General features: G+C 36.2%; 3 protein-coding genes across 4 annotated transcripts; 1 reads left to right on the top strand and 2 right to left on the bottom strand.

Moving 5' to 3' along the window:
- Positions 1–12,926: 12,926 nt before the first annotated feature.
- On the bottom strand, positions 12,927–51,522 carry galene (potassium two pore domain channel subfamily K member galene). The gene is made up of 11 exons (XM_033473632.2): positions 50,822–51,522; positions 47,198–47,317; positions 45,718–45,844; positions 25,165–25,291; positions 23,719–23,820; positions 23,526–23,648; positions 22,096–22,244; positions 20,204–20,356; positions 18,468–18,713; positions 16,954–17,229; positions 12,927–13,602 (listed from the first exon to the last, which is right to left on the bottom strand). Exons 1-11 carry the CDS (start codon positions 51,017–51,019, stop codon positions 13,283–13,285), a joined length of 1,941 nt encoding a protein of 646 aa, XP_033329523.2. The 5' UTR covers positions 51,020–51,522; the 3' UTR covers positions 12,927–13,282.
- LOC117222118 (uncharacterized) lies at positions 37,214–44,774 on the top strand. Its single transcript, XM_033473633.2, has 5 exons — positions 37,214–37,421; positions 40,625–40,795; positions 42,342–42,489; positions 42,566–42,679; positions 43,966–44,774. The coding sequence occupies exons 1-5, from the start codon at positions 37,300–37,302 to the stop codon at positions 44,221–44,223; spliced, it is 813 nt and encodes a 270-aa protein (XP_033329524.2). The 5' UTR covers positions 37,214–37,299; the 3' UTR covers positions 44,224–44,774.
- A 4,218-nt stretch (positions 51,523–55,740) lies between the features above and the next one.
- Positions 55,741–119,299, bottom strand: LOC117222048 (uncharacterized). 2 transcript variants are annotated; one of them, XM_033473512.2, is made up of 3 exons: positions 119,110–119,299; positions 67,898–69,441; positions 55,741–66,160 (listed from the first exon to the last, which is right to left on the bottom strand). In XM_033473512.2, the coding sequence occupies exons 2-3, from the start codon at positions 69,343–69,345 to the stop codon at positions 65,827–65,829; spliced, it is 1,782 nt and encodes a 593-aa protein (XP_033329403.1). In that variant the 5' UTR covers positions 69,346–69,441; positions 119,110–119,299; the 3' UTR covers positions 55,741–65,826. The 2 variants fall into 2 exon arrangements, with proteins under 2 accessions (XP_033329403.1, XP_076376640.1); XM_076520525.1 differs by lacking the exon at positions 119,110–119,299 and adding an exon at positions 118,818–119,063.
- Between the last annotated feature and the right edge of the window lie 4,414 nt (positions 119,300–123,713).

Below are 123,713 nucleotides of genomic sequence, written 5' to 3'. Positions count from 1 at the left end.
AGTAGCTATTTAATAGCTATTAAATAAATAGCTCAGAGTTCATTACGTTGTCAAGGTTATTTGTTTATCACGTTTACCTTATTCGCGACAAATCGTTGCGGAAAAGTGTCCGATTTCACTGTTTTTGTACGCTGTTTCGTAATTCACTGACCAAGTCCACTGTTTTGCCGGTTGACGACTCAATTTTATCGACACTTCGCAAGGGACGCGACGAAGCAGAACCCGTGACTCTCTGTAAGAACGTCGACAGAGGTGACGATGCAACTATAAAGAGGAAGGGTCGCGTTTGTTACACTCATTCTTTCACAATTGTCCACAGTTCTTCCAGCCATTGCTGCAACCCTGTTTACAGGATGTGCGGATACAGGTTCACTATAGAAACGTTGAAATGTACAGTGGCTCCAAACAGTATTCCTACACTTTTAAAAACGGCATAACTTCTTCCAAACTGGACTGAATGACACGAATCTGTTTCGAATGTTAAAGGGACTAGTTTACATAAGTTTTTTGATATTTTTATCTGTTTCGTTTATTGATATTATGTTTATGTTTATGTTCGGTAACTATCTAAGGACGAATGACGAAGTGTAATTGGTACCGTCTCGTGTGCGATCAGTATCGTTGATAACTAATAATACTCTAATTTATTAATATTTTAGTAAAGGATTACTGAGTGTGTTTATTCCAACATTAGTGACAAAAATTTAAGCATTGTGCGTTGTGTAGGTCTCTCTCAGATAGCACAAACACGTCTTTAAGATGTCTCGAATGTCCTACGAACGGCTTGCAGACGGCCTATGAACGGCATAGAAACGTCCTGACGTCTTTGAGGCGTCCAGTAAACGACTAAACGACGTCCATTTTAGGGTGTGCGACGTTCAGACCTGAAATGGACATAAAATGGATGTCTTTAAGGCGTCCTGCAGACATCTAAACGATGTCTTGTTCTAGACGTCTTAAAGACGTCTATTTTATATATTTTATATATTTATATATTTATTTATATATTTATTATTATTTATATTTATTACTTATTATTATATTATTATTATATTTATATATATATTTATTATTATTATTTATATATTTTATATAATAATATTATATAATATTTATATTATATATATATGTATGTATAAAAAAATTTGCGGAATTTTGTTTCATTATTCTCAATTTATTAAAATTATTAGAAGAAGAAATGCATTCATATTTGAATCGCAATTTTCCACGACTTTCGACCAAAAACTGTGAGAAGAAATTTCAAATTCACAGAGATCTAAAAAACGCATTATTTAAATTTTCGTTCCAGGTCCAGATAAAACAGTTACAAACCCAGAGTTTCTTATCTTTTTCGTCATTCCAAGCTACTGTAATATTAAGAGAAAAAGTATTTTTTAGTTATAATACAGTAAACTAATATCTCCAAAAATTCCAGTGATTTATTCGAGTTTTAAAAAAGTTGTACCGTTTTAAAAGTGTACGAATACTTTTTGGTGCCACTGTACGCACAGTCGCGGACTGTTTTCAAATTGAACCAGACGAGCTGAAAAGTTTTTAAGATGTTAGAACAGCTAGAGTTCGCTAGACAAAAATAGCGATCAGGTGAAACGACATGGAAACATTAGTTCACTTGTTCCGCAATTAACATTACAGCCGATATAAGCATAAACAATGACATGAAAATCGATGCTGGCGCAGGCTCGCCGTACAAACAATCGATCCAAACAAAGCTGCACTAGATAAAACCGCGAACATACAGCAGACGTTTATACAAACGTAAAATCTGAACCGTAAACCCAAGAATTTGAGGAGAATAGCGCGAAACAAACATCGTCCGCCGCAACAATTTTAGTAAACGAAACAAACCACGGGCTTATTAAATTCTGTAAAAAAAAATCATGCTCTTCGTTGAATTTTTTTCCCCGGATTTTGTTATAAGACCCGCTAACAAGATGTTAATTAAATTACCAGAGACGCCGAGATTGTGGAAGAGCGTTGGAATAAAAAGGGTCAGTTAACGGGACAGCTGGTCGGAGACTGCGGAGGAGTTAATCGCGAAAGTACCGACTGCCGGTTCCGGCGCGCGGATTTTACCCGCGAGAAGGTAAACGGTCCGTCCGAACGCGCCGTTCGTAAATTTTACGAAACGCGCGACGTTCCCGGGGCCCGCGGGAAGAAACGCAATTTGAAAGTTTCATGCGTAACAAACAGACCTCTGCCGGTCTAATGGCGACACGCGAGAGGCGTCGCCATGAAAATTTAAGCCGCGTGAAATTTCCGCTCGCGACCCTCGACGACGAAGCGACGCGACGCCTGGCCTTGCGCGGTGGACCATTCGCACCGAAAACGCGGTAAAAAATAGCTTCTCACTGAAATATATTAATATTTCATATATTAATAATTCTCATATATTAATATTTCATATATTAATAATTCTCATATATTAATATTTCATAGATTAATAATTCTCATATATTAATATTTCATATATTAATAATTCTCATATATTAATATTTCATATATTAACAATTCTCATATATTAATATTTCATATATTAATCATTCTCATATATTAATATTTCATATATTAATAATTCTCATATATTAATATTTCATATATTAATAATTCTCATATATTAATATTTCATATATTAATAATTCTCATATATTAATATTTCATATATTAATAATTCTCATATATTAATATTTCATATATTAATATTTCATATATTAATAATTCTCATATATTAATATTTAACTATTTGATATTTTGAAATAACTTTGACATTGTACAGGGTGTCCCGTATTGACAACGACACAAAATATGATTCAAACGCTGTGAAATAAGGTAAATATAGGTATTACTGCGGTTTTTTAATGAAGGCGAACTTTAATAGAGAAAATAAATAAATTGGCAATCAATAAATTGACAACTTGAGCTTTATCTTGAATATTTACTTTTCTCAAAATATTGGATCTCTGAAAGCTTGGCAATTTAAACGGAGCTCGTACACCTTTGCAAGCGCGTCAATAATTGCAACCATTTTTTAAATTACTCCAATAACACCTATTAGTAGCCATTTTGTTTTTTTTGGGCTTTCAAATTTGGCCAAAAGGGACGCTGCACCTCGCGGAACTCATACTTAAAAATTGAAATAAAAATTGAATTTAATTATATGTAACTCAAAAAATGTGGGCGTAAATATGAGCATAATTTAAGTACATACTAAGTACATAAAATTCTGCGACTCATAACTAGATTGCGGATTTTATGTATTTATTGGAAAAAGTGAGTAAGCGAAATTCAAACTTTAAATTCGGACTTTAAAAGAATTTCAGAATACTTTCATTCTATTTTTGACGTATTGACATTATTAAGCGAAAAAGTACGTTTTCATCTAATGTCTGCTCTTTACAGTTGACATAGAAACAATTTATTTTGCACAGAGATCTGCAGCCTGTCCATAACTTTACTAAAATAAATTAAACGAATACGTGTAAATAATATGAACAGTTTCGAATAATTTGGAGAAAGAGGACACTTTGGAGTTGTCTGGTCGCATTTCAAGTAAACAAATTGTAGAAACAAAAACATAGTAGATCGTAACCTATATGTTCAATTAACTATTGGCGAACAGATTGTTCATCGTGGGGATATTTTTATGAAATGACTTTTGTCCGAGTATTCGGGGTAAACGTTCCGCCATGCGTTGTGACGACGCAAAAATCCCGAGCGTATAAAAGCAACCGAACTGCTGCCGACGTCCCCCGCGGTGTCACGGTTTTTTCGAATATGAATAAAATCACAGAAAATACAGGCGATGGTCCTCGCAAACAAGCGAAACCGAAATTTTCGGAAAACGCGCCGCGACGCCCCCGGCTGCGACGACGTGCTCGTCGACGAAATTCGCAGTAAGGTGATTTCTCGCGTGTAAAAATAAACGGAAACTGTTATACTTCTTTTCCGAACTCGCGACGATTCCGTTTTTCCCAGAAAGATTTCCTTTGGACTAGGTGGTTCCGAAAACTCGAGACGGATCAGACGAGTTTTCGCTAAGATATAAAACTTGGAAGTCAAAAGCGCGTAAATAAGATTGTTATTATTAATATTAATATTATTATTATTATTATTATTATTATTATTATTATTATTATTATTATGTATTGCGTGCCATTGGAAACTGTTAAACTTTTATTTCAAACATTTTCCAGTATCATGCAACGGTTTGCAAGGTATTTGACCGGATCGATCTAAATGGGTCACCCTGTATGTTCCGGAAGCAGTTAGCTAGCCTGTAAATTAACCCATCAACTGCCAAATTTTGTTTAAAATTTCTAACGGGAAAAGTTATGTATATGCACAAAAAGTTGTGTAACAATATAATTTATATTCAACTTATGTATTGTTGTTAAAATATTTTATATTTTTTAAAAAGTCCCAAATGGGAATTGCGGCAGGTTGCATGAATAAAAAAGAAAAGAAAAAATTTTTTGTATTCTATGAAAATCAAAAGACTGATTAAGAAACACATAGTTACTATAACCTCTAAATTACGTATTTATATATGGTATTTAATTGTAATATAAAAACCAAACCAAAAATATTATGCTTCAAATATGATAATTTCTTTTTGTGTTCAACTTACAGATGATTCCCAAATTTATTCACTTGTTGAAAAGAAACGAAACACAAAATACATACCGTCTGCTATAAACAATATTGACTGATATGTATAAAATGACATTAAACTGTCAAATGCACCTGATATATTATATGGTGTGCGTAAAGTTCCAAAATCCCCAAATGGAAATCGTGACAGTTAATGGGTAAATGCGACTTGTTGGAGAAAATAACGCCAGGATCGGTAGGGTCATTGACCTGTATAGAGATACCTTTGCTAATAGCATACAGTAACTAGCATAACTGAATCAATGAACACAAGATTTGCCATGGATATAGAAGAATAACCAAAAATAAACGTTATAGTTATTTTTATCACAGTTAGAAGTAAAATGAGAAATTTTATCAATAATTCATGTCATCTTGTTTAGGAATGACGAGAATACTAGATGAACCTTGTGTTGCACAAAGTTCAATGCTTGGCAATGTTTAATTTATTAATTAAATATTGTTCTTGTTATCGTCTATTGTTCTTGTCATTCCTAAACAAGAAGACATAACCTTGTTATAGGATTTGAAATTTATGAGAGTACGTTAGTTACTTAAATTATTATCGTGCACAGTTATTGAGGCTCAGTAATCAGGGTGACAGCACAGTATTCAGATAGACAGCAGAGTAACCGAGGCACAGTAATTGAATTTTATAGGTTATAGACACACGGTAACTATCTCCAGAGCTTCTTTTTTCCTGTAATATTCAAAGAACCCTCGATACTTGTTTCATGAATAAATTCACATCGACGAAAGGAACTTGAAAATTTGCTTTCAAGTTCATAAGAAATGTCATTCAAATCGCTAAAGCTTTGCTCGGTGGAGAAAACTCCCGAAGGCTGCCAACAGGGCACTGTTGGAATTGGCTCTTCTACCCTACGTGAGAAGATAAAAATATATTTACAGTCCATTTACTATTTGAAAAATCCATTTATCCCCAGGCCTGGTCCCAAAAGCGATTGCTAGCAGGAGAATCTCCAGAGGGGTTGCATCCAGCATGCGAGGGATCGGTGGATCCGAGGGGTTAAAGCTCGCGGAAAGTATTTCGTTGGCGTCATAAAAAATCCAGACCCACGCGGAGACAGAAGCAAAGTAGGCGACTAAATTCGAGGATTTCTGCGTTTTCCAAAGCCTCACCTGACGTGCTCCGGGCAACGATAACTTCATCCCCTTCTACTACACAATTCAGACTAGTTTTCTCTTATCAACGAGATAAAGCCTGTTCTTTCTCTCTCTCTCTTCTTCTCTCTCGCTCACTCTCTCTCTCTCTCTCTCTCTCTTTCTCTAGAGTAACATCCTGGATCCTCCAGTGGATAAATGAATAGGAAGAGAGGGCGGAATGCTAAAAAGGGCCAGTCCGGTTGCAGAGGAGAGGGCGCGGAGTCAGATTATAAGGTGACCGGTGACCCGTCCTCGATCGAAAATTACAGTGGCGCGTTTTAATGGGAAACGTCTCGGTATCGCGGTCCTTTCTGCTTCCGTGGATAATATCGCAGCCAGAGGGGGGTCTCTGGTATCGACTCCGTCACGGTTCCGCGGAGAATCGGAATCGCGTAGCCGGGCCTCGGCTTAACGAAATCTATTGTCGAACCGTTTACGATCCCGGACCCGTCGAATCAAGAATTCCGCGGCCGAAAACTTTTATCGTCCATTTTCTGTAGCGGCTCGTGGGAGGCCGGCTAACCCCTTTCCTCCCTCCACCCCCCTCTCCCACTAGTCTCTTATATCCGGCGAGCTTCCGGCACCGCCTTCGAGATCGATTGTTCCGTGCCGGGCCGCGACATTTCCGAAACGAGATTTCCCTCGTGGCCCACAGACAGTCTCTAAACATAGACGAGGCGGGGGCGACCCTGTCCGTTTCGACACCGTCAGAACAGACGTGCGGCCAGCGACGACCACGTGTCGGCACGTGGTGCACGCCTCGTCCGGCTAACGACACGTCCGGGCTTCTTCCTCTTGTAGATCATCGTCGGCCGCGCGCACGTGGCCAGCCGCAATTGGCTGCAGCTCGTTAATCTTCCTTCTTTCGCTGGATTAGTCTCGCTTGGACGGCGAAGCTGGCGGTTTAGTTTATCCAATTTATGCTGTCTTATCTGTGCGTTGTGCTTATCTGTGATTGCACCGCGGTTTTTGTGGATCCGTCGCGATAATTGGTACACGAAACACGGAACAGTTCGATTATGTCGGTTGTTAAATTGATTCGAGACGTCCGAGCTTCGTCTTTTTATAGATCATCGGTCACGTGCACGCGTTAATGTTTGTTCTTTCACTGGAGTTTGGTTTCTTTTGAAATGTTGAACGATTAAGTTAATTCTCCAATTTATGCTATTGTGATTGCACTGCGGTTTTTGTGGATCCGTCGCGATAATTGGCACACGAAACACGGAACAGTTCGATTATGTCGGTTGTTAAATTGATTCGAGACGTCCGAGCTTCTTCTTTTTATAGGTCATCGGTCACGTGCACGCGTTAATGTTTGTTATTTCACTGGAGTTTGGTTTCTTTTGAAATGTTGAACGATGAAGCTAGTTCTCCAATTTATGCTATCTTATCTGTGGGTTGCTATTGTGATTGCACTGCGGTTTTTGTGGATCCGTCGCGATAATTGGTACCCGAAACACGGAACTGTTCAGTCATGTCAGTTAAATTGATTTATTATAAATTTATCGTCAAATTGATTCGAGACGTTCGAGCTTCTTCTTTTTATAGATCATCGGTCACGTGCACGTGATCATCGGAATTGGTCGCGTTAATGTTTCTTCTTTCACTGGATTTTAGTTTCTTTTGAAATGTTGAACGATGAAGCTAGTTCTCTAGTTTATGCTGTCTTATCTGTGCGTTGCAATTATGATTGGATTCCAGTTTTTGTGGATTCGTCGCGATAATTGGTACACGAAACATGGAACAGATCAATCATGTCAGTTATCGTTAAATTGATTCGAGACGTTCGAGCTTCTTCTTTTTATAGATCATCGGTCACGTGCACGTGGTCATCGGAATTGGTGGCGTTAATGTTTCTTCTTTCACTGGATTTTAGTTTCTTTTGAAATGTTGAACGATGAAGCTAGTTCTCCAGTTTATGCTGTCTTATCTGTGCGTTGCAATTGCGATTGAACTGCGGTTTTTGTGGATCCGTCGCGAAAATTGGTAGACGAAATACGAAAAAGTTCGTCATTTATCGTTAAATTGATTCAAAGTTGGAATAAATGTCTACTCGTCTACTCGATTTAGCAGACATTTCTGGCGATTACTTATTTTGGGACGTGTCACAGTGTTGCGATTCGAGATACTAATTGAACAAGACGCTCTTTTTATATTAATTGTGCCATGTGTCTTTGTAGTTTTATTGCAACAAATGAACATATTTATTGCTTCGTATGTACCGTATTTATTAACAATTCCGTGATATAACATCTTTTTGTCAAATAGATATATTAATATTGATTGAAAAGTAATAAAATAAGGTAGAATAAAATAAAATTGTATCAAATTAAATTAAAATAAATTAAATTAAATTGTATTATATTAAATTAAGTTATATTAAAAATAAATGTATTATAAACCTTCATTCGTAGAACTAAATTCTTCTACATTAGATAAAATGGCGTTTTTATCACACAAATTATCAATCTATATAAAAATAATAACAAATTTATATATTTTTTAGTTTTATATATTTCCATATATTGTTTATATATATTATTATTAATATTATTAAAGAATATTATAGAATATTTATTTCATTAACGCGATTGTCTTTCATAAAATTGTTCCAAACGTCGAAAAATCGCCTTCGTCATGCAGCGATCGCTGTTACTAAAAGCATCAATATTTCCGCATATTAACGTTCACATGGCAAGAAAGATTAAAGTCTGCTCCAATTAGAGCAACATTTATTGTCCATTTACTGCTGTTTGTATATTGCAAGATTAACCTAACTAACCAAAATAATTCACGCAATGAATTGAACCAATGAAATATACTTTCGCTGCTAGTTTGCGTTATAAACATTTATTTGAAATGATAAAGCAGTGTAAATTATAAAAATGCAAAACTTATTCCAATAACATCAATTGCTGTTAATTAATGTTCATTTGTGTCGGTAAAACCGACTTTAGGAGTAATACAGACAGGGAATCATTGATAAACATCGTACGACGAGCATCTGTTCCTCACGAAATTAAGTTTTGCCCGCCTAATTAGCATTTGATCGCAACACCGTGCGTCCGCATGGATTTCGCACGCAACCGTCGAGCGTCCGTTACGAAGTATTTCACTTCGAGAACGACGAAATGACGAAGAAATAAATTGCTTGTTCGCGAACGGATCGAATCCCTGCGTTTTCACGAGAGGTCGTCGGTAAACTTGTCCACATTTTCCTCGGCTCTCTCCCGCCCGATTATTTAAACACCGAACGGCATCCAAGTATAATTACATTCGACATCGCGGGACCGCTCGATTAACTGTTCGAACGTTGAATGAGATTCCTCAATGAGATTCCTCTCGGCGAGTATTCCTCTCGAGTGGAGTTGCATCTGGTTCCCTGAATGAAAACGCCTCGGCGCATCCTCGTTCCGCAGCGAACGCATTTTCCGGCCGGCGCCGCCGCGCCGTTCCGAAATATTTCCTTGAAGTATTTCGCAGAAAGTTCAGGATTAATGCCGGGATTGGTCATTCCGTGAGACGACTCGAACCATCCGAGAGAAGTAAGTGTCTTCGCGTTTCTCTTTGGGCCTTTAAACCGGCCAGATTGAAAATCTCGAGGCGTTATTAAATATAAAGACGCTTTGATGAACGGACGAAAGATTGAAGAATCGGCTGAAGATCGAAGTTCAAACAACAGGTTGATCTCTTCACCGTTATTAACGAGTTTGAGCGGTCTAAGAGAGCTCGAGGACTCGTCTTCTTTCTCCTTTGCGGCTCGCGGCTAGCAGTGCCGCGATAGCATTCGAAAAATGCGGAGACGCGGAAGGAACATCGAGGAACCGAGTGCCATAAGCAGGCTGCGGATTATTATGGGAAATTAAAATTGTTCGCGTCGATCGCAGAAAATAGAAACTAAATAGCAAGTTCATTCATTTTTTCATCATTTCAACAGTTTGAAAACAACGGATCGACGTTTTGAAATTGCTTGAATCGTTCTGCTAGTTTTAATTGCGACCACCCAATTTTACCATAAATTCGCAGTCTAATCTAACGGTGAAAATATTTCCCACAGAAATCATTCTCTTCTTTCCGGGTCTCCTCGCACTCTTCGCACCTAAGTTTTAAACTGTCAACGCACCATTTCACGATCGGACGATTATAAAATGAAAAAAGAAACGTGGTAAAGTCACATGAAAGTAACTAGCGAACTTTGTCCATACACTTTTCAGCAGCTTTAAAAGCTTTCGAAACTATTGTTCCTTCGTTGTCCCGGTTCTTCGAGACACGATTACAAATGTCGCAGAAACATCGCCGAGGAAGAACGATCGTTACGGAGAAAAAAAAAACACTGAACACCCTATCCTCGCTTGGTTTCAGCCACGTTCGAGCGTGTTCCCTCGAGATGGACGGTTTTCTCGCGAGCCGCGGCGGATAATTGCGTGAAAACGAGCCGCTTCCTCGAAGCTGGTCCGCGCACTGATTCCATAGCGACTTCGTTCGACACAGTGACTGAAAATAGCGCGTGACTAAAAATAATCTGATCCAAGCTAACCGTCCCTGACCAGATTCCGACTTCCTGGACACCCGGTAGATAAGGAAATCGCCGGGGATCCGGGACTCCGGGAGACGCCGGATTTATGACGGGTCGGAGGCAGGAAATACCTGGGTTTCGACGGTTATCGCGGTGTGACGCCGTCGGTTTTTATCTCTGCCTAATTCGGGCCTGATAAGCTAGCTGATCAATGGTTTCTTCATTCAAATTTAATATAATTGATTTTAGATAGGGACAAACTTTATATCAGTTAAAATATATATATTTTTGTTATAAATTTAGTTTATAATGAGATTTTAATATGTTCAGTTAAAAATATTTGTTCTAGTTTTAATATAAATTTGGATTATGAATTTTAGTTAAATTTCGATATAAATTTATATTACGATTGTTTTTTTTATATGAATTTAATATAATTGATTTTATGTGTGGGTAACATTATCGATTATAATACATTTTTATTACGAAAGTTCGTAATGAAATTTTAATATAAATTTATGTAAAAACTTTTATTGCTGTATTTCATTATATATTAAGATTACGGATTTTAATTAAATTTCGATATAAATTTATATTACAATTGACATTTAACATAAATTTAACACAATTGATTTTAGATGTAGGTAACATTATCGATTATGATAAATTTTTATTATAAATTTAGTCCGTAATTAAATTTCAATACAAATTTCAATACAAATTTTGATTGGAATTATTTTATTGTTTAAGATTATGAATTTTAACTAAATTTCAATATTTTATATTACAATGGATTTTTAATATCAATTTAATGTAACTGATTTTAAGTATGGGTAAAATTATCAATTATAATACATTTTAATTATAAAATATCACTAAAACATTACGTTCTATATAATTTCAACGAACGAAATAATTTAACAGATTCGTTATGTAGTTACAATTAGTTAAACAAAACAGGAAATCACTGTTTTTGTGTTGATCGTTAATCAGTGTTCCAATCGACCAAGGTTACGATGTAACGTCTTTGTTCCAGTGTAATTGCCTGTTTGATTTACATATGTACTTTAGTTTTATTAAATGGCGCGTGGTTACAGAAAATCGTAATATACAATGTGTCATGTAACTGGTGATGCAGCCGGATAGAGGCTGACTCTACGTCGGAAATAGTCAAATAACAAAAGGCGGAAACATACCGAACACAATAACAGACAATATAGTTTAAAAAATTACTGGCAGACATTTTATTTTGAAAATTCCTGCTACAGGAAATAAATCAAAACCACGAAGAAGTTGTGTAATGTAGTGTAAAACACCATACATTTTTGTCTTTATTCTAACGTAGAAGATTTTACGTGAAAAGTGTTTTAAAATATATGACACAGCATTAAATTACTCAGGTAAAAAAACTAATTATTTTATATTATAAATTATGTAATTTCGTCGATTATGTGATTTCATTAATAATTTTTCATTGAGGGGTATTCTAGCGAGAACCTACGAATAATTCGATTTTCTCTTACAGTTTTTTTTTGTAAAACATAGCATTAAAAATTCTAACCACTGTGTACAGTGAGTATGATATTCATAACATGAATGATCATTGCTGGGCAAGACTTTAAATGTACTTTTCTCGAAAGTATGTTTTCTAAAACAGCGACCATGATCTCTCAAAATCCATGATATTTGAAAACGTCGCCATTTTTTCAATTTTCGACCATTTTCATTCGTTCTAGAATGTGCTACAGCCGAGCTCATGCTAATTAATAATCTCACATGTAGGATATCATTCAAGGTTATTTTCGAACAAGGTTTTGTTTCGAACTGGATTATGTTCCAAAAAACACAATGCTACAAATAACTTTTGTTAAACCAAAGAATTTTTGAATGTGCTCGAAAACATGTATAAATTATCCTTGTAAATGTAACTGCAAGAGATGTTATAATAGTACCATCGTAAAAAAATTCCAACGAAATGTAAGCAAAAACGCTATTTACACTAGAATAACCCCTTGACCCTAGAACGACCCTCTTCTATTTTTTGGCATAAGTAACATTGTGGGGTTGCAGACAACCAGAAATTATATCTTAATAATTAAAATATTATTTATTATTTTCAAAACATAATAAAACATATATCATATATTATATATTATATATTATTACATATTATATTATTATTATATATTATTGTATATTATTATTATGTATTACCTATTGTAGGTTGCATAATATATTTATATATTATATAATTTATATATATATATATATATATATATATATATATATATATATATATATATATTAATATTAATATAATAATATATATATTAATTTATATTATTATTTATATTATAATATTATATTATATATTATTATATATATATTATATATAATAATATATAATAAATAATAATATAAATTATATTATATATAAATATATATTAATATATATGTATATATAATAATATAAATTAAATTATATTATATTATAATCAATTATATAAATATTATAATTATATATATATATATTATTATATGTATATTATATATTATATTTATTATTTCTTATATCAATATTTTAGCATTTATTTACACGTCCCCAGATAACATAAAAATGTCGCGTGACCGTCGTCAAGCCCAAGGGGTCGTTCCAGGGTTAACCCAGCTATGATAGATGGAGCAAAGCTACATGTGAATTACGCGTCGTCCATGATGGGTTAATGGAGCGACGCATTGGGACAATTGTACCTGAAGTGGTAGTCGCGAGATCCGTGATTTCGGCGGATCCGAGGAGTTCCAGTGTCAGCGAATCTCGTAAATACAGTCTCGACGGGATAAACCGAGCAGTCCCGAAAGGCTGCGTGGGCGTCGGCAGGTGGTATAGAACGGAGGGTGTTGTCGGTAAATAAAAGAAATTCGGGGCGTGGCGGGCTACGCGACGGAGATTCCGCGAGCGTTCCTCGGCATCGAGTGACATCGAGGGGTATCGAGGACATAGTCCTCGAGCTCGTTGTCGACTTCGTCGTTGTATTCAGCGTCGTACGCGTCGTAGTCGTCGGGTTCTTCCTCGTCGTCACTCTCTTTGATGATGCCGAGGCTCTTCGCGACGTTCTTCACGTTGTTGATGACCTCCTCTTGCACCAGATTAAAGCTCATCGCCAACAGAGCGATCCCAAATAACAGGTACAACGAGCAAACCGCGATACCTCTGTGCGCGTCGAGCTTGTACGCCGGGACGAAGTCTCCGAACCCTGGAACGCCATAAATCAACCGTGCCTTTTACGACCTGCACCCGATTCGCATAACCGGTATAAATACTGATCGCTCGCAGACATCGGGTTTGTCTCAGTTTCATTGGGCTATTTGTTTGTCGAGTATTGCACTTTCTCGTTTCGCGTAAACCGTGGCTGTAGACTGCGGATTTTACGTACGGAAACGTCCAAGAACTGCGTCAGGGAAAATGATCGAAGTGAGATATCATCTTCTAGCTGGGGTGAATGTGCCAGTTACTGTGCCCTTAACTAGTTAACTGTGTCGATCTATTTTTAAGATATCTATGTATTTTGTACGCGTTTTATCGATCACACCGGGTGCAATTTCTTTCGGCAAGTTGCTCCAGAATTATTCTAAAATATGCGAAATTTATTTTAAAAAAATTAATAATTAAAATTTTATTTATGATGTCCAACACACGTCGTCTACAACTAAGAGTTGTATAACCAGAATCGGCTATTATTCGAATTGTTCCGAAGAAATACTTATCGAAAATAACTATCCGAATGGATTCCTTTTAGTCGAACATTTTATTCGAACAACAATTATTTATTATTTTTTCATAAATTATTCTATCTATTTATTTGAATAAAAAAATATTTATTCAGAATTATGCAAATAGTTCGTTCGAATAGAGATTGTACAATTATGCAAATAATTTGTTCGAATTAGAGATTGTACAATTATGCAAATAATTTGTTCGAATAGAGATTGTACAATTATGCAAATAATTTGTTTGAATAGAGATTGTACAATTACTGAAATAATTTGTTTGAATAGAGATTGTACAATTACCGAAATAATTTGTTCGAATAGAGATTGTACAATTATGCAAATAATTGCTTTGAAGAGAGATTGAAAAATGATTCGAATAATAATGCGAATTATTTATATTCTATCGTTTTTATTCTATCAATTTTGACTGTATCTCGTGTAAATTTGTAAATTTTGTTGAAAAAGTAACAAATGAATATGAGAAACACCGATGCAAGAAGTTACGTAATTAGCTTATAAAAAAGTACTCCCCCCGCCCCCTCAAAAAATAAACGCGTTCTAGAGAAATGTCAATTAAATTGCTAAAGTTGTTTTAGCAGCGAAAACTCCTGGAGTTTCATCAGGGATGTCCTGATGTCAACAGGGCACGGTAATTGGCTCCTCAAAATGAAAAGTTTCCTGAATTTTTATATTGTTTAATAAACGTTTGTTGCAAGTGAAAATATTATTACAAACTACAATTATAAAATATCTGCTTATCAAAAATAAACTTTCGAATTCTAAAATAAAGAATTTTCTGAATTTCTATATTGTTCAAGCAGCAGATATTATTGCGAATCATCATAATACATTAATCTATAACAAATTTATTTATGAATAAATAACTTATAAAACTTACAAAACTGAAAATAATACTCACGCAAATTGTGCGAATTTAGTAAAACGTAGAAAAATTCAATGTTAATTTGATTATCTCTGCAATATGTGGTGCGATCAAGAAGAAACCAGACTCTCTGTATATATGTATCTCGATGTCGGTGTCGGATAACGTTTAATAGCTTTGGATCTCAGTTCTGAATGCCCTTGCGCTTCAGTACGCCACGTGCCGCCGAGCAGAGAACACAGCCACGTGAGCTAAGAGCAATTTAGTGGAAGTATGATTGTGTGGTTCTAGAATATTTAAATGCACACAGCTTTTCTAACGCGAAAATATTTAGTGGAAAACAAGACGACGGTCATTCCATACTCTCTTTATTCACCAGATTCAGCACCTTGTGACTTCTTCTTCTTCTTCTTCTTCTTCTCATTTCCGAAAATGAAGTCGAAGCTCGAGGAACGACGCGACGCGCAGTGGGGCTAAATGAAGAGGTTGCGACAAAATCAAAGAACTTTTGATAGGAACGGGATAAAGCGACGCAGTTTTTTCTACGTTAAAGCTGAAATGTTGTAGAACAAGGGAAAAATAGAGAGCATGTGGTGTGAATATTTTTTAATAGTGAAAATTTACGTTCAACTTGAAATATTCCAACAGAATTGTGATTTATGCAATATCATGTACGTTTGGATTTTTTAAGGACATGTCATACATAATTTCCCGTAGATTTTAACGCGCTGATTTCAAATTTGGTTGCCACCTCAGGATTTTGAAAAAAAAGCCGCCGGGATATCAAATTATTTTGATGAAAAAATTACGATTTCGTCAGCTTTCTCACTTAAATCGATTTTTTTTCGAAATCCTGAAGTGGTAGACCTATTTTGCGATCGGATTTGAAATCAGCGTGTCAAAATCTATGGGAAATGATGTATAACATGTCATGAGAAAATCAAAATTTGAATAACACTGGATAAATCACAATTTGGTTGGAATACTTCAAGTTTATCAATTTTCAAGGTTAAAAAATGTTCATACTACATTCTGTATATCTTTCCCTCGTTCGACAACATTTCAGCTTTAATGTAAAAAAAAACTGCATCGTTTTCTCTCATTGCTAATCAAAAGTTCTTTGATTTTGGCACTTTTTCTCTTAGACCCTTAATGGAAAAATGATTTCCAAAAAAGCGTTTGAGACGTTCAGATCGCTGCATTAATGCAGAAGAGAACACTATGAAGTGGTCGGAAGCTAAATTTAGATTCGTTGAGTAATAACATTTTTCTAAACGCAATCCGGCTTCCTTTTTGATTGCGCCACGTAGCGAGTCTACACAGGGTAATCTAAAATTATGGTACTTTCGGGAAATGGCGGATTTTCGAGATCATTTCAAGCAATTTTTTCCTTAGCGAAAATACAATCCGTAGCTTCGTTTGCGAGTTATTAACGAAAAACGGTGACCAATGAGCGGCGAGATCAGCTGGTTCGTTGCTTGGACCGCCTCGCGCCAGCAAAGCTCGCCTCTCATTGGCCAGTGTCTTTTTTCGTTAATAACTCGCAAACGAAGCCGCGGATTGCATTTTCGCAAAGGAAAAAGTTACTCCAAATGACCTCAGGAATCCCTTATTCCCCGGAATTGTCATAATTTTAGGACACCCTATAGAAACCCGTGCACAGTAAATTCTCCCTAATTAAACCTCAGCTTGTACACAAAAATGGACAATTTGGGGAGAGGAGATACGATTACTCGAGCCTTGCGGCTCGTTTTTATGGTTGTTGGCAATCGGTAAATAATCTGAGGGGGAATAAAAAAGACTAATAATAAACCTTAGGGAGAATAAAAAAAAGACTAATAATAAACCTAATAATACTAAATCTTAGGGAGAATTTACTGTACTCTCGCATAAAGATCCACAGTCTACGGGGGATCAAAAGATTGAGAAATAATTGCATGTGTCAGCATACCAATGGTGGTGAGCGTGATGAAGCAGAAGTAAGCGGAATCGAGGAAGGGCCATTGTTCCCAGGCGCTGAAGAGGAACGCACCGCCGAATATGTAACTGACCACGAGGAACACGCACAGCCAAATGGGCACCGGTTTTATCGGCTGTCTGTCGTCTTCCGTGGTCGTATAGTACTCGTAGTCCGAATCAAAATCGTCGGCGTAATATTGCCTGTGAATAGGGAGACCCGTGGCTGGCATTATGTCCGCGGGCAGTGCGTCCCGCCTGTACGAACGAGCTGAAAAAGGAACTTCATAAAACATACAGGCGCTGTTAAAATCGATGGTCAACCCTTTGTGCTTGGTACAATAGCCTGGGCGCTATACGAACCATAAAGCATTTACAAATGTTGTCTCTAAATTCAACTTTTCGGACGTGAAACAGCTTCGCACTGTACAGGCCGTTTCATAATTAAACGACTCCACTGTTTATACGTGAAAAATTGTCACATACATGTATGTGGGCGACGAAATGATTTGCTCAGATTTAAGAACTATTTTGTACGCTAATTATCATGCCTTTCCGATTGTTGAAAATATAATTGAAAACAGTATAACTGTGCTTTTTTATTTTAATTTGATTAAATAGTGTATTTTGCTTTTATGAAAGTTTTGAGGTGGTAGTCGTGATAATCGAAATGTTTATTTGAATTTTTATATTGAGAGACAATTTCTGTGTGTGTGTGTGTGTGTGTGTGTGTGTGTGTGTGTGTGTGTGTGTGATATCATTTCTTCTTTTTTGTCAATATTTACGCGATGGCTGACAAATTCTACAAATTATTTGTAGAATCATTTTTATTAGGATCCAAAAAATATAAGAATGTTGAAAATATATAATAATTGATTTTATGAAACTTAACCTTTCAATTTTAATTTGATTAAATATAATAGTGATTTCGTGTAACTTAATGTTTCGATTTCACAATTTGATTAAATAGTATACTTTACTTTTATAAAACTTTTGAGATGGGAGTCGTGACAATCAAATTGTTCATTTGAATTTTGACAATTTTTCTTTTTGTCAAAAGAATGATGTCAATATTTTCGCGATGGCTGACAAATTATTCGCCAAATCATCTTTTTCAAATTTTAAAATTAATTTCTACGCTAATTTGTTATAACTTCCTAATTATATTAGGATCCGAAAAATGTAAGATCTAAAATCAAAATATAATTGATTTCATAGAACTTAACTTTTCAATTTTAATTTCATCAAATAAAATTCTTTACTTTTATGACATTTTTGCGGCAAAAGTCGAGCTGTTAATTTGAAATTTGACGCTGAGAATTTCAAAGACCATTTTTCCATTTCTCTGTCGAAGAAATAATATCAATCTTTACGGGATGGCTAACGAATTATTTGGCGGATCATTTGCATTGGAAGTGCAAATTTGGGTTCGCAAAATTGCATTTTGGGTTCGCAGCGAGTTGACCACGTGTTATGCACCGTGCAGTATATTAATTTTTATAGCCTCACCAACAGGATAATTGCTTCTATAACGCCTGACTCTAGAGGCAGGATGTCTCCTCCAGTTTTCCATTTCCGCGTAAGTAGAGGACGGTCGCAGGGGTGCCGCTAGGTTCGTTTTGTAGTTCGTGGTGGCACCCTCGACAGACAGACACCTTCTTGGCAGCGACCTTGAGTTATACGAGGCTTGCTTCTCGACATGGTCGCCGTTTTCTATCACTTCCGCTTCTTGCAGTTTCCTCGAGTTATCGTTTACTGTTTCCACAAAACATTACTTCACAGGACAATCGGTCCGGGCAGCATTAAATGTAATTAATCAGCGATTGTTTAATATATTATTATTATTATTATTGCAGTTTCTATACAAAAAGCAAAAAAGGCAAAAAGTATTCGAACACCTTTCAAAATGTAGTGATTTCTTAAAAACTGGACTGAATGACTTATCATCAAAATCTTTTATTTATTTATTCGTAGAAAATTAGTTTCTTTTTATTCTTAGAGAAAAGTATAATGATTTTTGTATTTGCATTTATTATATGCATTTTATAATTGAATCACTGTTTTTGCAAAATTTGCTGACTTTTCATCAAAATCTTTTATTTATTTATTCGTAGAAAATTAGTTATTTTTTATTTTTAAAGAAAAGTATAATGATTTTTGTATTTGCATTTATTATATGCATTTTATAATTGAATCACTGTTTTTGCAAAATTTGCTGACTTTTCATCAAAATCTTTTATTTATTTATTTGTAGAAAATTAGTTATTTTTTATTTTTAAAGAAAAGTATAATGATTTTTGTATTTACATTTATTATATGCTTTTTATAATTGAATCACAGTTCTTGAAAAATTTGCTCCGATTTTCTGGCAGGTATAGCGAGTCAAAAAAGTATTCGCACACCTTCTAAAACGGAATATAACTTTTTTATGGTTGGTCCGAACAATCTGAACTGTTTTAAGATGTTGGACGAATTAGTTTACTGTAGAATGACTAAAATAATTTTTGTTAACTTTGCCATCACTTCGAGTAAAAGAAATGAAGAACTTTCGTTCATTAACTTTTTTATCTGAGCCTATAAGGAAAATTTAACAAATGCATTTTTTATTTCAGACTCGATAGCTTGTATGCATGTTAAAAAATTCGTCGAAATCGATTTATTGCTGTTTTCGCGAACTTTAATTGTTAACAGCTGATAGCAACGTGAACCGATTTCGATTGAAATTATCAAAATGCACAGAAATCACCGAGATCTACAAAACGTATTTAAAAAGTTTTATTTCATCGGCTCAGATAAAAAAGTGAATTAATTAAAATCATTCAGCTCGCTCTTAAAAAAAGTTATTCAGTTTTAAAAGATGTTCAAGTACTTTCCGTCAGCAGGGTTGTATCTCGAAACTAAGTATTTTCTTCTGGTTTCAATGCAACTCTTAATATTTCAATACAGTTTTTACTTCATCTTAATTCTCCTGCAAATCAACGCATATTAACCATAAAAGGACTTGCACCATAATTGTTGTTATAGTATGGTCTTCGAATCTTATCTCTCCTTTTAAAGGACTTTGCGGAAGATTCGAAGGAATTTCTTATTTTCAAACGAATTTTCCATGAAATTCTAAACAATTTCTTCCGCGCTTTATCGTCCGAGTACCTTCGCTTGTAAAATATTTCTACTTGGCCCGTTCATGACAAAACCCGGCGAGGAAATAAAATAAAAAGGAAAGACGGCAATCGGAAACTATTTACCTCCGTTCCTCGCGGAAGTTTGCCATTGTTGCAACTCGTTCTCCAGGTCGTTCAGAGCGTATTTGTTGCACAGGACCGGGGAACGATCCGTGTCGTTGGGCGCACGGTTCATTAACAATCGTCTGTCCAGCGATTGTGTCATCTTGGGGCCGGCTGAATGCAATCGTTAATTAGAGAGAGAGAGAGAGAAAGCCATTCTTTTACCGAGAAAAACTGCGCGGCACGATCTTAGTTCTTATCTCTCTCCCGTTTCCTCGCAATGTTCATCGTTCCAGCAACGAAAACGAAACGTACAAATATTCTGCAGTCTTCGGTTATTCTTTTATTCGGACATGCGATTGTTATAATTCAGCGTCAACGAACCGTGGCAAAATTTTTAATCGAGCCGCGCCATTTTCTCTGAGAAAAATTGCGCAGATGTACAATCCCGTGTCATCGAATTACCGCCACACGCGAGGATCCAGATTTCTAGCTGCGATCCCGTGTTATAAATTGCACGTGATCTTCGATTGTCTACAAATTTTATTATCGAACTGAAATGCAAGGCATTCGGTTTATGTTTTACTGTCGCTGAATCTGATATTGTGAAAGCGTTACTCAGAGCGTGTTTATATTTTTGGCCCGGCAATTCATTCGACATGAATCCGACAAAATATACACAAAAAATACGCATCAAACAAAAAATATTCGAAATTTTTAACTTTTAAAAATTCATTGTTAAGCTAATCCATTATAATCTTTTTAATTTGACTAAGATTCGCGAGCGATAAGAATGTTAACACTTTGAATCAAATAAGCACAGTTTAAAAAAAAAAATGTATCATTATTATGTTATTACAAAATTCGTTCTATTCATATTGTTAATAATAATACACTATTATTTTAAATAACTAATTTATTACTAATATGTGCTATGCACTAATAGTGCACAATTGAAAAAAATGTATCACAATTACAGTATTTGTCTGTTTAATTGTTAAAAATTAATTTGTGTGTGTGTGTACACTAATCGATTGTAATTCCTTAATTTTATTAGGATTCGCAAGAGATAAGGACGTTGAAAAAAGTAATTAATGTCATATCACTTTGCATTGAAATTTTGATTTAATTGGATTTTATGAAGAAATACTGTGCTGTCTCCCTGAATACTGTGCTTCAGCTACTGTGCTCCCCCCTACGAATACTAAGTCTCAATAACTGTGCATAATACAAGTTTAATACTTAACATACGTTTATAAATTTTATATTCTATAAAAAAAATTTAATATAATAATAAGCCATTTTAAAAGTTCACACTAGAGATGATTGCTATAATAAAATTCCATATTTACAATTCTCCTCTTTCAAAATATGACAGAGATAATTTGAGATTTGAGGTTACATTGGTCTATCCCGTGGTAAACAGCACAGTAATTAACTCAACGAGTGAAAAATAGGTTCAATTACTGTGCAGAGTAAATAAACTACTGAAGTTGAAACTAGAAACTAATACAGTCAACGTTGTGATATAGATCGATTTATTTTACCGAATATTGATCTTTATTCGTTCAGTATTTTCTTAATCTTTTTCATAAGCTTTACAGAAAATTTCGCGAATTGAAATAATTTTTGTGGTATTTTAAGAGCTTCCGTATTTTACATATATTTAATTTTAACAAATAAATAATTAGTTGAATTTAAATTAAAAATTTTGATATGTGTTATATGATAAATACGAAGGTAATTATGCTTGAAAATAAGCAAAAAGGAACCGTAATTGGCTACTCCACAGTAACTGGCTCCACTACCCTAATTCGATGGCACGGGATTGCATGTAGTTCCTCCATCTTTCTCGGTCCGTAAAATTGTTGTGATATTCCGAGTAACGGAGAAATATGGGAATATTCGAGTACCTGCAGTTGTTCTCGGCGGCTCGACAGGCAGATCCGAGTATCGGGAAATCGTTGCGGATTTGAATCCTATATTTGGGCTGAGGCTTCCTGGGGGCTGATAAAGATTCAGACGCTTCTGCTCCATGTCCTCGTAGCGCCGGGAATTGTACCTCCATTTGAATAAAAAGGGACATTTAGAGGCATGTGGCAGAATTCATAATTTCGCACATTTTTCAGAATTTAACAACGACCAAATTTAACCAAACAAAAATGATTTGGTGTACAGTATCGGGTACTATGGTAAAATGGAAAGCAAATTTATAACAGGAAAAACGAATAGCAAAATGTATTTGGAAATAATTATGGAACAAATAATATAGAATTGCCGGAGGGAAGTATATTTTTCAGCAGCATAAATAAAATCAATTGAAACTAATTTTATTTATCAAATAAATAAAAGTCACGTCGATTTTAAAGTATGCTATTTTTTGTTCGTCGCTAACTGTGCTTCACAAAAGTGAGAAGACCGAATTTATTTAGAATTTATAAAGGTTTTATTATAAAACTTGCTCCAATAATATAACTTATTCAAGCGTTTTCCACGAAAGATTCTCGAAACTTTGCAGAATTGCAAAATAAGAAAGCGGTCACTTTGACCGCGGTAGGTTTAGTGTTAAATAGTTAAATCATTAAATGTATATAATAAATAGTAAATTATTAAATTAAATGTTTAAACATTAAATGAAATAATATTTCCAAATAGTATTTACTTGTGCAAATATCTCAAATTATATGAATAAAAATTATGCAAATATTGAGTTGGCAACTAAGTAATTGCCGATTTCAGTTATAGATGTCTCTCACTCCCATTTTTATGATATCTGAAAATGTTATATTATAAAATTATTATTATTATTATTATTATTATGTTATTTTTTATTATCCATGAATGTTAGCAACTGGACAAATTGAATGCAGCGGTCAAGGAAAAGCGACCAGAATTGGTCAACCGTAAAGATGTCATTTTCCAGCAGGATAATGCTAGGCCGCACACGTCTTTGTCCACTCGGCAAAAATTGATGGACATTGGTTGGGAATTGATGTTACACCCACTATATAGCCCTGATCTCGCGCCATCGGATTACCACTTATTTCGATCCCTGGACAACTCCCTTCGTGGTAAAACTTTTAATGACGATGACGCTGTAAAATCTCACTTAACTCAGTTTTTGGCCGAAAAGGATCGGACTTTCTACGAGCGTGGAATTTTCAAGTTGTCAGAGAGATGGCGAAAGGTCATCGAACAAAATGGAAAATACATTACAGATTAAACTTCATTCCAAGTAAAAAAAATTTTTTATTTCATTGAACAAATCGGCAATTACTTAGTTGCCAACCCAATAGTTTGATAGCTGGGCCGAGAAGATTCTTCTAATTTGAAGATGACATACTTGCTGTCCACGTCGGAGAACGAGGACCTAGTCATACAATCGGACAGCCCGAGCGCCGAATCTGCGGATCTCTGGCTGATCCTTACGGACCGTCGAAAGCCGCCTCTACTTCCGCCATACCGTCTACCGGAAATTCAGCCTCGTTACACTACGTGTATATCGATCTCAGATTACCCACTTTGACGATAGTTACCCTGGCTGCCGCACAGAATAGGATCTGCCGAAATGGGGCCTCGGTCGCCTCTTCTTCGGCGGCTTTGTGCACACGTAGCAGCAGACTCTCCAATAAAGGAACCTGGAATATGGCAATAACTTCAATCAAAATTATAATAACGCCTCGTTCGTACAGCCAAACGTACGGAAAGGAATATCCAGCTGAAAATTGGCTACCGTCAAACGTGCGGAAAAAGGGTTACGTACGGTTCGAATCATAATTTCTTAAATTAAATGAAATGTAAAGTATCGAATATTTCTAGGTGTTATAAAAGAACGTACAAATTGATATTTATTTTATTATATTGGGTCGTTCGGAAACTTGTTTCGTTTTTCAAAAAAAATTCCGTTTTGCGAAGTTAGTAAATATATTTATATTGTTATATATTTTGTTATGTTATTACATATTTATATTATAATTGTTTTATATATATTAAATATATTCAGTATTTTGCTAGAATTTCCTTTCAAAACGGGATTTTTACGGGATATTTAACATTTCAAAGCTGCCAGCAAAATTTAAAAAAATTTGTCTGTTTTTTATTTAAAAATTGTCTTTCATTTTCTCGCGAAAAAAAAACGAAACAATTATCCGTACGATCCAATACGTCATACTAATTTCTCGCATGGACAGAATAGAATAAAAATTGTTATCATATGACACCTGAGAAATGGCATAACTCGGTTAACCCTATCAGGCTTAAGGAAGGGTGAAACAACGTCCACAGAATTTTAAATATGTTTTATCGTTCTAACAATGTACTTTTATGAATTATTTATACTTTATTTTTGCATTAACAGGTATCTAAATGTATTATTCAGCAGTTTTGTATAAATAAATATATGTACCACGAAAAAAGAATATTCATAGCACCCTTTTCCTTACATCGATACAAAATAATCCTCCCTTAAGTAGACCTTGAACCTTAACGCTATTTCTACCGAAAGTGTCATAACACACTTTTTAATCATTTCTATTTAACACTATTTATAACCTCAATTATTTACAACCCTAACTTTTATAACCTTAACGCTATTTCTACCGAAGGAATTAAAGAACATTTTTTAATAATTTTCAAGAATAATTGTTTCCTATGCTGAATATTTTCTATGTTGCTATAGTCGTCACAAAATTAATTCGGTAAATTGTGAAATAAATTAAATAAAATAAATATCAGTAAAAATAGTGTTAAGCGTCCCAGTGCTATTACATTTAATATTAAATATTCAAATAGTTGCACCAGTACACATGAAATAATAGTCAGCATAAAATACCCTATTAAAAAGTTAAAAAATATTTTTTTTTCTGAAGAAGAAAATTTTACGTAGAATAAATCGTGCATTTGTTAATAAAATATCGTTCGGTGGAATATTCGCTGCAAAGAATAACTGGCGATTAATCTTGGTTCCAGAGGCATTAATTTACCTGAAACTCGACGCCATGATGTCTCCAATGTTGGAGAGGCAGAGCAGCATCAGGGGTATCCCCAAGATGGCGTAAAATATGGTCACGACTTTCCCGTTCTTGGTCTTCGGAGCGATGTGGCCGTACCCTGTCGACCGAGCACGCTCGATTACCCTTGCGTAATTTCCCGGTTGCGTAAAGTGTGGTTAATTGTCGAGTGCGTCTCGGACCGGGAATTTAAATGAGGCGCCTTTGGGGAAAGTCAACGACCCTTCTGCAATTTTGTTGGACGAAAGAATTCCTCTGGCAGTCCGCTTTGAAACCCCCGCCCAGAAATGGCTCCATAGAACACGAAATATTTCACGCTACTCCGCATCGACCGCTCTTCAGCATTCCATTCTTCTAAACGTTTCATATTTTACACAACGAATTTCGTTTTCCTGTAATGCATTTCTAAGGACGACCTGTTCCCGCGCAGATTAATGGAACCCGCTTTTCACAATTTGAACATCGGTGCCACGTACACGTGACTTCGCGGACATTTGAATTATAAAAATCGATTCAGCGCAGTTTTTTCACAAACGTTATTATAATTATATTATTAACGAAAAATCATTAATACTAGTATAATTTTAAATTCGTTGTACAAAAACGCATTATAATGTTTTACTAAACGTATTATAATTATATTATTAACGAAAACAATTAAGTATTTTATTCTATTCTATTTGATTTTGGTTTGTTTCATTTTCTTGCTTTATTTTGCCTATTTTATTTCATTGAATTATATATTAATATATAATAAAAATATTTTATTATTGAAATATATATTAATTTGGAAATATAATTTTAATATAATTTAATATAACAGTTCAATAGAATTAACTTTGAAATAAGTTTCGAAAATTTTGATCCTTTTCATATTTATTGAATTTTCTGTAATTGTCCTAACGCTTTTGGAAGGGGGGGAACAAGATATTAAATTTTAAGTAGAACTATATAAATCTACGCTGATCCGAAACCTAATAGTTAACGAGATTTTGAGATAAGTCGATCGGGGAATAGGAAACCCGAGGCATCGTCAGAGAAGTTCTTCACTGACTAAAATCTTGTTAACTATGAAGTTTAGGATCAACGTAGATTTATACTTTTCTACTTAGAGTTTAACATTCTTTCGACCTATGATGTGAAAAATATACTTTTCTCAATTTGGAAAAAGGATGATGACGAACTTTCGAAAACTATGCTTCGTACAAAAAATATAAATACGACACATCTCACCTCCCCCCCCTTAAAACTCTAGAACTTTTATATGCTTTAATAATTCTTAATTGGATGCAGAATTTAAAAGTTACGTGACTCACCCTGTAAGTGAATATAATAACTATTATTATTATTATAGTATCGAAAAATAATATTAGGTCTACCGGAAAGTTCTGTCCGTTTTCGAATTGAAATATAACACAATTTTCATACATTTAATAATATTTATTGTAGAATATGCTTTCCATCGTTACTTATGACTTCTTGCCAGCGTGATGGCAACTTGTAAATGCCATTTTTAAAAGATGATTTATCTTTAGAGGCGAAGAACTCAGCTAGTGCTTGGTTGACATCAGCTTCAGTTTTGAATTTTTTTCCTGTAAAAAGTTTTGCAAAGAGAGAAACAAGTGATAATCGGAGGGTGCTAGGTCTGGGGAGTATGGTGGGTGCGACAGAATTTCCCAGCCTAGCTCTGCGATTTTCTGACGAGTCGCCAAAGCAGCATGTGGTCTGGCATTATCATCGGTAGCCATGTTTTCACGATCGCGTCTCGCTTAATAATGACATGAGACATCTTTGTTTCAGTTTATTTAGGAGAGTACATGTGTGTAAGTGCAATGATAAAGAGAGATAGTCATATATGTCTCAAATCAACATGTGCATATGGATTGAAACTTGAAGTGACACTATCGGTCAGAACTTTCCGGTAGAGACCTAATATGATATATTATTATTATATCGAGATCGTCAATCAAGACATTACTATAACTCTCCATCTTTTCAAGGGCACAGTAACTCGCTCAAAAATTGTTTTGTATATTTAAATTATGAAAATATTCGTGCTTATACAGGGTGCTTCACTAAAACTGTTGCAGAGAAATATCCTCGTTAACGATACTAAAAAATGCTAGTTAATCACCCTGTATGCTTAAATTACGGAGAAATATATAATATTATATAAAAATGTATGTCTCGATCTTTTATAGTAGTTGACAATCGGTAACTATAAAAACGAGCCGCAAGGCTCGAATAATCGTGTCTCCTCTTTCCAAATCGTCCATTTTTGTGCGCAATCTCAGCGCGAATTAGTAAGAAATGACTGTAATTTTTTTACGTATATAGCTTCTCTATGCTAACGTTATTTATTAAATAATTAAGTTATTATATAATTAGTTAGATTACAGTAGTTAGTTTATTATATAGTTAGATTATTATATAATTAGGGAGAAATTACTGTAATTCCTTGATTGACGATTTTTCTGGATACACTATAATAATATCTTATATTATTTTTCGATACTACAACAATAATAATAATGATAGTAATAATAATAATAATAATGATAGTAATTTCATTCATATACAGTGTGAGTCTCATGTAACTTTTAAATTATTCATCCAATTAAGAATTATCGAATATAAAAGTTCTAGAGTTTTGAAAAGGGAAAAGGTGATGTCATATTTATATTTTTTTAAATTGAAAGGTATATTTTTTATAGGTCGAAAGAATGTTAAACTTAAAGTAGAAAAGTATAAATCTATTGCGTCTCGTTTTTATATTTACCGATTGTGGACAACTATAAAAACGTGCCGTAATCTGAGCGCGAATTAGGGAGAAGTTACTGTACTTTTAATCGTCGAGACAGCGTCGATTTCCTATTTCATCGATCTCTAGGTCACTGCGGCGTTGAAGAGGAGCCGCTACTATATATTTTTGGTAGAGACAAGTACCTGGCCTTGATTCCCAGAAGGTAAACGCCCTCAGAACCGTTTCGAAGCACCGTCGGGAAGGTGCGATAGTGTAGTGTGTAAATTACTAAGCAAACGAAACTGGCGAGGTCCGTGAGAGGCGTCGAAGCAAGGTCAATATTCGGAAGTGGCATCGAGGTCTAGCGATTTCGCAACGACCTTCGCAAGACGTTCTCCGCGTCTCGCAGAATCATCGGCTTAGTCTGGGTCAAGGTCGCCGGGATTCCACCATCGAGTGGTTATTGCGATTAGCATAATCCTACATCCGCCCGGTTGCAAGTTCCTAATCGGCCGATATATCCGATGCTGCAACCTCTCAGTTGCAATCCGATGACATAATCGCCGAAACCAAATAAACATTATCCTTCGGATCAGTGTACATCCGATTATAAGAAGATTTTATGTATTTATAATTTCTAAACGATGTCATTCGACGTAATGCTTCTAATTTACTCTTCCGACGATGGAGGAGCACGTTACGTCGAGATTTAGTTTCGTTAAACTGAAGATGTTGATGCACTGATTCGAACTTATTAAAATGATTAAAGAAAGAAAAAAAATTAAGTGTTTGGCTCCTATGTTCACATTTCTAGTGATACTTGAACAAAAACTTAACAAAATATCACATTTGTATATTTCTATTTTCTATTATCATTAATATAGAAATATACTAATATAATATTATAGTATATATATGTATACATATAGTATATTATATATACTTATATTGATCGATTTTTCGGGCCAAATGAGCAGTTTAATCGACAGCTGACACGTGTCCAAAATGTCGAGAAATGGATTTTTTACGGAAACAATAAATCAGGAATCTTTTATTTCCCGATTGTGAGTGTCTTTTGCGATATACTCTGTACATCAAAATAGAACATAAATTATCAATTTTGAAAAGAATCGCAAGAAATCATCCGAGGCTGACAGATCAGGAAAGCTGCTAAAAAAATGTTGTTCGATGTTGATCTTTCAGTTCTAGTTTCGACAATGCATATTGCGATAAGGTGAGGGACACCGAGGTGCCTACAATTCGTCACGTTGAAAGAGTCTAAGTCGCCGAAAGAATGGTAAGAAGGCTGCGATTGAAACTTCAATACCGTCTCTTCCCTCGCTTCGGAAGTTTCTGGCAAGCTTGCACTATAAAAGTTTTCGAAATTTCGAATTTTCCATACTTTGTATACCGGATGGCCCGTAGGAAGACCTATTTCTCAAGAATTAATGGTTGGATGGAGTAATTTAACGACTCGGGGAAAAAAGTGAACGGTGAAAAACGGACAAGATAGACTGTATCCGGCGGATAAGGACCGATCGATCGGGCACAAAAGCAGAGCGGATGTTCGACCGGCCAGTCTGATTTCGGAATGCAACTCGGTCACGCGTTATGCATCTCTGGTGCATCCTCCTTGCGCCAGTGATAAGTCTGCCTGAACGCGTGCATCGCCATTTTAGCAACCAAACAACCATTAACCTCGGCACCCTTAATAGCCGTTCCATTTGCGTCATGTAATTGTCAATGTGGCAACGAACAATATCTTTTTGTACGTTTAATATTGTTTAGCTGAGTTGAACGATACCGTACAGTGATTCGCCCTCAAAATTGGCCACACGATTGTTTAAAGTTTACGGTGTGCAATGAAATACGAAATGTCAATTTATTTTTACAAAATTTTTTATAGATAAATTTTATAGATAAATACAAAATTTTTTAAGATATTAACAATTAACGCTATTTTTATCGATATTTTGTATTACAGAATTTACCGAATTAATTTTGTAATGATTAGAGCAAAAGTCGAGAAGCAATTACATAGAAAATAGAAGACATAGCAAATAATTTTTATTAAAAATTATTGAAAGACGTCCTTAAACTCTTTGTACTCGAGTGACGACTCCAAGGCGCCATTAAAAACTGTTGCGTCGTGTTTACAAATAATTTGATTAACTTATTTTACACAAATAAGTTCTCTACAAATTTATTTATGTTTAAAGAATTGTTAAAAGCGTGACTGTTGCATGAATCACAAAACTCAATTTCATGTGTATGAAATGCACTAGGTTATGAAAGAAAAACCATGGGTCAAAAAAACTATTTTAAATTTTGCCTTAATTTGGCATCGAGTGCAAAGGGTTAACCCCTTTTGTAAAACTAGAATTAAACAGAAATGATTAAAAGGTGTCCGTTTTGGTAAAAACGATGTTAATGTTCGATACATTTAGAAACAATTTCATCGTTTCGGATGTCTTTCATTGCAAATAAAAAGCATGAAAAAATATTATATGATCTTTAACAAACAAGTGATAACTAAAATATGTTCGACAAGTAACTCGCAGTGAACTTCGGCCGCGTAACATTACACAAAATAATTACTTTATTTATTCGTCATTTTATCGAGTCCTAAGAAAGACGACACGAATTTTCCTTGAAAACTACATTCTCCATGTTTGATCCGCGGCAATGGGACTTAGATTAATTAGCTTGCTGGCCGTGTAGTGGCACGAGTAAACTCGTCACCGTCACGCAACAGTATCACAGAACAACTTTCTTGCGTTCTTTAACCGAGAATTCCCCGGTTTAATGATTCACGAGGGAAAACCCCATACCGATTACTTTTTAACCGTATCTAGGTGAACATCTGCAGCGTCTTTCGACGAGAGCTACCGATAGTGTTCTGCAAACAACACACGTTTAAAACTAAAAAATTGTACAAATATTTATTGTAACTTTTGGTTCGATCGTTTACGATTATATATAAAACATAATAAAACAGCCAAATAACCATCTAAATTATTTTCTTGCACAGAATCAACCGAAAATTTTTCTAAATTTTGTACATCCTCGCGGAATGGCTATTGAACCTCTTCAATGACCCTACAATGACCCAATGACCTCTTCAAACACCCTTCGGATGTTATCTTTCAATTCATCGGTGGTTTATGGATTATTGCTAAACACTCTGTTTTGTTTTATACCTACATTTAAAGTTGTAACAATATTGAGAATTATTGTTATTGATCTGAATGAAATAAAATATTTATTGATTAAGTTTTTCATTACAGCTCACAATTATTATGTATCCAATATTGTGAACGATCCTATCAAAAGTAGCATAATAATACAAATTTGTCCAATTTTGTGAAATCTACATACATCTTGTTTACAAAACACTGTCGGCAGCTCCCGTTGGCGGATCGTTTAACCCTTAAATGCATGGACTTTTTGTTTTGAATTTTAAAAAATCGTTTTTTATAGGAATGTAGTCATAGGTTACGTAAAAAATAAATAAATAAATCTAGATAATAATATTGAGTATTTATTTTGAAAAAAAGTTGTATGTAGACTTTTGGCAACAATATGCGTTTACTACTAAATTATTGTAGACGTAAACAAATGGTCATGTATTTATATCATCTATTAGTACAGGAATTTTCACATTATTTATAAATGAAATGCATCAAAGCGATTGCGATTTTTGTTGTGACACGAAGCAACCTTGCATTTGATGCACTCAGTCCGTGAAACTCGAAAAAAGAAAATATCTCTCCAAGTAACACATTGAAGGTGTTATCACCCACCACATTCAAATGCCAAAAAACATATAACTTACTCGCCGAAAGTAATGTCGAGTCTTTCATTTCACGCATGCTCTATTGTCTATTGATAATAAATCTTTCAATCAATATAATATCTAGTATAATAATATATATAATAATAAGTAAATATAATATCTTCCAATAAATATATCTACGTTGATAACGTGTGTTCGGAAACGCACATACTCAGATTTTTCAATAAAATTAAGTGGAACTGTAACGTAGACAATTGGCAACAATATGCATTTAAGGGTTAATACTCGGAACGCGATGTAACAAGGGCGAAATGACATCACGATTACGCGATACGGTGACTAAACCGAGCAAAGGAGCGTAGAAAGTGACGTACTGGCGCAGGAAACCCACGAAACCCACGAAATGCAATAAACGCGTTCATGCACGCGATCCGATACGCAACAAGGGGCCACGTGGGTGGCTGTTACATGGGAACGGCTCTTTCTCGCGGCCCGTCCTTCGGTCTGGGAAAATCCCTGGCCAGGAGAGAGGGAAACGGACCCATCGCCGGCGTGGTTCTCTGGCCTCTTTCTTTAAATAAAATCAAGCAAAATGTCGTAACACCTTTTGCACGGCGGAACGGTGTCTGCGCCGAAGGTCGTCTGCATTGTTTGCACGCCATTAGGACCGGACAAACACGACTGGGGCTTCCCTCGTAAAACGTACAGACGCAACATCCATTAAATCCGACCGCGACTATCCACGGGAATCTAATCGCGAGGTTCTTGAACCCTTCTTCCTTCTCGGGCTCGTCACAGGCAGCGATCAATTACGAAACGTTTGGTGGCCAGATGAACGATCGAAATTGTTTCGAGCCGTTTGAGATTTATTTCGAAACAATGTGGAACATTTTTGATTCGTTGTAGGTGTACAGGGTGTCCCGCATTCTTCCGTACATAATTCGGCAATGTGTGTTTTAGATAAAAATGAGATTAAAATGTTGTAGAGGGTCGCCCATTCCAGTTGAGATTGTAAAAAATCTCGTAGACACTTCGTTAAAAATAAAACAATTTGACACAGATGTGTTTTAGTATTTCGAGTCAAATGGCTATATTAGTTTCTTAATGCGTGGGCGTTTTCAAGGTTGTTTCAAGATCACCTTGATTTTTTTTATCATGAACCTACGTTTTTTATTTTGGAATCATATTCCACGTAAAAAAGTACATAACTTTGGTTCGAGACACTTTCTTGCGAGTTCAATGTTTTTTAAGATATTTAACTGACTTTTCACGTTTATGATAAGGATAATTTTGTTTCTCTGTTAAATGACAACGTCACTTTCTTCTGGACGGTATTTTATGTCACTTAAGAACATCATATTCTAAAAAAATGTTTCAAACAAAAGTTGTGCATTTTTGAACGTAGAATATGACTCCGAAATAAAAGTTTTAGGTTTATGGTAAAAAAGAACAAAATGACCTTGAAATAACCTTGAAAATACCCACGCATTAAAAAACCAGTATAGTCATTTGACTCCCCACTCGAAATATTAAAGAATATGTACCAGTTTGTTTTTTTCTAAGTCACGTGTCTACGAGATTTCTTACAATTTCAGCTTAAATGGGGCACCCTGTATAACAAATAGCAATAATATATCTTTAATATATCTTTAATATATATCTTTCAATCAATATAATATCTAGTATAATAATAAATATAATAAAATACTTATATATATATAATAATAAGTAAATATAATATCTTTCAATAAATATAATATATAATATATATATTTTTCAATAAAATATTTTCGAATTAAGAATTTTCGGTTTAACGTTTACATGAACTGTTTTCATCTATTTGATCTCGGTACAAGTTCGGTCCCAATTTATCTGGACACCTTGTACATATATTACCGCCGATTACCTTTACGAATGAAATTGCTGCTTCTGAGAAATTTTTTAAGACACTCCCATCTATTGACCATCGATCCTAAAAGTATCGCAATTAATAGTCCGCCGATTTTATGCATTCATGGTAGAAACGAGTAGCTAAAAAACACGATTGTGAAGACGGTACAAACAACTTAATAATATTGTGTTACGCTATTTTCACCTTATCGAAACAATTAAAACGAATGATTTATTTTTATTTAATTTCCGTCCCTCGCAATCGCCATGGAAAATGTTTACCCTCGCAGAAAGATCGGCAGTCGAGTAATTAAACAGCGACAGAAATTGCTCGGTGTAACGCCGAGGAAAAACGTGTAACGAAGGATCCAGTCGATCGCTTATTTGATCAAGTTAGTCGTGTACATTTGCGGAACATGGCCGGCACGAACACGCCGACAGAATTCGTGTCGATAGCGAGACTGGTATCGTTCTCTTTGAATGGATTTGGCAAGCGCGGCCGCAGATCAAGCGTCGGTGCAACCGGTTAATAAAGAATGTAAAGCTGGATATGTGTGTGTGTGTGTGTGTGTGTGTGTGTGTGTGTGTGTGTGTGCGTGCGCGTTTTTTGCTTCGTTTTCTCCCAGCCGAGACTTTGTTTCCCGGAGAATTGAATTTTGATAGCCCTCAATTTTTTTCAAGCACGCGTTCTAGCGAATCGCATTTGGCTATGGCCGTCGCGTCGATCGCCGCGCGTAAATCGACGGGGACAGAAGTTGTATGTATCTCTGCGAATGTAATTGAATTTTAAAAATGCAATACCGAAAACCAAGCTCCACGCTCCGAGGAGCGTGAGGCAGCTTCGAGACCTATAAAACGCAATTATTATGAAATATCGTATCGAGAAATAGCGGGATTCATGGAGCTTGAAGATCTCTCGCCGATTGATCGATGAAAAATGGATGCGGGTTGCTTTCGAATTGTTTGTCCCGCGAGAAATTCACAGCTATTCAAACGGAAGAATAAATGCGCCTGTTTCTCGGTGGAAAGGATGAATTAATTATCTTGGAAGAGAGAGAGAGAAAGAGAGAAATGTGTGTGTGTGTGCTACAGCGCTCTGAATAATTACAAACTCAAAGTAACTTCTACGTGTTTCACAGATATTTAAACAAAAATCAAGAAAAAACTATATTCGTATATTTCTATATTAGAAATAGTAGAAAATAAAAATGTACAATTATGATATACCGTTAAGCTTTTGTTTAAATATCACTAAAAGTGTAAAAGTTACTTTGAGACCATGATTATTCACACCAGTAACTAGAAAAGACACAGTAACCGACACACGGTTACACAAAAAGTGCGATATAGGTAGACAAAAGTTATTTAATTCGTCGAAAACTCCGGGCGTCGCTTTAATGGGCACAGTAATTGATAGGTTTGAGATTGATGGTTTTGAAACAGTTACTACTAAGGGTAGAAAGTTTTCTACCTTTGATTTTGGGTAAAATGCGAGCAACGACGCGACCCGCGTCCCGAATGTCAGCGCAATATCGACGGCCATCATTTCGTGTAGTAGATAAAGGACATTTTTTGCGTGATAGGAGGGCTGCGAAAAGGTTAATCGACGAGATCGCCGCGCAAGAAGCCCAGAAATCGAGGAAAGCGAGTTACGGGTCCTGTAACTTCCTCCCTCGCGGAAGAAAAGTGGATTTCCTGCAGGGGTGGGAACGGCGGCGCCACTGAAAATGACCTTGATCATTGAATTTTCTTGCCGGAGAGACCGTTTGATCGTACTCGGCGACCCCCGCCGTTCGAAATAAAATTATACGGGGACCGAGTGGCCGGCCATTTTGCCTCCTATCAAAGATTTCTGCTCGAAGTCGGCTTCTGATACGATTTCCTTCGTCTCCCCTTGCCGACCGAACGGCCCATGCCGCAAGGAGCACGCCTGTAATTTCTTTATCGCGAGAATCGGAATCACTTTTATCAAGCACTCTGATGTTTCACGGGAGAACCGACTGCAAATCGTATTATGATCTATTTAAGCGTTTGTCGGATTCCTAATCGATCATTTCGTCTGGAAAATTCGTCCGATTAAAAGGCCACGACCCCTATGAACGAAAAAGATTGTTTCGCTTCGTCCCCTTCTTTCATTTCATCCCCATGGCGCTTTGCAATTCCAGCAGAAAGACAAATGGATTATTTTCAAATCTTCCAAATAATTTCGTTATTTGATGTAGCAATGCAAAATAACAAATACCAAGTTTTTGTTATAATTGTATTCATTATTGTTAGTTTTAACAGTATTATATTATTACATTATTATTATATCGACAGTGTTTAAACTTACTGTAAACATTTTATTACGATGGTTTAATTCAATTCTAGGTTATGTCGAGGTTCTGTCAAGATTATGTCAAGATTATGTTAGAAATAAAAAGAGAAACTGAAATACTCCAATCACGTAAATGGAGATTTTATGAATCGCGTTCCCCGAAACTATATAATATCAAATTTAGAAAGAAAAATAATATCTCTCAGAATTTATTTCTATGTTCAAATAAACTTATTTGTTATCTTATTCGAGGTAAATACAATAAATCCCCCCTAATTGTTGCTCAACTTGTACACAAAAATGGACAATTTGGGAAAAATTCCTTTTTATAGTCGCCGATTGTCGACAACTGCAAAAAAAAACAAGCTCCTCTCCCCAAATTGTCCACTTCTGTCGAGCGTCAATTAGATAAAGCAGATAACAAATAAGTTTACTTGAAACAATCATACACAGGAATAAATTCTGAAGCATTATTTCAGAAATAACTTATCGTTATTACTAATTTCATTTGTTATCTTCATTTCAAATAAAAACTGCCCGTTAAAATAAAAATTATAATTATTAATAATAGTTATTATAAATTAAATTATAAATAATATAATTTTTATAATCTAATTCATAATAATTAGTTAAAGTTGTTGAAATTATGAATTAATCTTGACAAATTAATGTCTTAATAAAGTTATTGGATTCATTTTACGGGCAGTTGTATAAAATATATTATTAATTAAATCGTTAAAAATTGATTTAAAATAATTATTTAACAAATTTGAATATAAAGATGTATTTTAAAAATTGATTATTTTAGTTAATCTAAGCTTAAATTAATTTTTAGTATTTAAAATAAGTAAATAAGTTATATTATTAGTAACTGTTTCAAGTAAAATCATAAATTGATTTTATATTATTATTAATTATAAATTATAAGTTGATTTTATTAACTTAGTATTATACAAAATTACTATTTAGTAATTATTTTATGGGGGTAAATATATTAAAATCAAATATTAGTAGACGCGTTAGGCAAATTGTTTGCAAAAGGGTCGGTGGAAAATGAATATTCGGATAAACAGGGAACGTTGCGTCAGAGACGAGTGTGTCAAGCAGCAGTCAAAGTGCTAATTGGTTAAAGGGTAAATCACCCCGTAGGAACGCTGTTGATCCCCGAGATCGCTATCGAAGGGGCCTCGAAGCGAGCCCACCGCGTGCGTTCACCTTTCGTCGGTGCATATATAAAGACGCGGATTCACTTTCACTCTCGTTTAGTCGTGTGCCGTTGATATTCGGCGGCTGTGAGCCCGACCAGAGAGCTCTTCGAACCCGGACCGTTTCCATTGACCAGTCGAACGAGTCTGCCGACGGATGGCTGACATGAAGGCCTTCGTTCTCGTCTGGTGCCTCGCCCTCGCTACGGCGGACGAAAATGACGGATGGGTTTGGAAAGACAAAACTCGGACCAACGAGGAACGACTCGACGAAGGCAGGTGCGTATATCGCTTCTGGTTCTGGTTTTTCCCTTTCTTCGACCGCTTTCTAAACTCCAGGAAATTGGTTCGGGTCGTCGCAATTACAGAGGAAGAATATTCGTGGCTTCGAGCTGTTCTTTAAAGCTAGATTTACGGAGCACGAAGAACAGCTGTTTTTATATCAGTTTGCAAAAGCAACAATGAAACGTTTATTCGGATTTTTAGCAAGTATTATTTTGTAATATTTGCAAAAATAAAGAAATATTTAGTATAAAAAATAAACAAATAATTTAATATATAATATATTTGCACAAATAACTTATAGATGCATCTTTACGATATGAATAATCGTAAATTGAAAAATTCAGCGACCCGCCATTTTGTCGGGTTCCGTAGATCTAGTGTTAACACGATTTTTACCGATCTTTAATATTTATAATTTAATATTTATTATATTTTATTATAATATATAAAAATCTAAGATATTATAATAATTATAATATTTTAGATTTATACCGATTTTTATGCAAAATAAATATTCTCCGAGCTAATTGTAAGAAACTTGAGTCTGTTAAAAATGTCTTTCCTCTTTCAGTCACTTTTATGAGTTGTTCACAGGAGAAAAACGTTCTTCAATTCTTCTAATGCCTTCGTAGTTTAATATTTAACCTAATTGTTTTAATAAAAAAATGCATAAATTCCGAAGTCTGGCGATGACTATAGTGACAAAAGTCGAGAAGTGATTACGAAGAAAACGTTGAACATAGGAAATAATTTTTATTCAGAATTGTTGAAGGATGTTCTTTAACCCCTTTGGTAAAACAGACAAATAGAAATTATTAAATGGAGTTTTTCGACAGCTGCGGTAGAAATTGTGTTAAAACAATGAATTCTTTAGTCGGCTGAACAGCGTTTAACGAGTTCCATGTGAGCTGTTTCCGAATTGGGCATCGTACGAATATTTTAGTCGGATCACGTTCCGAATAAATCCTCGGATAAGATTTTATCCGAATAGCATTTCGAATATAGTAAATTATTCGAATATGGTTTTATTCGGGCGATTTTTCAAATATAATAACCAAATATAATAACTTTATTCAAATAAAGTTATATTACTTTACTTTATTATTACTTTATTCAAATATATAAAGTTATACCAAAATAATATATCAAATAAATATTATATTAAAAAGGAATTCAAATAGTTCGTAAATTTTGTTCACAACAATTTCAATTCTGTTAAGCACTCGTTTTCTTAATTTCATTGGAACTTAAAAAGGATTTCTTTTAATTTTTATGTAACATAAGCTTAACTTTAGTTAATCTGCTCTATTAAAAAATGGAACCATGTCCACGTTTATACAGGATGTTAAAAAAAAGAACGCATTCAACATTTATATGGTATATAGGACACGCTGTACTCGGTAAAAACGGCTCAGTAAACACAGGTCGAAAGGTCAACCGTTTCTGAAATACAAACAGTTCTTGCCTACGGTAGATCTCATCGAGAATCAGTCAGTTGGGAATCGGCGATTGTTGATCTTATCAGTATTTACACAGTTACATCAATATTGCACATTTGTTATCAATCGTGACGCTGGCAAACAAAAACGTTTATATCTGAGAAACGGTTGACCTTCCGACCTACGTTTGCCAAGGCTTCTTTACTCAGTACAGCGGATCCTATATGCCGGGTAAATACTGAATGCTTTTGTTTTAACACCCTGTATAAACATATCAAATGAAACCAGAGATATCTTAATTTCATTTTCTAATAATTTCTCGCGTGGCATTGCGTTAAATTGAATTATCTCGCAGATGCACGTTTCTACGAAAATAAATCGTAAACTGAAGATCGATTTTACAGGCAACAAAATAATATTTAATTGAGTCTATAAAACCGCAAGCTCTTTCATAAGCTCTGAAGAAATTCACCAAATAATCGGAAGACATGAAAGTCCGCAGCAGACGCTGCGCTTGAAGTTTAATTAAAATCTCCAAATAGTAATTAACAAGTTCTGTAAAATGTGAACCGAGGTTTGGTATTTACGTGCGAACTTACTTCGCTCAAAGTTTCAAGGGTTTAGATCAGGGCTCGGAATTAACCGGCACGCATCATGAGGCTCGCGAGAGCTACGCCTCCTGACTGTCGTCGCGCGTTTTGCTCCCCGCGGATCGCCTAAATGCTACACGCGCGTGCGCACACACATATGTTGTTCTTTAATGTTAAATTAATTAATAACTAATGTTAAATAAATAATTAATCAATAATGTTAAATAAATTAATAAATAATGTTAAATAAATAACATCTGTCTACTCTCAAATGCGGGTTGCATTTGCGCTAAGGAAAAAGTTACTGCAAATGACCTCAGAAACCCCTCATTTCGCCAACGTTATTTTGAGACACCCTGTATAAAGCAACGGGCACACGCGCCTAAGATGCTCCGAGCCGAAAGAGGCGACTACGGGAAGCGAGACGCGCAAAGAGGCGTAGCCCTCGCGATCCTCATCTTGCGTGCAGGTTAATTCCGTGCCCTGGTTAAAACGAATGAAATATTGAACGAAATATTTCTTAGCCAGATCGAAGCCAAAACTTCGACATAACCTAATTATGATAACTTGTTTCTCTGTTTATTTTGATCGAAGACTGACGGGTTTCGTTTATTTCTTGTCTGAGATGTCACTCGCGACGTTTGAGGCGAGTTTGCACATTCGATTCGTCAAAAGTAGACGATGCATTGCCTCTCTATTTCGTTCAGCGTTCTCTCTGGGTGTTCACTTTTGGAAGAAATGCAGATGAGAACAATATTTACACTTTTCACCGCGGATGTATCGTCTTTGATGCGCATCCGAGGTGCAAAATCTAAACCCTTTGCACTCGAATGGCGACTCTCGGGCGCTACTAAAAATTGTTACACCATTTTTGAAAATAATTGCAACAGTATCAGATTTATTTATACATAAAAAACTGTTGGAAATGCAATTATCATACTTGTCAACAGGCACAATTTCGTATGCACGAATCTCAATAAATCATATAAAACGGAAATATCCCAGAACGGAAAACTTGTTTCGGGGATTTTGAATTAAAATAGTTTCGAACGCAAAAGGTTAAAGACAGAAAAATCCAATAATAAAAAAGATGTCCAAATACTTTTTTCCGAGGTGCAAAATCTAAACTCGACTTAACGACCGTGCGATTTCTGTGGTTAAATCATAGGTACCTGGTGAACGAGAACCTGGAAGACTTGGACGAGAGACCTTTGATAGGATTTCGACCACAAAATGGTGGACCTTACGGTCCTAATAGCAGACCCATTGTGCCGGCATCGTATCCTAGCAACAATGGAGTTCTTGTCGGTCCTGGCGGGCCAACTGGCATTGTAAAAAGGTATTTGTATCATCTCGTTGTATTCCAATCCAATAACATCGTTCCTGCGCTCCCGTGGTTCATATTGATACTTTGTAACATATTTACCGGCAATGCATTCCGGCCACGTAACGAGATTGCGCAATATTAAAAATCCAATGTATTTCTGGCCGCACCAAAATGGCCGAACGTGAAACGGAGCCGACTGCGATGCGAAAACGAAGAATGCTCCTTTGTCTGCGGTATAGTGCCGCCATTAGGGCGGCACGCCGCCATGACGGTTCGATGAAAACGATTTTCTATGATTTTCGAAAAGTTCCAAGTGTGGAGAATGTTATGTGGAAGCGATATTTTTTTCGAAATTCCAGCATTTAGCGAGCGATGGTAATGTTTCAAAAATCTGACTTTATCAAAGAGGAAAGTCATTTTTTTAGGTTATTCTTAAACTTCTTTTAGGTTATTCTTGAAACTGCGATTTTTAATCTGACGTAAATTTTATGGAGACATTCTAAATAGAGTATTCTGCAATGTGGATGGCAATATTTTTGATAAGTTATTTATTTAATCTTTTGTAAGCATTTGAAGTTGATTTTCTAGGATAGAAATAGCTGTTTCTTCTTCAAACTGTGACTTTTTGCAGGGTAATTAGAATTTTCGTAATTAGGAATGCTATATTTTAGGGAATAGTTTCTGGTTTATTAATCAACAATATTTTTTTAATTCAAACATTCCTGTAATTTATCGATGGACAGCAATCAGTGTACTACGAGGACATGTTCCGTACCATTTTTACTTTTAAACAATTAATTTTGTACCATTTTCACGTTTAAAAAATTAATATCGTATCTTTTTTCTTATTCAAAATTTAATTTTGTAGCGTTTTAACTATTAAAAAATTAATTTCGTAGCATTTTTACTTTTAAAGAAATAATTTTGTACCATTTTTACTTAAAAAGACAATTTTATACCATTTTACTATTAAAAATTCAATTTTGCTGCATTTTTGCTATTAAATAATTAATTTTGTAGTATTTTTACTTCTACAAAATTAATTTCATACCATTTTTACTTCTAAAAAATCAATTTTATACCATTTTTACTATTAAAAATTTAATTTCGTTGCATCTTTACTATTAAAAATTTAATCCTGTATCATTTTTACCTTTAAAAAATTAAGCTTCTTACAGCATTTCTACTTTTAAGAAATTAATTACCTACCATTATTACTGTTAAATAAATTAATTTTGTTACAGTTCTGCTTTGAAAAAATTGAAAAACAAATCTGTAGTATCATTTCCACTTCCAAAAAATTGAGAAACAAACCCGAGGCACCATGTCTCCTTTCAAAAAATTGAAAATCAAATTTGAGAATCTAACATTCATAATCTCTTAGAAAACCACTTAATCCTCTATGTATTAATTGCCTATAAAAAGAGAATGTCACCTCTTACTGAATTTAAATGCTTCGCATCATTGATTCTTTTTTCATAGGATTTCGAACCGTCAAATTGATGCGCACACTAATCATTTAATAGCATTCAAATTGGATACATTTCTGATGTCACAGACCTCCCTACAATAATGGCGGCATAAATAGCGGCTCTGTGGATAGCGGTCTCGTGCCACCTTGGATCAGAAATGATCCCCGATATCGCGACCTCGACGTTTGCAGGTGCAGATACAGCTTCAACTGTCCATCCACCGGCCTGAAATTCGTGAGTTTCGAGACGAGAACTGTTACCACGTTCGACGTTGATATATTCCGACATTTTCCATCATTTTTACTTCCAGGGAAGTTGCTCGAAAGAGAAGAAGTACTGCTGCTTCAGCAGCAGGAAATATCCGGCGCTGGTTAATGGACCCTCCGGAGGAGGCGGAGGGGGAGGATATTACCCTCCGCAACAGGTACACAGAGACATTTATGCAAATTTATTAAATTTCACTCGTCCGTAATATAGAATTCTTCGGGACATTACATTTTACGATTGAACAAACAATTTTTCGCTTGGACAAATATTTTCTTACATATGTAAGAAAACGGAGACCACAACTATTGTAAACAAAGCGAGAAGTAATTGAAGTATAACCGTTCGATTTTTGTTTAAAATGATTTTTCTTACTAACTATTGATTGTAAATAGACTGTCGATTTTATGCATTTATGGTAAAAGTGAGTAGTTGCAATTTGAAATAGTAAAAATATATTTTTAATAAATTATTAGTCTTTTATAGTATAGTATATAGTATATAATTATTATAGTCTTTTAATTATAGTCTTTTAATAAAAAGACTTTTTCGAAATGTCAATGAATTATTGTCAATCTATAGGAATTATTAAAGGAATTATTTTCCATGAAAATCCGCAGTCCAATTATAAATCACTACAATCTTTTTGGTTTCCAATAACCGTTATAAATAACGCCAATAATTTTCCGTTTCGAATGATCATTACAGCTAACGAAAATTGTTTTTTGTTACAAATTACAAAACAAAATTCTGACCGTCGATAATGGTTATTTGTAACCAATACATCATTCCGGTTGCCCGTCGTGGTTTTTCATAACCAAAATTGTTTCCATCTTGCAACCATTCGATTCATTTGCAACCAAGAACTGTTTCTGTCATTTATATTGATTTTTTTCTAGTCCTTTGTAACAATTAATTAGTAACCGCACGTGTAAAAGTTCATTTTATCTAATCTTTGCACTTGTTTTTAATTTTCTTTGAAATTTAATGTGATTATTAAATATAATATAATATAATATAATATAATATAATATAATATAATATAATATAATATAATATAATATAATATAATATAATATAATATAATATAATATAATATAATATAATATAATATAATATAATATAATATAATATAATATAATATAATATAATATAACATAATATAATATAATATAATATAATATAATACAATAATAATATAATATAATATAAATATAATATATTATAATATCATATATTAAATAATAATTACATTATATAATATTATATTTGATAGTCATAATGATAATGATTAAATAACCTTACTAAGAATCAACTAAAAATCACTTTTTCATCGCTGACATTTTCCGATAAAATTTTCTGACGTAATCGTCGTCTGTGACCTGCGCCAAAAAGTATTATACAAGCATTACGATTACTCCAGTTTCTTTTTCTTTGCGTTCCCAGGGCTACCCGAACAAGTACGGGCCGGCGTCGTTCGTTCAATCGCCGAACTATTACGGAAATCGAAGACCTCCCGGCAATTTTAACGCTGGGAACAGATACCCGGCTGGAAACTACCAATATCCAGGAGAGAACTACAGCCAGTACCCGAGACCTCAGGGGAACCCTTACGGACAAAACTACGACTACGACGATTACGATTTTTACGGGCGATCTTTGAAGAAGAACGGAACGGAAACGAGCTCCGACGAGAAACCTTGAATTCTCTACAGATTTCGTGTATTGGATACTGTTCGAAAAAAGCGACCGAGTTTTTCCATGAAAAGCCAAAGCGATGATTATTCTCGGACGGTAAATTAGCTCGTCGTTTGCGCGCCAGATCGCATTCATCTCTTATTTATTTCTGTAAGAATTTTTATATACGTATATTAAGCACGTCGATGGAGAATCGATTCGCTTTTGTTGTTCAGGTTTGTTACCGGAAACGCGTCAGCTTCTTTTTATTCATTCTTAGCACTTAGTTTGCCGTGAGATTTACATTAAGATCCCTGGGAAAAAAGTATTTGAACAGCTTTTAAAACAGAATAATATTTTGAAACTCGACTGAATGATTTGAATTTTTTGGAGACGTTAGTTTACTGTACGATGACTAAAATACCTTCTTTTTAAATTTTGCTGTTACTTGGAGTGATGGTAAAGATAAACAATTGCGTTTCTTCGACTTTTTTATCGGAGGCTGCAACGAAAATTTGAGAAATTTATTTCGTGTATCTAGGTAAATATTACTAATAGTATATATATATATATATATATATATATATGCATATAACTTATATTTCTTATGATTAACGTAGACCATTTTTATTTTGCATAAAATTCCACAGTCTACTTATACGCATATTGAAAATTTAATTGAAATCCGTTAACGTTGTTGCAAGCTGTTAACATTTAAATACCGTTCAAACTTCGCGAAAATTAGCTGATTTTCACGAATTTCGAGGAAGAACGCTTTAAATGATTTTAATGAATAGATAACGAATATTATATCTTATTGTTTATATATATAATATATTATAATATAATACAATATAATATGATATAATAATATAATATTATTATATTATTAATAAAAAAAATATAATATTATATTATTATATATATATATATAATATAATATTTATAATATAACGTATTAAATTATACATATTATATATATAATATTTATATACTTAAAAATTGTTATATGCAGTAAATAAACATAATATCAGAATATAATATTAACCCTTTGCACTCGAATGGCGACTCTCACACCATTTTTGAAAATAATTGCAACAGTATCAGATTTATTTATACATAAAAAACTGTTGAAAATGCAATTATCGTACTTGTCAACAGGCACAATTTCGTATGCACGAATCTCAATAAATCATATAAAACGGAAATACCCCAGATCGAAAAACTTGTTTCGGATTTTAAATTAAAATAGTTTCGAACGCAAAAGGTTAAAGACAGAAAAATCCAGTAATAAAAAAGATGTCCAAATACTTTTTTCCGAGGGTAGTAGAATAACTCACTCGTCGAACCGAAGTTAGAACTAATTCATAATCCATGAAATAGGGACTGCGATTGAAGAAAACACCAAAGAACGACGCATTCGAAATGAATTCGCATTCGAATGGATTACAAACAATTCATTCAGTGTAAAAATGATTGCCAATAAAGGAAATCGAAGAATCGCTCGCCGTAAATACTCACCGATCGTTGTAATCACCACGATCGAGTAAAATAATGCACCGGCGAACGTCCATTGAATGTCGTCCTCTCCCTCTCTGCCATCCCAGCCCTCCTTCTCCATCATCCACACCAGATTGTTCTCGAAAGTCTGCGGAAAGAATAGTCGACGAGATAGGAAACAAAATTCTGAAATGGTACAGCAAATTCTCTCCAATTGTCCCTGAGCTTGTACGCAAAAATGGACAACTTGGGAAAGGGGGATACGATTAGTCGAATCACTCCGTTCGTCGCTAATATTCTCTACACGTTTGCCGAGGATTTATAGTACCGATAATCCGTCGAAATCCAGCTAACGCGATTATCTCCAATTTGGCGGAACCGGATGGAACGTGGAAGGCGGAGCGTTTGAGCGCGAACTCCGTGGAAGTCGAACGCTTAGATTGAACATGTGTGCCTTTTCGAACTGTCCACAGTCCACAGTCAAGCGAACGATGTTTTCTTCACGAACGAGGCGGCCTTAATGTAGCAATACTTAGAAATCTGCGGGATCGTCGCTAAACGATACAGAGGATGGCTCAAAACTAGCGTAACAAACGACAATACGATTCCGAAGCTCGATGCCAGCAGAGAAGTCCACTCTAATTGTAAAACCACCGCGTCGTTTGTGAACCAGCGGATTAACGTTGCATAAAGTAATAATTGGTGTTTCGCAACATGCGTTATTTTTATATTTAACTTTTACCAGAGCCGTGTCTCCTGGAAAAAGTAACTTCGGCTGCAACTGCAGTAAATTCTCTCCGATTGGCGTTCGGATTGTGCACGAAATTGGACGATTTAGGAAGAGGAGACACGATTGTTCGAGCCTCGCTGCTCGTTTTTATAGAGTTCCCGATCGTCAAGAATTATAAAAATGAGGTACATGGCTTAAATAATTGTGTCTCTTCTTCCCAAATTGTCCATTTTTGCGTACAATTTGAGCGACAATTCGAGAGAATTTACTGTGGTTACAGGGTTGAACGCGATTTACGGTTCTAGCTCTATTTTTCCTGTTCCATTCAACAGAAAATTATCTAAAAAATCATGAGGCTCCTGTCCTCTTAGATACACATTCGAGAATTTTTCCAGAATTTTCGATCGCAAAACCGATTTTTAAAAAGTCAATATACGTTTAAATTGCCGATTTTATGCTGAAATAGCGAAGCGACCACTTTTATGTTACAAGATTACAATAAATTTTACGTCGTATCACATTGTTGTAAATCGCGTTGTACGAGAAATCGTGTTACAGTCGATTCTCCCGAATTGTCTCTCGGCTTGGAAAGAAAAATGGACAACTAGAAAAGAGGAGACACGATTATTCGAACCTCGCTGCTCATTATTATAGTCGTCGACAATCGGTAACTATAAAAATAATTCTCTTCCTCCCAAATTGTCCACTTTTGTGTACAATCCGAGCGTCAATTAGGGAGAATTTACCGTACTCGTAAATCAATCTCATTACCTTCAGCTGCCATAACGCTCTGTCCGTCCAATTCTCGCGAATCAAGACGTCCCCATCGTTCGTGATCTTCCATAGTTGCTCCGCCACGTCTCTCCTGATGTCCTTGATGCTGTTCCTTATCTGGAACGTGAAAATGTACCATCAAGCAGTGTTGCATTATTTATGGGGGTAATTTCGTCGTGAGAATCCCGCGAAGATAAATTACGTACGTTTCGGGTCAACTGATATTCATGTTCGCAAACTTTTACAATGTAGTTTTCTTGCCGTTTCGGTAAGCATGATTCAGCTGGCGACAGAAATGAAATGATCACTAAACTATACGATCCTCGAGTTTTTATTACCCCATGCATAATCAGTTGTTTTCTTTTGCAATCAAATATTCCACCTCGCTAATGGTTCTTTTTAAATTCTTGAAAAAACATTGTTTATACTCTCATTAATATTCGGACACTTTTTAGAACGCAATAACTTTTTTGAAACTGGATTAAACGATTTGAATTTTATTTTTTTTTAGATGATGGAGGGGCTGGTATACTAGTAGTAGATTACAGCAAGGTGCGAAAAAATAACAATAGCAAAGATACTAAATGAATTTTTGGGATTTGTGAAATTCATTGAACTTGTGTCTGTTGCAATGAATTTGGAAGATTTTTATTTTGAATATTGTTGACTGAAAAATTGAAAATGTTGCAACTATCTTCTACTTGTTCCAGCATTAATTCAATTAATTAATTAATTTAATTAATTTCAACTGCAATTTCAATTGCAGAACAAAAATGAAATATACTTGATATTACACCTTAATATTCTGCTATTAAAATAATATTAATATTCTGCTATTCTGCTATACATTTGAAACTCACTTGATTTTGACAATAGAAAAAAAAGTGTCAGACAAAAGTTTGATTTCAAGGGGCACATAATGAGATATCAATAATTTTTTTATAGGTGGAGGCTTAGAGGACATACGAAGGTCAAACTTGTTTCTTTAAATGGGATGCCTTAATTTTTTATTCACGTTCTGATAAAGCCTTTTAAATTATACATTTCATAAAGGTATCGCATTTAACACTATTTCTATCGAAGGTGTCGAAAGGCACCTTTCAATCATTTCGACTTAAGACTACTTTTATCGAAGGGGTTAAAGAACATCTTTCAATATACTTTTAATAAAACTTATTTCTCTTGTTCTATGTTTTCTATGTAATACAAATTATCATAATATATATATAGTATAATATAATAATATATAATAATATATAATATATAATATATATATAGTATAATAAACAAACCATCGGTAAAAATGTCGTTAAATAAAATACGAAGAAAATCAGTCCTGTTCAGTATAATTGCAGTAAATTATACGCTTCTCAGAGAGATGGCGACAGCTAAAACAACAGAGGGATTTTGATATTTGTATACTAAACTAACAAACAAATTCGTAAAGTGTTTTCTCCCGCTAGACAGATCGTTGTAAACTAATGCCCGGCGTTCGTAGGAGACCGGAAACATAAACACAGCTGCGGCTTGCTTCAATTACGCATTCCTATGTTCGAGATTATGAAGTGAAACATGCACTCTGTAGATTACAAAATGAAACCGAAATAAATAAGTGACAATTATATAATATGCGAATAATAAAAAAATCCATGTGTAATGGATCCATCTCCAAAAATAAATTTTATAGGTGCAGTTTATAATAATATTTTTATTTTCATTTTTATTTTCAATTTTATAATTATAATAATATTTTTACTTGCAACAAATGTTTATTAATTCTAATATTACCAACGATTGACGTATACCTGCTACTACCAAAGGAGTTAAAACGACTTGTATCTTAAACTAACAAGTCCTTTAATCCCTTGACCTACGACTTCCTTTTAACTTTAACACTAATTTCAACTTCTTTGTCGTCAATAAATTCTTACAACGGTAAGAAAATGTATACTTATTGTGTGTTTGCACTAACTCTAGTATTGATCAGAGTATTGATAAGAGATAAAAATTAAATCTTATTTCGTTTTAAAATAGATGAACGGTAAATTCTGTTCGAAATCGTCGAGGTCGACGAGTTGGACACGATGTTATAGTGCAAGGGATTAAGAAAAGACGTAACATTTCACGCGCTTTTATACAGGATATCCCAAAAATGTCTCTCAATCTAGAAATGAGGGGTTCCTGAGGTATAATATGTCGGCTATTTATTATTGATTTTTGTATGTTTCATAAATGTTATGTAATCCTGAGGTCATTTGAAGTAACTTTTTCCTTAGCGAAAATGCAATCCGCGGCTTCGTTTACAAATTATTAACGAAAAACGGTGACCAATGAGACGCGAGATCAACCGGCGCGAGGCGGCCTAGTCAATGAGAGGAAATGGGCTTAGTGCCCTCGTTGGCTCGGCCGTCACGCGCTAGCCGAGCTCGCCTCTCATTGGTCAGTGTATTTCGTTCATAGCTCATAAACAAAGCCGCGGATTGCATTTTCGCTAAGGAAAAAGTTACTTCAAATGACCTCAGGAACCTCCCATTTTCAGATCGCGAATTGCTTTTGGAATACAGAATTTTGGGACATAGCTTTTGATACAAAATTATGCATTCTTCCCTGTCCGCTATCTTGACATAACGTGCTTCTGCAACATGGAAAGCAGCACTGATTGATTAACATCGAATAAAATCGTTTTGCAAAGTTGTTATTGAACTGTCAGTCTGAAACGAGTTGCAATTCTTTTCATAATTTATGGTTGCATACTCTATTGATATAGTGAATAATTATATAATAATTATAGACTCGGATTGATTTTTACAATTTTAGTGATATTTGAGCAAAAACTTTACAATTGTATATTTCTATATTAGAAATAATAAAAAAAATAGCTTCTAACGTAGTTACAGCTGTTCAAAGATTGACAATATTTCGGCAAAAAATTAGCGATGCGTTAATTTTGCTGTTTAGTGTACTTCTTTTTTGGTTTTCGTTTAAATATCAGTAAAAATGCAAAAGTTTCTTCGAATTTATAATTATTCACAGCACTGTAGGTGGTTTCCTTTAGCTGAGACACTCTGTATATAACAGGTATATGTACAGGGTGTCTCAAAAATCTCTCGCGGTGTATATATACAGGGTGTCTCAAAAATGTCTCGCTATGTACATATACAGGGTGTCTCAAAAATGTCTCGCGGTGTATATATACAGGGTGTCTCAAAAATGTCTCGCGGTGTATATATACAGGGTATCTCAAAAATGTCTCGCATATATATGCGAAACAATACATTAGAATAAATATATATATTTACATTTTTATATTATTTTCTTAACCTCGACTTCTCAAGTCACCACATAATTTCGTTAAACAATTTGATTTCTTCTAAGTATGACACAACTTTTGCTGTTTGTTTGCAGTTGGATATTGGACATTTTTACTTCTTCTCTGACATCGTTGTACACTAGACATTCTATCAGAATGTGCTTAACTTAACTTATCAGTTTCAATTCTTAACCCATTAACTGCTATCAATCAGATGCGACATCGAATAAATAAAATTACAAAAGAAAAACAAAGAGAAAAGATCGTAATAATTATTCATGGCGCAGCGTGCGATGTTAAAAAGTGTGGACCTCTTTCTCGTGCGCCGCCTCGAGCGCTTCGAACGCATAGGCGCCGATGACGCAGTACAACACGACCAGCGAGATCAGGAACACGTGGGAGAAAACGCATCTGAAGAATTTCCAGAGGAACCGGAGGAACCTGATGCACTTAGACGGTTTCTCGGCCTCCACCATTAGATCGAACGCTTCCGGTCGTGGCCGCGGCATCCTGGTTTCCGGTCCGAACCGCCGAGCCTTAAATTTCTTTTCCCGGCCACTCCATGCACCTTTTCTTCCCCCCTCCAATTCTCTCTACACTCGATCACTTAACCGACGCATCTTGAAAGTTCTCTAAAAAACATTCCCTCTTGTCGAAGCGAACGAGCGCGAGGCGCGTACAGTTTTCACGTTCGGTCGCGCCGCCATCGATTTCATGGCTGATTATTAATATTTCGCTCGTCGCCGTGGAGTTTTCCGCGGCCGGAGGCGATCGTTGGAATCGTTGGAATTCGTTTCCGGGATCGGTTCAGCGTTTTTTAAGGACGAATATATACCGACTCGTCAGATTTGACGTCGCGACGGCGACGTGCGAGAAACCATTCTCGACGCGAAACTGCCACGGATACGTGAAACACAGCCGTGTTTCGTCCGAGATGAGTGTTCCAAAATTATCCCGACTCTGCCACTGGCGAAATTTCATTCCGAGCCGAGCATTTGCCGGTGGTCCACCTACGACGGACCGAAAACTACTGGTTTCTTATCCGCGGTTGGTCTGCACGGGCCTCTCTGCCCGCGCCGCGTCCCTCGGCTGTGGAAAATAAACACGTCTATTCCTTGGTTTCTCCAAGCGCTGCGTCTCCATAATTAGCTGAATTATCAGTGGGAGAGATAGAAAGAAAAAGAAATAAAAAAAGAGGGGGAGAGAAATGAAGAGAAAGAAAAATAAAGGGTCAGAGAAGTAAAGAAAAAGAAAGGGAGAGAAATAAAGAGAGAGGAAGAGAAATAAAGAGAAAGAGAGAGAAATAAATTGAAAGAGAAATAATGAGAGAGAGAGAAATAAGAAGAAAGAAAAATAAAGAGAGAAAGAAAAGTAAAGAAAAAGAAAGAAAGAAAGAGAAATAAGAAGAAAGAAAAATAAAGAGAGAGAGAAAAGTTAAGAAAAAGAAACAGAGAGAAATAAAGAGAAAGAGAAATAAAGAGAGAGAGAAATAAATTGAAAGAGAAATAAAGAGAGAGAGAGAAATAAGAAGAAAGAAAAATAAAGAGAGAAAGAGAGAAATAAAGAGTGAGAGAGAGGGGGAAATGGACACTGTAAATATTATTATCACAATATACAAATATTATTATATATCAGACATGTATTAAAATCTTTTTAAAAAAATCGAATTTTCTTCCAAATTTCCTTATACATGTACAGGGTGAGTCACTTAGTCCCCACGATTTTTCAATCCCTTCCCATAGTCTGACAAAAACATGTTTCCTATCGAAGTTAATCAGTATTTAAACGACAAAAAATTACAATTGTTTAAATTTAAGAACAAATTTCAACTGCATAGTATTGTAGACGATGTCGAGACGAATTCAACGACCTGCTACATGATGACCTTCAGATGATATTGAAGGAAAAATTGCCGTGAATCGATTGCCACAATTATTATATAATATTATATAATTATATAAATTTTTCTTTCGTTTCATGCGTTGAGGTCTGAAATTGAACAAATGAGCATTTGTAATGTTCACGTTTTGTTTTTGTTTATGTTTACATTCGAAGCCTTGGTATTATGTATGGACGAATTATTTTAAATATTGTGATCATCGATTCATAGCGATTTTTCCTTCAATATCGTCTAGAGATTATCAAAAAAATTAAATTTCTTAAACTAGTATTAATGCAAGCAGTCGAAAATTCCTACGAGAAGACACTCGTAATGTAATCGATCGTTATGTAATACATCGATTCGGAATAATAACGCTTAAAATTTTTGCGCGAGTTTGAGATCATGATTTAGTGATTTTTCGTGATTACCCAATTTTAAATTAATTGAAATTTCTATTAAAAGTCTATTACGATTTAAGATTTCTATTTAAGTTCCTATTAAAAGTATTTTAAAATTTTAACCTCCATTAAAAATCTATTAAAATTTTAAATTTCTATTTAAATTTCCATTTAAAGAAATTCATTATAATTTGAATTTCCAATAAATTTATTTCAATTTAAAGTTCATATTTAAAATTCTATCAAAGATCCATTATTTTTGTGATTGGAAATTCTAGAAGAAATCACTAGCAATGTACTTACACAAATTTTTCACGTATCTAAATTGTAATTAATTAATTATTAAAAAATTTCAGTTTTATGCTTTAATATTGAAATAATAAAAAATAAAATAGACAGCAAATGATTCGTGCCGCCTTATCCATAAGGTGCAATGTAAAATCTGACACGAATTATCTGTTGCTTTCAAACGTTCGAATAGCATCAATTCTTCCAGTGACAAAAGTCTCAAACTGTTCGCCTAAATTATCGACAATGGTAACATCGACTGTGCTAAAGATGGCGCGACAGTGTAAATCCCATGAAAATGTCAAAACAGCGCCATTACACGTAGTGACAAAACGCTAAAACTGTAGACAAATTACCGCAAGGAGATAATCTTGAGGTTTGAAAATTACCGACAGATCAGATCAGTCGGTAACTTTGACGAACAGTTTGAGCATTTTACCACTATGTGTATTGGCGCTGTTTTATATCTTCAGGGGCTTATGATTCATGCTGGAATTTACATTTTACCATATGGGAACAGCAATAAGAATCACGCATACCCCATATTTGCAATAACAAATAAACTGCTTCTGTGCGATACGAATTCATGAAATATTCTCAAAATATTTGTTTACGTAAACATAACCTTAAATTGTTGTAATTCATCGTATATTCTATTCGGTGATATTGTTTCATGGTGCATGCAAGGACTATTTTTTGAAAAACCGTAAATAGCGGTAATTATAACAATCTTACACATAGGATCGATGCACGGAATCATTATTAACAAGTCGAGACCAGAAATGTTAATTTTGAAACAGTGCTTCACAATTTCTTTAAAAAACGCTCGTTCCTAGATCATGACTCACTATCACCGCGTAGCGGCAAACGCCCGAACTAAATCGTAAAATGCAAATTAATGCATCTCGTATAATGCAGAATGCGGTGTCGCCGGAAAACATTAATTATGGCATAATTAGTGCACAAAAAGGCAACCGAACGTACAGAACTATTGAGAAAAGTTTTCTGAACCGATATCATATAAAGAAACCGGATGCCAACGTTGCAGTATTTAATTAATTAACATAACAGTTAATGAAACTTTGAAAAGCTATTAATAATATTTCGCATTGTTATTATCTGTTTATGTTATGCGATATCGACGCACTAGACTCTCCTGAGTAATTCGGAGCCTTTGGTTTACTATTTCATGCTCTAATTACGCGATTATTAATGTTTTTCGACGACGATGCATTCCGCATATTGCGGAGAATTAATTCGGGCGTTCACCGCTATGCGGCGCTAGTGTTTCGGTGCCCGTGGAGCAGCTCGTTTTCAAAACATCTAATTAGCTATAACCGTGGCAATACTGTATATTGTATATAATATTGTATATATAATATTATAATTATTATTAATATTATTATTAATACAATATTATTAATATATTATTAACATTATAATTATAATATTGTATATTGCATATTGTTCGATGCGTCAAAGGATCAGCTGTATTTTGCGACAAATTGCATTAATTTTTGAGCAGACGATTGTATCATAATATAATAATATAATATAATATTTGTTTCTTCAATTTTATATTTCCATTTGAAATTCATTTCAATGATAGCAAAAAAAACGCGTTACTGCCTTACTTTTGTATTAAATAAGATCATTACTTACCTGTTTCTTGAATCTAATAATAATTTCACTGCAAATTTTTATGCGTTTGCGGTACATACATTTTAAAATATACAAAAATGTGTATATTAACAAAAATAAATATTTTATTTCACCATAAATTTCAGATAATCAAAGACAGTTTTCCTTCACTTCAGATGCGATAAACAAACTATAGAAATTTATGCATTTATGACGGAAACGAGTAGATTAGTACGAAACAGTGGAAAACACATTCAAAGAATTAAAAAATGTATTGTTATTAATGTATTATAATATATTTATATGAATAATATGTAATATATTAATATTATATAAATATATTATAAGATTTTTATATTAATAATATATATATAATATATTAATAATATTATATAAATATATTATAAGATTTTTATATTAATAATATATATATAATATATTAATAATATTATATAAATATATTATAATATATTAATAATAATAAATTTTTTAACTCTTTGAATATATTTTTCACTGTTTTGTACTAATCTACTCGTTTTTGTCATAAATGCATAAATTTCTATAGTTTGTTTTATTAATAACATTATATTATATAATAATATTATATAAATATATTTATATTAATAATATATAATGTATTAATAATATTACATAATTATATTATAATACATTAATAATACATTTATATAAAATTATTAATATATTACATAAATATACACTAATATATTAACAATATATTTATATAATATTACTAATATACTATATATAATTAAAAATCTACCGCACCGTTTCCGACGAAACAAAGCAATTAAGTAACGAAAAAAACGTCCACGTATCTAGCAATGAATCCGGGTGAAATGTTCAGTTCGCATAAAAATCCGCGGTCCGCTCGTAAAATAATGCGTTAAAGCAGGAATTCGTATAAAGATCCGCAACAGCTGGGCGCGCGGTGGGCTCGCGCGTCGCTCGCAAGAACAAATGACGAGAGGAGGAATGTGAAAGCAGATAAAAGAGACAAAGGTATCTCTCGTAATAGTTTATTAATATACCAACCGACTTCTTCAGTATATTTACATGTAAAACGAAAGGTCGATCGTCGACGGAGTCGAGAGGCGCGGCTCGCGCCCAATGATTTAGGCACTTTCGACGTTCGGTTTCGCCCGAAAGAAAGAAAGAAAAAAGAAAGAAGGAAAAATACACATTCCGGTCCCCGCAAACGGTCCCTCCACGCGACCGTCGGGCCCCGAAACGCGCCAGGAAACGCGCGCATCGCGCGAGAGCGTTCCCAAGCGAGGAAAGCGAAACCGAGCGTGTAAACATTGAAACGTTCGTTTTCGACAGGAATATCGTCATCAGTCTGATCATTGAAACCGGTCCGCCAGAACAATGATACGCGCGCGCGCGCGCTCGCGCTGCTATATGTCGCCTAACAATAGAACCTAACCGATCGATAGAGCGCAGAAAAAGACCACTATGTGAGCATAAATATTCCACGATAAAATAGATCTAGAATAAGTTCGCCGGCGCGTTCGCTGGTTCTCTCGGTTCGAGTTCAGCCTCGCTCACGGCCAGCTTCGCTACTTAACGTTTAGCTACGTTTAATTAATTAATTGATTAACGCCGTCATGGTGGAACGTCAATCGCGCTCTCACCTACGCAAGGAAAGAAAAACGGTGCTTCCGCGACCGCCGAGCGGAAGGATCGATCGGATCGCGTAGAAAGCGATCGAGGTTCACCATGCGCCAAAAAAAGAACGGAGAGACGCGGAGGAAAGCTCGAGTCGTTCCACGGATGCACTTTCGTTCGCCGCTCGAGACCGCGTCCTAATCGGCCGGGCAAATGCCGCGAAACGAAACCTGGAGCCGGCGCGACGCTCGGAGGCCTCGCGCGCGTCGAGTCTTCGGGACACGGGATTTAAAATCGCCCATCTTTTTAATACGCGGTAATTTTAACCTTTTAGGCACGACGCGCCACTATAGTGGCTTCCGCGGATATCATCTTTTAGAACGACACGCCGCTATAGTGGCTTTCGCGGATGTCATCTCTCTGGACGACGCGCCACTATAGTGGCTTGCTCTAGTAGCTCACTCGCTCATCGTTTGAATCAAATAATCGTCTTCATATGCATTGTTTCACACTTTTTTTGTCTTCACATCGATTTACAACAGTCTACAGGGTGTCCGAAAAATGTCTCGCAATCCGGAAATGGCGGGTTCCTCGGATCATTTGAAACAACTTCTTCCTTTACAAAAATGTTCTCCGAGGCACCGTTAACGAGTTATTAACGAAAAACAGTGACCAATAAGAATCGAGTACGGCTGACGCGAGGCGGCCCAGCCAACCAGCGCACGAAGTCCAGTTCCGCTCATTGGCTCGATCGCCTCGCGCCAGCTGAGCTCGCCTCTCATTGGTCACTGTTTTTCGTTAATAACTCGTTAACGGTGCCTCGGAGAAAATTTTCGTAAAGGAAAAAGTTGCTTCAAATGGCCCGAGGAACCCGCCACTGTCGGACTGCGAGACATTTTTGGGACACCCTGTATATACAGTATCAGACTCTGTACAGTACACATCAGACTCTGCCGTCCAGAGAGATAGCCTCGCGCAGAATTCAGCCGTACCTAAAAGGTTATCGCGTGCTGGGACATTTTTAGAAATAATTTTCGAAATATTGCAACGGTTTCAACGAACTGAATTGTTATTATTTTCTTTAGGTTTTTATACTATGCGTCTTTCGGTTAACACTAGATTTACGGAGCACGAAAAACAGCTGTTTTATTTTATAAAAGCTGTATTAGTTTATAAAAGTAACGATAGAGACATTTATTTATCTGATTTTTACCAAGCGTTGTTGCGACATTCGCCGTGTAAATTGAATAAATAACTCGTAAATGTGTCTTTTTCGGTACGAATAATCGGTAATTGTAAAAATTAATCTAGTAAATCTAATGAATCGTAAATCTAGCGTTAATAAAAATACGCCGAGTTCGTTTAACTTTGAATGAGATAAAATGTCCGCGCGACTCGGGACTATTTTATTGTCTGAAATTCCGTGCCCCGAAGAGTCGACGCGCGTTCACGCAAATTACGTATTTGCAATTTCAATTAATCGAGGGCCCAGTCACGCCGAGCAAATACTAATTGCACCGGCTACGATGCTATCCATATTCAGAGGATTCCCTTGAAGAAAGTTCAGCGAATCTCCGTACGAGACTCTCAGCAAAGAATCTAAGTGCCGATCGATGTAAGAATTTCAATCGATTTGCGGATGCTACGATGCTACTTTGCGATGCTACTTCGCTTCGACGAATCATTGTTGGACCGCGGATTTTTATACTAAATACTAATCTCCGAGATTTCAAAGAGCGCGTGTCGTGTAGGCATCGTGCACTTTTTTCGACCATTTTAGAGCTTTGTAAATAGTACGTAGGCGTTCCTTAAAAATTCTTCGAATATTTCCAGCGTTTAAGTTTTATTATTATATTATTATTATAGTTTATCTTTATTGCGTTGAAACTCGCGGTCCAATTTTTAGCACTTCAGCCGTCTTTTTGCAAGTATTTCTCCCGGATTCGCGCTCAGATTGCGCACGAAAATGGACAATTCAGGAATAGGAGATGCGATTATTCGAACCTTGAGGCTTGTTTATTATAATTCTTGGCAATCGGCGACTATAAAAACGAGCCGCAAGGCTTTCCCAAATTATCCATTTCTGTGCGCGATCTCAGCGCAAATTAGGGAGAAATTTTATCGTGATTTGCATTCACAGCGTTTTCACACTTTGCATAGTTTTCTAAAAATGGTGGCGAACGAGTTTTCAAAACGGTGAATTTCAGATTTCATTTCCTACAGTTTCTCCTTTCGCTTGAAACTGAAACGTTTTCTTCGTTTCGTGGCATCGATCGACTATCGTTTGCAATATTGCACTGAGTCGTTCGGAAAGCTTCGTTCTTCGCGAGAAAATCGCACACGAACTTTGAATATTTATAATATAAATAGTATATATTTATATTATATTATAAATATTTTATAATATATATATACTTTATATATATACTAATATATAATATATAATATATAATGTATAATGTAAAATATATAATATATAATATATAATGTATAATGTAAAATATATAATATATAATATATAATATATAATATATAATATATAATATATAATATATAATATATAATATATAATATATAATATATAATATATAATATATAATATATAATATATAATATATAATATATAATATATAATATATAATATATGATATATAATATATAATATATAATATATAATATATAATATATATTTATAATATAAATATATATAACATAAAAAAAGAGAAAGAAACTTTTCAACATTTTTCAGACAGCTTCGAAATCTCAAGCTGCTTTTCATTGGCAAAATACATGAACCAAGTGTTCTTTCAACCCTTCGCACTCGAGCGACGGCTCTGAGGCGACGCTAAAAATGGCTGCAGCATTTTCAAAAGAATTTTCGCATCGTTAAATTTATCCGTATTCGATAAATTGTCAAATAATAGAAATCTTCCTCAAGCGTATACCCGTTCAATTTCATACAAAAACATCAGATAAAAACAATCGTACCAAATGTAAACAAACGTAACGTTAAATACATACAAAACAAAATAAAATGTTGATACAAATGTAAATGTTACATAAAAATTAATATAAATATTATATAATATAAAAATTAATATGAATGTCATACAAAATAAAATGTTAATGCTGAAACAAATGTGTTCGTTTTGCAGTCGAAAATAGCCTCGAGCGCAAAGGGTTGACATCTATAGAAAACAAAATTTGTTCAACGGACGACGGAACTTTCCGAGCGACCCGATATTATTCCACCGAAACGAAATAATTAGACAAAAATCTTTCGTCGGAGAATTCATTCAGCCAAGCATTTCTCTCGCGGACAGAATCGCGAGATTCGCTGCGTCGACGGCGCGTCGACCGATCGATGAAGAAAATATGGCGGAGGCTCGACGGAATTCCTGAGGGTCCCGAGCGCATAGCTTTTCGCAGCCCGTACGCATCGGCGCGATTTATTTCGCGTCGTTCACGGCACACGTGACCGAAATTAATCGGCCCGACTCGTGCATCCCTGGAACAAGAAGCTTTCGCAACGGCTCGCGAGTCGCCGTGGGATTTTCGGGCCGCGTTCCGCGGGAGGCGTGCGCGCTTGCTGCCGGCCGTAGACTCCGGGCCGCCATTTTGGAGAACGTAGACGGTCCACGCGTCGAGGCGACGGTGAAACACATCCGACATTTTTGCGTCGCGTGATCATTGGAATATCGCATGCAATCGTTTCGAGCAATCGTTTAAACGTCGAAGGCATTTCGCGCGTTTCACACGCTCGCTACCGGCGCCGCAAATGCGCGACGACCGCCATTTTATAATTTACTTAAGGAACGTCAAACGAATTTTGTGAATACAAGTGAAATTTGAAGTTATTATTTGAAATTGTAAGACACAGCATCATGATGTCTGGAAAATTTATGGCTTCTCTCTGGCGATATTTTTATTATATTTTATGGAAGTGCGTTTATGTGTATTTAATATGATTAATACGATAAATATGATAAATACGATAAATATAACAATGATAAATGTAACGATAAATAAATGGAAGCGTACGCTAGCGACGCTGATAGCGAACGTGATAACCGTAATTTTATGGACCGACTAAGCGACTATAGTTACAGCTGGACTGCGGATTTCGTGCATTTACAATAAAAATACAGATCGTGGAAATTTCAAACGATTTAAGATCATTTATGTATTATTATCAAATCGACGCGGTTATTGAAAAAAGCGAAAGAAATTTCTATTCGGCTCGAGATATAATCGATAATATGAGCCGTTTATTTTGAAAGTGGCATAAGTCACTTTGTTTTTAAGTCGATATATTTAAGGGTTTGCGTTTTAACACGTTTAAAAATATGGATGCTAACTTTCGAGAAGATTTACATGTATTTGTTATCTCAGGATACTGATATTGTTCTCAGTATAAATAATTTCGTACAAACATTAAAAAATCACCACTTTTCATTACGGTAAAGTGACTTATGCCACTTTCAAAATAAACGGCTCATATAATCGATCGTGATATAATTGAATAATAATTCAAGAATAATTGAATAATAATTGAATGATAATTGAATATTAATTGAATGACAATTGAATAATAATTGAATGATAATTGAATAATAATTGAATGATAATTGAATGACAATTGAATAATAATTGAATGATAATTGAATATTAATTGAATGACAATTGAATAATAATTGAATGATAATTGAATAATAATTGAACGATAATTGAATGACAATTGAATAATAATTGAATGATAATTGAATAATAATTGAATAATAATTGAATGATAACATACATAAATTTATTTAAATATTCAATAATAATTTAATTAGTAATTAACTTAATTTAATAACAGAATAAAATTTTATCTCGCACGAAGATCCGCAGCCTGATCATAAAATTTGCGCACGGTGAAGCGGCGACTGAGCGAACGTGGCGACGGAGGGCGCAGTATATATTGTATTAATCTTTGGTCAGCTTTATAATATATCAGCTCCTTCCAGTGCGACCACAGATTACCGATTACTTCGACGCTGTCCGCCACCCCGACCCCGAGTCACTGCCGGAAACAAGCGACAGCTCCCCACGATTGTCAACGACACTTCGTCAACCGCAAAATCCGTCGTCGCGCGATAACGCGCGAACAAAACTCGAGCCGCTCCCTACGTCGATTACTCGCGAGCCGAATGAATCGCGCGATTAATGAAGAAGAAGAAGAATTTTTGTTCGGTTCACACACGCACGTGCCAATAATATGTGTACATACATCGATGCGGCATTCGAAGGGATCAAATCGAACATTGACATAAAATGTGATCAATGGCAGAAATATGCGAAAGACATTTATCGATCCGTTTACGATTGTTACGTGATGCAGCATCGTTTTCGGAGGACGGAACATTCTATTCCGATCTAGAAGCATCCATATATGTACTACGCGAACTTCTGTTCTAACAATAATTATTACTTAGTATATGATTTTCTATCGATAGCGAAACAAATCCCGAAAAGAAATACTATTTTGATTTCGGCACCGCCGAATACAGTCAATTCTCACCGATTCACGCTCGGATTGTGCACAAAAATGTGGGAATACGGGAAATTTCGGAAGAAGAGACACGATTGCTCGAGCATTGCGCCTGGCTTTTATAATTGTTGACAATCGGTGATTATAAAAATAAGCAGCTCGAATAATCGTGTCTCCTCTTTTCTAGTTGTCCATTTTTGTTTCCAAGCCGAGAGACAATTCGGGAGTATCGACTGTAACACGATTTCTCGTACAACGCGATTTACAACAATGTGATACGACGTAAAATTTGTTGTAATCTTGTAACATAAAAGTGGTCGCTTCGCTATTTCAGCATAAAATCGGCAATTTAAACGTATATTGACCTTTTAAAAATCGGTTTTGCGATCGAAAATTCTGGAAAAATTCTCGAATGTGTATCTAAGAGGACAGGAGCCTCATGATTTTTTAGATAATTTTCTGTTGAATGGAACAGGAAAAATAGAGCTAGAACCGTAAATCGCGTTCAACCCTGTAATCACAGTAAATCCTCCCGAATTGACGCACAAATTGTACGCAAAAATGGACAATTTGGGAAGAAGAGACACAATTATTTAAGCCATGTACCTCATTTTTATAATTCTTGACAATCGGCAACTCTATAAAAACGAGCAGCGAGGCTCGAACAATCGTGTCTCCTCTTCCCAAATCGTCCAATTTCGTGCACAATCCGAGCGCCAATCGGGGAGAATTTACTGCAGTTGCAGCCGAAGTTACTTTTTCCAGGAGACACGGCTCTGGTAAAAGTTAAATATAAAAATAACGCATGTTGCGAAACACCAATTATTACTTTATGCAACGTTAATCCGCGGGTTCACAAACGACGCGGTGGTTTTACAATTAGAGTGGACTTCTCCGCTGGCATCGAGCTTCGGAATCGTATTGTCGTTTGTTACGCTAGTTTTGAGCCATCCTCTGTATCGTTTAGCAACGATCCCGCAGATTTCTAAGTATTGCTACATTAAGGCCGCCTCGTTCGTGAAAAAAAACATCGTTCGCTTGACTGTGGACTGTGGACAGTCCGAAAAGGCACACATGTTCAATCTACGCGTCCGACTTCCACGGAGTCCGCGCTCAAACGCTCCCGCCTTCCACGTTCCATCCGGTCCCGCCAAATTGGAGATAATCGCGTTAGCTGGATTTCGACGGATTATCGGTACTATAAATCCTCGGCAAACGTGTAGAGAATATTAGCGACGAACGGAGTGATTCGCAGTCCAAACAGCGCGTGTTTGCGGCAAACACTGCCGTAACCAGCCAGGTGTACGCCGGCCTCGGCAAACAATATCTCGATAATTAACCTGGATGGTACAATATTTAGAAAACTCCAATATTGACTCGCGAACGCGGGGGGAGAACGTTTCGATTTCAGTCTTCTCGATCGAATTCTCAAGGCGGTCCGAAGTCCACGAGACGGCGGCGAGCTTCATGCGACATCCTACCGGGTTTGCCACCGAGAATCCAGTCATCTTTCCTCTCCGTTATCTTCCGATAAGATTAAAAAAAGCAACCGAGGAAAGCAGCCGACACGGTACACTGCGAGCGCTGCTCTTCCGGAAAGGATAAGTCCGACTAATGCTACAGGATAGCTTCGATTAAACGGTATCATCGCGCTTCCATAAATGCGTGCTCGTGGTCGATTTTTATAATAATTTCTCCTTATTTCTTCTTATGCGCTCAGATCGCGCAGAAAAATGAACAATTTGCGAAGAGGAGATACGACTGAGGAATACGACTTATTCGAGGCTTGAGACTCGCTTTTATAATTGTTGACTATCGATGACTATAAAAATGAGCAGCGTGGAATATTCGTGTCTCCTCTTTTCAAATCGACCATTTTTGTTTCCAAGCTGAGGGACAATTTGGTAGAATCGACTGTAACACGATTTCTCGTGCAACGCGATTTCCAACAACGTGATATTCGACAAATATAAATTTTCTGTAATCTTGTAACATTAAAGTGGTCACTTTGCTATTTCGATATAAAATCGGCGATTTAAATGTATTTTGATTTTTTAAAAATCGGTTTCGCGATCGAAAGTTTTGAAAAAATTCTGGAATGTGTTTATAAGGGAACAGAAACCTCGTGACCTTTTTCGATCATTTTCTGCTGAATGGAACAGGAAAAATAGAACTAGAACCGTAAATCGCGTTCAACCCTGTAACCACAGTAAATTCTGCCTAATCAACGCTCAGATTGTACTAAAAAAAATGGACAATTTAGGAAGAAGAGACACAATTATTTAAGCCTTGCTTTTAAAAAACCTTTAAACCTTGTCTTTAAAATCGTTGACAATCGCCGACTATGAAAACGTGCCGCGAGGATCGATTAATCTTTCTTTTATAATCTACCTTGTTTATATAAATTTTATTTTAATCTATTTTTCCACAACAATCCATTTCCATTTCCATTCCAAGGCTCTACTATTTCTATCTCCTTCCAAATTGTTCATTTTTGTTTACAAGCTGAATAAAAATTAAGGAGAATTCACTATAACGTCGCAATATTATTAACATCTTCTTACGTCTTCTTATAATTTCATATTTCGGCCACTCATTTTGTCCCGCGAACGCATAAAATTCGCAGCCCGATAATTAATTATCAAAAAGCGATGATCTTTTCTCTCGTCATTCTCTGTCGAATGGAACAGGAAAAATAGAGCGCGGCAATCGACCCGGATCGTTCTAGGACGATCGGAACGGCTGGACTGAATCTACGAATCGATTAGAACGATCCTTGCCGCGGTACAGTTACCTGGAACTCGGTTGACAAGGATTTTTCGAGCAGCTCTTGCGGAACTGTTCCGCGGATTCGTGCCGCACGATCGGTCGGGAACCGGCGCGAATCTCTCGGGGCAACGTGCACATTGCGCTTGCACAAGTTCGGGCCGGTGCTAAATATAGCAAGGACGATCCTCGCGGGCTCTCCTGCCGATCCGGCGGCCCGGCCGATTGGCAAACCGTGCGCGCCTCGTTTCGCAAAATCTCGACCGCAATGGCGTTGCGCAAGCCCGGGGAATCGTCGCGGACACCCGATACCCACGCTTTCGATTCTTTGTGCCGAGCCGGAGAGGACCGCTCGCGCTTTTTCGCGGGACGCCGCGCGCGCGCGCCGATCCTCCTCGCGACGAGCCGCGACGCTGCTGAAACGTCGCGTTCGCTGGTCCCGATCTCGAGGAGACCTCGATCGCTCGCGACGACTCTCCAGCGAGTTTGGAACTCTAGAAAACGAATTCTAGAAAATTGAGTCATCGTCTCGGACGCAGCGGGTGCTCCGATTGGCCGCAACCTGCTGGCCCAAGGAATTTTAGGACGCGAGAGTCCCGAAGGCAAAGAGCAGCCTCGAAGGCGCGAGGAAAATAGGACATCGCGACGAGCTAACCGGCCTCCTAGAGGACGCAATTTGTCCCATAGTCAACGAACATCTGCAGTCGTTGATCCAGCGATCGCTGCAGCATCGATCACGGTTATCGAGAACGAGGATAAACCGGCAGCGGCTGTTTAGCTAATTTCATCATCCGGTTCGTCCGCGAGCTGGGAAGTTTTGAAACGAGACTACTCATTAAATTCTTGCACCTCTGGATGACGCAGCGTTTCCCCGGCGTTTCCAGCAGGTTGCCCAACGATCAATGAGCTCTTTCGAAATCGATCTTTTCTCTTGTTAGAAGATCCCGTTCGGCCGGCGGCGTCGCGCCGTTCGCCGAGGTTTTGGGCGAATTCGTCGCCGGAAAGCTTCGTCCTCGCCGGCTCTTCGTCGAAGAGCGGAACGAAATAAGCGGAAGCGAGCTAGAGCGAGGGGGCCGTCGTCGACGAGCAGCCTCGTCCCGCGGGATCTCGAGGAGCGGGCAAGCCGTGGAGCAACGCGGGAAGCGGAAATGGAGGAACGTTCGGAACGGAGCGCCCTGCCTGGGGCTAGCTGGGCCTGAAGAAGCCCAGAGCCTCCAGGGTCCTGGTGACCCTGTCGATCAGCTGGTCCCTGTACCGCCATATCGTCGTGTCCAACACGCTGTTCTCCCTGTACTCGACGCAGGTCTTCTTCAACGACTTCACGCAGTCCGCTCGGTAATGCTGCAGCTGCGCGTCCTCGGTCTCGATAGGGTAGCTGGTGCAGCCCGCGCCCAAACAGGCTAAGGGGAAGTGGTTGTGCAGGGTGACCACCCGTTCGGGGTTGTGGAAGCACTTGATGTACTGGTTCGGCTTCGTGAAGTTCTTCGAGCGGTACACGTGCTGCAGCATGTGCATGTACCTGTGAACAGATAATTACGTTTGCAGAAGAATTGCTTCTCGGGCAGGGACGATTTCTTTTAGGATGACCGGACTTTTTAGGAGCTAATTTATTTATGCGAATTTATGAGAGAAGTGAATTTATTTAAAGGGTCTGGTTAAATAAGTATGGCGGTAGTACTTCCGAGACGATGTGGAGTTGTATACGCTAATTAATAATATATATAATATATATAGTATAATTATTGATATATATATAAAATTATCAAAACAATCATGAGGCTTCTGTCCCCTTTGAGACATATTTGAGAATTTTTTCAGAATTTTCGATGGCAAGACCGATTTTTAAAAAGTCAAGATACATTTAAATTGCCGATTTTATGTTGAAATAGTGACGACAATGTATAATATATAATATATAATAATTATATAATTATTTATAATTATTTATTTAATTATATGTAATCAAGTAAATATATAATAATTATATAGTATATAATGTATAATAATAGTGAAATAATGACCACTTTTATATTTTCACAGTTTACGTTTTTTGAATGCGTTAGTATGTCACTTTTTTGCATTCTAAAACGTAAACGAAGAAAAAATCATTTTCCATTTTTTTAGTCACGTAACCCAATTTCGGAAAACCTGACAAAATTATATGTTACCAACTATAACAATAGACAACACACTATAAAAACATAATAGCGAACTCTTTACAATCTCAACAGAAGATCGGCATATCAAACCCTTCTTGATCGTGTAAAAATCGTTTTTGCAACCAAAAAATCTGAGAAAATTCTCGAATGTGTATTTGATGCGATAGAATCCTCATAAATGTTTTCATAATTTTCCATCGAATAGAATAGGAGAAATAGGAGAACTGAAACTGTAAATCGCGTTCAACCCTGTAACCACCCCAATAATAACTATACCAAGCAGCCATTTGGAAGAAAAGGTTTCCTTTGGAGAACCTATCGAACAGTGCATACTAAGTTCAATCATACTTGAAGGGCACTTTTACCATACTTATAGGGGGACCGGAAAGTTATGTCGTTTGTGTTTACATTAAATTCAAACAGACAAATTTTTGCCTAGTTTTTATTTTCAATGAGATGTAATCACCCTCATTATCAGCAACCTTTTTTCATTTAATATGCAAATTTTTAGTATGCAAAAATTAGTCCGCAAAAAAAGGGATACTGACATGCGCAGAAACGACATTACTTTCCGGTCCCCCTAATATATTCGGCTAGGACCTTTACAGTAAAAATAGGAGCATGCTGCAGAGTAGCAAACCGAAAACCTCACAAATGAGATTAGAAAATAACAATGAATTCCTTTGGCAATCCATCGGCATCATCCGATCCCATTCCCAAGGTCTCCTCTCCGCCACTCGGAGCAGACTGCGATCCTAATCCCCGACACCGTCGAACGCTACCAATCTTGACCGAAACTTCCAAGATCAGCCGATCATCCGAGAGCCCCAGACTCGAGCAGCATAGCCGGCGGCCACGCCGAAAACAGCCGAAGCCATAAAACGATTTTCCATAAAAGCGCGCGATCACCGGCAGCCAGTGATTCAGCCGGGATCATTAACACGTTACGTAACGCGACAATGGCGTCGGAAGGCTGTGGCTCGCCGGAGGTCACGAATTTATCTCTTCCCTGTCCCGAACGGCCGGGCTCGGCTCGGCTCCGCTCGGCTCCGCTCGACCGCTAAACCGCGCCGCGTGAAAGTCGAGACCCTACTCACTTCGGTATGTCCTTGAAGAACCCATGGGAGTGCAGTAGGTCGTCGAGGAAGTAGACGTTCCTGACGTTGTACGACGCCCTGGTCTCGTTCCTAATCTTGAACGCCTTGTTCAGCACCCTCTTCATCAGGTCCTGCCACGTGGCGTCCTTGACCGGCATGATCACCTCGTCGACGTCCAGCAACGCGATGTACTCGTACTCGTACATGTGCTTGTAGAGGCAGTCGTTGTAGGGTATCAGCTCGTTCTGCCGTTTGTGGTTGGTCTTCTTGGTGAGGTACATGTGCTGGAACGCGGGCACGTTCGGCTGGCCGCCGGGCAGGGTCAACGGTGTGACGTGCACCTTGCCCAGCCTCTGATAATGGTCGAGCACCTTGGTCACGTTCGGGTGCACCTGGAGCTGATAGAAGAAGATCTTGTCGGCGCCGAGCAGCGTGATCAGCTCGATCCACTCGACCAGCCTGACCGACAGGTCCTCGTGAAGAAAGTCCAGGCCTTTCACGCAGACCGCGAAGTCTTTCTTGCGCTCGGGCTTGTTGTAGATCACCCGGAGGTTGTTGCTGGGCGTGTCGCACGGCTTCTCGACCATCGAGACAGAGGCCGGCGGCCCCTTCAGCCAGTGGGACTGGGGCACCTTGCAGGCGATCACGTAGGGCTGGTAGATGCCCTGCTTGTAGTTGCCCCACTTCGGGTACCAGATGTACTTGTACTCCAAGGTCTCGACCACCCTCGGCTCCCTCTCCCCGTCGTACCACAGCTGGCAATGGGTCTTCACGGTGGGCTCGATCCGGTCGATCATCCCCACTATCCTGATCGCCGGCCCGATCCTCGACAGCTTGCGCCTGTCGTAGAACGCGCCGAAGAACTGGAACGTCCCGTTGCTGGTCCTCATCGTCTGCCAGTAGACGTTGTTGAACTCTATGTCGTAGATAGAGGGATACTTCAGGTTCGAGCAGCTGTCGTTGCTCTTCGACTTGCTCTGACCGCCGGAGTACTTGTTGTTCTTGCTCCAGTAGGCCAGAGGAAGGCTCGGCAGCCTTTGTTCGATCTCTCGGATCAGCTCCTCTTCCGTTTTAGCCGGCCTCTTGTCCAGCATCGGCTCCAGGTCCAGCGGATTCTTCGTCGGTCCGTTCAGCAGCGTGGTCAAGGTCGTCAGGATGCCGGACCCGGCCGAGTTCGAGAAACTGGCGTCCGCCGGCGACCTTTGCAGAAGGTACCGCGACAGGCCGAGGCTCGAGGAGCCGCGATGGTTCACCGGCTCGTCTCGGCGACGGTACGCGTCCTCCACCAGGACGTCGCCGGCCGTCTCATCGGCCGTCGGGGACTCCCTCAGGCTGTTCTCCACGTGCCGGAACTGCACCGCCGCGATCATCACCAGCCCCCAGGCGAACACGAAGACAAGGGCGCGCCGGGCGCATCTCGACCCGCCACCGTTGCAGCTTTGCAACATCTTCTGGACTACTGTCCCTAGACCGGCTGCGTATCGATCCGAAGACACTGTCCCTCTCTCCGATTCGACTCACGCTGACGTGCCAAGCCGCTGCGTCTGCAACAACAACGACCACGGGGATTGGTTAGGCGCCGGAAGTTCCTTGGAACCGAGCGCGGCTCCACGGCGTCGCGGCTCGTGCCGCGAACTTGGCCTGATTCGCGTTCTATGGTCGCGCCGCGTGTCACGTGACGCCTGTGGTTTTATTGTAATAAACGAATGCGTTTATAGTTTGGTTTTCGTGTGCGCTGCGTTTGTTCCGCGTTGCGAAACGCGTTTGTTTACGAAAATGGTGTACTCGTGTTAGGTTTACGGAGCGCGGGGAACAGATGTTTTATATTGTAAATTAATAAATGTTATGAAATGTTATGAAATGTATATTATTTATCAAAGCAACGATGAGACATTTATTGTGGTTTTCATCGAGGCATTTATTGTGGTTATTGTAATATCTGATGCGAGTAACGCGTGTATTGAATAAACAACTCGTAAATGTAGCTTTGCGATGTGAATAATCGTAAATGAAAAAATTAGTGACCTGTCATTTTGACGGGTTTTGTAAATGTAGTGTTAATGTTTACTGCGAAATCATCGAATGAGGTGAAATAAAATACGATTATATTGAATCGTATTAAATATAAATTCGTATTATGAATTTGTAGATTCTTGTTTAAACTGAATTTGTAGATTCTTCCTTGGTAGATGAAATTACGTTCTCATCAGACTAATTATATGAAATAAATAATAACAGATTTACATATTTTTGACTTTTATATGTTTTCATATGGTATTGATATATCTCGTCGAGGCGATTGTTTTTCTTAAAATTGTTTTAAACGTCAACAAATTCCCTTCGTGAACTAGCAATCATTGTCGCTAGAAACAATAATATTGTTAATTCTTGCACATTGCCGCATATTAAAATTCACATGGAACCTACGCCGATAGTTTGCATTATAAAAATTTATTTTAAGGTATAGAAAAATACATGGGAAACTTCTTTTATTAATATCAGTTCACGTTAATCTTAACACTTTGACGACCGAAGGTCGCGTACACGTGACTTCACGAGAACTTAAATTATAAAAATCGATTCAGCGTAGCTTTCTGAAGGATGTGCCATAATTATATCTTTAACCAAATTTATCCTGTTTATATTATTAACCTTTCGCGCTCGAGTGGCGACTCCGAGACGCCACTAAAATTGTTATATCACGTTTCAAGATAATTTATATACAATCGAGGTTTAGATTTCAGGAATTGTTAAAAGTGCAATTGTTGTACGAGTGACAATATAAAATTTTCACGTAAAATAGAAATATAATAATAATAAGTCAGAAATTAATAAGAAATTAATAATAATTAGTAATTAAGTGTAGTAAGTACTTAGTAAGAAATTAATAATAAGTCAGAAAGAATAAGTCAGAAAAATTAGTTTAGATTCACGGTGAAATGATTCGCATGAAATGGCGGCGAGTGCAAAGGGTTAATAAGGTATATCAGAATTGCACTATTAAAAAAGTGTATTATAATTACATTATTAATACTTTGACTGCCGCGACACCCACATGTGGGTAACAGAGTTATTTAAAATTTAATTTTCGCGAAAATTAATTTTTCTACGCTTGTGCATTATAATTTCTTAATTTTATTAAGATTCGAATGAGTAAGTAAAAATGTTGAAAAAGTAATGTATGTCACATAAATTTGCTGTGCAAATTTTTCTACATATTTCATTGAATAAAATACTTTAATTTTATGAAACTTTCGAGATGTTTGCTGCGGCCGTCAAAGTGTTAATAAAAGCTTGTAAAAATTGCTCCAAGAAATTTAATACAACGTGTATTAAAATGCTAATTAATTAGTGTCGGTAAATCCGATTTTAGAAGTAATACCAACGGAGAAACGTTAATACTCTTGTGTTACATTGTACAACATTGCATCATATGACTAGCATCTATTTTTAACGAAATTAAATTATGAGCTTCCTCTACCTAATTAGCATTAACCGCAACACTGTGTACTGATTCGAAATACTGGCTGATTCTGTTGCTCCGATTCTTCGAATCGGTCTGTCAAGGTAATGGTGCGCTTATCGACATATTTTTCATGATCAGAGATCAAAACTAACCCGCATCAAAATTTGTATTCGTTATTCGCGAAAATGACGAATAACTTCATTTATGCGAGATAAGCTTATTCGATTGAGAATTCCTTATTCGCGAACGACGAGTGACTAGATTTATGCGAGAAATGATTATTCGATTGAGAATAACATTTTTGTTCGTGTGATACGCGAATGACGAATTTCTGATGAAATTCCATGATTGCCACCACGCTTCTTATTTACATATTTATTCCTCATTGGCACATCATACTAACAGAGATATGATCAACTGAAAGCCAACGATACTATTGCCCACACCGATATTGTACAGGATGACCCCCTTGACATTCTCATGTCGACAACGTAGTTATGTAATTTATGTATTAATTATGTATAATATACATATATATAATAATATAATAATTATAATATAATAATATTAGAATATGTAATTTATGTATTAGTTATGTATAATATATATATAATAATATAACAATATAATATAATAATATTATATTATTATATGTATTACACATAATTAATACACGAATTACATAATTACGTTACCGATATGAGAATAATTAAGGGTTGATTTGGACACATCTTTGTTAATATGATGTGTCAGTGAGCAAGAAATATGTAAATAAGAAGCGTGGTAGCAATCATGAATTTCTTCAGATGCACACATAGCCATAATAATATAATTATAATATAATAATATAATATATAATAATATTAATTATGTAATTTTTGAAAAATCCTTCGAGATTTATTCATATGTCGATAAAAAAGACTACGGCACACTTAAATTTATTATAAAATATACAACATAACATACTTAAATTTATTTTCAGACATACTTGAAAAATCTAAGGTGTCCGATTTCGCGTGAAATGACCTAATATAATGCCGTAGAGATAAATTATTTTTACTCGCAAAAACGAATAACATTTTACTCGCGAATGAACTATTCAAGAATGAACTATTTGAAAATAAATTATTTCTTTGATAAACTATTCGCGAATAAGACAATAGTAACTTGTTCGCGAACAAATATTACTCAATTATTTATTTCATCCTAATAGTTATCTAGATAAAAAGTTATTCGAATAACGTCCGACTCTGATTATAACCATAATTGCAATCGGTTTCCGTTTTTAATAATCGTTTCTAACTCATGAAATGCAACTCGACAATTCTCGCTAAAGTAACTTTTGACTGCAGAATATAAACTTTTTGTTTATAATTATCCCTCCGTGCTAATCGATTAAATTTATCCACGAATCAATTCTAAATAATACAAAGACAATTTATTACTAATGTATAGAAAGTTACACTTTCGATAATTATAGACAGCACGAATGTTGCGCGCGCGCGCGTGTGTGTGGGTGTGAAAGAACAAGATTGCTTTGTACGTGAGACAATAATGGGTGAAGAATGCTTTATAACGTATTGTGACCGGGACGTCGATTTGCAATTGTTTGACACGAAACGGAAGGGGTGATTAATTATCGTTTCAATTTCTTTTATTGTGCACCGCCTCAGACAGCGGATTAGATTCCGTGACTCCTACTTAATAATGACCCATTCCGCGCGGGTTAACCCGTTCTTTCTGGGATTCAAGAACCGTTCCCTCGTTGTTAGTACGGGGACTACAGTAACTTTCCTTGGTTAACCCGTTGCACTACGGTTTATTTCACAGCTACGTTGATTAGCACTTGTTCGGCGCTAATAAATTCCTAAGCGAGGCAGACATTTTATACTCATTGTATGCAAACCTTTACTTTCGTGTTGAAATATTGTTGATAACAGGGTAGAAGTTTATTTCTCTATTTAACGTTAAAATCACCGACGATTGATATATACCCACCCCCCCCCCCACCCCCAAGAAAGTATTAGGACAGTTACAGAAGATTGAATCAATTTGAGAAGCCGATAGGGAATATAAGAATTTTATTATATAAATTTATATATAAATTTTATACATAATTTTGTTATATATAGAATTTTATATATAAATTAGTTTCATTATTAATTTAATTATATATACAATGTTGTATATAAGTTAATTTTATTATTAATTTAATTATACTGAGAATTGCATATATAAATTACTTTCATTATTAATTTAATTACATATAAAATTGTATATATAAATTACTTTTATTATTAATTTAATTACATATAAAATTGTATATATAAAATACTTTTATTATTAATTTAATTATATATAAAATTGTATATATATAAATTAATTTTATTATTAATTTAATTATGTATATAATTGTATATATAAATAATTTTTTTAATAATTTAATTATAAAACTTCGATTTATATATATATATATATATATATATATATATATATATATATATATATTAAATTATTAAAAAAATTATTTATATATACAATTGGGGGGTAAATAATTTTTTTAATAATTTAATTATATATACAATTATATACATAATTAAATTATATATATATATATATATATATATATATATATATTTCGAACTTAATTTTATGAAACCGTAACAAGGTTTCTCGCTAAGTTACTTCAAATGACTTCAGGAACCCCCCATTTCTCGCTTGTACAATAATTTTTGGACAACCTGTATATTTATATCACTTCAGGAACCCCCCATTTCTCGCTTGTACAATAATTTTGGGACACCCTGTATACTCATATCACGATTACATATATTTACAATTTGCAATTTTGCTTAGCTTTTCAAACCATTGAACATTTTGCGATAGAGGATTAAGATTTGTTCGACTATTTCACTCTGAGCTGTTCAATCCTCGAACGTCAAACCTTTCTGATAAAATATAACTGAACATTCTTCCGATCATTTATCCTTTTTTCAACATATTGTTTACGGTCTTCCTTCTCCAGACACGTTAGTTTTTCCATAGCGTTCGACGGAACATGCGAAGATTGAATTTAATTGCCAGAAACTTGACACTCGTTCGTCGACTTTTCCAGTCCGGGTCCGAACGTAAACCATTACGTTCGAATGTAAACCATCGATGGTCCGTGCAAGAACGAAGGACGGAGATTATGCAACGGGCTGACAACGGCCCTGCTCGATCGGTTCCCTAACGACGATAATTAAGAGTGTGGGAAAGTACCATCCTCGGAGATCGTTTCAGTAGCAAGACGTTGATAACCGGAAGCGTTTTCCTGCGGAGTCCGACGCGACCAGCGATGATGCTAATCGAGGAGTTCCTCCGACGTGATCCAGGATTGTTTTTGCTTTATTGGTTAATAAGGTGATCGCCGGGAGAAAAACGAGCCCGACGACCGCGCGACGACCGTACGACGACCGTGTCATAGCCGAAGGCCTTTTCCTGTTCCCGGTTGATCGGTATTATTATTCGCCAGGACGATATTACCGCGAGATAAATACCCTATGGGGCACCATGGGTGCTCCCGGAGAAGCCGGCAGCGCGTCCGCCGCGGCGGCGAGCCGCACCGTCCCGTCGCGTCGCGTCGCCGCGGTTTTATCCTTGACCCTTCGGCGAGATGCAAATGACTTCGCGCGTCTTTCAGCAGGCAAAACCCGTACCCGGCCGATTGAAAAATCCGCGAGGTATGCGATAAGAGGCTCGGAATAGACGCCAGGGAAAAATTCAGCCGGAACGAGTCGATCGTGTCAAGGTGGCCGCGGACACACACCGACGTCGCCGGCTTTCACGCCGCGAAACGACTTCATTTTATTTGCTCGCGCGGAGAAAACGCGCCGCGCGAACACGCTCCGCGGATTCGGCGATTAGTCCCGGTTCGTGCGCGCGCCCGCAGAAATCGGGACGAGACCGCCGCGATTGAGGAAATTATCATGGTTTTTCAAGCTCGCCGCGGTGAAAATCGATTTTTCCGTTTCCGCGATCGAACGCCGCGGCGAAATGATTGCAGCGCGAACGGAACTTTCTTGGAGGTTTTTTGTTGTTGTAATAGTGCTAATGTTTAGCGTAGCACATCGGCGAATTTTTATTCGATTTTTATTCCGCGATTATTGATATTATAAAGGCACTGTCACCGGAAGTCGGTGAATAAATTTATTGATTTGGACATGTACTAATCATCGGCCTGCGGTTGCCGGGTCATCTTGACCCGGTGTATTTTGATGGCGCCTTCTTGGTTAGTTTTCGGTGATTGAATTAAATAAATGGTTAGACTAATAAGTAGATTTTTATGCAAACTAAAGATTGTCAATTGCGAGAAATAGAAACTAAATAGCAAGTTTATTCGTTCTTTAATCAGTTTGATAGATTAAAAGTAATACGTTGACATTTTTTAATTCTTTTAATGTTTTCGCTAATCATCTTAATAGATTACAAATAATACATTGACGTTTCTAAATGCACTTAATTTTTACCCAATTATTACAACTAGTTAAACGAAACCGGGATGACATTTTCGTAGTATCTATCGTTAATCACTGTTCGAATCGTTCAAAGTTACTTTCTAACGTCTTCGTTCCTGTGTAATTAGCTGTTCGTTTTCTATTCCTTTTCTTTTATTATTATTATTATTATTATTATTATTATTATTATTATTATTATTATTATTATTATTATTATTATTATTATTATTATTATTATTATTATTATTATTATTATTATTAATTTATTTGTTTAGTATTTACGAGTAAACCTCTTTGTAGAAAATACAAAGAAAATAGAATAAGTTCTTAGCTAAGAACTTATTCTTGTCAGCTAAATCGTCAGCTAAGAACTCATTTCTTTTTCTTCTCAAATTGTTCATTTTTGGTTTCCAAGTTAAGGGACAGTTCGGAAAATTTACTGTAACACGATTTCTCATACAATGCGATTTATAACAATATAATACGACAGATATTTTTCTGTAATCTTGTAGCATTCACTAGTGCCTTATTTTTATTGTTTAATCGTCAGCTAAGAACTCATTTCTTTATCTTCTCAAATTGTCCATTTTTAGTTTCCAAGCCAAGGGACAATTTGGGAAAATTTACTGTAACAGGATTTCTCGTACAACGCGATTTATAACAATATGATACGACAGATCTTTTTCTGTAATCTTGTATCACCTGCCTGTATCTTATTTCTATTGTTTAACCGTCAGCTAAGAACTTATTTCCTTTTCTTCTCAAATTGTCCATTTCTGGTTTCCAAGCCAAGGGACAATTTGGCAGAATTTACCGTCACACGATTTCTCATACAACGCGATTTGTAACAATATAATACGACAGACATCCTTCTATAATCTTCTATCTCACTCTTTTGTTTAATTGTCAGTTAAGAACACATTCCCTTCTCAAATTGTCCATTTTTGGTATTCAAGTCAACGGACAATTTGGTAGAATTGAGAATAGCCTGAAAACGTCGGTCGCACAATTTTTTAAATGACGCAAGAATCCTTATTGCACAGAAGTTCTGTACAGTCGATCTACAGGAGTATCGTACAGTCAATTTCAAAAGAAAGTGCAGTTAGCTCGAGTCGGGGATCGAAGTGCTGAAAAGTCAAATTGTGATCGAACGCTTCTTCGTCGGCGGTCTTACGCGGATCGCGCGTTGCATTAATGCATGAGAGGCCCGTAATCTGCGAATGATCTCCGGCGACGATTATCATTCATAAGTATGCGTCGTCAAACGCAACAGGCCGGCGAACGGGCCAACAATATCATCGTGATCGTTCGTGAAAGACATCGGCCGGGAAAAGAAAAGTAGCATTCCGATACGTTTGGAAGTCGCGACAGAAACGAGAACAGCTCTCACAACTTTCGACTAGTAAAAGCTATTGTACGGCTTTCATAGGTTCTGACAAACTATAGATAATTGTTAATATCCTGCTATTGTGTATTTGCGGCGTGCGATAATTATGCCTGGAATCGCGGCGTTCCTCTTTCCCCCGTGCTGGGTTTACGTTCAAAGCGGAACGCCGATCGATCGATCGGTCCTGCAGTTAAGAATAGATCGCCGTTGATCCGTTATTAATACACAGAAATACAAATATGTACACGAATTTATCGGTGCCGCCGGTCGCGTACATTTTTAAACGCTCGTAAACATCGAATGCCCAGCGTCGATTATTGTTGAAAGATCGATGAATCTTCGCGGCTTTCGGTTCGCCGACGTACTGATTTATGCAGCCGCTTGTCGTGGTTCCCTGATGAACAGAGCCGCATCGAAATGCCGTAAAAATAACGTTATTTCCAGCATGCGGGAAACATGCGAATTGAGAAACACGAAAACGACGGTGAAGTGCCGTTACCGGGGAACTTCGCTAACAATTTCAATCTTCGACTGCCAGATAGGAATCGGCTGCCACATTCTTTTCGTCGCGCTGCGCGACGGTCGGCGTCCGAAAATGAAAAAATCGGTTTCTAAAATTTCGTACTCGCTTCCACAAACAACGGACGAAGGTGAGAAGATACGTAACACGTAGTCAATATTTTCGAAGTGAAATTTTGTTGTATATTTACATAAGTTATTTGATTTGTGTGTTTTTTTTTTGTAAATAAGTTAAAGATATTTTGTTTCAATTGTTATATTTCAAAATTGATGTATTTATAGTTATGGATGAGTTATAATTTATTTTTATTTACTTATTTATTTATTTATTTATTTATTTATTTATTTATACATTCATTCATCCATTCATCCATTCATCCATTCATTCATTCATTCATTCATAAGGGTAAAAAGCCTTCTGCTACAAAAGATAAAATAAGAAGAAAAAGATTCTATGTAGTCGTCGCACGAATACAATAAAAAGAAATCGAATATTTATAAACATATAGTTAATAATAATAGAAGAATAACATATAGAGACATATAAAGAGATAATAAGAGAAGAATAACATTATTATTTTTAACTATATGTTAAGAATAATAATATATTCTTTTTTTATGAAAAATTTTATTTTTATTTAAAATTTGTAACGTTATTAATGTTGTTAAAGTATGAAAAAAGAAATATCAATATATAACATAAGTATTTGAATTAGATGCAATAATAATAAATCTTGTATGGTATATTGAAGAATAATCTAATAAAAGAAAACATGAATTAGTATTAAAAGCAATTAATGTAGAAATGAATCCTCTTAATATTAGAAAAATTGTAACTCATTTATTTAATTGAATTAGAGAAATAAATATAATTAATGGAATAATTTTTATAAAAACTGGTATAGGTAATATTATCCTATATGATATCTCTTTTATGATCAAATTTATTCAACAATTTGTAGAGTAAAGACTTAATTTTAGCCACAGACTAAATAAAAGAATAATATTTATATAATTATGATAAGAGAATAAAAATCCGCGACTAATATGGTAAATGAGGTTAAAATAGAAATTAAATAAAAAGTTAATCCGGCTTTTTTAAAGTAATTATAATTTAATAGAATAGAAAAAGTTATTGATGAGATTTCTAGGAAAATCCATACAATGAATGGATCATTAAAAAGAAAAATTATTGATTAAGTATAAATAACAGTAAAAGTGTATTGATCAATTGATCATATCACATTACATTTTTGTTGCAGTTTTCAACTCAACGATTATAAAGAAACGAAATGTATCGATCTTTTTTATATTTTTCGTAACAATTAGTTTCTTCTATTTACTTTAATTTGGTATACGTTTTAATATCTAATTTTGCCTAACAAAGAGCTTCCGATTTCTTCGATGTTAAAAAGTAAAAGATAATTAATAATATTTGATCTTTAAATATTACTTGCCACTGATTGTTTATTATCTTGTCATTTATTTATGATGGAATATATTTCGAAATGTATAGTTACATTTCTCAATTATCATATTAGTCATCGACTAATTTATGTCACAAATTACGTTAAAAATTAAATGATAATTAAAATATTCTATCACTGTAATTTCTTTAAACATTACTTGTCACTAATTGTTTCTTATCTTGTTATCTTGTTCGAATGTGTTTCAAAATGTATATATTCCTCAATTACTATATTACTCACCGATATATATTATTTTGAAATACATTCGAACATAAATAAATAACAGGGGAAGAAAACAAATAGTAACAAGTAATACTCGAAGAAATCACAGCGATAAATTATTTCTAATTATCATTTAATATCATTCAATATTCCCCAATCACTATATTACCCACCAATATATTCACTCGATCATTTTATGTCCAAAATTTTGTTAAAAATCGAGTTCACCGAACATAAATACGATCAAGATTCTAATTAAGATACGGCTATGTGAATAAAAAGAATTGATTTCCGATTTTTGTCATCCACCTACTCGTTACGCAGCGCACTGGGTACGGTTAATTATAGTTAATTGCCGAAGAATTGCTGCGTCACGCGAAAAACGAATGACTGTTCGCGCCGCATGCTTATCGAAACGTAGGAATTAACGCCGCGAGGTATTCCGATATTAAAAACCGATGACTAAGGCGGCGAGGATAACGAGAATTCAGGTTTCGGATGAGCTCACTGAACCTAGGAGACCCCTGTTGAACGCCGAAGAACGCTTTGAAAGAGGCTGACGCTCGATCGCATCGATGTACAGCTAGAAACCAGGTTTCGGATAAGCTGTCCGCTCATTTCCCTGTCCGATTTCCTGCTGAATCCCGGAGGATAACAGAACGTCGCCGTTCGGCGCCGCTTCGAAAACAGATCGAAGATCCTCGCGGACACTTCAGAGAGATATGGTAATTGTGTTCGAAGCATCCTAAACCAGGGGTGTTAATAGATACATTAATTTTTCAATTATATCAAATACTTTCGTCCAGGAAGAACATAAATCTCAATGTTACAACCATCAACGAATTAAATAAGTATCCTGGTTGCTGTAAAAATCTTCAATATAAATTAATTATATGCCTAAGAAGAAAACAGATCTTCTCGGTAGAATTATTAGAGACATTTTATAACATTTTTTTCCCGACATATACATATACTGTAGTGTGCATAATTATAGACTCAACATATAACTCTTACATTATTACTGATATCTAAACGAAAACTTAAACAAAAGGTTTTATTTGTGTATTTCTGTTTTCTATTATTTCCAATATAGAAATATATACAAATATGATATCTTGTTAAGTTTTTTTTTTAATATACAGAATGACTCAGCTAAAAGGGACTAATCGAATACTAATAACTTGGGACTAATCCTAATCGCTTGGGACTAAGTGAATAATTATAAACACAAGGTAACCTTTACATTTTTACAGATATTTAAACAAAACCTAAGGAAGAAAAGTTGTATTCGTATATTTCTATATTAGAGAAATAATAAAAAACAGAAATATACAAATATGATATATCGTTCAATTTTTATTTAAATATCATTAAAATTGTAAACGTTACTTTGGATCTATAATTATTCACACCGCTACGGTTGGAAACAGCGTTTGTCCTTTTATAAAAACGAGTACAGTAATTTCTCCCTAATTCGCGCTCAGATTGCGCACAAAAATGGACAATTTGGGAAGAGGAGATACGATTATTCTCGCGGCTCATGTTTATACTTGTTGACAATCGGTAACTATAAAAACGAGGCTCGAATAATCGTATCACCTCTCCCCAAATTGTCCATTTTTGTGCGCGAATTAGGGAGAATTTACCGTATTTGGAAATCATTGTTCGGTTCGACCAATGAGATCTAGTCATTAATACAAAGCTCGATTCTAATGAGCATGTAAATCGATGTCTAATCACTAGGGCAGGGGTGTCAAACTCAAAAGCTAACTTGGGCCAAATAAACAATGCTTAACTTTAGGTGGGCCGCAAAAAGAAAGAAAAATCAATGTCCATAGAAACAAATATTTTTATTTTGACTAGTACATTGCAATAAACATATGTAAAGTTAAATTATTGTTTACGTCCTGATACTTGACATCAAAACTGTTCATCTCGGGCCGCGAGTTTGACACCCCTGCCCTAAACGATAATAAGCCGTTGCCGTCTAAAATTCGCCGGCGAACGACATAAAAGTGTTTCGATGGCTGCCAGTTCTCCTGGGCCGGCTGAACAAATATCCAGACTTCCAGGTCTGTAATAAGCCGGCTAGAAAGTCTTAGAATGCAGTGGATTGTCATGTAAAAGTGACAGACGATTTAGAAGCTCCCCGACGACCGTTAGGACGACGACCGGCTGACGGACGGCAGGAATCTGGCTTCGAGATGAGCTATCTGGACCTAGAAGTCCCCTGGGCCCTAGAGGATAGAGGATCGCCGGTAGTGAGCGGTCCTGGACGGAGGGGCGATGCCCAGGTAGAGGGAGGTGCAAAAGGTGAAAAACAGTTTGCCATCAGCATAACCGGTTTCACGTGTCCCGCGTCCGAGCGTCTCTGTTTCTCCTGGCCTGGCGTGGCTCGATGCAACGATTCGGGCAACGGGCTTTACTTCGTCAGGGTCCCTCGATCATAATCGATCCCTGGCACTGGCTACCGGCGGCGCACAGTAGGGTATTCGAGGCCCTTGGCTGACGAGTGAATCAAGCCCCTTTTCTGACTGTCCCGAAGATTGCGCTGTCCGCGTGACATTGGGCGAAAAATTAGACGCGACATGTACTAGTTTATCGGAACAAGATGGAGCGATGGAATGGCGATTGTGCCATTGTAACTGGAAATAATATTCGTGTTTTGTTCGCCAGTGAACAAACGGTAACGCAACGAATGCGGAAGTGCAATTATTGCACGGAATTGTTATACCATTTTTTTGTGAGAATGTGAATTAGTTGTATGGCTGTTAATGTAATGATAAGCATGAGTAATGCAAATATTATATATAATAATAGATAATATATAATATAATATATATTATAATATATTTATACTGCTCATACGGTAATATATGCCGCATTGTATAATATATTATATTGCCATATATTTCATATCTTAATGTATAAAATATATAATAATATATAACATATAATATCATATATAATATATCTATATTGCTTACACGACAATATATATCATATATATAATATAATATATTATATTGCCATATATTTCATATCTTAATGTATAAAATATATAATAATATATAACATATAATATCATATATAGTAATATATCTATGTTGCTTACACGACAATATACAGGGTGTCCCACAATTATTTTAACAGCCGAAAATGAGGGGTAGCTGAGGTCATTTGAAGTAACTTTTTCCTTTGCGAAAATGCAATCCGCGGCTTCGTTTGCGAGTTATTAACGAAAAACACTGGCCAATGAGACGAATTGGCGCGAACCATATGGTTATCGATCGGCCGAGCGGCACGTGCGTTTACCGCTGAGTTTGACAGTTGAAGGAGGGACTGTGTGCGGCGTCCGAATCAATGAACAAGTCACGGAGCATGAACTTTTGATATTTTTTTTACCACGTGACAGTGATAATTTCAAGAAAAACGCTATTCATCCTTATTTCAGAATGTCTGAAGAATGTTTACTAAATTCTCGGTCCCGAAATAATATGTAGTTTAACCGTGACAACCGTTTTAATTTTCTCACGTGTACCGTATGAAATTTGTATGCGATATGTACAGTGAAGATTAACAATAAGCAACCCAGTCGAAGTACATAAATGATATTTGAATTTAAATAATTCCGTGTCCGAACAGAATTCAACGAACGATGCGCAAAGCTAATTTAATAAATAATAATCGCGTTAAAGGACATAAGGGATATGTTTGTTAGAGAAATATGAAGAATATTATCAATAAGAAACTCACCCATTTAGTTGTAAAATCCACTTCATGTATCCGACGGCAACGAACAGAAGGATGTCTCCGGACAGGCAATTTCAACGTTTACTTTCACTGCATTATCACTAAACACTGATCACTTATCAATAATATTTATGGACGAACTTCCCTTTGTTAATATGTATAGCTCTGAAAAGAGCAGATATTTTTATGCGACGCGTTCGAAGTTCTCACTGTTAACGACACGTATGTACCACGTTGTCGAGACGAACTGCAGAAGACTGGCACGATGGCCGACATTGTTTCGTTTTCCTACGAGCGAATTTCAACTGTTTCCCATCGAACGCGAACATTGTCAGCCATCGTGTTAGTCTTCCGCAGTTCATCCCGTCAACGCGGTATGTTTTCTTAACGATATGAACTTCGAACGCGTCGCATAAAACAATCGGCTCTTTTCAGGGCCATACATATTAACCCAGGAAAGTTGGTCCATAAATATTATTGATAAGTGATCAGTGTTTAGTGATAATGCAGTGAAAGTAAACGTTGAAATTGCTTGCCCGGAGATATCCTTCTGTTCGTCGCTGTCGGATAGAGATCAGCTGTGCAGTTCATCATACATTGTACGAGGTCCATGCACTATCCTCCTGCACACATTTCCGTGCATGAAGTGGATTTACAACTAAATGGATGAGTTTCTTATTGATAATATTCTTCATATTTCTCTAACAAACATATCCCTTATGTCCTTTAACGCGATTATTATTTATTAAATTAGCTTTGCGCATCGTTCGTTGAATTCTGTTCGGACACGGAATTATTTAAATTCAAATATCATTTATGTACTTCGACTGGGTTGCTTATTGTTAATCTTCACTGTACATATCGCATACAAATTTCATACGGTACACGTGAGAAAATTAAAACGGTTGTCACGGTTAAACTACATATTATTTCGGGACCGAGAATTTAGTAAACATTCTTCAGACATTCTGAAATAAGGATGAATAGCGTTTTTCTTGAAATTATCACTGTCACGTGGTAAAAAAAATATCAAAAGTTCATGCTCCGTGACTTGTTCATTGATTCGGACGCCGCACACAGACCCTCCTTCAACTGTCAAACTCAGCGGTAAACGCACATGCCGCTCGGCCGATCGATAACCATATGGTTCGCGCCAATTCGTCTCATTGGTCAGTGTTTTTCGTTAATAACTTGCAAACGAAGCCGCGGATTGCATTTTCGCAAAGGAAAAAGTTACTTCAAATGACCTCAGCTACCCCTCATTTTCGGCTGTTAAAATAATTGTGGGACACCCTGTATATCATATATATAATATAATATATTATATTGCCATATATTTCATATCTTAATGTATAAGATATATAATAATATATAACATATAATATCATATATAGTAATATATCTATATTGCTTACATGACAATATATATCGTATATATAATATGATATATTATATTATATTGTCATATATTTTATGAATTAATATATAAAATATATAATAATAATAATATATAATATAATATATTATATTGCCATATATTTTGTATATTAATATAAAAAATATATAATAATAATATATTATATATTATATATATACTACTGTATGTGTATGTAGCCAATTTACAGTTTGCACTAACGTATATTTCTTACGCTTTGTCATTGACCGGTCCGGCAATTCAATTGAAAAATTCGTTCCTTTCCATTTCGCAAACCACAAACTTGTTGGAACGTCGGGCGGTTTTCATACGGCGACACCAATCTTCAAGGACGTGAACAGATGAATGGAGTGCTGCAGATTCTACGCGCATTCGAAATCTGAATCATTCGATAAGAAACGAATGATCTGATGTTGAGAATTTCTGTTTCATAACCTTCGCTATAATGTCATCAGTTCGAACTAATTTTAACAGAGACTACGTTGTTTTTATATTACGATACTGTCCGGTACAGTCGAGTACAACAGTGGAGTAAATCCAAAAGATTGGACTTATGTCAGCATTCGAGATAATTTTACGGTTACTTTATTTATGATGTCGAAGTTTAATTTTTAATTAACGTTAAACGAGGTGTACGCAAATTAATGTGTAAAATGATAAGAGCATTTTTGATACTTATTGTTTCCGTAAAAAATCGATTTCTCGTCAATTTGGACTTATGCCAGCTGTCGATTAAGCGGCTCATTTGGCCCGAAAAGTCTGGAAGAAGTCATTTTGAAAATTTTACGTAAATTTTTATTGTTTGACGTTCTGGAATGTGCAAGGAACAATGTACTAAACATTGTTTGTTAATGTGTACGTTCATAAATCGATAAACTTGATCCAAGGTCATGAGATTTGATGGCATGCTTTGCCTTTTTAACCATGCTACAAAATATCGTCCATTTATTATTGATTTTTATATGTTTTATAAACGTTATGTAATCTTGAGGTCATTTGAAGTAACTTTATCCTTCACAAAAATTTTCTCCGAAGCATCGTTAACGAGTTATTAACGAAAAACAGTTGACCAATGAGAGGCGAGCTTAGGTGGCGCACGGCAGCCGAGCCAATGAGCGGAACTGAACTTCGTACGCTCGTTGCCCGGGCCGCCTCGCGTCAGCTAAGCTCGTCTCTCATTGGTCAGTGCCTTTTCTCGTTAATATCTCGTAAACAAAGCCGCGGATTGCATTTTCGCTAAGGATAAAGTTACTTCAAATGACCTCAGAATTACATAACGTTTATAAAACATATAAAAATCAATAATAAACCGCGAATTGCATTTTTGCTAAGGGAAAAATTACTTCAAATGACTTTCAATTTCCCAATTTTAATTAACTTTTGGGACTCCCTGTAGATTCTGTTCAGGTAACTATGTTACTTCCAATTACCACTTCCAAAGAATTCTCATTTTTTATCTTACTTATTCATATAGTCGTTGACATTTGTATGCAATCAACAATTCAATGATTCCTTTTACAATTATAAGATTTAATTAACGATCTTCTGCAGCGAAACGTTCGTAACCATTCTCGACCAAGACCACATAATTCTATTTCTAGGAAATATTTCCCTTCTTCTCGGACATTTCTTCAATTTATGATTCAAACGTGGAAAATGCGAGTGTGACCTTTAACAAGTCCTTCGATGGCGCTATCTGAACCAGAGATCGCGAATATCGAGACTTGTATTGAGGATGCGCGTACACGCACACACATGTTCGCATCGAATTATAATAGATCTGCGTTTATTAGCCGTTTTTATATCCGCGGACTTCTCTGTAAGTCGGATGCGCGAGGATTGCACGGTTACCCGTTATTTTCAATACAAATTCTTCTCCTTCCTGAATCCCATCGCATTCCCTGCGGTCGTTACAATGAGTAGGTTAGAATTACAGTGGCGTAAGTCGCATTTTCCTCGTTCTGCGAAACAACGAGTGTTATTGTTTACTGACATGTCCATTGTTTAGCGACCGATTTAATTGTTAAGGTAATTTAGGGTTACGTTGATTGAACGTAACTTTATCATTCATTTCGTCGTCTTTTTAACGTTTCGGTATAGATGTTTCGGTTGACGCTTTCGTTTAAGTTAAACTACTTAAATAAACTGTTTTACTTGATGTGAAACGCATTTTATCGAAGATATTATACTAACTTCGTATTCTAATGATTTCATAGGTACTTTTGACCAATACTCTTTGGTATTGGTTTCTAGTCTAAGTCTGCAAATATTTGTCAAATTTCACTTCTTTCTCTTTTGTCACAAAGGGTGAAAGGAATTCCGCTGAAATCGTCAAATAAATAAACAAATACATTATGTGTAAAATATCGTAACAGCAGGAAAGGACCATGTTCTGTCGGCAAATGAAAATACGTGGGTACATGCATTAGATTTTATGCAACACAACAGAAAGTCCTGCAATCGATCAATAAATTTGTTGTGTATATCACAAATTATTTGTGCAAAAATATAATATTCAGATATTTTGTTATACAATATACAATCGTATGAAGGAAATATAAATACTTATGATTTGTTAAGTACTGTATATTTTAATGTAGATCCCGTGTACACGTGTACACTAATATGTTAATAAATATATTAACATACTTTAAGTCTTATATGTTTTCTTTGTCCGCGACCTTGGATAATTATAATCCCTGAATCCCTAATGAAAATTATTGATCATCGTGGGTCTTTAAAAAGGGGTAGTCCCATTAAAAATAAAAAACGATGACCTTGATACATTTATAAAAAAGATAACATAAAAACAAATACAGTTTTAAAACGAACATTGTCCTTAAGACATTTCACGTATTTCTAGAAACAACAAAGGTATTTAAGGTGCAAAACGTTAAGTGACTCATCCCGTACAATTACGCCGATTATATCACGCATATATTAATCACATGTGTACACTTGTGTCCATTATAAATTAAACTAAGAGGAGTCATCAAGGAATAAAGATGCAACGATAACCAATGAAGAAATCAAAATGTACGAAGAATGCATTGTTATAAAACTACTGTGCATTCTTCGCACATTTTCATTTCTTGATTCGTTATCGTTGTATCTTTATTTGTTGACGACTCTCTTTAATTTCGTTTATAACGAACATCTTTCAAATGTAAAACGGACAAAAGTTAACACGGCAAAATTTATAAATATTATAAATCATTACAAATATTTAATTTATATTTAAGAGAAGTTAATTTTATATTTAAAAGAAGACAATAAAAGAAGAGCTGAAACAACGATGAAAACTGGTGTTCACGAATTCAATTCGCCGGAAAAAATATCTTCGAAATATACCTTTCGGTTATGCATTGTAATAAAACTATGATTAACACTAGATTTACAGAGCACGAAAGACAGCTGTTTTATATTATTTATAAAAGTAACGATAAGATTCTGATTTTTAACAAATGTTATTGTAACATTTGCCGTAAGCAACATGTAAATTGAATAAATAACTCATAAATATATCTTTAAGATATGAATAATCGTAAATTAAAGAATTACATTAAAAAATAAAAACCCGTCATTTTAACGGATTCCGTAAATCTAGTGTCAAAACTGCTGCCGCGTTACCGCCGACTATTTAATATTTAAGAGAAGACAACGAAAAGAGAGCTCAAAAAAAGAACGACGAAAATTGATGTTCCCGAACAGAATTCGCCGGAACAAATATCTTCGAAATTATTTCTCAGAGAGATTGGTAACGCTCGCGGTATTGCTTTCGAAACGCGTATTGCCCGTTACGTGTTAACCGGGTCTCGCGGACCCAATATTCGCGAAGCGAAGGTTAAAAGCCGCGGTAAAACGAGAATGCAACAAGGCCGTCGCGGCCCCACTCCGGTCTCGCGGTTTAGATATCGTTCGTGCGCGTGATTACGACAAATTAATCGCGCGCCGGATCGACTAATTTATCGGCGAGCATGGAAAAACAGTTAATTGCAGAAGCAACAGGTAACCTACGGCGAAGGACGAACGACCGGCAGCGGCCAGAAGGACGTCCTTCTTATCGAGATAAACGGTTTTTTCTTTCACGGCGGGACGAGCAGCGTAATGACCACTGCGGATTGTCCGGCGCGCTTATTTCATTAATTTTCTCGTCATTTGTTCTGATTTTTATTGCGTGGGCCCCATTACGGCGGGCCTTGAACGGAAACGAGAACAATTAGTCGGTTGTTCCAGAGAAACTTGAAAACCACGCTCCGCTCCGTCGTATTGGTCCGGAACGCGACGCGTCGCTTATGGCTGCGCCTTTAGGCTGTCTGTCCGCTCGAAAGATATCTCGGAACGTTTCTTTACATAACGGGCGCAAAATTAATTTCACCTTTTACCGATACATAGAAAATCACTCCGAGCGTAAACAGCGACGAACGCGTCATTTTCTTCGCTTCGGATGACGGCTCAAATTATAGTACAAAATGCTCCGGTCGCGTTAGTTCGTAACGTAATACGTAACGAACGATCGAAAGTCCGTTTATACAGGGTGTTCGCATGGAAGTGCTGCTTTGGACAGTTAGGGGAGAGCTATCACGAACTATTGGGTTGGCAACTAAGTAATTGCCGATTTGTTCAATGAAATAAAAAATTTTTTTTCACTTGGAACGAAGTTTAATCTGTAATGTATTTTCCATTTTGTTCGATGACCTTTTGCCATCTCTCTGACAACTTGAAAATTCCACGCTCGTAGAAAGTCTGATCCTTTTCGGCCAAAAACTGAGTTAAGTGAGATTTTACAGCGTCATCATCGTTAAAAGTTTTACCACGAAGGGAGTTGTCCAGGGATCGAAATAAGTGGTAATCCGATGGCGCGAGATCAGGACTATATGGTGGGTGTAACATCAATTCCCAACCAATGTCCATCAATTTTTGCCGAGTGGACAAAGACGTGTGCGGCCTAACATTGTCCTGCTGGAAGATGACACCTTTACGATTGACCAATTCTGATCGCTTTTCCTTGACCGCTGCATTCAATTTGTCCAGTTGCTAACATTCACGGATAATAAAAAATAACATAATAATAATAATAATAATTTCATAATATAACATTTACCAATATCATAAAAATGGGAGTGAGAAACTTCTATAACTGAAATCGGCATTGCCCTAGCATTGTCCTGCTGGAAAATGGCATCTTTACGATTGACCAATTCTGGTCGCTTTTCCTTGACCGCTGCATTCAATTTGTCCAGTTGCTAACATTCACGGATAATAAAAAATAACATAATAATAATAATAATAATAATAATAATTTTATAATATAACATTTGCGGATATCATAAAAATGGGAGTGAGAGATATCTATAACTGAAATCGGCAATTACTTAGTTGCCAACCCAATAGAACGTTACCGATGTCTAAAAAATTGTGAATCTAGAAGTTAGGTTGGCGGATATGAAATGTCGGATTTTCTTTATACATAAACGATTGTCTCCCTGTTTTCGTTATGCTATTGTTTTTGGCACGATCTCTTTCATAGCCGTACTGTCCATTGGTAATAGTGCTGCAAAAGCTGCACGGAATATAAATTAGGCGATCGCATAATCATTAGATCGCGAATCTTTGTGCGAAATAGAAATCGACCAAGACGATTGCGAGAAACAGAAGTGAAATAAAAATAGATTGTATCTTTTGATAATGTTAACGGGTTGAAAATGATGTAACAATATTGTCAGTTTCACCTTGTGTCCTCACAACTTTCTAGTTCAACTACTAATTTTTGCGGTAATTCGCGCGTGATTTGAAGCAGATGCCAGTTAATACGTAACTGAAGCAGGCAGTTAATTTTTTTTATGCTTGAAAGTGATATGTTTTTTCTCGTAACAACGTTACATAGGTATCTTAATTAATGAAATCTAGAAAAAGAGATGAAAGAGATCAGATGGTCCAATTACAAAAGCCTGATTCGTGTACTCAATATTTAAAAATATCGTATTACTCGATATTTAGAAAGACAAAAAAGTTTTTTGTCAACTGTGCACTTCTCAATTGGTTTAATGCATATACAGTGCAAAATGGAAAAAAAAGAAAAAATATAACAAATTCCTAGACAAAGCGGCATTCCTACACAATTTCGTGGATAGAAAATTGTGACTCTAAGGAAAATGATACAAATCTTCTCCAAACACTTCTGAAACCGCAAAGAGAACACCGAGATTAGACCATCCAGAAAGACTGTCAAATTTCGAAAAGCCTAAACTCAAAACTCGTAAATATAGTGACTGGTGGTCAAAGTAAAAAATCCCCAAAGATAATGTAGACTCTTTGTCTGCAGATTTTGCAATGTTCTATTACATAAAAGGGACTGTTTTGAGCGATATCACAGTCTAAAAAAAAAATTGAATTATTACTTATATGAAAAAGACTATTATATGAATTATGGAAGCTTTTGCGAATATTAATCTGGAGACTATTCTAATACATAAAATAAATAATGTTTATAAAATAATTATATAATAATATTAGTATGCTATAATAATAATTTATAAAATAAATATTGCTTAATACTAACGTTATAAAAATATGAAAATGTTATTAGATTTAATTATCCTGTAATAACAGAGGGTGAAGAATATAGTAAGCGCTTTCACAAAATATGATTTAACATTTTTATAGCCACAAGAATAAGCTCGCTACTTACAAGATTAATAATATAAAGTAATTTTATAAAATAATTACTATTAAACAAAGTAATACCAAGATTACTATATTTTGCTACACTGTCCCATTCGATACAACCGATCGACGAACGATTATATTATAATATTTTTTTAAACTATAATATCGCTCAAATCAGTCCCCTTTATGTGATGGAACATTAGAAAATCTGCAGACAAAACATGTTCTACTTCTTTCTTATTTTTCTTCCGTTTTTCACCAGTCACTATATTTTTCGAATTTATCCTTTCCGAAATTTGACAGTCTCAAACCTTTAAACTCATCGACGCTGTGCATTTTTGCAGTAAAAAAAAACTGATCGTATAGTTCATCGTCTAAAACCTTGTCCTAAACAAACGTGTCCCGTTCGCGACAGTCCTGCCGAAACTCGCTGCGATCGCACGGATTCCGATGAATTCTCGGCCGAGAACGTCGGAGATCGCCCGAACGGAGAGAACCGCGAAATAAATTCCCGAGTTTCATTTCAGCGTCCCGTGCTGTCTCGAAGTTCTTCTCATAATGAGCGAGTTTAATGTTGCCTGTCGACATGGGACATTAATCGTTCAATCATTTCCTAGGCTTTCACTCGCCGTTCGCTCGTTTAAATGACCGTGCCGAATGCACCGTCGGCCGGAAACGAAACAAACCGTTTGGCCGAGCTAATAAACTGTCAATTGTGTAACGATAATATTGCTGCGGACGAACGGACGAACGGAGGCATTCTGCGCGCGCGAGCCACGGCGAGGACGACTGTATGGAAAGTCGAGAGGAGAGAGCGACTGATGCTGTTGCTATACAGGTCTGCTCCAATTGCGATTTCTCGCTTACGCGTGCTAATTAACCCTAATTGTAGCGGCGGGCAGAGAAGACGGAAGACGAGGAGAGACGAACGGAGTAGCGGCGCCGCGCCGCGCCGCGCCGCGCGGCGATTTCACTCGTGGTACGAATTCTTCTCGTCGATCCTCGCGATTCCAGAGCGAGATAGCATCGCGATGGATCGTCCGCGATCGTGCACAACCGCCGCGCGTACGTGACACGCATGCCTAGATCCTTTCAACACCGAAAGTTCCGTGTTTCGTGTGCTCTTGTAAACCGCTATTACGTCTGCGCCGCATGCGGTTATGTCAAACATCGCGGAGCGGCACGACGACGCTCGCTAACACCCGTCTCCTTGGTGTTACGTCTGCGAATTCTGTGCCGAGGACTCCCCGCAGGATGCGCGTTCACTCTCGCCGAACCAACGCGACCGGCCGAAACGCTTCGATTTCTAGGATCAACGGGCGAACTAACGCGAACATTTTTGCGGCGCTTCTTTCGCCTGTCGCATTTTCGGTCTGCTATGTATCTTTCTTCGTGACAGTAATGCGATCTTTTGTTGCTAAGTTGATTTATTAATTTATTTATTTATTTGTTGGTTGGTTTATTTATTCATTTAATTATTTATTTATTTATTTGTTCGTTATACGGACAGAAGCCCATTAGTACAGAGTGTAGAAGACCTGTTCAGTTGCGATAGAGAACATTTTTCAGAAAAAGGAAGAAATATAACAGAATTTCAACGCATTTTTACGCGTCGTATAACATAAAATGAATATTATGAATGAATATTCTCATCGTTGTGCGCAAAGCAGGGCTGTCAAACTCGCGGCCCGAGATGAACATTTTTGCGAGAGATGTCAAGTATCAGGACGTAAACAATAATTTAACTTTATATATGTTTATTACAATGTACTAGTCAAAATAAAAATATTTGTTTCTATGAACATTGATCTTTTTTGCGGCCCACCTAAAGTTAAGCATTGTTTATTTGGCCCAAGTTAGCTTTTGAGTTTGACAACCCTGTTGTAAAGGAATACACGACAGTTACCTTCAAGACTCCGTACGTTCAGTGTTAAATTTACATGCTGGCACCCGAGTGGATGTAAATTTAACCGTGCACAAGCGTACGAAAGATGAAGTCCAACGAATTCACTTTCGGTATCTTTGTCCGCGTGTACTTTCGTCTTCCAAATGAAAGGAATACCACGTTCGTTTCCGTGTCGGCGAGACAAAGCAGAAAAAAATTGCGATCACCGCGAACAGCGTGAAAGTGAAAACGAGCAACGTTAACACCGCGCACAATTGCGATTACTGATCTTACAATTCCTGGCGATTGCAGCCATGGAACATATTTTCCCGCCTGCTTAGCGTTCAATTCAAGGTTAGATCCAGCCATCCGACTGACAACTAATTGCTTAACTCCTCCGCGCATTGTGTCTCCCGGCGAGCGAGGCAACAAGGGAGCTCGCATTGGCGCCGTAAAAAACGTAAGGCCAGGCATTCTTCATGAATAAATCCCGGAGGGATCAAGATGATCGCCGTCGACGTCCGCGCTCAAGTTCAGCGAACGTTTTCGCTTGGAAACGGTGTCTAGTTCGCGCGATGGGCGCCCTTAACGAAATCCTCCGGCTGGCATAAATCCAGCGCCGGGACGCGCGCGTGCCGCGGAAGCCTGGCATAAGTTTTCGAAGGATTCCTCGAAACGCGTCTGGAGCGAGCAAGCTTTTACACGGCCGCCAGCAACTTGCCAGATGTAACTGTACCCGCGGTTACCATAAGCATAATGACACATAAATTTGCATGCGAATTAGCCGGCGAGGTGCGAAGATCGCCTCGGCTTCTGCTCCGCTTTAATTTCCGCGATACCCGTACCGTGGGACACGCGTCGCTGCCCGTTAAATCCGTCGCGCGATCGCCGTGCTTCCGAACCAGTGCCGGTTATCGTACGCACACCCTCGTTCAAGCAGTTCTTTTCTCGCGCCTCGAATTACCCGAGGCGATTACGCGATTAGAAATTGACCCCGAGTCTTCGCTGGTTCCTGGCTGCTTAACTAGAGGATGTCCTAAAAATGTCTCGCAATTCGGAAATGGGGGATTCCTGAGACCATTTGAAGCAACTTTTTCCTTTGCGAAAATGCAATCCGCGGCTTCGTTTACGAGTTATTAACGAAAAACAGTGACCAATGAGAGGCGAGGATTAGGCGGCCGAGCCGACGAGCGGGCGAAGCCCAGTTCCGCTGATTGGTTCAGTCCCCGCGTGTCAGCCGAGCTCGTCTCTCATTGGTCGCTGTTTTTCGTTAATAACTCGTAAACGAAGCCGCGGATTGCATTTTCGCTAAGGAAAAAGTTGCTGCAAATGATCTGAGGAACTCCCTGTTTTCAGATTGTGATACATTCTTGGGACACCCTGCATATTCCGCGACAATACTAGTCCAAGCGTGTCAATTATTGTGCTCCCACTTGGCTACTGCGGCCTTGTAATAGTTTGACTGTATTTAAGAACAGTATTATTAACCTCTCGTTTTACTTCAACGAGTCTAACTCGTAGTGATTTTTAGTAAGAAACTGTTAAGTGCGAATGTCATTCCGTTACTTTTAAATTCGAATAAAATTCGGTTCTTTTCTCCACGATGTTTAGGCATTCAATGCCAGAAAATTCAATTCATTTCCAGATAAACGTAGCCACATATAGACCGTTTATTTTTAAAATGGCATCAGACCATTTATTTAAAAATCGAGATACCTAAGGGTTTCCGATTTAATAAATTAAAAAATATTGGTAACTGATAACATAGTGGTACAATGTTTTTGTGTTTCCAAGGGTGTATAATTTACCAACACAATTACCACAATAAGTATTGTTTAAAAAATAGCATTGTTTTGATGACTGCAAATAGATCTGAGCCACTTTCGAAATTAATGGAAAAACTGTTCCAATTCTTAAAGAGGCATAATTTAATGAAAAAATTAAATTTCCCTTGAAATAAAAAGAAGTATATACAATTTTATGTTGTAACATCAAAAAATATCCAACTTTTATTCACTATTAAAGTTACTGTTAAAGTTACTGTTACGTTAAGTGTGAATGTCATTCCGTTACTTTCAAGTTGGAATTAAATTTCGGTTCTTTTCTCCACGATATTTAAGTATTCAAGGAAATGTAGGCGCGCAGGAAGAATTTCTAAGAAATTATTATAATCGAAAAACTTCTAGTCATCATGACTGGAAAGTAAATGAGACGGCAAGGGATTGAATTAAAGATATCGCATTTCTTAAATAAAATTTGTTCTGTAATTTTTATAATCTAATCGAAACTTCTAACTTCTTGAGACCTATAAAATACGAAAACTAATTTCGGAAATTTCTGATAGAAGGTTTAATACTGCCTTGATTTTTTTAAAACAGTTTAGAAAACACGTTGCGAATGAAGATGATGGAAATACAAAAATAATGATTGCCAAAACAAGGAAATGAATTATTGTGTTCATAAAACTCGTCTAAATTACAAAAATACAATAAGTAACTCATACAAATTTACACCTCGTTTACATCTAATTTACACCATCTTCGATGCGTGCATAGATTAATGAGCCCATTCATGGCAAACCATGTGTTACGTGTAACATTACTTTATTGATCCGTGAAATATGTGTATGTACGCTGCACGCGATCTTCTTTCATTTTTTCGATAATATCGTAAGTATTGAAACATATATAATAAATTATGCTAAATAATTTAGTACGGAATATTTCATGTTCTTACATTCTTGTTATAACACTAATTAGATCAGTATACAGAAATTGATAGACAGTAACTGAATCAGTGTACAGAAATTGACACACAGGAATTAGATCAGTGTGCAGGAATTGACACACAGTAACTGAATCAGTGTACAGAAATTGGCACACAGTAATTAGATCAGTGTGCAGAAATTGACATACAGTAATTAGATCAGTGTACAGAAATTGGCACACAGTAATTAAATCAGTGTGCAGAAATTGACATACAGTAATTATATCAGTGTCCAAAAATTGACACACAGTAATTAAATCAGTGTACCGATATTAACACACAGTAATTAGATCAGTGCACAGGAATTGGCGCACAGTAATTAGATCAGTGTACAGAAATTGGCGCATAGTAACTAAATCAGTGTACAGAAATTGGCATAAAAATAAATCTAAAAAGTTAGTATCTTACAGTTTTGCAGCGGTTAACGAATGGTATTTTCATGCAACATTCGAATTTTCAAACATAACATTGTTGACAAATAACAAGGGTGCATCAAAAAATATCCCCTAAAAGAAGCAATAACTAAACTGTGAATTTTATGCATTTATGGCATAATTTAAAACAGTGAAATGTTTAAAACAAATTAAGAACGCGTTGATATATTAATTAAAACTTATTGAAATGATTTAAGAAAGAAAAAAACTTGTACTTGGCTCCTATGTCATGCAATTGAAGCAGGCAATTTTTATTTTGCATAAAAAGATCCGCAGTCCAGCAATAACACGTTATGCTTGAAATTTGCATAATTTTGTACATAATTTTGTCTCATAGTATTGTCGCGGAGTGTACCTGGACGGTTGGATGATTGTGCTAACAACGGACACTCGGTAATAGACCCTGATACACGTTTCCATTTAGTGTTACACGTCGTCATTTAGTGTTACACGTCCCCGTTTAGCGATACACGTCCCCATTTCGTCGCATTAGCGCGAATTTGAAAAAATAAGTATAATATACTGGTTCTAACGGGCCAGCTAACTTCATTACCTCTGCCTGACATCGACCGCCTGGGCGTTGAATATTAAGGCGAATTTAGACTTCGCTGTTCATTGTTCGCTTTGGACGAAATACGAATGAAAACAATATTAACACTTTTCACTGCGGATGAATCGTCTGCAACATCGAAAGTGCAATCTAAATTCGCCTTCAGACTTGAAGATATTGGATTTTCACAATGTTGGAAATGTGTGTTATTTAGCGCGATTTTAGACAAATGAATAAACAAATAATACTATTTTAAATAGTTTTGCTGCTCCGTCAAAGGCAAAGTACTGCATTTTTAATATCAAAACGAACCAGTGATTTGTACTTGCAACAAAACGCTGACTTTGATGTTTATTTGTACTTTATCAAGAAAATATAATGCAGTGAACATGCTTGTTTATTGCAGCGGTATGTTTTACGACGGGACTCGGAATTAACCGGCACGCGACATGAGGATCGCGAGGGCTACGCCTCCTGAATCCCGTCGCGCGTCTTGCTCCCCGCTGCTCGCCTAAATGCTACACACAGACACACATATAACGAAACAGGCACACGCACCTGAAGTGCTCCGAGCCGAAAGTGAAGGCCACGGGGAGCAAGACGCGCGACGGGAGCCAGGAGGCGTAGCCCTCGCGATGCTGCGTGCCGGTTAATTCCGAGCGCTGTTTTGCGATAATAATTACTATAAAATTTTTGCGAAAGCATCTTAATTACTTAGCGGGCTATGGATTTAGTAAATCACCAAAAAATAAAGATTTATCAGAATTCAATTGAAGGAAAGTGATGCGTTCCCTCTGTTCCCCGCTTCGAGTATTGACTTAAACGATGCATTGCAATATAGTTAATGATATGTACAGTAAATTCTCCTTAATTGACCCTCGGCTTGTACACACAAATGGACAATTTGGGAAGAGGAAATACTATTACATTACTATTACTATATATATTATTATACTATTATAATAACATTATATTATTATTATTATTCTATTATAATAACATTACAATTATAATAGTATCATTATTATAATATTATTAATATAATAATATTATAATTATGATAATTATTATAATATCATTAATATAACAATATTATTATTATACTATTATTTAATAGCTACCGATTGTCAACAACTATAAAAATGCGCCGCAAGATTCGAATAATCGTAGCCCCTCTCCACGAATTGTCCATTCACGTGTACAAGCTGAAGGTCAATTAGGGAGAATTCGCATTAACTAAGATTAAGTGCGGTAACTTGCGGTTGTGTTCAATGGAACCTGTTAACTTATTACGTATCCTACAAGCAAAATCGTTAACTAGCTGTTTACTTAATGAGCTTACGCGAGGGTTGTTCGTTAATTAAGGCTAAGCCTTAAATAAAGGCTGGAAAGCAAAGAGAACCTGATATTTTTTTCATGAAACAAAAGCAATAAAGACCAAAAGCATTTGCATATCCCCATACAATATGAACCACTGCGCGTCGTTCTGTGTCGAAACTGCATTAAAGACTTCATAAAACAATCTATAATATTCCCGGGAATAATCCACCTTCCTGTTAATATCATTCGTATACTCTTGGCATACTCCGCAGCTAAACATAAAGTATCTAAGATGACATCCTTCCGCTTGAGAATCCTCGCAAAGCGGAGGATCCACGATCTGTTCGTTTTACCGCGAGCACTTAACAAGATCCTAGATCGGCCCTAAGAATAATTAGTTATCCAGGTAACTTCATTAGGCGTTCGCATGATGCCGGATCCGAAGATAGCGTCCTTCCGGCTTAAGAATCATCGCGAAGCAGATTCAAAAAAACCAGATTCCGTTTTACCGTGCCGCAGAAAAAACAGTCCCGGGAACAATTAATTAACCAGTTATCTCCATCGGCCGCGCAACATCCTTCATTTCCTCGTATTAAACATAACTTATCGAGTTTAAAGATAGCGTTATCCCACTTAGGGATCCCTGTACACCGAATTACGAGCTCCGTACTTATTTACTCTGTCGTCGACTTTCGCGATGGTCGCCCTACAGTTATTAGTCTTTAAATAGACGGACCTTGAACGGGCAAAGCTGGAATATTATCTGTGAAAATAAGTATCGAGATCCTGCGCGAGCAGGAAAACGGCCTCGGGATGGATATTAAATCACCAACAAAGTGGTTCTCTGCTCGCATCCGATGTCCGGTCCCGTTTGAAGACGAGAAGCTAGCTCAGCTGTGTTGCGGCACGTTTTCGATTGTTTCGCGAGCTGAATGTCCTAGTGATTGGACATACCTTACTGATTAGACATCGATTTACATGCTCATTAGAATCGAGCTTCGTATTAATGATTAGATCTCATTGGTCGAACCGAACAATGATTGCCAAATGCAGTAAATTCTCCCTAATTCGCGCACAAAAATGGACAATTTGGGAACAGGAGATACGATTACTCGAGCCTCGTTTTTATAGTTACCGATTGTCAACAAGTATAAAAATGATGTCAACATATAAGTATAAACATGAGCCGCGAGAATAATCGTATCTCCTCTTCCCAAATCGTCCATTTTTGTGCGCAACCCGAGCGCGAATTAGGGAGAAATTACTGTACCCGTTTTTATAAAAGGACAAACGCTGTTTCCAACCGTAGCGGGGTGAATAATTATAGATCCAAAAAGTAACGTTTACAATGTTAATGATATTTAAATAAAAATTGAACGATGTATCATATTTGTATATTTCTGTTTTTTATTATTTCTAATATAGAAATATACGAATACAACTTTTCTTCTTTAGGTTTTGTTTAAATATCTATAAAAATGTAAAAGTTACCTTGTGTTTATAATTATTCACTTAGTCCCAAACGATTAGGATTAGTCCCAAGTTATTAGTATTCGATTAGTTCCTCTGCGATTTTAAGTATATTATTTACAATTTGCATAAAAATGAAAAGACAATAATATTCAAATAATAATATTAATAATAATATGAAAATAACTAGTTCGAATTTCGTTTGAAAAATCGACTGAGGCCACTTTGAAAATAAACGGCTCATACAAAAATGAAAAGACAATAATATTCAAATAATAATATTAATAATAATATGAAAATAACTAGTTCGAATTTCGTTTGAAAAATCGACTTAGGCCACTTCGAAAATAAACGGCTCATACAAATGCAACTCTTGTTAGTCTAACAATTGACTATCGACAGAAATTCTTCCCTTGATCGTCCAATCACTGAAACATTTACCTAATTACGCATCCTTCTGAAAGTAAAAGGAGGACAAGAGGCGCCAGCGACGGCTAGACAACCGACTCGTTTCGTATTCGCATCGGTCCTGTTTGACGACAGTCGGACCACGTATCGTTAATAACCGCGTCGCGGATGTATAGAGCGCGTGTGCAGCCGCGTATGAAACGCGGGCCGGGCCGGGCCTCGTTGCAGCCGATTAGCGTGTGTTCGTACATGCCGTGCAATTAGGACAGTCACACACGAATACTTAGAGCCGGCTGAGCGGAGAAACCAGGCCGTTGTTCCCTTCGACAGGAAGCAAATGGCACTTTAAATTGCCGACCTCACGCACGTCATCGTCCCCTTAAACGATCCCCCTTCCACGTGAAAACCGCTCTATTTCGCTCCGAATCCAAGAGCTCTCGACACGGTCGATTCGAGAACCGTTTCGCATCGAGCCTGAAGCGTGGATTGCCCTCTGGGGCACTGCCCCGAGATCACTTCGGCACCGGCAGAAACTAAGCCACGCCCACTCGGCGCGCGAACAGCCTTTTGTTACCGCTAAACTTCGGGTTTCCTCTTGAAATACAGGGTGTCACTGAAACGTGTGTACAAGCCGGCACGCGGTGATTTCACATTAAAAAAACACGACAAAAATATAGAATAACTTGTTTTTGTTTGGGACTTAATTTTCTTATGCATTTGACGAATTAAATTAATTTAATTTAAACACTCTGACCACAATTATTCACTGCGAAACTATATAATGTAGTTTCAGTAATAATAAGTTAATGAGTTCTTTTGTTCCTCAGCGAGACACGTTAATGTTTGCCTTCATTTTCTCGTAACCACCGAATTATAATCGTTAATCATTAATCAGATTACTTTTTGCCTAATTATTATAAATTGATTATAATAACCACCGAATTATAATCGTTAATCATTAATCAGATTATTTTTTGCCCAACTCTGTAGAAGTGTCCCAATTAATTTTAATAATTATTATAATTATAATACATTATAATTATTATAATTATATTATAATTATATTTATTATAATTATATAATATATTATTATAATATATATTATATATATTATAATATTATAATCGTTAATTGTAAATCAGATTACTTTTTGCCCAATTATTATAAATTAATTATAATAACCACCGAGTTATAATCGTTAATCATTAATCAGATTACTTTTAGCCCAACTCTAGACGCATAAAATAAATGACAAGGCGGTAATGTCACTTGTTGTTGGAGTATTTAGCGAAGAATTTATCGATGCCATTCGAGTTCTCGTAAATTCTGTCCTCGGCCTAGTCAGTGCTATCAATTGTAAATTGGTATTCTACGGTCATCTATTGGGACACTTCCAGAGAATCGTCAACGTCCAGCTCAGCCCCTAAGCCAGCTGGCACTTGCTCAACAGCGGTTCGCGAGACGTCTTCATCTTTTTCACTTTGCTGGCGACGCCTTTCATGTTGCAACTTTACGAACGCGAGTTTCGGGATCGTTCTGTAACTGGCCCGCATCAATCACGTCTCGTTTATACATACAGGGTGTCCGACGAATCCTCTACACATTTGAACAATATTTCTCTTAACAGGTTTTCTGTTGCAATTTCTTTTATAAGTGTGTAAGTTAGTGTTAATATACTGCGTGTGTACGATTTTTTTCATGTTTTGTTTAAATGCAACACTTTTATGAAATATGTAATTTAATAAAGGATAGACTGAAATGGCAACAATTTGTGTTTTGACGAGTAAAGTCGTCGTGAAGAAATGGCAACAATTTGTGTTTTGATTAGTATACTCGTCATAGTGAAATGGCAACATTTTCTATTATGACGATTATACTCGTCAAAAACAGCTAATTCGTTAAGTAGACATTAGAATGTTATTATCAGCAGCTTCTAAATTATTAGATTATTGCAAATGAAATGGCAGTTTTTGAATTTTTAAGTTAATCTTTTATCTAATAAACTAAATAAATATTTCTTTAATCAAAATAGTCTCTTTTTCGACTTCGATAAACTATTCCCAACGTGATATAAGAAAAAACGAGTGGCAATAAATTCATTAAATGCAGTTCTTACATCAACTATATTTATTTTTCATAAGCACTGGTGATAAATATTATAGCATAGAAAAATTTTGGATACAAATTGGCCAACTTTGACTGGTGATAACTCCGCGAAAAATCATCGTAGGATGGTGGTCTTTTTTTTAAATTAAAGCTTGAAGCCTCTACTTTAAGACAATCTTCCTGGATTTTAATTTTGATGCACTCTCATCATTGTGACCATTTAAATGTAAGACTATGTTTATCATATTAAAAATTGTCAAGTTTGACGAAATATACGGACTTAGTAAAATTTTGTCTCGGGGATGCCGCTTACAGTAAAATGTAGTTCGATACTTCCCCTTTAATTCAAACAAAAAGGAATGCGGCTGCGATTTTTGATCGCAAAGTTACAGCACTCTAAAGTTACCCTTGCATTTTTGTCATGTACCAACTGCATTGACGTTGTCGGTAACTTTGCGAAGAAAAATCACAGCCATGTTTCTTGTTTCCTAAATTAAAATTGAAGAATCAAAGTTCATTCGAATGTAAACGGCATCTCAGAAAAGAAATGTTACATTTCGTCAAACTTGGCAATTTTCAATATGACAAACATGGTTTCGTATTTAAATTATTACAATGATAAGGGTGCATCAAATTTAAAATCGAGGAACACTGTCTTAAAGTAGATGTTTCAAGCTTTAATTATAAAGAAACATCATCATCCTACGATGATTTTTCACGGAGTTATCGTCAGTCGAAGTTGGCCAATTTTCATCGAAAATTTGTCTACGCTATCATTTTTTTCAGCAGTGCAATTTTCAAATTATGCATGCGCAACGCCGTCTGCAGCGAAGAGACTAGACTACAAAGGAGGGATGTTCGAATCGAAGAAAACCGCCAGTTCAAGTTGACTGGCGCACCGTTGCGCACACGGAATGACAGTATAACGCATAAATTAGACGCCCAATTGTTTCTTTGCTTCGTCGCAGACGGTATTGTCGCACGTTCAAACTATGCGACACCCTGTATAGAACGAGTCTTATTGTTAAACGTCTTTTCCGCCACGGTCTGTCGCGTTTATCGCGAGCCCAGGAAAAAATCTTTCCACAACCGACTCTTTTTATCTTCATCCTTTTATCTCGAGTCCTTCGAGAAACCGCATTGTGCAGCGCGCATTATGGTAGAACGCGATCTGATGCGAGCCAAACGCTCTTAACCAAATAAATCCATCAACAACTTAGCATTCACCTCGAATTAATGAACTGCTGGATGCATTCGCAATATTAACCCTCGGTCGGCTGGTCCATTTTCACGACCGTACTTCACACGACGTTTATAACAATCCTGAGCTTTATTCAGTAAGTTCTCAAAAGTAATTTTCGAAGATATTTCTTGCAGGTTTATTAGCCTCTCTGTTGTTCTTAACGTAACAGCAATTTACTTAACTTAATTGCCGAAAATTCAGTTAATCGATCAAGTGAACGATTTAAATAGTCTGGGTCAAAATTGACACAGCCACCGTCTCGCGAGGGTTAAGAAGGTATTCCGGTTCTGACATGCGATTTTTATGCATTCTATCTGATCTTTTCTTTCAATAAATCATAGACTATTTTATATTGTGATTTTATACATATATTTAATTATATTTCTAGCGTATAAAGTATGTTTTTTTAATAAGTGTTATTAAAATGAGGTGTGTTCATGGCTGACATGATTCGAGCTGTCTCGTTAATCAAAAAAAAAAAAAACAAGGAAAAATGTATGTTCCTTAGAAAGGCTGAAACCAGGAAAAAGTCGAAATTCGTATAAACAAAAAATTGTAGCTTTATAAAAAAAAGATTATTCCTGAAATTAAGATAATTAAATTCAAGAAATAAAATCAATATTAAAATTGTAAATTTATGAATGAATAAAAATAAAACTTATTCTTCTTATTCATTAATATACTATAAAAATATATTCTTTGTTTTATTAATATATAATATAATATATACTATAAAAATATATATTCTTTGTTTTATTAATATATAATATAATATATACTATAAAAATATATATTCTTTGTTTTATTAATATATAATATAATATATAATATATATAATAATATATAATTTATTAATACATATTATATTTATTCTTTGTTTAATTAATTATCATAATAAATTATGATAATGAGAATCGAATTGATCGCAGATCTCTAACCGGAGTGAATTCGAATCTGGAAACGAAAAGTGTCCCCGAAAGTGTTCTCAGAGTCAATACAATTCGGTCCGCAGTGCCGCGTGATTTTTCAGCGACCGCTCAACGCATTCGCGGGCCATGGTGGCCCACAGCGAATTAAAATACCGAAACGATAACGCCTCGAGAGTGAAAGGATCCCGCCCACGCGATGACTCCCGCAATATTTATAGGGCCAAGGAGGTAAGCGACCGGGTTAAGCGCGATGAGACGCGAACGCGGGTTTAATAGGCCGCCTGCAGCGAGTCGACCGACATTGTCAGGCTGTTGCTCGATAGTTGGTGGCTCGTACGACCGTTGCCGAGCACAGAGGAGGCCTCGTTCGGGAAACCTCAGTCGCCCGAACGATTTGTTATTCTCGTCGAACCCTTCGTTTCGCGCGAAAATCGCGGTTACGTCGCATAGTGGGGGGGGGGGGGGGGGCTAAGTGGAAACATTGTGCCGAAATCGAAGAACTTTTGATAGGAATCCGAGAAAGCGATGCAGTTTCTTTTATCTTAAAACTGAAATGGTATAGAATAAGGGAAAAATAGAGAGAATATAGTACGAACATTTTTTTTAACCTTGACGATTTCTGTTAATCTTGAAATATTCGAATAAAATTGTGATTAAAATGTAAACGAAATAGAAGTGTAGAAAAATTTAATATGTCTCATTAATAATAATTTGCAATAATTTGTAGTAATTTGTAATAATTTGTAATAATTTGTAGTAATTTGTAATAATTTACAGTAATTTATAATAATTTATAATAATTTGTAAGAATTTGTAAGAATTTGTAAGAATTTGTAAGAATTTGCAAGAATTTGTAAGAATTTGTAATAATTTGTAATAATTTGTAAGAATTTGTAATAATTTACAATAATTTATAATAATTTGTAACAATTTATAATAATTTGTAACAATTCATAATAATTTGTAATTATTTACAATAATTTGTAACAATTTATAATGATTTATAATAATTTATAACAATTTGTAATCATTCGTAATAATTTATAATAATTTGTAATAATTTGTAACAATTTATAACAATTTGTAACAATTTATAATAATTTGTAATAATTTGTAATGATTTGTAATAATTTGTAATGATTTGTAACAATTTATAATAATTTGTAATAATTTGTAATAATTTGTAATAATTTGTAATAATTATTAATAATTTGTAATAATTTGTAGTAGTTTGTAATAATTTATAATAATTTTAAATAACGAACGAGTTATAATGGTTAACCATTAATCAAATAACTTTTTGCCCATCTTTGTCAGTAACCATGCAACATATTTGAGTATATGGCCATTCCGAATAGCATTTTGAAAAATAGATGATTTAACCTTCCAGATAGACCTTTTCACATATAGAAGTAACTCTTGTTAGCCTAACAAGTGACTTCCAACGGAAATTCTTCCCTTAATCGTCCAATCACTGGGACATTTACCACGCACGTGTCCTAGTTTTATCCGCAAAACTTTACCAGCATAGTCTACAAGTAAAAGTAAGAAAAAAATATTATACAAACATTAGCTTTTAAATATTCCATTAAGAAGCTATAATAAAAATATAAACATGATAACGGATTGGTTACTTGTTCCGTATGATTCCATAAACTCTACTGTTTACCATGCTTCTAAAATCCAAAATATAAATATTCTCTCTAATATACTCAGGGTCCATTCGGACCCAGACTGAAAAAATTGTTATCTGAGTGTCAAGTTTCTGACAACTAATTTCAATATTCAGATGTTTCGACAAAGTCTGTAGGAAAACTAACGTAACTAGAAGGAATGCCATCAAAAAATATGTTGAAAAAAATTGATAAATGAAAAGATAAATGAGCATTTAAAAATCTATGTTCATATAATATTTTCTTCTTTTTTTTACTTGTAAAATATGTTGATAAAACTTAGCTAATTTCACGCATAGTTTCAGAAGAATCGCAGAAAAATTCGTAGCACAATTTCCAAGCCCATAATCGAGAATAATATACAGGATAAAAATTATTGTCCTAAAATTATTGTACAAGCGAGAAATGAGGAATTCCTGAGCTCATTTGAAGTAACTTTTTCCTTAGCGAAAATGCAATCCGTGGCTTTGTTTACGAGTTATTAACGAAAAACAGTGGCCAATAAGAGGCGAGCTCGCCTAGCGCTAGACAGCCGAGCCAGTGACCGCTCATGCTAAGTTCGCCTCTCATTGGTCACTGTTTTTCGCTAATAACTCGTAAACGAAGCCACGGATCGCTTTTTCGCTGAGGAAAAAGTTGCTTCAAATGACCTCAGGAACCCGTCATTTCCCGTTTCTACAATAATTTTGGGACACCCTGTAGACATAAATTTAAGTATCGTATCGACTAATTTATTAGTGAAAGTTCTGAAAAATCAAGATGCCGAGGAAGTTTGGAGTAATGCGCAGACAATAATCCTGAGAACAAGGACGCGCTCGTCCCCCGATCGAACGCGTTCGAACCGTCCGCGTCGATCATATTTTTGCATTAGCGTTCGAACGCGAATCTTTCGCAATTTTTTCGGCGTTGCTTAACGAATCTCTTCGCCACCTATGTTAATAGCAATCCCCGGGCTCCTGGCAGCGTTACAAAGAAAGTTACGAAACGTTAACCGGGCACTTTGCATCGCGGCGTTGCCCGTCTCGCTCGTACATTATATTATAATATCCTGCATAGATGATATCTGGCTTACATCATCAGCTGAAAACGATGTTTTTACAGTATCTATGGTGTATCTTACATCATTGTTGCCGGCGGTCGTGTGCGCACTGGAATCTTCATCAATTCACGCCGGCAAAGTGAAGTTTAATCGATGCCTCTTACTTAGACGATGTCAAACCACCGTCTAACATCTTGATCCCTCGTTTGTTCTACATCGTTCGATCAATCTCGATCCCGTATCTCGCTGTAATTCGTACAGGCACTACCAAAAACCGCCACCGGCGAATGATAAATTTTAGCGATGATCCGATGGGATTTTTCATTCATCTTAAACAATTTTGTTTTTCTGTGATTTCGACTATAATATATCGCTCTGATTCGTACAGGCTCTACCAAAAACCGCCACCGGCAAATGATAAATTTTAGCAATGATCCGATGGGATTTTTCATTCATCTTAAACAGTTCTGTTTTTTCTGTGATTTCGAGTATAATTTCGCTCTTGGGCGTTTCATCCTCTGTTAATTAATTGCTAATAAAATATTTTAGAATAATTTTGTAAACGATAGAACCCTGATTATGCGAACAGCGAGCGCCATGTATGATTTTTTCGGATGATCGAATAACTCTGTTTTCGCGAGAAAAAAAAGATCATTTGAATTACATTAACCCTTTGCACTCGAGTGACGACTCCAAGGCGTCATTAAAAATTGTTATGTCACGTTTAAAAATAATTTTATTAATCGAATTTGTTTATATTTGAAAGTTATGTGAAATAGAAAGGTTATGTGAAATAGAAATAACAGAAAAATTATTTTAAATTTTACGTTAATCTGATTTCGAGTGCAAAGCGTTAATATTGAAGAAATGAAGAACTGAACGATTTAGAGATTAAACAGGACTCGAAACTTTAAATAAAAATTTAACAATTTTCTTTGATGTGAAAATTTAACATATCTCGATTCTCGTTTGCCGATCTTTTCCAGTTCTGTAGACAACTTTTAATATTTTCATTTCGTCGAATGTATTTTCTTCTATTCCGGATTCATTCTATCTTGGCGCTATTTTTACCGACGTTTTGAATTATACAATTTGCATTTTCGCTAAGGAAAAAGTTGCTTCAAATGACCTCAGTATTACATAATGTTTATAAAACCTATAAAAACCAATAATAAACCGCGGATTGCATTTTCGCTAAGGAAAAAGTTACTTCATATGACCTCACGAACCCCTCATTTCCCGCTTGTACAATAATTTTGGGACACCCGGTATACATATTGTTCATTTGAAAACTCGAAATCTCAATATCTCGAAAACAACACATTTTCGGAAAAAATGTTCGAAACAAAAGTTACTCGATTTCGAAAAAGAATAAACTTTTATAGGAAACATTTTTCGATCAGATTTTATATCGCAAGGATATTTAATAAAATGAACAATTTGTTTCCTTATGAAACAGATTCGTTTACATTTTTTATGACCGAATGCCGATAAATCAATAACAAATGCAATTTTTCACGTTGCTTGGCGGAGAAAGCTAGAGGTAAGCATTTCGAACAACGTATTTAACAATTATAATAATAATAATAAGTAAACAAAATAGTAGTAAACAATAAAATAATAACAAATATTACTTATTTACTACTAGTATTTACTAATAATAGTAAATAAATAGTAATAAACACAACAATTCTCTTCGGTAATAAACCTGAATTATTTCGATAGCGTACACTATTAAGCCCTACAACTTTGGTAGCAAATATCTCTCGAAGAAAGCATATGTTACGAGCATACTTTCAAAGGAAAAATTTCTTCGTTTCACGGTGCTAAATTGGTAACTAAAGTTCGTCGGTTTAACGCTCGCATGAAATAATGTCTGCGTACGAAAAACGCCGATGCAAGAAATTGCACAGTTTCTCTATAAAGAAATACCAAAAAAAGAACACACACACACACACACACACACACACACACGTTGTACAGTAAAAGACTGCCTTGAGATATTGATCGGGGGTTTCGTATGCACATAGGAAAGTCGGCTATAATTTCTGTCGTTGCTCCAGAGAACGCATTAACAATCGAAAGGAAGAGTTCAACGAGAACTTTCTTCGGCGTTGCGTGTACATCCGACTGAAGTGTATTTCTTGCGGCAACAAAGGCTACGATCAGTGGGTTTATCGAACCGCGAAACATCTTGGGACTACAATGCTCGTTTCCGTCAATTAAACGGAGCTTCGTTAAGCAGGTATGCGAGTAATAAGCGGTGGAAGTCGCGTCTACGGCAGCGAATTAATCGGCGCGGAATTTACTAGATTGTACGGTTCCAATCGTACGCTTCCTTTTCTTTCTCTCTCGCGGCAATAAAACCAGTTTGCTGATGGCCGAGGAGGGGCCCGGCGAATCTACGGATCGTGAAATTATAAACGGCGGATGGTGCTTGGCCCGATGCGCCGCTATGTCGAGGGTGAAACGGAGAGAAAGAGAAAGAGAGAGGGGGAGAACAATAAAGAGAGGGAGAGAGACACTGAGAGCAGAAAAGAGTAACAGAGAAAAAAAATGAAGGGAAAGAGGGTGAGAAAAAGAGAAACAGGGAGAACATAAAGAGAAAGAGAGAAAAAAGGGGGGGCAGAGGTAAAATGGAGAGAAACGGAGAGAAAAAAAAGAGGAACAGAAAGAAAGAAAGGAAGAGGAAAAAGAAACAAAGAGAAACTAAAGAGAAATAGAGAAAAGAGGGGAAAACAAAAATAAAATAAAGATAAAGAGGGAGAAAGAAGAGAAATAGAAAGAAAGAGAAAAAGAAAACAGAATGAAAATAAGGAGAAATAGACAGAAAAAAGGGGAAACGGAGATAAAATGAAGAGGAAGAAGAGAAACAGAAAAGACAGAGAAAGAAAAAGAAAAAGTGGAAATAGGGAGTAAATAAAAAGAAAGAGAAAATAAAGAGACTGAGAGAAAAAACAGGAAGACAGAGAGAAACAAACAAAAAGAGAGAAAATAAAGAGAAACAGTGAGAACAGAAGAAAGAGAAAATATAGAGAAAGAAAGAAAAAGGTAGAGTAAAAAGCAGAGAAACAATAAAGATAAAGGAGAATAGAGAAACGGAGATAAAATATAGAGAAAGAGAGAGGAAAGATAGAGTAAAAAAGAGAAAACAGAGAAAGGGGAAGTAAAAGAAGGAAACAGGGGAATATAAAGAAAAACAGGGAGCAAATAAAGACAATGAGACATGAAAATAGAAGAAAGAAAAGTAGAGAGTAAATGAATATGAGTAAAGAATAAAAGAATGTAAAAAAGAAACAGAAAGAAAATAAAGGGAAAGGTGAGAGAAAGAGAAAAACTGAGGGAAAATAAAGAGAAAGGTGAGAGAAAGAGAAAAACTGAGGGAAAATAAAGAGAAACAAACAGAAAGGAAGAGCAAACGAAGAGAAACAGACAAGAAAATAGAAGAAAGAAAAGTAGAGAGTAAATAAAAAGAATGAGGCAGTGTAAAAAAGAAACAGAAAGAAAATAAAGGCAAAAGAGAGAAAAAGAGAGAAACTGAGAGAAAATAAAGAGAAACAAACAGAAAGGAAGAGCAAACGAAGAGAAACAGACAAGAAAATAGAAAAAAGGAAAGTGGAGAGTAAATAAAAAGAATGACAGAGTATACAAAACAGACAGAAAGAAAATGAAGGAAAAAAGAAAGAAGAAAATAGAAACTAAGAAAATATAAAAAGAAACAAACAGAAAGAAAAGAGAAAAAAGGGGGAACAGCGGAGATGCAAAGAGAAAGAGACGGCAACAGAAAGAAAATACAGAGAAAGAGAGAGGAAAGAAAAACGAAGAAATAGAGTGAGAAAGAATCGATGCGAAGATCCTGATTCCTGACTGACAATATCAGAGCGCGCGACCGGAAGCGGCGGGTACTACAAGTTATCATTTCGAAGCGTTAATTGTATCTGAAATGAAGTCCGTCGCGAGAACCGTCTCAATTAAAAAGAAACGAAACGCTCGACCGCGCCCGAAGTGCTGTCGAGTGAAGTCGAAGCGAACTGCGCAAGACTTGCGCTAATTGTAGTTTAATGAACGACGTTTCCAACGGGATCTCGAATTGGTGATCCGCGTTTGATCGTTTCGCGTGTCGCCGCAACACTTAATTAGAGGAACATGTAGTAATAACGTAGCTTCGCCTCTGCTTCTGAGATACCTCTTCCGCCTGGCTGCTCATTAATGTTATTAATTTATTTCAAAGCGGAATTTATTGGCGGAGAATGATAGGAAATTAAAGCTACCGCGTTGCTAAAATCGTTTCCGTTCGTTAGATCTGCAAAGACGTTGCTGCTGGACGAAGAAATATAATATAATGTGTGTTGTGCTCGGCGAGATTTGGTCCGACTGACCCGTTTTACAGGACGTGTACTTTCGTAAACAATAACAGTGATAAGTAGACCGCGGATTTTATGCATTTATAACCGAAATGGATAGATAAAACGTAAGACAGTTAAATTATATAGAATAAATTATATATTTATAAACAGTTATAAAGATTAAAAGCAACTAAAAATAACAATAATAAGTAGACCGCAAATTTTATGCATTAATGGATAAAACGTAAGACAGTTAAATTATACAGAATAAATTATATATTTATAAACGGTAATAAAGATTAAAAGCAACTAAAAATGACAATGATAAGTAGACCGCGGATTTTATGCATTTATAACAGAAATGAATGGATGAAACGTAAGACAGTTAAATTATATAGAATAAATCATATATTTATAAACAGTAATAAAGATTAAAAGCAACTAAAAATAACAATGATAAGTAGACCGCGGATTTTATGCATTTACAACCGAAATGGATAGGTAAAACGTAAGACAGTTAAATTATATAGAGTAAATTATATATTTATAAACAGTTATAAAGATTAAAAGCGGCTAAAAATGTTGATCAATGAATTCCGACTTGGTGAAATTATTTAAGAAAGAAAAATACGTTGCACTTGGCTCCTATGTTGTGCAATCGATGCAGACAATTTCTATTTTGCTTGAAGATTCGCGGTATAGTGATAAGAATATGCATTATTAGGCAACTGAGAATCCTTGTCGGCTTCGTGAGATAGATCATCAACATCGGTGGATTCTAAATGTTTGGTGCGGCATAATTGGTCATTAAATCATTGCGCCTTATTTCATTACTAGATCGTTAACAGGACAAGCATACTCCACTTTTCTCTCTGAAATATGGATTTTATTTTCAGTTAGAATGCATGATTCCTATTTCTTCGGTTCATCTTGTTACGACTTGTTTTTATAGTTGTTGACAATCGGTAACTATAAAAACGAGCTGCAAGGCTCGAATAATCGTATCTCCTTTTCCTAAATTGTCCATTTTTGTGCGCCATCTGAGCGCAAATTTGGGAGAAATTACTATATTTTTGGAAGAGTGAAGGAATGTCGTATCGACGAGCAATCGGTACCGAAACGGCAGAAGAATTTTCGCCGATGAAGAGCTCATTACCGTAAATGGTCGACAGCGATCGCTAAGAAATCGTGAATGTTAATCCGACGCAAAAAACTTTCACGTGTACGCGGACGATCCGAGAGGATCGTTGGTAACGAATTCGGAGCCACGATCGGAAAACGATCGAACACGTTCCCGGAGTCAAGTTTAGGCTGTATCCTTTCAGCGATTTCGCAAAAAGTCGCCGATCCGGTTGTTTAGTCATATATAGACGATCGACGCGGATCTATATAGAGCCTATAGAGGCTCGATCGAGGTCACGATCACTTTAACGGTAGTTTTCTGGGGACAATCGCTTTTAACCGTGAAACCGTACGTATCGAAATGGTTCGATCGACATTTAATTGCGTCAATTTCTGTGGCCTCGCGAACCACTGCGAATTCGATCGACGCCCGGTTTATGCTTTCGAACCGCGGTTCAAACACGCCTGACATTTCGCGCTGCGAAATTCACTTTTGTCGACCGATTGGAGTGTCACTTTGTTGCTAAAATCACGACAGCGGACAACACGAAGACTTTGTTCGCCGAATAATAATCAATTTTTAGGCAAAAATACTTGGAAAATTATTGGAAACGGTTAATGAAATAATCTTGTTTCTATGAAATAATATTTCGTGATTTGTTCGACGTCATAGAGATAAGCACGTGTATTGAAAATAGTTGTCAACGTTGTGCTAAAGAAAATTATTCACTGAGATAGGGTTTTCTTAAAATATACTGGAAATAATTATTTGACGCGTCTGAATTTCTATGAAAATGAAATTCTATTTCTTGCGATTAATATTTATGAGAGAAAATGAAGCTATGATAAAAGGTACAAACTGATATTGTTTTGAAAAATGAGCTTTTAGTCACGTTTCTCTTAATTAATTAATGTAATTGGTATTTGTAAGTATATTTCTATTTTCGGCAAAAATATTTGTTGGCAAAATTTCATGAAAATAATATTAACAATAAGGATAATATTTTAGGTTATTGTAAAATATTTATTTTAAATACTTATTAAATATTTATAAAATCAGCTAACAACTACTATCTCAAATATTATTTCATTTAACACGGAAATAAGTTACTATTTCGAATGTAGCATATATGTAACACAGATGAGAGAAATAATATTTGTATATATTATTTAATATATAATTTCTTATTTTTATTATTATTTAATATATTATTTAATACTTGTATATTTTAATTGAAATATTTTTATCCAGGGCTGACAGTAATTAACCTGTTAACCATTGAAATCTAGCCTATTCATATGGCAACACTTCAAATTTGCACAGTTTAGTTTAAAACATTACTACAACATTTTTTATATGCAAAACCATCTAGATTAATTGACAATCATTTTGCCGATTACACAGGATGTTTATTTTATCCCGCAAATTAAAATATTTTCGTTATAAGAGTATTATGATTCGCGTGTTTTTCTCTCAAGGTCAATTTTTCAAGAATTAAAGGTCATCGCTATTTCTTGCACACTAACCCCTATTTTTTATAACAACTATTTTTAATAATAATGACCTTTAAATGACCTCCAAAAATTGGGATTAACGTGAAAAAAATAGCGATGACCGTCAATACTTGAAAAAAAATAACCTTGAAAGAAAAGGAAATATGAAACATAATATTCGTGACTGAACTAAACAAATTGTCCAAATACTTTCTTTTATATCGGCAAAAATAATTCTTCAAGTGCAAACTCAAGCAGGAAGGTAGTGGAACCAATTACTGTGGGGTCACTAATTTCTGTGCCTTTGGATTTTTTCGGCCAAAATTAACTTTGTATTTATCGAATATATATATAAAATTGTATATTACATTTTTTCTTATTCTCTTATTTTGTTTATTTTGAACTTTATATTGATCGAGTAAGACATGTTGCATTTTTTTATTTAATTTACTTTTAAATCAAAGTATAATTTATTCTTTTATCTCGTCTATTTGTTAATAAAAATATTATTCATTTTTTTACTTTGTCTATTTTTCAATAAAAATATAATTTATTATTTTAAGCGTGATAATATATATAACTTCTCATTGCGAAAAAAGGAGGCGGCATTGTGAAACGTGTTGAACAAAAGTTAATTCCCCGGTTAACAGGTTGCTGTCGCGTGTGACATAATTCTATAGACATAAAACTGTGAATCCTCGTGCAGAATAGAGTCCGCGGCATAGTAATCAGTGACTATGACTCTTTTTTGCGAAATTACAATTTTCTGCAATTCGTTACGTTAAATAACAGGAATCACTTTCCTTCAATGATTTTAGTGGGACGGAAATAGATAATACACCGACACTTTAGAATCCTTTTTAATCCTTCTAATGTTTGAAATTGCGGCTATTAGATCGTTAAGTACGAAATGCATACGCTTCTTTACAAAATTAACGTGTAAAGAATGCACTTCATACTCGATGATCTAATACTAAGTTTTGTAGCAAGTGCATAAAATGTTGAATTTTCAAATCAAATAATATTTCAGGAAAAATTGGAGCATAATTTCTAAATTGATTTTATAATTTCTAAAAATCTACACTTTCCAGTTAAAATCCTTCCAATCCTATTATTCCATTAGAATAGAAAATTGAGTTTTGTATCAACAATTCATCCTTAGTAATAGGATCTAATAATTTCGTTTGAAATTATCATATAGAAAAAGAATTTTAAGAATTCTCTTAGCACAGTAATTGAAAATCCTGTTAATTGGCTTCCGATGGATAAATCGTTAAATTCTTTAAAAAGAAAATCGTTAGTAAATTTGCAATAAAATTTATTATATACTATAAAATATTTTCAGTTTTAATCGTGATAATCGATGTAAATAAATACGTAGTTATGTAGCAATCCTGATTTGAATTTCCGATGTGAAAGTGCTGCGAGCGTATCTTGTTTTGCCTCCATGCATCAAAATCAAAAAATAATGCAAATCTTGCAATGATACGTCTCCATAATTCGCAATAATATTTTACGGTGCTTAAATTTCTCTAAGGTAAGTAATTGATATTCAATTGATTATGAATGTATTTGTATAAATATATTTTTATAACATTACGTAAATACAAAAACAGTCAACAATTGGTTGCATTATTATTCGAATAATTTTACAAACTATATTCGAATAAACAGATAAAATAATAGGTGACGAATAATGAATAATTGTTATTCGTATAAATAGATAGAATAATTTATGACGACTAATGAATAATTGTTATTCGAATAGATAAAATAATTTATGACGATTAATGACTAATTGTTATTCGAATAGATAGAATAATTTATGACGACTAATGAGTAATTGTTATCCGAATAAATAGATAGAATAAGTTCTGACGAATAATGAATTATTATTCGAATAGATAAAATAATTTATGACGACTAATGAGTAATTGTTATTCGAATAAATAGATAAAATAATTGATGGCGAATAATGAATTATTATTCGAATAGAGAAAATAATTTATGACGACTAATGAGCAATTATTATTCGAATAAATAGATAAAATAATTGATGGCGAATAATGAATTATTATTCGAATAGATAAAATAATTTATGACGATTAATGAGCAGTTGTTATTCGAATAAATAGATAAAATAATTGATGACGAATAATGAATAATTATTATTCGAATAAAATGTTCGACAAAACAGAATTCAATCGGATAATAATCTTCGGACAATAGATTTTATGCACTTATGGCAGAAATCGATTGACGAAATTCGGAGCAATAGAAAGATTAAAAGAATATAAAATTATTTATATATTATTAACAACTTAGATAGAAATTTTGTTCATTGTTTAATAATTTTGTTATCTTGCTCCTGTTTGTTGCAATTTACGAAGAAAATGTTTGTTGTGCATAAACATCCGCAGACTAATAAACTTAGATAAAAATTTATTCACAACAATTCGAACAATGCCCAACTTCGAAATAGACTACGGATTTTTGTGCGAAATAAAAATTTTGTCGATCAACCGTAAAACAACGTATTGCAGAATTAAATAACAATGTATTTCTTCGTTTAATAGCCTCAATCGATTGAAAATTCTGTAACGATGCTCATAAACTCTTCTAATTTTTCCACGTCTCCGTGTTTCTCTTATCAATTTTTGCGACAAATGCATAAAATCCGCAGTCTACATATAAGACTTCGACTCGAGCCGGTTCTGTTCGACCTTAATTTTTGTAAATGAATTCGTAAAAATTTGTAGATGATTTATCGAAGTTTCTCGTTTCGCAACACTGTAATTGTTACCGTTACCGACGTTGAGAAATTCTTAAGTAATCAACTTGGAAACCACACATTGATGTACGTACAACCGGTCCGCAGTGCCGGCAAACTTTTGGCAGCTAGTGTACCTCACTCATTAACCCTCGCGAATGGATCGCCCGGGTCCATTTTGATTCAGCGTTTCAGAAACGCCGTCGGACAACTCGGTCCATGGCGAGGCAACGTTAACACCTCCGCGTCGGATGACTCGTTGCTGCGTCGAATCGGAAACTACCGCCGATTGCGGATGTCGCAAATATTTGCGTCACGTCGAAAACTGCCGTCAATCGGCGGGTGACGCTTTTTCGCGTCAAATCGAAAATCTGCTCGCGATGAGTCACTCGACGAACAACTGCAACGATTGTTGACAAATGCATCGAAATCGGCAAGCTTTCACAACGAGAAATAATATGAGTGTAATTGTATCAATTAGTACCAATTGCGAACAGTAAAACAGAAAATGATTTTGAAAAATAAAAAGAATCGGAGATTGTGAAAATCTGATTATGAGAAACGAGTCGGCCAGTAAATGTGAACAAATGCACGGCTCCGACGCGAAGGTGTTGAAAATATCGTACGGAAATCGGCAAGTGTTATCCGAATAATTATAAATTATAAATAATCATTATTATTGTTATAAACTATAAATTATAATATTACACTATTATTCGCCCTAATTCGTGCTCAGATTGCGTATAAAAATGGACTATTTAGGAAGAGGAAATATGGATTATTCGAGCACACATACTTGCATCTCGTTTTTATAGTTGTCGGTGTAATGGGAAAAACTACAAAAACGAGTCGCAAGCCTCGAATAATCGTATCATCTCTTCCCAAATTGTCTATTTTTGTGCGCAATCTAAGCGCGAATTAGAGAAAAGTGTAGTCTCAATTATTGTTAACCATTGTTTATCAGTTGCAAAGAATATTTTCTTGAACGTCAACGTTAATTACGTGCAACATCAGCAAAAATTGTAGCCCCAATTATTGTTAATCATCGTTTATCCGTCGAAAAGAACATTTTCCCGAACGTCACCGTTAATTACGTGCGACATTAGGGAAAAGTGTAGTCTCAATTATTATTAACCATTATTTATCCATCGAAGAGAACATTTTCCCGAACGTCGCCGTTAATTACATGCGACATCAGCGAAAAATGTAGTCTCAATTATTGTTAACCATTATTTATCCGCCGGAAAGGACATTTTCCAAAACGTCGCCGTTTATTAAGTGCGACATCAGCGAAAAATATAATCTCAATTATTGTTAACCATTGTTTATCCGTCGAAAAGAACATTTTCCCAAACGTCGCCGTTAATTACGCGCAACATCAGCGAAAAATGTAGTCTCAATCATTGTTAACCATCGTTTTCCCTTCGAAAAGAACATTTCCCCGAACGTCCACGTTAATTGCGCGCGGCATCAGCGAAAAATGTAATCTCAATTATTGTTAACCATTATTTATCCGTCGAAATGCACATTTTCCCGAACGTCGCCGTTAATTGCACGCGACACCAGCGAAAAATGTAGTCTCAATTATTATTAACCATTATTTATCCGTCGAAAAGAACATTTTCCCGAACGTCCACATTAATTACATGCGACATCAACGAAAAATGTAGTCTCAATTATCGTTAACCATCGTTTTCCCTTCGAAAAGAACTATTCCCCGAACGTCCACGTTAATTGCGCGCGACATCAACGAAAAATGTGGTCTCAATCACTGCTAACCATCGTTTCCCCTTCGAAAAGAACAATTCCCCGAACGTCCGCGTTAATTACGCGCGGCAGCAACAGGCGTACGCTTTTAAAACGTTTATACCCGATATGATAACCGCAGAGCGGGCATCGTGTGTTACGAAACCTGCGAATGGAACGAATTACTCCGAAATCGTACATACCTCGTGTTCAACCGAACAAAAAGCTAGGCACGAAGGAGGATCCGAGAATCGGAGTTTACGAGCCACGATCTACGTGTACTAAGGAACCACTGGTAACAAAAGATCACTAACAACTCGGCAACGGGCATCGTCGCCTGCAAAATACCACAGGACACTCTCTGGATCCCCGCTGAATCCCTCTAGCATCTAGATCAACAGGGCATTAACTCGGGAAAAACATTTCGAGGCGGGTGCTCGCGGCTCGACGATCGAATCGGCGGCTAAATCGACGGGTTAAATCGGCGTTACTCACTCGAGACGAGTCCGGCAGGTCGATTGATCGTCAGACCGCCCTCGGGACAGCTCCATTCAATCTTTCGGAAAGAAGAGCACGCGCGACGCCTGCCATTCCGCAGCTGTCCACACGGGCCGGTCACGGGAAAAAGCGCATCGGCGTGGTCAGATCGCCGGGATTCCGGCGCAGGGCCGCGTCATTCCGCGCGGAGCAGCTCGGTGCCGCCCTCGGCGACCCGTTTCGACCCGCGGGTGCACGACCGGGCCGCGAAACTCGCCCGCGGAATTGCGAAATCGGCCCGAAGATGGGCCGAAGGACCGAGAGAAAAGAGACTCTTCTCGCGATATCTCGGGAGCTGTCCGAAGCTGTCCGAAGGAGCCGGATGCGGCGGGAACTTTCTTCTGCGGCAGGTACCCGCTCCGAAATATCCTCAAGGACCTCTGCCGTGTTTCTGGGCCTTTCCACCGTTTTTATTGGCTCGGCCCGTCCTTGGACCTCGCGCCGATCTCAATTAGCGTCCGGACCGCGGTTCTCTCGATTCGCTGGCCCGAACTGCCTCGAGGGTCGGCTCGGCTCCGTCTGGCCGAAGTATTTGGTACACTGCTCAAGGTTAACCGACTGCCGGAGTCCCGGCGTGGGTCCTACGGGCACCGGGACCACGGGAGGAATGCGGATCGGTCCGACAGAGGCCTCGGAAGACGGAAGAGCTGCCTCTGGGACCTGTTGCACTGGGCTCCGGCTACCGCGAAAGCACACACTGGACCGGCACCGGGGTCAAGTTCACTCGGAGCTTATCTACGGGCCCTGATTAGGGTGGCCTCTCTCTCGCTCTCTCTCTTTTTCTGTCCGTGCATCGGGATCGTGGAGAGAACGCGACGCCGGACCGGGAACACGCGTTTCACGACGAACGTTCCGCGACTAACTGCCGACAGACGCCGGACGAAGTCTTTGAATACGGGCCATTCGAGGGTCGAGAGCTCCGAGAGAGCGAGAGAGAGAGAGAGAGACAGCGAGAGAGAGAGAGAGGGTAAAAGAGAGAGAGAGAGGACGAGAGAAAGAGGTAACAGTGGGGCGACGGCGAGGGAGGGAACGATTGGTCGACTTACGTGGCCCTAACTCGGAGAGGGAGATACCCACGGGACCCCATGGACATTGGGAACAGATGGGAAGACACCGGGGAATATACAGGGTGGGTCGCCGCGACCCGGCAGCTGCGAATCGGGTTTCCCTGCTCCAGCTTACACTTGCCGTGCGATACAGTCGGCCGCAAAAGTCTGGCAGACAAGTGGAACTTTATGGGCTGTTGTACCGTATGTGCTTTCGTTCGTTTTCGTCGTGTTACGCTGATGAAGACTGCATTTCCGAGCTGGTGTTGCGGGGAAACGCGGTTAAAGGAATCACTTCTCTCTCAAGTTTTACGACCGTTTTATGCTGGTCTCGGTTGCTTAAAATCGCTCGTGGCAAGCAGTTCCGATGGAATTGCTGGGACGTGCAGTTTCCTGCGTTTTCTGCGCTTGTAACATGGTACGCGCGGTCGGGGAGTAACTTTCTTTGAAGTTTCACGATGCTTTTATATCGCTTACGACTGTTAAAGAGGTCTTCTATTTAAGCGTTTTACTCGCCGGAATTGTTGCATACCGGATTTTCTCGCGTGCTCGGCGTTTGTGAAATTTTAGAACGCGACGTAACGTTTACGGGTGTCGAGCACGAGATTTTTGTTGTTGTTATTCCATTTACGGCTGTTACGCGCGATGACTTATTTATATAAATTATTGGCGAGATTGCTGCATTGTGGATTTTTGTGAATTTTCTGCATTTGTAAAATTGTAAACCACAAAGTAACGTTTACGTGTATCAAGCATGAAATTGTTTTTGTTATTATCCTTTTACAATTGTTACAATGACTTATTTATATAAATTATTGGCGAGATTGCTGCATCGTGGATTTTTGTGAATTTTTAGCATTTGTAAAATTGTAAACCACAAAGTAACGTTTATAGGTATCAAACACGAAATTGTTTTTGTTATTATTCCATTTACAATTGTTAAAATGACCTATTTATATAAATTGTTGGTGAGATTGCTGCATTGTGGATTTTTGTGAATTTCCTGCATTTGTAAAATTGTAAACCACAAAGTAACGTTTACATGTGTCAAGCGCGAAATTGTTTTTATTATTATTCTATTTTTTTTTATGATCTTATATCGTAAACAATTGTTAAAATGACTTCTTTAACTATGTCATTGGCGAGATTGCTGCATTGTGAATTTTTGTGAATTTTCGGCATTTGTAAAAAGTAACGTTTACATCTGCCGAATCCGAAATTGTTTATGTTAATATTTTATTTGCCTCCTGACGATCTTATATCGTTTACAATTATTGAAATGGTTTCTCTAACGAAGCATTACTGCTGAAATTGTTGCATTGTGGATTCTTTTGCGTTTTCTCTATTTGTAAAATTGTAAAACACAAAGTAACCATATCTGTCGAACCCGAAATTGTTTGTGTTATTTTATTTATTTCCTGATGGTTTTATATCGCCTGTAATTGTTAAACTGACTTCTCTAACATATCATTACTGATGAAATTGTTGTATTGTGAATTTTTGTGAATTTTCTGCATTCGTAACCTGTAGACTACAATTGTTAAAACGGCTTAAGCATTACTCGTGAAATTGTTGCATTGTGGATTTCTCTGCGTTTTTCAGCATTTGTAAATTTTAGAATCCTCGTTCATAAAGGAATACAACTTGGTGCACGTTCTGTTTATTACAAAACGACCCGCGAGAACAGAAATTTCGAACGATAATCCATGTTGTAGTAATTATTCGTGCAGTTTGCACAGGTGAATTTTAATTATCGCGCATGAAAATGGTATTCAGTTAAAATAATAATTGCGATATTCGTGAAAATGGTGAAAAGACGGATGTTGATAAATTGGAACTGGTTTATCCTCGTGATAAATTTCCACGCATATGCTTTCGTTCATTTTACCCGCAGAAGTTTAATTACACCGCATTTTGAGCAGCTGCATCGGCGTGCTCCGTAACACGGTGCACAAATAATCTCGGTGAAGTTTAATAATGTTTCGGTAATCTATTTTCATGGTGATGGAACGAAATCTAAAATTCGACGACGTATCGCTATCGCGAAAACTGGACAATTTTTTAACTTCGACATCTGCGAACTGTGGTTGAAACATTTTATCTTGCATGAAAATCCGCAGTCTAGCAATTATGGTATTTGACAGGATGATGGCGCGTCAGAGATTAGTCAGTTGAAACAGGTTTATCATCATCGCGATGACGCTGGATCATGGCTCGAAGCGATCGATAAGGAATATTTTTGAAACATAGAAAATCTTGCCATGTAATACTGGACGCATGAAATGTCGTATAATATTTTCTCCAATTTCTTTTTATATAAATACAAGGTAGGTGCAATGTATGCGAATATAGTTCGAAAGTAAAAGTACAAAAACCATGAATAAATTATCCTCTTAACAATTATTCATCAATCCGTATTAATAAAATATCGATTAATTTTGTTTTGAATTAAGAGAGGAATAATGGAAAAATGGCGTAAGACAAAAATATACAAAACTGAGTAACAAAAACAGAAATCGGTCAAACTAGAACAAGTTAAACTCATCGTGATATCAATTTCTAATAAATTTTTCTTTCACTTCAATTTCTTATAATTCAGGCAGACAATATTTATCTTTTATCTAATGAGTGAGCCTCCGTTGATTTCTTTTGAAAATTGCTATGAAAACACCATGTAATATTTTTCGAAGTTTAATGCTTTATTAAAACAAGTAAACCTAGCGATTAATTATAAAAAATAATTTCAACACTGCAACGCGTGCAATGTTAGATCTTTATTGTTGGGGAATTATAAAGGAGCATTGTCTCTCTAATTGGCCAGAAATAGTGCTATAAACAATCGAAAATGCATTGAATAATTGGGACGACAGAACAGACTATTGTCAAATCAGTTGTGACAGTCATTTTGATAAAATTATTTTTATAACTAACCCTTTTACAGTAAATTCTCTCCAATTGTCCCTCAGCTTGTAAAGAAAAATGAATAATTTCGGAATCTAATTAATAATATAATAAATATAATTAATATAACCTTGACAAAATCGGCAATTATAAAAACGAGCCGCAAGGCTCGAATAATCGTATCTGCTCTTCCTAAATTGTCCATTTTTGTTTACAAGCTGAGGAACAATTGGAAAGAATTTACAGTAGCACCGAACTACAATTTATCGTCATTAGCTACACTTGAGAGAATGTTCTCTTAATATTTTTAATAAATAACAATTTATTTCTTATTTTGAAGAAGTCTGTTCTATGTTTGTGCTGATGTGACGCGTTGTGAATTCAAACTAGATTTCGATTTGCAGTAAAATTATAAAATTTTGTTAAAATTAAATCGTACCGAGTTTGCTACAACCTTTGGTTCAACATAGTTCAAGCCTTCAATTAATCCAGTTCGAGTTTGAAGAAGTCTATTCTATGTTTATGCTAATGTGACATGCGTCGTGAGTCGAAAATAGATTTCGACTTGCAATAAAATTATAAAATTTCCTTGAAATTGAATCGAACTGTACCGAA

The sequence above is a fragment of the Megalopta genalis genome, chromosome 3, assembly GCF_051020955.1.
Source record: "Megalopta genalis isolate 19385.01 chromosome 3, iyMegGena1_principal, whole genome shotgun sequence".
Lineage (NCBI taxonomy): Eukaryota > Metazoa > Arthropoda > Insecta > Hymenoptera > Halictidae > Megalopta > Megalopta genalis.
This window is presented reverse-complemented; position numbering and strand designations above follow the sequence as displayed.

Coding starts and splice junctions, on each gene's coding strand:
- LOC117222118 (XM_033473633.2), top strand. CDS start 37,300: ATGGCTGACATGAAGGCCTTCGTTCTCGTCTGGTGCCTCGCCCTCGCT. Junction 40,796..42,341: donor CCAACTGGCATTGTAAAAAG/GTATTTGTATCA, acceptor CTGATGTCACAG/ACCTCCCTACAATAATGGCG. Junction 42,490..42,565: donor CATCCACCGGCCTGAAATTC/GTGAGTTTCGAG, acceptor TTTTACTTCCAG/GGAAGTTGCTCGAAAGAGAA.
- galene (XM_033473632.2), bottom strand. CDS start 51,019: ATGCCGCGGCCACGACCGGAAGCGTTCGATCTAATGGTGGAGGCCGAG. Junction 17,230..18,467: donor TAGAAGCAATTATCCTGTTG/GTGAGGCTATAA, acceptor TTCCTTTTTCAG/CTCGTTCGTACAGGCGGGAC. Junction 13,603..16,953: donor CATCACGCTCACCACCATTG/GTATGCTGACAC, acceptor ATGGCGTTCCAG/GGTTCGGAGACTTCGTCCCG.
- LOC117222048 (XM_033473512.2), bottom strand. CDS start 69,345: ATGTTGCAAAGCTGCAACGGTGGCGGGTCGAGATGCGCCCGGCGCGCC. Junction 66,161..67,897: donor TTCTTCAAGGACATACCGAA/GTGAGTAGGGTC, acceptor ATCTGTTCACAG/GTACATGCACATGCTGCAGC.